A 144,179-nucleotide genomic window follows, 5' to 3' on the forward strand; every position below is an offset into this window, starting at 1 on the left:
CTGCTCCCCACATCCCTACCTACAAAATTTCATGGGCAAGTAGAGAATTCCAAAATATGGCAACACAATGCAATACTTTCCTAGGGCTTTCATCAAGTAACATAGAGTAGCTTACTTAAACCAGACAGACTTATTTCCTGACAGTTCTGGAAGCTGGGAGTCCAAGAACAAGGTGTTGATATGTCTGGTTTCTTCTGAGGCCTCTTACTTTGGCTTGCAAATGGCCACCTTCTATGTCTGCACATCTTCTGTGTGTGTGTGTGTGTGTGTCCTACTCACATCTTCTTTTAAGACCAGTCCTATTTGATCAGGGCCCACCCTAATGACCTCATTTAACCTTAATCTTTAAAGACCTGATCTCCAAATATGGTCACGTTCTGAGGTACTGGGAGTTAGGATTTCAACACATTAATTATAGAAGAATGCAATTGACCCCATAACACATACCAAGGGTTTTTTTGGTTACTACAGCATCCCGAGGCTCTGTGACCTCTTACTTGGTGACCAACAGGATACAGAAAAAATGACTCATTAGAAGCAAAAGTACAACCACATGATGCCATGATGATTCCCCAAACCCCTCCAATGAAGGGAATTGTTAGGTCCGCATTTGGAGAGTCACTAGTCTACCATTATATGTGCAAAGACTTTGCAACTAATTTAGGAAACAAAATTTCTAAAGGTTCATGATGAAAAAAAATCACTAGGAAAAGATAAGAATTCTAAAGGAAGTTAATTGCTGACCTGGCCGGGTGGCTCAGTTGGTTGGAGCATTGTCTGGTACACCAAAAGGCTGCAGGTTCGATCCCTAGTCACGGCACATACCTTGGTTGCGGGTTCAGTTCCCAATCAGGTTATACATGGGAAGCAACCAATTGATGTTTCTCTCTCTCTCTCCCTTCCTCTCCCTTCCTCTCTCTTTAAAATCAGTAAAGATATCCTCAGGTAAGGATGAATAAAATAATAATAATAAAATAAATAAAAGGAAGTTAGTTGATGAAAAATACTGACAAGCTATAGGACAAATTATTTTTATCACTAATTATTTTGTCAGCCATATACTGATAAAATTTAACTCTCCTTTATCATTTTTGTAAAACACCAAGCTTTACAACATCAGGGTTCCAAACCTGCTCTTCATACCCAAAAATGTCACCAATGATGGCACAAGCTTTGGGCTTTTCTTCTTCTGGAAGACTTTCTTTGGACAAAAGATGACATTAGAAATTAGCTGGGAAAACCTAAATCCATCAAAAAAAACAAAATAAATAGGAGACACTGTGAAATGGTGAACATCTTGATTTTGAACTGTTTTAAGTTTCAAAACAGAAAGGGAGAAATGAGCTTATTCCCCTGGGGAAGGGAGAAATAGCAGAAACTACTTCTGTGTTTATATTGAAACAGGTCCACTGAGCATCCTCTGCAAACATTAAATAATGATCACATAGTATCAAAAATGAAAACCCTTATTATTTTTTGAACTGGACCCCAAGCTCACAAGAAGCCTCTTCAATGAGATTCTCAAAGGAATTTATAAATGCTCTCTTATTATTGTTCACCTTTGTTTGAAAAGGTAAGTATCTCATCTCCATTTCAGAGTTAGGGGGTTAAAAGAAAGATTAAGTGAAGTATATAATGTTATACCAACATTTGCCAATGGTAGAGATGACATTTGTTATCCCTTGAGAACTAATAATCTCTCTTTGAAAATAAGGCAACTTAACTAATTATTTTTAGGAGGAAATTTCACAAAAATATATTTTAGCTGTATATCATGTTCTAAAAAGGAAAGTCAAAATTAATAAGTGTACTAAGTAAAAAAATCAGTGTGGTTTTCAGAACCCTTTCTATACTGTGTACTCACCCATGTGGCTGGAGATTTGAAATGCTATTTAAGTCTCGTTTTCCTTCAAAGCTAACCTCTATGGAATAAAATGCTGTTAAGGAAAAAAATCTTTTCTGTCATTTGACTTTAACTTATGATAAATTAGCTTCAACTAGTTTCTTAGAAAATTGCCCAAGACATGACTACAGAAAATTAAATATGAAGGCTTCAAAGAGGCAAACACACAGCCTTCACATTCCGACCTCAGAGAGTAATCCTTCCTTTCTCATGCTTTGGAGAGATGTGAGTAAAGAAATCGTATGAGAGCATGGCAATTAACCATCCTTCAAATGACTTTTCTATCAATCTTCTTTTCAAAGGGTAATAAAATGATGATTATTCCTAGGCAGTTCCTGGGAAGTTATCATCTCATTTCAATAGTTACCAGTAAGAAGGACTGTACTATGGTATTATCACCATGATAAGGGCAAGAACTGGTTGAGAATTCAATAGACAAGGTGTAGGTTTTTAAAAGCTATTTCCTGGAAAATTAAAACAGAGAGAGATCAAAAGAACTGTGTTGGCAGGGGGGAAATTGGGACAACTGAAATAGAACAACAATAAAAAAAAATTGTGTTGGTCTTAAGGAATTGGTAATCATTCCCTTCTAGATTAAAAATACAAATCTGATTTATTACCTAGTGAATGAAATTTATTATCATTTGAAGATTTTATTATTTCAACAAATAATGTTGAAAGCTTATTCTGTGCCATGCTTTGTGCTGGACGCTCGTGACTGATGGAGAAAGACAACAAGCCATGACGGGCACAGCTGTGCTGTGACTTGAAGAACCTGAGTGATCCATCTCATCCAAAGCAACATCAACAAAAAAAGAAAAAAAAAAAAAATTTAAACATTGAATAAATGGTTTGGGGGCAAGTGTTAGTCATCAAGTACTTTTTTTTTTTGCAAAGCCACAGAAAATAACAGGGTAAGAAACACCCAAAACCATATGGGATCTCATTCCCTAGAGCTGTCAGAGCTTTAAGACGTCATGGGGCAGAAGCCACTTCAGGAATGTACAGCCTGCACACAGGATGCTTTCAGAAAACATGCTGAGACCCTGCCTACTTCTCTGGCCCCCAGATTTAGATCCCATCTGAGAAATGGGCTTTGTGCTCATACAGGGAGTATGCAGTCCATTTTCTTCAGTGGTCCCTAAAAGCACTTCTTTTATCTTCTTATTTGCCCTAATTCTCTTCTCCCAGTCTGAAATTATAGCCCACTGGCAGACAGGCTATGGGACACACCTTCATATCCAACACTTGCCCAGAAGTCAAAATTCTTAGCACTAACCAGAAATCCAAACCTGGAAAAGATAAAAGAAGGTGGAAGTGGAAGAGGAAGAGAAAGGGAAGAGGAAGAGGAAGGAGAATAAGAAAAGGAAGGAAGGAAGGAAGGAAGGAAGGAAGGAAGGAAGGAAGGAAGACATAAACCTTTTGGGGGCAAAGAAATGCTGTTAACTGCATCCTCATTACTCATGTGATACAGATAAGGCAATACTATCTGTTGAATAAAACTGACCAAAGGGATGAATGAATATTCCATCCTTTTGTGGTCATGGATCACTTCAAGATTATAACATCAGTATTTGCATGCAAGCAATGGTGATTTTTCTTTAAAAAGGAAAGAAAGGGAAAAGCACAACACAGAAATCTGAAATCAAAATGTATTTGTTTTCAAGTTCCATTCCAGGTAACAAATAGTTGACCACTGAATTCATACGTTTACTTTGACCCTTGGACAGGCAAGCTGCCTCTTTCCATAGTTGAACACAGCACTGAACTGAGTACCAATATATCCCTATTGATTTGCAGAATAGAATAAAGCAGTCAAGCCCTGAAAAGAGCATTAACATTTTATCCTCATTGCCAATCAAGAAATCACCCAATTTCCTGCCTTCCGCCATCCCCAAGACCAAAATAAAAGGGGTGTAAATTAGCCCTTGTGCAAATCACACAAGAATCAGACGCAATCCTTGGCTTTGCATCCCCTGTGCCTGGGCAACGTTTCCCGTGAAGTACAACCTAAGAATGCAGGAGTGTTGATTTAAAAAGCAAACCAGCTCGTGTAAGGGCTAAAGATAAAGGTGAATTTTTTCAAACCAAGGATGTTTGTTGTTGGTAGATTGAACGCTCTATAAAAAGGAAAAGGAGATGGTCCTGCTTGTGTGAAAAGCTCATGCTTGTTCTGAGGTCGGGCAACCCCGACAGTGCGAAAAAGGAATGACTGATCCCCAAAATGTGCTGTAAGGTGAGGCTTCCAGGGACCCTTCCATCAGGCTTCCAAAATGATTATGCGTTCTCAGGTCATACTTAAAATATACACAGCACTAGAATGAAGCAAACACCTTCAAAGCATGTTTGCAATCAGAATCCATCTTTCCCCAATGATCTGACAGAGAGTAAGTTAACCTGTAATATTATATACACAGCTTTAGAAAAGAGAGTGCTCCTGAGCTTAAGGGAAGGGAAAACATTTCTAAATAATTTCTAGTTTTGCATATTCTTGTTTCCCTTTTTTTAAAAAAGAGGCAAAGGCATTTGTTTTAGCTTTCCCTTTTCCTTTCTTTCGGAGAACTCTGAAATGCCCAGGTATCAGATAATTCACTGACGATACCTCTAATGCGTCCAGATTTCCCCAGAATACTAACTTTTTACTGGTTAGTTTGTGTAGGAGTGTGCTTCAATCGGTACAAATACAACTTTATTGTTGCTATCAAAGCCCCATGCCACTGGAAAGGAGACAGGTGGATGTCAAGTAACTTGTTTATGGACAGCATGCAGGTGAGGCGGTGAGCGGCAGTGAGGGTTAGTGTGTGCACACATAGTGAGAACATAAATACATTCCTCTCCCTGATTCCCCAGTGCCAGCATTGAGGTTTGAAAGAGCAGTATTCCCAGCTGACTCCCCAAGTGTCTTCCTGTGCAACTTAAAGATGACAACACATGCAAAGCACCCGGCACACGGGCCAACATCTAGGGGGACCCATTCTTCATCTACAAATGAGGTCTTCAGGCAAAGGCAGACAGGAGGCTCAGGAGGCATGTCCCAAGGAGGCTCGCAGAGGAAAACCGGCCTGACCGAGCTCTGATGCAGTCCATGCTATCATAGAGTTAGTTCATGGAAGGAAGGGCAGGCGCTGTCATCTTCTTACTTCTCCCCGTTTTATAATCGAGTAAGGTCTTCAGGAGGACTTCCCCTGCTTCCCCTCGCTGGAGGTCCATCACCTGGTTCTACTGTGATGTCAAGTCCAGAGGTGGAATTTACCCTTCCAGGGGAATAGTCATTTCTTTTTAAATCTGCAAGGAAGACACTTAAGACGGTTATATGGATCCTCGAAAAACATAGTGCTCACACAGATAAACTGAAATTTAAGTCCTTCCAAGTACTCAGAGAAGATCCTACATCCTCAGGCCACCCCTATATGAAACTCAAACCCTCGCCCATGTCCAAACCACCTGGCCCCTGCCCATGCGGGACTCTTAACACCCCAAGGCCATTTTAGGCTTGTGCTCACTGGGGCCAGAGAGGGCAGGTCTGGCTGCTTGATTCAATGCGCAATGCCCTATAAGGCACAATCTGGCCAGAGTTAAGTGAGGCCAACCTGAAAATGATGGGCAGGGACAAGGAGTTCAGCCCAAATGATGACCTCAAGATTTCAGTAGCCAGCTTTCTGCAGCAAAGCTGTGTGCAGGTTTGGCACTGCCTATGAAAATTTCACCCAGTTATTGGATCCTACGCTTCCTAAAGCCTTCTTCTTCCATTTGAAAAGGAAATTATCCAAAGGAAAGACAAATGGGGTAACCTTCGGAGAGAAATGTATGGAGAAAAATGGGCTTTGAATGTCTGCGTACCACTTTGTGCTATATTAATTAAATGTGTTAACCTTAAACGTATATTCTATGAAGTTTTAATGTTAAAATTATCTGGACATAAAAATAATACAAATTATAGTTTAATAATAATGGAAAATTACTGAACATATCCACATTATTACTTCAATCCTCACACCAACTTTGAGATCAGTGCTATTATCCCAGTGTACGGATGAGGAAACCAAGGCCCATGTCACGTCTAATAAGCAGCAGAATTGGGATATGAGCTTAAGCTGTCTGGCTCTGGATCCCATATTCTTATACACTACCCTAAACTGTCTCTAAAAGTAGATAGAGAGATGATAGATAGATAGAATGAATGGATAAAACATTATCAAGCAAAAAAGAAAAGAAAAGAAAAACCACCCTATTCCTATTTTCTAGACTAAACTTTTTTTTTTTTTAATTCAGATAACCAATGACTAAGTAACTGAGGATGTTTTTTACTTTCACTTAAATGTGCTAAGGTTTTGAAAGGAACCACAGATTAGGTCTAGAGATGGAGGAATTCTTGAATTACTCACTCAAAACTCAACAACATAGGTTTAAAAATATATATCTCCACCTTAAACATACAGAACAGCTAACTGGGCTCAAGGATGAAGGCAGTGAGTTGTGCCTCAAGTCTTCCTTTCTCCTGGCTGATCAGATGCAGTCTCTGCATCTCCAGGAATGAGAGGCTGCCCTGTCCAGGGTATAGTGAATCAGACCTGGGAAGAGGACAGTGCCTGAGGACACTGAGTTAATGGATTGGAGTCCATCATGGGATGACTCAGATCTAACATCACCTGCCTCCAATATGGCCCTTTCCTGGAGGTCCTGAAGCCCCAGTCCAGCCCCAGATCCTTCCTGGGTTCCTTCTGACCAGAGAAGATGTCATTGGGCATCTGGACTGATCTCTTTGCCCAGGTCTGCTATGCAATTTATAGGAGCAAGTCCTGGGCAGTCAGAAGAAAAGTGCGATGATCCTCCCCCCTTTGCTGCCCCCACTTGATCTCCCCACTCCGTGGACATACCCTGACCACCACTTCTGTCTGACAGGCTGTTATTCCTCACTGGAACCAGGAGCCTGATCCAAATCCCAGTCCTTTGCTCTGTCTTGCCCACAAATGGTTTTCTACCTTCTACTTATAATGCTACCAAGATTAGAAATTGCTCTCTCTTTTTTTTTGTAAATTTACACCCATTCCATCCCAAGTTACAAGGGGTGATGACGATGATCTTTTACTGATTTCCAGTTCAGGGTAGGACCACTTACTAGAAGGCAGGATGGGACAGTCTGCTGAAAACGTGTGATATTCCATTCTAAGGAGGAGTTTAGAATGATCTAAGAAAAACAGGGAGCAAGCTGAGACAGACATAAAGTGTCCCTTCTGAGATAAAGGAAAGAATGAGACAGAGCTGAGACTGCCAAGATGGGGGGCATAGACCTCCAGCTGCTTGCTTTTATGTCAGGAATATTTTCTGCGGTAACTATATTGGTTTCAGAAAGAGTGTGTTATATTATTAAATCAGATTTAAAATATATACACGTGAAGTGACAGGCTTTTGTAGTAAAAAGCACTCCTTTAACTGACAGCCATACCCCATACCCCACCCTTCCAAGTGTCCAATGAGTAAATCACAATAGAATAGAAATACCGTGGGCACCTAAGGGTGGGAGTGGCACAGGGACCTGCCTCAGTCCAATTTTACCCCAATTAAGTCTGTAGAACTTTCCCCTTGGACAGACTGGGACAAGTACTGGGCCCAATGTTGTTTTATCACATTTTGGCAGGACCTGAAGTAAATCCCTATCCTTTTAATCCCTTTAGAGACTTAAAAAATTTGCAGTCAGAAAGTCAGGCCTCAACTGTGACTGAGATAAAAATGTGATTGAGATTTTCTACTCTATCCCAGGTTACAATGGATGTTGTTCTATGAGAGATTGACTTAGAAAAATAAAATAAAATTGTTTGGGGCATACCCGGGAGTCTGAGCTTCCGGCAGCAGGCGTTGCAGTGATGTTTTGCAATGAAGTTTCTAATTGCATCTTCCCCTAAATTGGCTGGTCCAAACACCATTCCTCTTGATCTAGAGGAAATATCAGAATATCAATTAGATCACAGCTAAGAAAAGGGAGCTCTACTAGGATTCTCTGAGATACCGAACAGTATCCCATAGTAACCCAGCGAACTTGAAGTAGCCAACAAAGAACAGAGAGCACTTGGTTGGGGGAAGCAACAATGTTAGGTTTGCAAATTTAAAATTCAAATGCACTTCAATCTTTGTACCCAACTCCAAGACCTACTGGGAAACTCATTTCAGCGCTAATCTGATAGAAGAGTGAATTTTCTATGTACCATGCTAAACTGAAATACACTGAGACCCTTTTTAATGCCTATGGGCTGAGAGAGGGGACACTCATTTTCGAATGTTCTACTAGAATACTAGAAAGAGAAGGTATAAAGTAAAATAAATTTGCTATTGAAACACACCTTCTAAAAGGGCTCATATACATTGTTTCAAACCCAAATACCTGTCTAAATACAACCATGTTCTGGACGACAAATGCCAGATAAAACCTTGCAGGAGTACTTATGGCTCTGTCGGTGTCTGCTTTATACCCAGCACACCACTATTCGGGTCTCTTTGTGAAAAAAACAAGATTGCTATGATTCTGTGGAAGTAAGCTACATATGCTAAATGGAGGTGACAAAATCACAGCAGATTTAGTACATATATGGCACATTTTGAACACTGTATAATTATAATAGATCCTCAGCAGATTCTAGGATCAACGTTCATCCATTATCAGATCACGCTCAACCATTATTCTTCAGGCTGACGCTCGGCACACCACGGAACCAGCATACCAGAAACACTTCCAAAGATATTTTATGAAAGCTAATATTTTATTTTAATGACATGCAGAGTGGAAAAAGCTCATTTTAAAATCTGAACTCAATTACCGCTCTTAAATACCACATCTCAAGAAAAAAATAAAAGCAAACTATCACAAAAGGAAACAATAAACTTTGCTTCTAAGGAATGTGGTTTTTCAAAAGGGACGTGGTGTAAAAATGCACTCTTTTCCATCCAAGTATTGAAACATTTATCTCAATTTCCACTTCCTTTCGGCAGAATAACAGTAGCTGCTCTGAAGATGTGCCAAGCTCCGAATGAGGGCTGATGTCAGTTTGATCTCAGATTGCCTTTTGCTCTGAGGCAAGTAGGTGGAGGAAATCTCTTGGGAAGACAAAGTGAACAGACACCCAGGATTAATTTTCCTGGTCACTCAATCGCCCTTACACAGTACAGCTCTGGTGGCATTCACCCGGCTGTATAAGCTGCCTCTTGTTAATTATTCTTCTCTTTCTGGTAAAAAAAAAAAAAAAAAAAAAAAAAAAAAAAAAAAAAAGAAGAAGAAGAAGAAGAAGAAGAGGAAAAGAAAAAGTAGAATCACTCGATATTTAGTACCAGAACTCTATGGTGCCAATAAAGTGAAAAATGATGGTGTTTTTTCAGTCATTAAAATGGAGAGTTCTTTCACCGTCTCTCCAGCAGGACCCTGCTAGAATATTTCACTCTCGTGCATTCCATACCTGCTACTTCTTTCCTCCCAGTAAAACGTGAAACCCCAACTTAGAGATATAGTGCTGATACTCAGATAAAAACTATGAGCTAAATCATTTCCCTCTATGAGCTTTGTGAAAGTTAATACAAAAGAATCAAAATTACTAGAAAGTGTATCTATGAGGGGCAGGGGCAGGGAAGGAGGGTTGTAGGGACATTTATTCCCTACAGCGTGGTTACAGCCTTGCAATCTCAGTTAATGAAGTTTTTAAAATAAATAAACAGATATATCCATGAGACAACAGTTGGGAATTGACCGTGGGAGTGCAGGATGGGATGGGTGGAGGAGGGCAAAGAGAAAAAAAATCAGGACAACTATAATAGAATAACAATTAAAAAATGATTTAATATAAATAAAATCAAGTCACATAAATAAGTAGATAAATCAATATGCCCTGGCAGGTGGCTCAGTTGGTTGGAGTGTCCTCCCATGCACACAAAGGATTGTGGGTTCTGCCCGGGCTGGTGTGGCTCAGTGGATTGAGCACCAGTCTGCAAACCAAAGGGTTGCCAGTTCAATTCCCAGTCGTACATGCCTGGGTTGCGGGCCAGGTCCCCCGTTGAGGGCGCGAGAGGCAACCACACACTGATGTTTCTCTCCCTCTCTTTCTCCTTCCCTTCCCATCTCTCTAAAAATAAATAAAATCTTTAAAAAAAAAAAAAAGGGGTTGTGGGTTCCATCCTCAGTTAGGGGGCATACAGGGGGCAACTAATTGATGTTTCTCCCTTTCTCTCTCCCTCCCTCCCTCTCTTTTGCTCTCCCCCTTCCTCCCTCCGTCTCTCTCTTTCCTCTCTTTCTGGGATCAATGAACATGTCCTTGGGTGAGAATTGAAACAAATAAATACTTTTTTCCATATTTTTCACAGCCCAGGAAAAACAGGTGGCAGCTTGGTTCCACATGTAAGGCAACACTAATTAGTCCCATGTATACACAGACTTACTAAAGAATATCTTATCATTATCGTCATTTCAGACTTGTCAATTGCCCCAGACCATCAGAGCAGTAAGTGAAAAGATGAGATCCAAAACTACCAATAACTGAGGTAGCCTCCACAGAGGCTCCTGATCTGAGGAGCTGAGTCAAGTGGCCAGAGAGCATTTGGTGGGGGGAAAGTCTGAAGACCTTGTCTTCATGTGCAAAAGGTTGGGGACAGTTAAAAAACAACAGGCATCAGAGACAATGTCAGAATTCGTGCCACAAAAACATCTCTTTTGGTAGAGGACCATTCCCTTTCATGGACCCCTCCTCCTGGTGGGCAATTTACCAGCTTCAGTTTTCTCATTTGTGGACTGGGATTGAAGATTCTTACCTCCAAAGCTGTTGTTAAGGGTAAGATAAACATGTAAAAGCACTGCTTAAGCCAGTGCTTCTCACACACTAATTTACAGCAAATCAGCTTAGGATCTTGTGAAAATTCAGATTCAGATTCAGAAGCTATAGGGAGGGCCCTGACATTCCGCATTTCTCACAATTTCCCAGATGATGCTGATGTTATTATTGCTCCATGGCCCACTTTGTGCAGCAAAGGTTTATTAACACACAGGAGGCATCCGAAATGTGAGCCTCGTCAAACTAATTCAACATAATCTGCCACCGTTGCAAGAAAACTGTACTTCTAGTTCTCTTCACCATGAAGACCAATTGCACCCAAAAGTAGGTGACCCCACCAAGCGGCACATGCTACAGTGATGTCATCCTATCAGTTTCCAGAGTTTCTAGCCTCAAGTCATAAAAAATAAAGTCTGCAATAAGACAGAGGTTCCCAGCCCTGGGTGTCGATTAGAATCACATGAGCAACTTTACGTATTTATTTTTATTGTATTTTTTTCTGTTTCCCTTTATCCCCTTTCTACCTCCCCCAACACCCGCAATCACCACACTGTTGTCCATGTCCATGAGTCCTTCTTCCTTTCTGACATGAGCAATTTTTTAAAATACAGACATCAGGGCCCTAGCCTCAGAGATTCTGATTTGATGTCAATGCTGAGCAGCTTTTTCTTTTAAATTTTCCTAGGTGACCTTAATAGAAATTGAGACTCACTGGCCTATAGAATGCAATTAAATACTCAACTGTCAACTGGGACAATATAATCTTAGATTCTAAAAGATGGATATATTCAGGTCATATTAAATAATAGATGCAAAGGTCAAAATGTAATAAATGATAGAGCATACATAAACTTGTTTCATTACATATGCAAATTTTTTTCACTGCAAAATTATACAGAAAGTACTTATAGTACCAGCTTCCTACTACAAACTCTTGGGCACACAGGGCTACTGAAGAAATAATATTCTTAGCTAAAAACTTTTAGCTCTGCTAAAGGGAAAAATAACAAAGCCTTTATCTGTACCCTAACAGTTATAACATGAACTGCATGGTCAAATATCATAGGAATGGGATGCAGAGGAGCAGTATGGTTGCCCTTCCTCTTCTCCAGCTCTCACCTAGTACACAGAAACAGCTAGTACTTGCAGATGGGCCTCTTTGCAAAGAAGCCTGTAGAAGAGGCCATATTTAGATTAGATCATTCCATAAAGGAACAGAGCATTAAAGCAGTAAATAGTTACAGTATGAGTCCTGTGGGAGGGGAAGTAAAATTTTCAGATTTTATTATATAAGGATTTCCCACTTATATAATTTTATGAATATATTTTGCAACCCAGGGTCAAGTATAGACACTTAGGACAACTAAGAAATAAAAATGTTGTATGCTAGCAGTTCTCAAGTGTGGTCTCCAGGTCAGCGGCAGCATCAGAATCTTTTGGGAATTTGTTAGAGTTTTTGGCCCCGCCCCAAACCCACTGAATCAGAAAATGGGACAGAAAGGCCAGAGGCAGCAATCTGTCTTCTAACAAGCTCTCCTGGTGATGATGAAAGTTCATGTTTGAGAACCACTGCCGCCTGCCATACTGATCAATCCTTAATCAACACCATCACTTCCTTCTTCCTACTCTGCCTTCAACAGAAGAATACAGCCTCAGGTCCCCTACTGCCAAGGCTTCTCAAAAGTCTGTTTATGGGATAAAATGCCATGGGAATTCAAAGGACAGGCAGATAATGCATCCCACCATATGATTTCAACTTCAGTCTTTAATTAACAGGCCATCTGATGCTCCAGGTTGAAACCCCGTTGTTTCGCCCTCTTGTGGATTTGCTGTTACTGAGGAACGCACATTCTGCCTTCAGCTTTCATTTTATAGGCGTGTGATGGAAGATGTGGGCCATGATAAGATGCAATGACTCCTTTGTGTGGACAAGAAACTGTGCTTCTCTTACGACATTAACTGTTTGCATGTCAAGCCTATAGAGGCTGCCCAATAAGCTATATTTTTCTTTAGTCTGGGCTACTAGAAAACTCAGCATCAAACTTACAACAAAGTTCTGGCTACTGCACTGGTCTTTATAATTTCCATTCATGTGCACTAACTTAACTCCAGATCAAATCTTATGTTATTTCCATATTTTGTTTTTGCCCTCATTTCCTAATGAACGCTCTCTTTAAAGTCTTACTGTATTCTAAATCTTATTTTATTGTATTGTATTATAGTTGGATATATACAATAAAGAATAAAGATAAAAATGTAGATATAGATATATAGACAAAAGCTGCCTCAAACCTTTCTAGGATCTAAGCAAGAAATACAGATATTTAAAAATTATTTTTAAGAAACCACATACAATGTGTTAAATGCAATTTTCTAAAAGATAACACCATAAATTAACTTACTGTTTGTCTTCAGGTTTTATAACAGATGGATCTGTCAAATTTTCTCCAACACCTCCAAAGAAGAAAGAAAATTCACTTAGCAAATGAGAATTTTATTTTCTCAGATTTCAAGAAAATAATAATCAAATTTTAATTTTTCTTTCAACCTATTACTGTCCTGCAATAAATTAAACATGTGAATTAACTGTACTATAAAAGTTATCTAGGCATGTTCAAAAATTTTACTTAACACAGTCTCTCACAACCTCCTCTTATGCTATAATAAACTTCCAAGCCACAAGTGAAGGTTTTAGTTGTGTCCTCAGTTACTGATAGGGACATCCATCATTCATTTACTACTCATGTGCACTAGACATTCTAATTTTATTTTTGCCAGTTCTTAGCAGTCATAAAAAAAGTTTTAGCATTCTCATATCTGCATTTTCCCAGTGAGTATATTGATGTTCAGAGAGATTAAGCAATTTGTCAGAGGCTACACAGTCCAGAGTGGTGATAACAGGACTCAGGCTGAGCCAGAGCTTGTGTCCCTCCCACCAGTGCATGGTCTCCCTAGATGGAGTCCGTTGGTGTTCAGCAAGGTGCAAGGTGCTGTGCACTTCTGCAGGTACTACCTCTGTTGCATCAAAGACATACATCAATTACTAGATAGACAGATAGTTAGATAGGTAGGTAGATAGATAGATAGATAGATAGATAGATAGATAGATAGATAGGTAGATAGATAGATAGATAGACAGATAGATAATAGCATTTAAAAACAGTGGGACACAAATGCCCCCTAATTATTGATTTGGGTCCTGGTTACACATGTGTTCAGTTGCTAAAATCCTTTGGGATGTATGCACAATGCTATGTACCCATTCCTGAATACAATGTTATCCTTCAATAAAATTTACATTTTAAAAAATGACACCAGCCCTGGCTGGTGTGGCTCAGTGGACTGAGTGCCAACTTGCAAACAAAGGGGTCACCAGTTCGATCCCCAGTCAGGGCACATGCCTAGGTCACAAGCCAGGACCCCAGTTGGGGGCATTCAAGAAGCAACCACACAGTGATGTTTCTCTCCCTCTCTTTCTCCCTCCCTACCCCTCTCCCTAAAAATAAATAAAGTAAAATCTTTTAAAGAAAAAAAGGAATAAAAAAAAACATGACACCAGTGCACAAAAGAAAAATCTAAAGCCAACATCTATCAAAACAAGAATCAATACCCCAAGTGAATCTCTGTTATAAAATGCAAGTGGTGAGGAAACCGATTTCCAACATGGTAATGTTTCACAGGCAAGCTGATCGTACAGGTGAATGCACATTTAGCACAACCCAATGATTTCTGAAATCTTTCTCTAATCAGCACTGGCTCTTTTTGCTTGGAAGAGACCAACTTTGTGGAAAAATTATTTGAAAATAATATAAAATAATATATATTATGTATTTCTCTTTGGGAAAAAAAAAAAAAAAAAAAAAAAAAAACTTCTTTTCTAACCACTATTCTTTTTTAAAAAAAAATTTTGCTATGTTCTGTATATTTCACTATCTGCTAATCTTTTAACAGGAAAATATAATTCTTATAGTTTATAAACCTTTCCCCTAAAAAACTGACTTTCTTAGGAAGATCACCTGCTTAAGCAGAGGTTTTCAACCTTTTTTTGTGTCGTGACGCTCTTTGTTAGTCTGATGAAGCTAAGGAACCTCCTTCTCAGAATAATGTTTTAAAATGCATAATTTAAATACACAGGATTACAAAGGAAACTACTGACACAGTTGCCAAGATATTTTTTAATTGTTGTATTGCAATGCATGTGCTTCTTTAATATGTTAAGCAACAGAATCTAGCACAAGTCTAACAACTGTCACGCCATCCAAAAATAAATATGAACAGTGTTTTGAGATACCTGCCAACACATGTTCCATGTTGATATCTCTAATTGCAAATAGTTAGGAGTACTGCTGATACCACTGTGGTTTGTGGTCTCCATTACAATTGAAGGAAATGATGAATTTCAGCTATAGGTTAGTGGAACATGAAGGTGCAATTTGTTTTTCATCAGAGTCCACAGACCCTCTGAATTCTACACAGGGACACTTTAGAACCCCTGGCATAGAGTCTCTTTGTACACTGATTCTGATTAGGGAAAAGAGAAAGTAAGGCTGAAACACAGGCTTAAATGTAAATGGACAGGAACCAAGAAGGGTGGAGGATTGCCGGAGAAAAGGGGGGTACTTGGCAAACGGGGGCAAAGGGGAAAAAATTGGGACTAGTGTAACAGCATAATCAATAAAATATACTTTTTAAAAAAGAAAAAGTCATAGGAAGAGGCTGGGCTCTTTATACTTTTCTTATTACAGATATAAGGAGGAACAGCCTAAGAGACCCTGTTTTTTGAACTATGTAGTAGATAAACAGAAAGGCAAACAGACTGATATCCCAAGTACCATCAGTAGAGAGAATTAAAGGCTACAAATCCTTTACATGTTAAAGCTCAGATCTCAGTTTAAGCCTGAAAATTTCATTGCTGATGAAAGCTTTAGGCTGCTATCTGAGCAAACTATAAATTTAACCTGGGAATACTCACAAGGCCTAAAGAGGACATATTGATTGAGAGAAAGGAAGCTTTATAAGGAAAAGACAGTCTATCAAAAATGCATCAGCTCCTGTTTAACTTTAAATCTTGTTGCTTGTTACATAGGCAGAAAGGCAAAGGACCTGGGTTCCACTCACAGCCACATCACTTTCCAGTTGCATGACCTGGCCACCGCTGTTAGTCTCTCTGAGTCTCAGTTCTGTCGTCAGAAGGTGAGAATAATAACGAGCCTTATTTTATAGGGTCACTGAGAAGATTAAATGAACTATTGTATACAAACTGCTTAGCAAAGTGTCTGACCCAGAAGGTGCTAAAAAAATGTCAACTGCTATTTTTACTATCTTTATTCTATAAAGACCTCTTGTAAAGTAAAATTCTATTTTTTTTTACCACTGTCATGTTCGATTACCTCATTTCCCTAAAGCATTGTGCTTTTAATAAATAAATTCCCCTATAAGGATGAGGGCTTGATATCCACATAATTATATTCCTAAAGCAAATCTGACAGCTCAAAGCTTAACTATTAAATGTATTTTGCAGGGTCCTCAATGGACAGAAAGGGCATTGCAACATGTGATAAACAAAGCGCAGCCAGAGCATCGATCATTCTACACCACCTGGAGCACCACCTGCCCTGCCCCTCTTGAAACTACACAGGAACTGCCCAGAAGGCAGATTTTTAACATTGGTGCTCATCCTACCCACACAGTCTCCTAGATATTTGAAAACATGAGAGAAAATAAGATATTTTCACATTTAAAAATCACAATATCTCTTTACCAGTTTTAATATAGTCAATGCCCGTGTATTAGGTAATATGCAGCAGCCCTTAGGAGAAACCCAGAAATTACACTCTGATTCCAACCACCTTGAAATACATCAGTGAATCTCTACATCAGTGGAAAGAAGTTACCTTCTTTATAGCAGCAGAATTTCATGCTGGTGTTGATGCTAATGTTGACTTATTCTGGAAACTGCTTTGTTGAATTAAAAAAAAATCTAGTATCTCCAAAAGTTCTTTGAAAAATATAATGAGCTTTAAAAAAACTGCTCTGAACCACTGTAATTTGAAATGCAATTGTTTTTAACTCCCATTGCAGGGAATTAAAAGTTGGATTTCAAAGGTAATAATGATGATTCAGGCCCTCACATATAGTTTAAATGGGAAGAGAATAGAAAACTACAGTATAATTACAGGACTGGAAAAAGATCAAGCCTTTCCTTAGAATGCAGCTTCCTGGCCTGGTGCGGCAGTTCCTGGGTTAATAACTGGCAATCCCTTGGAAGGAAGTAGAGAGAAGAAAAGCTGAACTGCCAGGGTGTTCCTCATTCCTTCTTTCCCTCAAAACAATGGGAAGCCACAGGGAGCTGATCAGGGCTTCACTCCCAGAGACTGAAACGAGGTCTTTGCAGCACCGCCTCAGGGACCACACAGCTAAAAACAGGCTACTCACAACTGAAGATCAACTTCCATTTTAAAGCGCCACACAGACATTAATGCTAACAACAACAATGACATTTACTGGGGGCTTATTATGTGTCAGAAACTCGACTCATTTCAACCTCTTAACAATCCTGGGAATTAAGTGCATATTATTCTCCTCATTTACAAATGAAGGAAAGGGGACCCAAAGCAGTCACCCTCTGGTCACACAGCTAATTTGTGGGAAAGCCAGGAGTCAGGATCCAGGGCTCCTCCTCCAAATTGCTGCTACCAGCCTCTCGGTCTCCATTCCCTGCCACCCAGATGTTACACATCATCTCCCCAAAGGTTGACCATACAATCAACAAAACTGAACCCAAAGTCATTAAAATATTTTAAGAAAACATTATATTCTTCCCATTTTTCCTTTCCAACCTGGTTTGGATTCAATATTACCATATGTAAGCCTTTAACCCAGTATCTAGAACAAAATAAATGTTAACTAGTAGTACTAGTAATATAAGTGCTTATAATTACTGTTATAGGATTTTTGCTCTTCCATAAATTCAGGCCTAACCAATTGGCCAAAACTCTCCGATAGTATCTCCATTTCTTCACACTCGATCTATGAGGTCCACTCTTCCCTTCTTTGAAGGTCAGAGTTTTGACATAGTTTATTTGGAGTGGCTTATTTCTGCAATTCACATAATTGCTCAGTAAAAGAATAAAGTTAATTCCCTTTTGCCCCTCAGACAACCAATGCAGCATGTGTTCTGTTTAAAGTCATTTTGGATTACTAAGAGACATAAAAATCCCCAAACATAAACATCATTAAACAAAAACCTATTCAAGTGGAATACAAAACACACTGAAGAGTCATCATTAATTCCTTAAAGCTTTTCTTTGGTTATTTTCTTGATTCTGCTCTTTGCTTTTTAAACAACCCCACCCAAAACTCAAAGCACAGACACTCAAGTACAGATGAAATAAATCAACTTCTCCCCACCATGAGCTACAAAAGCAGATGCCTTGGGCATCAGCATGCTGGGTTTACATGGATCACGTACTTGCTGGTTTAAAACATGAATCATCTTGACTGTTTTAACTTTGTTTATATTGCTTCCCACCATATTGTGTTTCAGGGTTAGACATATGACCTCTGAACAGCACAGATCTAAAGAACGGAAGGACTTATGTATAGTTTAAAAACTATATACACATCCTTGAGCACATGGTACAAATTTTAATCAAAATGGCTTTGCAGTCATACTAGACACTGCTCACAATGCCCCAGGATTGCCTATCTCAGCTGTCCCTGGTCCCCAAGCCTGGCTTTCAGCACATAATCCCAGGACTGGACAGGTGGGATAGTCAGAGAAAGCAAGAAAAAGGCTCAATATGTTTAAATGAACCATAGCATGGTTGTGTCCTACAGGAAAGAAACTCATGAAGCAATCAAAAACAGTACAGTGAAAAGGAAAGAATAGATCGCCAAACCAGCTTAAGTCTGCATCGTGGCAACCCCTTTAAGTAGCTGGGCAACCTTGGGCAAGTTATTTAAACTTTCTGGGTCTAAATTCCCCATAATACCTACCTCGAGGTGCTGTTTCTGGGATTAAATGAGATAACTTCTATGAAGTTTCCTGGGCTAAATCCCTTATTTAAAACCAAAGCCCCAGTCAGTGAGCCCAGGGACTAAACTTTGACCTTAATACATTTCTCATTCAGTCCCTGCAAGGAAAGCCTTCTAGAGATACTCTGTTTCATGCTGCAGGATTATAAGTCACGTGTGAGGTGTTGATAGAGGGGAGATGCACTGATCAAAGGCTTCCATTAAATAAGAGTGCACCGCGTCTTCTCAGACTGAGCTTGTACTTTCATGAGCTGTCATATAAAGGCACACAGCAAAGGAACAAGCTAAATTATAAACTGCTAGAGCAATGAGCTCAAAATCATGACAAATGCTGAGAAACTAAGCTTTCTCGTGTGTATAAATGCATGCCTAAGTGTTATTGTGGACCTAAGTCCAAGGTGAAGCCATAAAACTGGGAAATTTGGTGCCAAAGTCAATCTCCATTAAGATCAAAGTTTTAGATGCCTTTAAATTTTAGGCAACTAATCATCTGCCTATATTTTTCCCTTGATCTCACTGGGAAACAACATAGTAGGTGCTCATGATCATCACCGTACAATGTCTGAAATAAATGGCCCCACCTCTTTCCAGAACTACATGGAACAACTCCATCCATTACCCATCCTGGTTTTTGCAAGATCTCCTGGGATACCTGTCTGGTTATTCCCACTTAGAACAGTTCCACAAATAATAAATAAATTCAGAAAATGGATACCATTTTTTAGTTTTCAATTTAAACAACAACAAAAAAGAATGCCATTAATATCTCCAAGTGAAAGACCTTAATTAACCGTGGCTTTGAGTAAAGAAAGCGCTGAGGTCAGATGTTGGTGACCATGACATGGAGAAAGCAGTCCCTCGTCAGTGTTTTCCTGAACTTTGCCTCCTGTCTTTTGTATCAAGTCCTAGGCTAGCAATCACCTTGCAAATCTAAAACCAGCAGCTCTCCCCGAGTATACTCATAGGTCCAATGAGAGAAAGCCAACATCAGCTCCTCCAAGGTGTTGCTGGGGGCAATTTCATCCCCATTGTTATTGTTGTATTTCCGGAACTCCCCCGTCATATACTTCTCAATGGTGAACCATTGGTTAGCGGAATGGCAGTAGATTAAGAAAACTTCCAGGAACCTATGAGGAGGAAAAGAGAGGCCGTAATTCCTCACAAGGCAGCAAAGGTGGGACTTATTTTACCGAACTGTCAGTAGCAGGAGAGATTACCTAACGCTGATCTGATACAGCCTCAACGCACATGCCCCTGCCTTTCTATGGAATGCAAAGATTGGGGGTTTTCCCATGCTTACCCACCTCCCTTCTATTTGAGTAAACTTTCCAACTCCTTTATGAGTACCAAACTCAACTTTTCTTGCCATGCACTATAACATTCCTTATAAATGAAACAATAAAACTTTAGCATAAGTCCTCAGCATGCAATTGTGATCTGTCTTGCTAAATGAATGCAAGTGTATGCAGACACTCAAGTGAACATTGTAAGAGTTCATTCTTGCCCTGGCCAGGTGGCTCTGTTAATTGGCACATTGTCGCATACACCAGAAAGCTGTGGATTCAATTCCCGGTTGGGGCACATACCTAGGTTAGTTGTGGGTTTGATCCCCAGTCAGGGGACATATGGGAGGCAACTGATCAATGTTTCTCTCTCACATCAATTTCTCTCTCTCTCTCTCCCTTTCTCTCTCTCTAAAATCAAAAAACATATCCTCAAGTGAGGATTTAAAAAAAGAGTTCATTCTTTCAAAGTTCCTAATTTATGTAAGATATTACGGAAGAAACTATGCTTAAAATAGAAACTTTCTTCAGCCATAATGTTCCTGGATACTAGTAACTATGCCCCAGATCTGCCTTTTTTTTGCAAAGAGAGGTCAGTCATGGCCCCCTAGAACTTCTCTTTTCTACTCATATTAGTTCAGTGATATTATATCCCTGGATATCTAATTCTCTTTTTACCAGTCTCCAGAACTATGGAAAGAAGAACCCAAAAATAAAGCTTTGGGGAACTACCCCATGGGTCTCATATTTCTCATGACCTAAGAGGGCTGAGAACAACTGATAGAAATTTCTACTTAAAATGAAGGGCCAGTGTGCCAATATTTCCTCACCTTGGTGCGTAGGGAATGGTTTGTGGTTTCACTTGGTTGAAGGTATAAATTAGTTTTTGAGCAGCTCTTTGTTGTTGAATTTCCTATAAAATAAGAAACATTGATAAAAATATTGATTTATTATCACATGCCTATCAATTAATGATCACAGAATTACTAGAGGCCTCCCAAGTGTAGCCTTATTTAACTCCCACCACTCCCCACTCCAAGAGCAAAAGCTCTACAAAATGAAAATAACAAAATACCACCACCTCCAAAAAAAAAAAAAGAATAGGCTATCCTTTGAGCTGAAGATAATAGCCTTCGATCAAGGTGTAGCCAGATCTCCTTTCTTTGACAAGTCCATCTGGACTCTGGGTCTCTGACTTACCCTGAGGCAAAGATGAAGCACAGTACTCTCCTCGAAGATTTTGTGCCATGTCTGAACAACCTCGGGGAGAAAGGACTTCACAATGAAAACCTGCCCTGGCTTGAGAACGTCATCCTCAGACCAGGTACTGATGACTCTCATGGCTTTGCGGAGGCCGCCGTCCATCTCTTCTCGGGACAACACCTGGATTATTGCAGCTTTCCCACGCTGAGACCAAGAAGACATGCTTTTACCAAGATTCAAAGGGGAGCTCTCCTCCAGCCTGTAGACAGCTACTTCTTCTCCTGCTGCAAAGAGAAGCCTGGGTGAGAAGTTCAGTGAGATCTCATGTCTGTGACAGGAAGGACATCCTAAATATCAAATCAAAATCAGTTCAATTTCCCAAGTGATCAGAGGAAGATTAGAATTTCACCTACACAGGAAATAGTAAAAAATAAAGACATGGATTTGGCCATGTTTTATATTATTTATTGTCTAGTAAAGAGGGAGAAGGGGAGAAGGGACAAAGCATGAAGAATTAAGTTGTTCTTATTGTAGACTACAGCTGGACAAAAACAAAATCAAAGTAGTAAGGATATGCAAACAAAATGAAAGAAGTTAAAGACAAACACTTCTAAAGAGATAGTTTAGCCCCATGTTCTTCATTATCATCCTTCTTGTGAGCATTATTAGACATTTTTTCTAATTGCCCCTACCATGACATTTTTATACCAAAGAAGTACAGTATATCTGTTTATATATATACTTTATGCATAAAGAGAAAAGGCTGTTTTTGCTCCCTTGGAGGTGATATCTCCCCATTGAGAATGTATGGTTTAATCCAGTTGCGTTAGGCAGAATCAAGGTCATACCCCCACAGACTCTCTCACCTTCCTTTGTGCTTTAGAACAAGTTATTTAAAGCCTTACTTTCTTCATCAGTAAAATGGGAGTGAAAGTAACACCTCTTCGGGTTGTAAAGATTAACTATGTTAACCTATCTAATGTGAACTAAAACCTCAGATACAATTCAATTCCACTTAAAAAAATTTAGACACAAAATGCTAAGCGATTCGTTTGCAGTCTAGATCCCATCTAATTACAGCGTTTAGTGTTTCATAACAGAAGTAACATATTCTATACACATCTTCTGCCCAGACTATGTTTCATTTTCTCCTTTCACCTCTGCTTCAGATGGTTGTACTAGTTTACCAAGAAAGGAATCTATTTGCTCACTCTTTCACTGAACTGCTTACTAAAAAACATGTCTAGTAAATGCTTAGTAACATATTTTCAAGTATTTATTCTCAGTGTCAAGATAAATGGCACTGAATTATCTCTCTGGAGTTCTAAATACCTACATGACTTAAAACAGTTACTGAGTTGCAAAATCAGTCACGGAGCCAAGTGGAAGGAGGAGGCATCTGCATCAACAATCAGAAGCCCCCTGATCTGCCCCATGTGAAGAGTGTGAGAAGAATCAAGATCTAGGACAGTGTGGGGGACCCTTGTGCTGCCAATTGGCCCGACAGAGAAACTCTGGTCGCCTTGGCTAACACAAGCTTGTTTTTCTTCACTACTCCAGCCTTTAAAAATGACATTTGCTCTCTGAGCTAAGAGCAATTAGTCTACACAAAATAAAACAAATAAAAAAACAATATACAAAGCATTTCTCTTCAGATGCCTGTTAGTTTTTTGCTGTATTGACATTTACCGCTTCCTTCTGTGCTTACATGTGGTTGGTTGGTTCTTTTTTTTCCTACTTACTATCAGCCTTAAATCAGTGAATGCCAGGTGTAACATCATTGCTTTTTTCCCCAGCTGCTGCCCATTATTGGTCCCATCCCCACAGTATTAGATTTTGATCCTAGAAGCCAGCTGGGCAGCTAACAAGAGTTTCTGTTTTAGGAAATTAATCTCACTAAGCTGCTACCATCGGTGAAACAAAATTTTCAACTGAAGCAATGCAAAGTGGTTTCCCCTTTGATTTATTGACACATTATGCCTCCGCCCTTGGCACAGCCTCAAGAAGGTAGAAATGGCACTCACCAAACAGCTGGATTGGTGTGAATGGTATGGTCTGAGAAAGCCTCATTAAATTGTTCCTTTCAATGGCTGCAAACAAAAACAGATTTTCTGTTTCAAGGATGCATCAATTGGTTTGGATCCACAGCAAACCTCCCACACCAATATATATATATATATATATATATGTGTGTGTGTGTGTGTGTGTGTGTGTGTGTGTGTGTGTATGTGTATATGTGTGTGTGTGTGTGTATATATAACACAAAAATACTTAATTTCAAAGACCCCAAATTTTTAGCTTTATCAAAAATATTATCTATAATGCAGTACTTAAACTATGCCTTAAACAGGTTAGCCCCATTTTAGGAACAGATTATATGAGATTACATAACATTGTCTGAGGTAGGGTTATCACTTCCACCCTTCTGAATACAAAATCACATACTAGTTCATCTATATATGGAACTTTCTTTCGAAGGGCATTTTAATCTGTGGTTTTCATTCCCCAGTTTTTCTTTTCCAGAGGAAATCTAATGCACAGTGGACTGTGGGGACATCTACTGTTGACTTTGCACAGTTCACTTTCTTTTCCCAGAGAGAGCTGAAGAGCAATTTTAGTTAGAAGAAAGTGATCTGCGTTTTTCCTGTTAAAAGCCGTATCCTAACAGATTAGAATCAATATGAGTTACCATATTCCTCACCAGAGACTTTCTTAAGTTGACACCTGGAATCAAAATAATGAATTACAGCTGAGTTTTAAGATCCAGTTATAAAAGCCTGGAATGTGGAGTCTGAAATCCACTAAAGCACTATTTACTGCAGAGGACAATTCAGGATAAGGCAGTCGATTACTGGCCCCCAAATATAAATTCTTGATATAATAATAATGGTAATTATCCAACCATTAAACTCTTATTCATATACTGAGCTTTATATTGTGTAAAAAGCTTGCCCGAGCACGATCTCATCCAATGCTTCAAGCAACGATGCCTAAAAGACCACTCAGTGGCATGAGTCCCATTGGTTGTTAACACTGCTTTGCATTTCAGTGTTTCCCTCTTAATTCTCATCTAGCCCCCTGGCAGACTGTTCCTCAGGAAGGGCAAGTATGATTCCCACTTTGAAAGACAACTGAAGCACTGTGAACTATGTTGCTTACGAGAGTCAAGGCCCTTGACACCTTGTTTAATAATACCCTTGAAAGGTGTCTTTGTTGAACTTAGTCTGCAGGGTGGGCAGTCATTCAGTGGTTACATTCACTGAGGGTCCCGGTGAGGGTGCAAAGCCCTCCTTTAAAGAACTGGTCTCAGGCCTGTCTCCTCCCTAATCCAAAATTCAGAGAGCTCCTAAGGGATTTATCAAACTCAAGGTTATCTTTGCCCTTCACAATATGAGCTTACCGATACATTTTTTTAAATCTAAATTATCTTAAATCTTGTTTTCCCAAGGCAATGGCAAGGTTAGAAATCTAAATGTTCTTCTCATCAGAGCTAACAACAACTTTTCAAGTTGGAAGCCATATCAATACTATAAATTCATCAATGTTTCTGCTTACAAATGCAGAATCACAGCTCAGCTGACATGTCCATGCGTACATGCATCCTACCTGAATAATGATGGTGAGGCTCTTGAGGGCTTTTTAAGGATGCTGAGATTTCTGAAATTATAGAGAAGATTGGCATTTTAATTACTTGGCTGTAGATAAATACATGCTTCTGAATATATTGCCTTCAAAGTTATTATTGAACAGGTTAATCAGAATGGCTTCTCAGTATTTGAAAAAGATTGCCTAATATTCTTTAATCACATTATTGTGCATGGTATCCTGACAGCTTCCAATCATCAATGCAATATATCCAAACATATTTATATAGGGAATTGAAGAAAGACAGGTAATATTAGCCTCAAAGATCTATTTCCTCTGAACCAATTATACCTTTGGGTTGCAGAAGGCACTCAGCTGCCCATCACACTTCATGACATCCCAGAAGCACAATTCTCTGAGCTCCCTACCAAGATGCAGTACCCATACAAAGGCATTATTAATATCAAGTTATTAGCAGACTACTTCACTGACCTAAAATGACAACAAAATAATGAAAACACATTAAGAGGTATATACCAGAAACAAAGGAGTGTGTGGAGAATGTGTCACCAAGGGATTTGTTTGGTTACAGGACAACTGTATGCTGGGATCAGCTCCTGCAAGTTTAACTGTTTCTCCGTTATGTGCTCAAGTCCTAAATTACAAGGCTCCATAGCAATCCTTTCCAACCATTTTGCCATTTCATAAAATCAAAATTAAAGTGGAGAACTTCAGTCTCGTGGTGATAACTGCTTTATGCCTAGTAGAGTAAGCAGTATAATGAGCCCAGTTTTATAGATCTCTCTGGCTTCTTGTTGCTGGATAAGAAAAGGAGCAAAAAACCCTTCCTTTGGGGTGCTGGGTAAAAAGTAGGATCAGCAGAAAAGACTCTTCCCTTCAGAGTTCATTTAATAATAATAATATTAAAAGTATTCAATTCCCATGCCAGGTAATGCTTGGTAGGACAGATGTGAATAAGATGTGTCTCCCACACGAGAGGAAGTAAATACAAAATAGTAGGAGAGAAAGACATGTAAACTATAGCCACAATACAGTTTGCTAAGTTATATAATAGAGGTGTGTACAGAAGCATATGCAACCTGCATAGACAAGTGACTTGAAATACTTTAAAAGAGTATGGGCGTGGTAGTTTGATAGAGCTGAGTCTCAATCCTGGCTTTACCACTTAAGGAGCTAGGAGATCTTGTTTGCATTGACTCAATACATATTTATTGAATACGTACTATGTACCAGACACTGGTCTAAGCTCAAAAGAAATAATAGTAATGAACACAGATAAAGTATCTGGCTACATTCTAGTAAAGAGAAATAGAAAATAAACAAAAAGTAAACATATAATGTATATGGTGTATTACATGTATATCAAGTTAAAAGGGTTAAGAAGTATAGGGGTTTGGAGGTTGCTGTTTCATATAGGGCAGTTAGGCAAGGCTTCTTTGAGAAGGTGAAATTTGAGCATAAACCTAAAGGGAGAGAGGGGGAGACTCATATGGATAAGGGAAGAGCATTCAGGCAGAGGAAAGAGCAAGTGCAAATGCCCTGAGGCAGGACCTTATCGCTGTGTTAAGGAGGAGAGTGTGGCCAGGGTGAACTCTGCTGAGAGGAAATGAGATTGGAGAGCTGGAGAAGGGGCAGCAGATCAATAGGCCCTTGTATACTCTTTGGACTTTGCTTTTACAGAGTGAGGTGAAACACCGTTTGAACAAAAGAGTGACTTGATTTGAATTGCAGCTTAGAAGCGCTCTTCTGGATGTCTCTGGAAAGAGAGAGAGAGCAATAGTTTGGAGTCCATTCTGTAACCCAGGCAAGAGATGAAGAGTGATATGTGGAGGTAGCAAAGTGATCAGATTCTTCATATATGGGGAAGGACCTACGGATGGGTTAGATTTGAACATGTGAGAAAATGAGAGATAAGTATGATTACAAGACTTTGGCCTCAGCAACTGGATGGATGGAGTTGCCAGTTCCTCAGACAGAGAAGAATGGTGGAGCATTTTGTCTGAGGTGCCTTCTAGACACAAAGTGGAAGTGTTAATAGGTGGGTGGTCATACTCTGCATGGCAGAAGCATCGAATGAAAGGGCTCATGAATAGGAGCCTGGAAATGTGAACTGGGGCAGGTTTTCAGGATTGTTGAGAAAGACTAAGCAATTTGCAGCCTATCCTGTAGGGTAAGGGAAGCCATTGAAGATTCCCATACAAATGATGATATATTGTTCAGAAAGATAATTCAGGAATGTGAGAAATTTTAAAGGGAGAGTGAACAACTGCAATGCCAACGCAATATCAAGGGCAAAAGAAAGTATGCACTTTTTATTTAGGACGCTTTAAGGCAGGAGCAGTGGGGTACAGCAGAACAGACAGCTTCCAAAGTCAAGGTGGAGGTAACAGAGCTGGAAGGCAAAGTGGACAGCCAGAGTGTGGGTGTGGGAAGGGCACTGAAAATGACCAAGATTTCCAGCTTGGGTGAAGGAAGAGGAAGCTATCAGAGAGTCCAAGAGTCAGTCAACAAAGAATGAGAACAGCAGCCAGGGAAGAATAGTCTCACAGATACTTACAAAATGGATAAAATGTTCAACATCAAAAGGCACCAGTTTCAAGAGGACTAAAAAGAGATCATGTGACCTAGCAGTCAGAGTTGGAGTTTCAGTAGAATGGTGGACAGACACCTTGGGCTGATGAGCAAATGTTAATACTGTTTCAGTTAATTTGGAGGTGAGGTACAAGAGTGGCAGTTTAAAAGCTAGGTAAAGTGAGAAGAAAGATTATTTTCCTTTGTACTGAAAATGTCTTAACTTTATTTGTAACTAGGGGAGAAATTATTGACTGCAAAAGGGGTACTGAAAACCCAATAAATACAGTGAAACAAGACCACAGTAAAGAGAGGTACCCAATCTGCATCAAAGGGTTAAGAATATGGAAAAGAATTCAGTGTGGTGAAGTTTAAGATTCACCACTGAGTGTGGCTTTACCAGGGAACTGTCTCACATGACTGAGCCCTACTTAGCATTTGGGTCAGAGTCCTACTGAAAATATATAGGAAAAGGTATCCACATATAATCTTATGAATGGCTCTTAATGAGCAATATGTAAAAAAGTTGCAGTAAGATTGGTCAAATGGCCTAAATAAGCTCAGTGGTTATACTCTTACTGACAAAGAAAACTGGAAAATCAGTCAAAAACACGTATAATTCAAGACTTTAAGTCAGACATCAGTCCTGATGTATCTGGAGAAAGACATTCAACTTTCTACTTTTCTACTGAACTTCCTACTTTGCATAATAGGTAAAAGTCATAGAGAATTTCAAGAACTACAAAAATCTCAACAGAAGAGTAAATCTTATTAATAAAACAAAAAATAAAATGTATAAATATAAAAACTTACTCCTGACTCCACTTGAACTGCTCAACCTGTTGAAAAATTAAAGTTGTTTAGATAATGTTTTACATTTTTCAATGACCAAAGAAAGGAAAAGTATGTGAAACAGTGACAATTAGAGAGTCTATACATAGATGTATGTATGTGTATATATATTTCATTGAAAGAAAAGTGTCAGTTACCTTTGACCCCTATCTTTATCAATAAAGAAATAGTTTATAATTATTTTCATAGAAAAATGAGTAGCAGATATACATGTAATTCACTTATTAGGCATGCCCTAAGCTAACTGAAAAGCAGTTGTTAGATTTTGGTTTTAATTAGCTATGTGATCACACTGCATATATAAGATTTAACTGTGCTTGTATTGTTCTGGATCAATTGAACTAAAGGGTTCCTGAACTATGCAGAGCAGATGCCTACAAATGAGTCTATGAATGTCTCCAGACAAGCCTACAAATCAGTTTCATTAGCCCACGTGGCCCCTAAATGTTCACAGGCTGAAATGAGCTCTCGTTAAATTGTTACTTGCCCTGCTCAAGTGCACAAGTGGCCACTGGCAAGTCTGAGTAAATGCACTTAAAGAATATCTCCAGTATTTAAGGTCCATGAGGAAGAAAGTACAATTACAATTATTGTTTAATTTCATGCTGCAATAACCCACTGCTCTGCAGGAGCACAAACTGCTAAAACTTGGGGAGAAAAAAGTCGTGTGTGCTTTTAAGTCTAGAGGCAGGCTTGCACAGAGAGACCTTAAGGGGAGCTGCAGAAGAAAAGGTCATCCCTAATGGAGGTGACTGCAAACTGAAGTCACATTCCACCTGCCTGGTATCACTGGCGCTTTGTAGAATAGATGGTTTTGAATTCTCTCCTATGGATAGTTAATTTGATGATATAACTAGAAAAGTCCAGAAAACACTACAAACAAAATAAAATAACCTTTGCCTTGTTTTGTTTTAAAATGCTATTTCTCTAAGTAAATAAAATTGCAGGCCACTCAAGCCTACAACCATGTGAGTTCTGTATCTCCTCTCTCTCTCCCTCTCTTCTGTTCTTTCTTTCTCTCTGTTTCCAGACTTCTCAAAGAGTTACTGCCTTGACAAACACTTAGGATATTAATGAGAAACCAAAAATAAAAAAATATCAACCTTATAAACAAAAAGAAAAAATTAAACAATAATTATTTTTAAAAGTAAAGAAAGAAAAGAATCAGGTCTTTAGTCTCAGTCTTTTTCTTTAAGCAAGACAGCTTCATTTCTACTCTTTAATATAAATTTCACAATCTTATCAAAAAAGATGATATTCATTATTCCATGTAGTACTCACTTCACTATATTCTTAAAAGGCACTGAGATGAGATGTTGTTGCCAGTAATAGGAAAACTTGGAGAATAAATAATTTTTATTTTTTGCTAACAAAAAAAATTATGATTGGACAAACACTTTTCTCCTTTTCTGATCATATGAAGCCTGTGTTCTCAGTCAGGTTCAACAAACAAACAGAAGCCAAATGTACTGAAGAAAGACATTCAGAAATACTCACGGGGAGTGTCTAGTAAGGTTGGTGCTCCAGGAATTCCACAAAGAGTTTCTACTCAGATCCTGAACAGAAGGGAAAAGTCATTATATGTTCACCCAATATTCTCCCACCCCAAGTCCCAGTAACATGTTTGCAAAGCACAATCCTTGGAAAGTAGAGTCCTTGTGTTCCCCTTCCTGCCGCTCACTATTTCTCTTTTACTAACCATACTAAACCTAGGCCAGAAAGATGCATAATGTTAGCACGAAATCTGGGTAACTCAATCTGTTGATGGACTTTAACAGAATAAAATTACTTTTATGGTGACAGCAAAGAGAAAATGTAACAGATAAAGGTTTTTACAGAAATGAGAGGGAGAGGGGGTGGGTTGGGTGGGGGAGAGAAATTAGGGGAAAGGGGGACAACTGTAATTGAAAAACCAAAATAAAAAAAAAAAAAGAAATGAGAGGGAACATATAAAATCAGTTCATGACATGAAAGAAGAAATGAAGGTCAACGTTGACAAGAAACATCAATCATTACATCATTATGTCCTATGATCAGTAGATTACTGTTTCAGTTGATTATTTACACCCTTACCCTGAAATTATCTCAGAATATTTCCTATTTAGATTTAACTATTATTTCTTGAAACTTAGTACACTTCATACATTACTCTAGGCATTTTCATTGGTGTGATTTTTGTTATCCACTATCAATAATCTCATAAGAATGTATTAGCCCCATTTTAGAGATACGGGTACTGAAGTTCACAGGTTAATTGATGTTTATAGCTTTGCAACCTATGAAGTGGCAGAGCCAGGATCTGACAAGGCAGACAGGTCCTTACCTACAATTACTTTCAAGCAACCTTACATTTTACTATCAAAACCTTTCACAGTTACATTCCTACAAGAACATCAGAGGTCATTAGGATATATTCATTCAGGTAATGTGTATGTAGCTCCCATGTATGGAGATAATGTTCAAGCAAAACCAAAATTAGATTTCCTGGGTTAGTCTAACTAGATCACACTTCAATATGGAAAGTAGAGTTGGCACATTTTTGTAGATGGAAAGAAAAAGAGACTGTAAAATAGGAGAGCCTCAGTTTTGGAGAAACACTGAGGGTCTTTTACCCCACAATGCTCAAATCCCCTTCAACACTTCTGCAAAGAGGTTTGCTCGGCCTGTGTGACTAACCACACTAAGAGAGGAACTTAGCACTTCCAGAAATAAACCATTCCAGCCCTGGAAAGCTCCACTTGCTAAAAATTCCTCCTCAAATTGCGCTGAAATCTGTCTCTCAGTAACATCTATATGTTGATTCTAGCTGTACCACTTAAAAGCTTATTGAAAATACCTTATTTTACTTCCAAGTGGCAGCTTTCATATATTTGAAAACAGTTTCAAAAATTCCTGAGTTCTTTCTCTGTCGTGCTAAAAAATGTGCAGGATAAATTATTGGGTAACTAGACAAACTGCATAAAGAAGAACAAGGAAAGCATGAAATGCGGGGATGGGTGGAAAAAATGAGCAAATATTCAAAGCAAAGATTTAAATGTAATATGTAGAAGCCAATTAAGAGAAAGAGCTAAAAGAGTCAAGGAGTTATGCTGTGTGCATGAGTGTTTATTTTACAAAGTATCAAATAAAAGGTTCTTACCTCGTGAGACTGCTTTAGATAATCACTGACTTGTACAGCATGCCGTTCGATTTCTTCAGTTTTCATTTTCTGATATATATTAGGTTCTAGACCTTAAGAAGAAAAAAATTAGAGAACATGCAAAATTGTGTTGCACTCAAATCCAGTTCCCAAGTAGAAAGATCTTACACAGTATAGTCATCTCAATTTGAAAATTTTTTCCCTTTTGAACAAATTATACCAGGATTCCTTTTTCCTTATTTTTCTCTAGTTGAAAGCTATATATCCTATTTCTATTCTCCAATAGCTTCACTTGACATTTATGACATTTGTACATCTCTATTAAGGTCAAGAATTAAATTATCCAGACCTGTCCTCCAATAAACAACATCTTCTGTATATATTTTACACTCACTTTCCCCTGCACCCTGTCCATGCTTTATTCAAAATACATGAAATGTTAGCTCCAAATTGTTGGGAATCCTTCCTTAACAATTCTATTAAGCATCATAGTGAGCTACATAAAAAAATTCAATTAATTTAATTAATTTTGTCTTTTAAAAAAGACAAAAAAATAAATAAATAAATAACAGAAACGAAAGATAGAAAGACATGCCAACAAATGAATTTAATTTTTAGACTTTTCTTTAAAAGGACGATGAGAATCATTATTGTTTTTTTGTTTGTTTATTTTTTGTTTTTTTTATATACCTGGTACCTACAGGGTCACTGTCATATAGTGGTTGGATTAATTAATTCTGAGGATAATACTTATTAAGAGTCCCTGAGTAAACATGGAAGATAACAGTTATATTTTTTTTCCCTAATGATTTCATCCTGGGGGGAAAAAAGCATACAAGAAGTATGAAAAACCTATTAGAAAATCACAAAATGGCATATATGGTATTTGTTGTAATATTATAAAATTATTATGATATGGTTGCAAAAATAGCAGAATACTATAACTAAAATAAAATACCTACAGAAAAAGCTAAAAATATACTTTTCCTCTTCATTGTTAATTTCCTTAGAACTTTTATTTAAAGAGAGCTACCTGACAGGGCATCAATCCACTCTCAAATTTTTATTTATTTTTACATTATTTTTAAATTAACTCAACTTAGGTTTCAAAAAACATAGGATTCTCAACTCACAATATGTTTCAAGGTAGATATTAGTCCTCCTTGCCTCCTCAGATTAGTCAGGCACCTGGCCAGTTTCCCTAGGTCTTCTCTCTCCTCTGATAACTGGGTTTAATGAGATTCTTTCCCAGACCCCTCCTACCACCCCTATCTTTCTCTGTTCACAATTCATTAGAAAGAACTTAAATAATTTGAGGGGGTGGAGAGTGGGTTAAATGGGGTGAAGATAGTCAAGCAATACAAACTTCCAGTTATAAGATAAATAAGTCCTGGAGACAGCATCCGCATCAGCATCACCCAGGACTGTGGCGACTATAGTTAACAATACTGTATTATATATTGGAAAGTTCCTAAGAGAGTAAATCTTAAAAAGTTCTCACCACAAGAAAAAAAAAATTGTAACTCTGTGGGGTGATGAATGTTAACTAAACTTGTTGTGGTAATTATTTTACAATAATCAAATCATTATGTTGTACACCTAAAATGAATATAATGTAATATGTCAACTATATCTCAATTTAAAAAGAACTGAAGAATGATATATAATAACCTAAATAGCAGATAATTTATTAAAATATATAATATAAACATAATATAAATATACATTAATAAAATGAAAACATTTATAATCAGTCTTAGAATCATACCTGTAGGCATAGGACTTGATTTATTCAAAATTATAGGCTCTAGTAAACTCTGTGATTTAAGGACAACAATTAAGCTCTCAAGCTGTATATGTAAATTGAGATTGTTCTAAATAATTTAATTTTGAATGTCTCTTTCCATTTAGAGTCCACTTGATACTCGGTGGTTTAACAGAAAATTAAGTATTTTTTTTTAAATATAAATCAGGGTTTCTCAAGCGTGACATTGGCATTTTTGGCCAGATGATTCCTTGTTGGAGGTGGGGCTGCCCAAGAATTGCAGGATGTTTAGCAGAATCCCTGGCTACAGACCCTTCGTTGAAAACCACACCCATGAGAGCAATGTTAAAGAAGCTTTGAAGAAGCGTAACAACATAGTTTTCAATACACTATTTGTACCTTAAGTTTGATGTTTCAAATAATTTTAAATCTTCATGAGTCCTTAATCAATCCCTTCTGTTTAAAAATTAGTAAATTATCTTATCAATGCAAGAAGTTCAAAGTTGTGATTATTGCTCTCAATTCTGTTCATGGTCTGTCCTCATTTTATCAATCCAGGCTTATTTCAAATTCTATGCCTAGATCATAGTCTTCGTTCCTAGCTAGCTGGTGCATCTTGTATACTCTACATACACCAATATTATTAAGCTTAAGGGATACTTGCCCACAGAATAAACAGTATTGGTGAGCAGCAATAAATAACCAGCTACAACTCAATCCACTGAGCTCTTTGTAAGTGTCCAAATTAATATCACATGAACCTTAAGACTATAAAATTATATACCCCCCCCCATAAATCAAACTAAATGAACACTGAGCCAGGTTCAACAGCTCTGAATAAAAAAGACTATCTAAATCTTAATTATTCTTTTTTAGAGTCTGACAACTATTTCATTAAACTTTAAAAAAGAAAAAAGCTATTTTCCTAAAAGGGCATTTCCACCTCTCATTCCCTCATCTCCACGTGAAACAACTTCAGGGCCCACCCACGGCCAAAGACCAGAACTCGAGGAGACTCCACTAGAGGTTTGGGGATCCAAGAGTACACACTGTTACATACCTAACTGACTAAATCTGGACACTGTCAGCCAGTTCTTGCTGTACTTCTCTTCTTTGGGGATGCTATTTTCTCCTGGTTCTGAATTTGATTGGTCACTTTGAAAGCAGGCATTGATGGTTATGACCTGGAGAGAAAGATACTCATTGGAAAACAGTGACATTAATCTCAAAACACTGTCACATTAATTAGAGGGACCGTGGTGAAGAGCACTGGTTGTGAACATTGGTTGCATATTAGAATAATAAGGAAGCTCTGAGCTCCCATCACTCATACTGCAGTTCACAAGCATCTGTGTGACTTTGCTAATTGTGGTCCTAAGAACCAGTGTGGCAAGCAGGGCTCCTCACATGTAGGTGTGCGTCAGCATCACCCGGTACTGTTCTACACCAAATCACTGGGTTCCACCCCCCAGGGTCTGTGATGCAATAGTCTGGGGGGAGTGAAAATGTGAATCTTTGGTTAGTTTCCATGCTGATAAGAGACCACAACCTGAGAACCACTGATACAGTAAACAACAATAAAAAAAAAAAAAAAAGAATGCAAGGCTTCGATACAAAAGAAATTGTGTTGAAATTCTGGTTGTGTCACTTAGAAGCTACATGAACTTAGGAAAATTACTTAACATCTATGAGCCCCATTTCCTTTATCATTAAAATAATAGATAGCCAATAATAATGATGCCCTATGTACTTCTCAGGGGCAGAGAAGAAATTGGGTAAATTGATAAACTACAAAGCAATGAGTAAATGCAAGTTATTAGGACTTGAACTCCATTGTATTTCCTAGTTGAAATATGGGCATTTTTTGACTATTTCAAAAACATAAATCTACTTAAATTTATATTTTGTGGGATTCCAACAACTGGTGGCATTTTCCCTTGAAGAACCTTCTTTATGAAGCTAAATCTCTTCCCCAAAGAGTATTTCACATCATTTTCTCATCTTTATCTCTTTGCTTCTGCTACTCATTCTAAAAAGAGCTGAAGTGCTTTTTAAAAATGCACCTGCTCTGACTGGTGTGGCTCAGCTGGTTTGGCATCATCCCACAAAGTACAAAGTCGGCAGTTCAACTCCTGGTCAGGGCACATGCCTACGTTGGGGGTTTGGTCCTGGTTGGGATGCATATGAGAGGCAACCAATTAATTGATGCTTCTCTCTCATATCAATGTTTTTCTCCCTCTCTTTCTCCCTCCCTTCCTCTCTAACTAAATCAATAAATATGCATCAAGATCATAGGATTGGAAAATACAGCATAAGGAGTTGTAATAAATATGAATGGTGCCAAGTGGGCACTGGAAATATTAGGAGGAACACTGTAAAGTATGTGATTGTATAACCAACATGCTACACCTGAAACTAATAAAAATAATATTGAATGTAAACTTCAATTGAAAAAAATTAAAAAGTAAAAGTAATACTAAAAATTCATCAATATTATTATATGAAAAAAATATATGTAGAATAGAAAAGTGAATCAGGGCATTAAGATCATGAAAGGTAAAGTTCTATAGAATAGCTAACTCAGTTCTAAAGCTTCCTAACAATAAATAAAAAGATTCACTAAATAAAAATAAAAATAAAAATGTCAGAATTTATAGGATATAGCTAAAACAATGATTACAGGGAATTTTATAGCACTAAATAGGCACTAGAAAAGTATTAGAAATAGTAACAGAAAAGTATTCTAAATAGTATCAGAAAAGAAGGAAGTCTCAAATCAATAACCAAACTTCTACTGAACTACAAAAGAGAGAGAGAGAGAGAAAATTAAACCCAAAGTAAACAGAACAGAAGAAATAATAAAGATAAGAGCAGAAATCAATGACATAGAATCCAGAGAAAAATCAATAAAACTAAGAGCTGATTCTTTGAAAAGATCAATAAAACAGATAAACTGTAGCCAAACTGATAATGAAACAAACAAACAAAAAAAACTACAAACTTAAAAATATTAGGAATGAGAGCAGTAATGTCACTACAGATCCCACAGACAGTAAAAAGATAATGCTGTAAACACTTTATGCCAATAAATTCAACAACTTAGAGGAAGTGGGCAGATTCCTTGAAAGATACAAACAAAGCTCACTCAAGAAAAATCAGATAACCTGAATAGCCCTATATCAATACAGAAATTAAATTTGTAGTATAAAACTTTCCCACAAAGATGGTTTCATTGATTAATTCTACTAAATAATTAAGATTGAAATCATATCAATTCTATACAAATTCACCCAGAAAACTGAAGAAAGGGGAACACTTCCCAACTCAGTCAATAAACCCAGAATCACCCTGACATCAAAACCAGACAGACACATTACAAGAGATCTAAACACAACTATTCCTCCAGAATACAAATGCAAAAAATCTTACCAAGATTTTAGCAAAATGACTAAGTATGTAAAAAAGATAATACATCATAACCAAATGGGGTTTATACCAGAAAGATTGATTTAATATTCTAAATATTAATTCTAACATTATAAAATTAATGAGGGATTCTCTGCTCCTCCAGTTCAACGAACTGCTGCGTTTTCCTGTGCAGTGCCAGGTAAAAACCTCAACCCTGAGACACGATGGTGAAGGTTAAAGTGAACGATTTGGCCGTATTGGGCGCCTGGTCACCAGGGCTGCTCTTTACTCTGGCAAAGTGGATATTGTCGCCATCAATGACCCCTTCATTGACCTCAATTACATGGTCTACATGTTCCAGTATGATTCTACTCATGGCAAGTTCAAAGGCACAGTCAAGGCTGAGAACGGGAAGCTTGTTGTCAATGGAAAGTCCATCACCATCTTCCAGGAGTGGGATCCCACCAACATCAAATGGGGTGATGCTGGTGCTGAATATGTTGTGGAGTCCACTGGGGTCTTCACTACCATGGAGAAGGCTGGGGCTCACTTGAAGGGTGGAGCCAAGAGGGTCATCATCTCTGCCCCTTCTGCCGATGCCCCCATGTTTGTGATGGGTGTGAACAAAGACAAGTATGACAACTCCGTGAAGATTGTCAGCAATGCCTCCTGCACCACCAACTGCTTGGCCCCCCTGGCCAAGGTCATCCATGACAACTCTGGTATCGTGGAGGGGTTCATGACCACAGTCCATGCCATCACTGCCATCCAGAAGACCATGGATGACACCTCTGGGAAGCTGTGGTGTGATGGCCAAGGGGCTACCCAGAACATCATCCCTGTTTCTACTGGCGCTGCCAAGGCTGTAGGCAAGGTCATCCCTGAGCTGAATGGGAAGCTCACTGGTATGGCTTTCCGTGTCCCCACCCCCAATGTGTTGGTTGTGGATCTGACCCGTCGCCTGGAGAAAGCTGCCAAATATGATGACATCAAGAAGGTACTGAAGCAGGCATCAGAGGGCCCCCTCAAGAGTATCCTGGGCTATACTGAGGACCAGGTTGTCTCCTGTGACTTTAACAGTGACACCCACTCCTCCACCTTTGATGCTGGGGCTGGCATTGCCGTCAATGACCACTTTGTCAAGCTCATTTCCTGGTATGACAATGAATTTGGCTACAGCAACAGGGTGGTAGACCTTATGGTCCACATGGCCACCAAGGAGTAAGAGCTCCCTGGACCACCAGCCCCAGCGACAGGAAGAGAGGCCCTCAGCTGCTGGGGAATCCTTGCCCCAAACTGACCCCCCAACATACTGAGAATCTCCTGACCTCTAGTTGCCATCCTAGACCCCCTAAAGAGGGGAGGAGCTTAGGGAGCCCTACCTTGTCATGCACCATCAATAAAGCTCACTGTATCCAAATAAATTAATTAATTAAATTAAATTAATTAATATAATTCATTATATTAACCTAATATAAGGGAAAATCATCTGCTCATATAAGTAGGTGCAGAAAAAGCATTTGACAGATGCCAACATCCACTAATGATAAAAATTCTTAGAAATCTAGAAATAGAAGGGAAGGAAGTTCTTCAACTTGATGAAGGGAATCTACACTAAAACCCATAGCTAACATCACATTGACTGGTAAAAGACTAAATGCTTCTCTCCTAAGAGCAGAAACAAGGAAAGAACATCTGCTTTCACCACTCCTACTCAGCATTGTATTAGAGGTGCTGGTCAGTATAATCAGGCAAGAATAAGTAAATATTTAAAACACATCCACATTTGAAAGGGAAAAGTTAAACTATCTTCATTCATAGAAAACATAATATTTTATACAGAAAATTCTAAATAAGCAACAAAAAAATATTCAAAATAAATAAGTTTATATCTCTATAACATTAACAAATAATCAGAAATTAAAATTTTTAATAATTGCATTTATAATAAAATAAAAAATATTAAATACCTCGAGACACGTTTTAAAAATCATGTATAAGACCTGTATACTGAAAACTAGAAAACACTACTAAGAAAAATTACAGATCTAAATATACAGAGAGATATGTCATGCTCATGGATCAGAAAACTCATTGTTAAGATGCCAATTCTCTCCAAATTGATTCACAGCAATTCCACTCACTCCAGCAGACTTCTCTATAAAAATTGACAAGCTGATTCTAAATTTAAGAGACAGTATAAAGAAACAAAGCAGCTAAAACAACTCTGAAAAAGAAGAAAAAATTTGGCAGACCTACAATACATGATTTTAACACTTATTATAAAACAATGTTATGATGTTTGAGATAGTGTGGCACTGGCACAAAGATAGACAAAAATAAGTAGAATAGAACAGAACCCAGAAACAGATTCACATATACGATGGGTCTATACAGTCAACTAATCTTTGGTCAATTAACTTGCAAAAATGTGAGATAATTTCCTATTATAACTATGACTCTGAGAAAGAAGATACCTACTATAAATCATTTCTGGTGGCTCACTGGGCTCCACCATTTCTATACAGGCGCCTCTCACATAAACCACACTTCAGGGAGAAGCCTGCATTAAGGAACCTGCCTCCTGCACTGAACTACCTTACTGCACTGCGTTCCTACCATCTGAGCCAGCCTTCATAAAAGAGTTCTTGGAATTGTATTTCAACCAATAGGACTGAAGCTTTCCCCATCCAATTGGATCTGCACAGCTATAGCCCCCATCAGCATCTTCACCAACCAATCAGAGCGGCCCTATTCTGACAAGTTGAAGTAGTGTCTTTTGGACCAATCAGACTGTAAGAATTTAGAGTCCATATTTGCATGAGGATGGACCTATCAGGGATGGGTTGGGGAGAACTGCTCTCTAAATAAGTCCACTCCCCTCTGGCTCGGAGAACACACTTTCCCATTTCACCAAAAACTGAAGACTGCACTTCCCCTGCTGAAGCTGACATACCCAAGATATTTCACCACAGCAGAGCAGACTGGACCAGAACAGGTGGAGCAGCACAGAGCTGTCCAGCCAGAAGGGGGCCTCACCCCAGGGCCTTCTCACAGTCATACTATTTCATAGCATGCTGCTTCATAATTGAACTGTTTGCACTGAATAATGTTTTCTTCTTCATCACACCCTAAAGGGGAATTCCTGTTGGCATCAAATTGATGCTAACAACTATAGATGGACATAACTCATAGGAAAAAGACTATATTTTTACAAAAAAAAAGAAAAAAAATTGTTATCTGTATTTAAGGACAGAAGGAATCTCAAATGTTACCTATCACCACATACAAAAATAATTCAAAATGGGTGCTAGATCTAAATCTAAGAGCAAAGACTATAAAACTCCTAGAAGAAAATAAAAGAGAAGCATAGTGATCTTGAGTGTGGAAAAATTTCTTAAATATGACATAAAAAGCATAAACTATAAAAGAAAAATCAAACATTGGACTTCCTCAAACTAAAAATGTATATGCTTCAAATGACATTTACAAAAGTAAAAGGCAAGCCACCAACTGAGAGAAAATATTTTCAAAACATATATCTGACAATAGGCTTATGTCTAAAATATAGTAAAAAAAAAATCTTTCAAGTTAATAACTACCCAATTTTTTAAATGGACAAAAGATTTGAACAGACATGTCACCAAAAAAATAGGAGGGTGAATAAGCACATGAAAAGATACCTAGCAGCACTAGGTATCTTTTGCAAATCAAACCACTATTAGATACTGCTACACACCCACTGTTATAGCTAAAATTGAAAGGACTGAGCACACTAAGGATTGGCAAGGATGTGAATGGCTGGACTGCTCATACACTATTAGTCAAACTGGTGAGAATGTGAAATGATACAACCACTTCAGAAAGCAGTTTGGAAGTTTCTTCTAAAATTAAACAACTGCTTTCCATATGACTCTGACATTCCACTCCTAAATATTTACCAGAGGGAAGCTGAAACAGATATCCCCACAACGATTTGCACACAAACATTTACAACAGCTTTGCTTAGAATAACCCAAAACTGAAAATAAGACAAATGTCCTTCAACACGTGAGCTGATAAATGAATTGTGGCCTATCCAGTCTAGTGACTCTTAAATTTATATCTCCACAATGCGATTGCGTGCATCTTGACACTTCAGAATAAAGAGAAAACAAGCTAAGATCGGCTACTACCACAGCTGCCAAAAAATATAAAAGATACCTACTGGAACCTGCAGTCCTGGCATCTTCTTCTTTTTCTTTGACGATTTTCTGTCCTTGGTTAGCAGTTTTGCTTTGGCCCATGCTGGCTGCCCTATCTCTGAAGATCTGGAAAGATCTAGAAGGGGAATAGGTTACATGAGAAAGTTGAAGATGGCATGGGAACCTATTTTATTTTACTGAAAGGATGAGAGAATGGGGAGAATGAGAATACAGGCAAAAGTCATACTTTTTAAAAATAGTAGCAATGCAAAGAATTTAATACTGCTTTTTTAAAGTGTTTACGTCTTACTTTTAATCTTAGAGATCTTCAGTTTCTCCTCCTTGTGGAATCTCAAACTATGACTCCTAATGAGGGGCCTGTCTCTGTGGAGAGGATTGATCCAAAAGGATGTGCTTGGCTGGAGCCCTGGTCCCCCCTCTGAGCAATCACTACTCAGGGCCAAGGCTGTTGAGTTATCAGAGAAGGATCTGCCCCAGATCTGCCTCTGGCAGTGTCCACTCTCATTGGAGTTACTGTTGCATGTGGAGGCCAAGCAGGTTTGCCACTTTTTCTTGATGCTAAACAGACCAGTTTCATCACCTTCTGAAAATGCCCAGTTCACATATCCACCTCCAGTTTGCATGCTCTCAGCTTGGGTAGGTAGGGAGGACACTTTTATGGGTACAGGTGTGCAAATCAAAGTGTTTAGAACTTGCTCTCCCCTGTCTTGTCTGGCTGATATTTGAAAAATCGGCTCCTGCTGCTCCTTGTGTCCAGCCACTGAGCCCTGGGCTGAGATAGCTGGGGTCTGCCAAGTCAGATGAGCAGGATCTTCATTCTGGGTGACTGGTTCAGTTGCCCGCACACCTGTACCTGCTTCCACAGATGGTCTGGACAGAGGCAAGTCAGTTTCTGCAGAAAAAGGAACTTGCTTTAGATAAGAAGGGACCAGGAGAAATTGGCCATACTTTGGCTGTGCTTGCCTGTCAAGGCAAGAAGCAACTATACTATTTTCTGTTTCTTGCTCTTCCTGGTCATTTCTTACATTTAAAGTCTCTCTCTGACTGTCTGTAATCTCAGCAAGGGGCCCCCTCTGCACTCTTGGGGGATGCTGGCCTCTGGCCAGACTCCGTAGCAAAGAAGGAGGCATGCTATAATACTGGAATTTCTTCTTCATGCTGCCTAGAACCTCTGCACAGATGACATTGCTCCAGCTGTGGGGAAGTTTTCTGCAGGTAGAAAGCTTTCTGTTGGCCCGGAGAGCCTCATCCTCTTGTAAGGTGTCAACAGCAGAAAGGACATTTAGGGCATCCACTGTCAGGGCAGAGAGGTCTTGCAGGTGTCCCACCTGACTGTCCAAAGACAGTAGGGAGTCCTTTATAAAAGACACCTTTTCATTCATTTCTTTCATTTGGAAGTACATCTCCGTAACCCTAATAGTGAAGGGAGGGAGAAAACCAATAAACACGTTAAGCCAATGGGAATTTGCCTTATTCTCTTCCTGTCCTTCCTCCATCCTTAGGTGGCTCCTCAGCCTAAATTGCTTCCCAAAGTGAGGTATGTATTCTGCCATCTTCTGTCTCCAATGTATGTTTTTAGTCCAGGTGATCTCACCCACTATGATTCCCACTATCGCCCCAATGCAGAAAAACTACAAATCTACACTAGCCATTATTTCTAATATTTCAGAACCATATTTCCAGCTTCCTGCTAGCTACCCCTCTAATCATCTCATCAATCAGCCCATTTGTATTAACTTATACACTCATTAATTTATATAACAAACACTTGGATATCTCCTAATGGCAAGCATTATGTTACTTTGGTAAAGAAAGGAGACCCTGAGGAAAAAATCAGAATGATAAGAACAGCATCAATAATCAAATATGCAGTTAGAAAAAAAGGCTTTACCAATCTTTAAAAAAAATTCCAAGCCTACAGTTCAAATAGGCTTCCCAAAATTCAAACAAACCCTACTTTAAGAGATCTACATTCAGAGAAAACTCAAGGCAATTTCTTAAAAATTACTTTGACTAATTTAATCAACATTATGATGTCCAGGCACTGATACATGTCAATAAATAAATAAATAACACATCTTTGCTATACGAATATAGAAGTAAATTGCAAGAAGAGTCAAATTAAATGTAATAGTTGATTTCATTTAGAGAGAGAGAGAAAGAGAATATTGGTTAATATTTATCTGTATATATCTCTGTAAATATCTCTGTATGGGGATGGGTTTTGTTTTCTGTCTGCCAAAAGAGATATGCTGAAGTCCTACCCCCACAGTGCTCCCAGAATGTGACCTTATTTGGAAAAATGGGGTCTTTACAGAGGTAATCAAGTTTAAATGAGGTCATTAGGGTGGACCCTAAGTCAATATGACTGGTGTCCTTAAACAAAGGGGAACTTTGGATACAGAGGGAAAATGATCTAACACTAACAGCTAGAAGCAGTAAGGAAGAATTCTCCCCTGAAGCCATCAGAAAAAGCACAGCCCTGCCAACATCTTGATTCTGGACTTCTAACTTTCAGAACTGAGAGACAATAAACTTCTCTTCTTATCAGACTCCCCAGTTGTTTGGTACTTAGCAACCTCAGGAAACTAATACAATAAATTACAAAATAGATCACATTTGGTTACATAAAAACAAATTCATACACATAAAAATATAATACAACATTTTAGAACATAAAAATTAGTTGGAAATTATTCTAACAAATATGATGAGGTACTCATATCCCTTAATAAATCAGAAACTTTTACAAATTGTTATGAAAAAAAATTACAAAGACTCCAAAGGACATGAACAGACAATTCACAAAAGATAAGATACAAAGGATAAGAAAACATGGTAAAATACTCAACTTAATTGGGCAAGCAGATAAGGATGCAACATTGGAGCATTCAATTAGGCAAAACATAAAGAAGTTCACTATGCTAAAGTACACATATATTCTTTACATTATGAGATAAAATATTGTGAAGCCATTAAAATTCGCACTTATATTGTTGATAATTTCCTTTGGCTACTCCTTATGGTAGGGGCGGGGATGTAGATATCTGTTATGTTCTGAATTATATACTTTCAAATGTGGTATAAAAAAACTAGAGAAATAATAAAAGTTAAAATTATGTTTACAAATAATGTTTAATTATTTGAAGGAGTGTTTTGATATATAAGGTGGAAAGGGGGACAATATACAAACCTGTATTTTTTAACTAAGAATATATAGAAGACTAAATGGAAAAAAGACCAAATTTTCACAGTGGACTCTGGCTTATTACATTGTTCTTCCCTTCTTCCCTTGTTTTATTCTTTTATTTGGAGGAGGGACTACACTTCCCAACTTCTCAATTATAAAAATCCTTGAGAAATAGAAATAAAGTAAAAACCAGCAAGAGAGGGAATCTAACCAACAGTTTCATGGCTGATATGACCACATGCAGAAATTATCATAAAAATGATGCTCGGTCTTATTCGGAAACTGGGAGAAGCAGTGATTACACCAGGAAGAGCTATAGCAAGCACTTCCCAAAAGAGTGTTACACACCCCCTCTCTTAAGAGCCCCCCAAATCACATGGTGGAGACACCTTCCATATCTTCTTTCTGAGAGCACTTCACATAAGAATTAAATAATAAAGAGGGTGGTATTTTCCATTTTTATTATAGTCTTTGTGGGTAGAGCCATCCCTTTCTTGTGTCTGCTATAGAATTCAACTTCTATAACTCAATAGAGGCTCAATAAATGCTTCCTGACCTTCTGGACCCTGAAAAACTAGAATTAGCAAGGCTGATGCGGGAAAGAGCACAAAATATATGTATATTCCCTTCCAAATACGCTTAATTAGAGCCTCTCTATCCAGTGCACTGTTTCATCTAATTCAAAAACAGTATGGTCTGAACAGCAGTAATGGAGACTCATTAAGTTCCATTAGCAGCAGTCACATAGAATGGACACAAGAGAAACCAGCGACTATTCACAGCAACAGGTAACATGCTACAATAGAGACCCGTTAGACAAATAACCTGGTCACCCTCAAATTGGGTCCTCTTGCTCTTACAGGCACTTATTTTCTAAAGCATTATGACCTATGAAACATATTTTAATTATATTCCTCAACTACGAACCTCATTAATCCATCCTTTCAGTGATTCCGACACGTAAAACACGTTCTTATCATTTTAGTTTCTGCTGCGCAAGGTTTGAGGGTAGAGGGAAGACCAGGATAGTTACTGTTTTATTGTGGACCTTTGGACAAGATATTTTAAAATGAGATTATAACAAGTATAATTATAATCATCGTGACAATTGTAATGGTCACTGAGTGGTCACTATGTGCCAGGCATTTTAGAAAGGCTCTACATTATAATTTTATTTAACCTTCATGCCAACCCTAGAAGGTAAGCATTACCGTTATCCCTTTCATGAAAAGAGGAGAGGTCACATGGCTGGTCACAGGGTAGGTGACAGACGGAGGCTCAGACCCAGGCCATCCAAGTTCATATTCAATGGCTTTAACCACTGTACTTCATCACCTCTCAGCAACTCATCTGGGATCTGGGCAAAGTTCTTTCAGGGGGTCCTAAAAGTCCCATGAAGTGCTAAATAAATCACACCAACATTTCCCATGCAGGGAGGCATTTGGTCACGAATGTTCCTCAATAAGATTTCACAGCCAAACAATGACAGGTACTGCTCAAACTGTCACTCTCTACTGAGTCACAACGCACCTTATGTTAATGTGCTTGAACTTTCTAAAAAAAAATGTACCGTTTCCCAAATACAATGTAGCCAAACATGCTTAATATGGAGAAATACCTAATAAACATCTTACGCCATAGAACAGGGAGCGAAATGCTGACTTACACTACTAGGTCAAGGAGAAGAGTAGCCAGTACTCCAAAATAGATAAAGTAAGATATAAAACAGCCTTACTATGTTCACCTTTTCCACTTTCACAACACACTTAATTCTATAATGATACAGGCAAACATGCAAATATCCTCCTAATCTCCTTTCCCTCCCTCTTCAAATGAATATCCAGTTACCTAAGAAAAATATTCTTCCCTCTCTCCCACACCTCATTTGTGAGCTCCCAGAAATGACCTCAACAAAAATAATTATGTAAAAATAGGGCTGGTAAAATAGCTCTATCAAGAGGGAACATTGATTGATTATGCTTTGAAGTTAAATTAGAGAGTCATAGTTCAATTTTAGAGCCTTTGAAAGCATTTAGAATACTTTTTAGAAGCTACTTATCCATCTACCTTCTAATCCTTCTCCATTCAATCTCAAGAAAAAAAATTCAAGAGAAATATAATAGTATTTGATGATCAATAGTGTTAGGTTGTTTATTATTATTATGATTACTATTATTAATTTATTGATTTCTTGTTAACAAATGTCTTGTTCTCAAGTTTTCACTCCGTAATTCACTTGACTCATAATACTACCTTCTTCTAGTTTTCTTTATACTCCTCTGATCAATTAAGTTTATTCTTCTCCATGAGTTCCTCTCAGGGTTTGTTGGCACCTCTGAGGGTTAGTCTATCAGCCCAATGAGTCTCCTTACTCAGCTTGCTTTCTGAGCATAATCACTTTCTCTGTCATATTTTCATTTCCTTACAATAAGTAGATTTCTTACAATAAGTCATCACTCCCAAATCTCCTTGTCCAGTTCATACTTGGTCCTAGTGCTTCAGAGTCATACATCAAAAGACTTCCAGACACCTCTGCTGACATGTGCCACAGGAATCTCACGCTCCACAAGTCTAAGTCTTGTTGCTTCCTGCCCATACCCACACCTTGTGTACATTCTTTATATTGGTGGCGCCATCTTTCACCAAATCACCCCGGCCACAGACCTGAGAGTCATCTTGGACTCCAACCTCTCCCTCAGGTCCACATCCAACCCCTGACTCACCTCATGAATTGTCCTTTCTAAATAGGTCTTGATTCATCCCTTCCCCTATGGTCTGAATGCCTGATTGTGTCTCCCCAGATTTCGTATGTTGAAATCCTCACCTCAAAGATGATGGCTTTAGGAGATAGGGCCTTTGGGGTGATTAGGTCATAAGGGTGGAACACTCATGAATGGGATTACTGCTCTTACAAAAGAGGTGCACAGAGATCCCCTTCCACTGTGTGAGGACACCGGGAGAAGTCTGCAATCCAGCAGAGGGCCCTACCCAAGCAAGCTGGCCCCTGGTCTCAGGCCTCCAGCCTCCAGAACTGTGAATAACAATTTTCTGCTGCTTAGAAGCCACGCACTCTGTGGTATTTCCCTACAGCCACTCAAAAGGACTGGAATACCCTCTTTTCCATCCCAACACCACTAATTCAGCTAGACCTTGGGACTCATGCATCTGCGGCATCAGTAGCTTGTGTGGTCTCCCTAGTTCCTATTCTGAACCCTCAAAGCCACCCTGTAACTGAAGGAAATCTGCCTAGAAGGTAAATCTGTACATATCACTGACCACCTAAAATCCTTCCTTAGTTTATAGTGTAAAGTAAGGGGCTCTCCATGACCTTGTCCATAATCTTAGGAAGCAGGGATTATCTTGATCCCATCCTACCTATTATATTTATTCCCCTTTGCTTACGGTTTGAGAGGGAATTTGTATTTTTTTAAATTATACTCAAAATTTGGGGTGCCTATTTTAACATACTAATAGATTATTCCCACTGGGTCCTTATTATCTATCTACCCCAACTCTGCCACATAGCTCATCTGTGTCCTCTCGTGTAATCCTCACAAGTTCAAGAGGTAGGTCTATTTTCACATCTGTCTCACAGACAAGAAAACAAAGGCCCAGAGTGAATTTGCCCAAGTACATGCAGCTAGTTAAATGGCAGAAGCCGGACTTCGACCCAGCTCTGTAAACCCCTATCTGGGCATGTTTCACACAAAACTGACAACCAACGTGGCCCACAGAGCCATTGCTGCAAAGGAGGCAGAATGTGTGGAGGACGGAGATGGAAAGGGAAGCTCACAGAGCTCTGGCCTAAAGAGAATTTTGTGGGTTGACATCTTATTTGATAGTCAATTTTTTCTCAATATTAAATTTTGACCTGAAATTCAATCAGCTACCTAGACACGTATTTACATAGATATGGTATCAATAGAAAAATCCAGAAATGTAACATGGCCATAGTGAACCTTTTAGAAAGTTCTAAATGTGATTTAGTTTTAAATAAGCCATATGTAAGGATTCACAACCCAACTAGTTGGACACCAGAGAAATACATATGTAATTGATTATCACACATTTTATAGTCAGAAGGAATACATTTCACTTCTGTCGATTTGCTTCCAGTTACAAGAGAAGTTCTGTGTTTTAAAATAAAATGCGCATGAGCGCATGCCGTCCTCTGTATTTTAACACAATGCCTTGTGCCCGTCATCAGTAGTACGTCCGCAATAGCTCTGATCCTATTACAGCTGCTGAACATGCTCACTTTCTCCAACACATCTTCTTCTCGAAACCCTGAACGGCCTCCCGCACTGGCTCCCGAAGTCACACATGCCCACAGGCGCTCTCAGCGGATGCCTCTGCCGTGAGACCCCGCTGCATCGCCTAGTGCACTGGCTACAGCCCCTGCTGGCCACCTGCCCCCACGAGCGCCCTTCTGAGGACCTCACTTTACCAATTGCCTCCTCCCTGCTCCTGCTCCTGCAGCTTTTCCCTTGCCGGTGGGTCATTTCCAAGACGATCCACATGTCTGCTGTTATCGCCACATGAAACTAAACAAAACAGAAAAATCTTACCATGTCCCATATCCCTCGCTTCCCTTTCACAAAAGCTGACTGCCCTCACTGTCTCCACTTCTCTTCACCCTTCACCCATTTCAGTCATCAACTCCACTGCACAACTAATGCTGGTCAGGCGTCCTGAGACCTTCGTAACTCCCGCTGTAGCCAGCACGGTACACTGGACTTCCTCCGGGCCGGCCTGCCTGCCGCTCCCCGACACCACTGCTGCCCAGGCGCCTGCATCTGCGGCTCCTCCCGCCGGGTGCGCCGGACCACCTGGTATCCCTGCCTGGCCCACCTCCTTGGGTCTCTCGCCTTCACGCACCTTGGAGCGACCTGTCTGCACCAGGCTACCCAAAACTGTCCCTTCGAACCCCCAGTTCTGGCAGACCCCACCCCACCGTCATTTTCCATTCCTTTTTTACTACTTTTTCTTCGTCGCTCTTTTACTGCCAGACAATAACATATTTCTTTTATGGGATTCCTTTTTGATTTTTCTCCACCAACCCCATCACTCCTCCACATGTACATACTAGACTGTAAGTCCTGTGAAGGCAGGGACTTTTGTCTCTTAGTCCCCGTTTACCTCCAGTAACTAGAAGACCACTGGGAACATAATAGATGTTCAATAAACATGCATGAGTACATAAATATTACATGCTACTGAAGAACATTTTAGAGAACCCAAATCTCTGGGTTTTGAAAGAAGATCTTTGTACTTTTAGACATTCTAGTAGGTTCAGGTTTGGGTAGTGATTCGGGGTGGGAAATATGTACATCTTTTACCTTTCTGATGTCACTCGGATTCGTTCCTCACAACTACAATTCAGACCTTCCATCTTCTCATGAAAGTATTTTTCTACACACTGTTCTTCAAAATAGTGAAGCTTTTTCAGATCCTCTTTACTCAGGTAGAGTTCTGTGGAAATAAGTATATTACATAAAAAGAATCATGTTTCACTTTTAATAGGAAACTGATACAGTGTAGGAGTGGCTTTTCTTCCATTTATGTTGAAATGTGATGAATTGTGGCTTTTTGATAAAACTTTGCTGCTTTGTCAGACTGTAGTCCGTGGAGAAGCAGTATTTAGAAACAACTGGAAACATCATTCTGGGTCTTTCCTGTTTGTTCTATTAACAGGCATGGGAATTTGAAGATGATTCATGTGGATAAAATGACTCACATGGAAAAGACACTTCCTCTTCAATATTTTAGGTTACAATGTTTTTACACATCAACCAAAAGTTCACTATACAGTTGACCCTTGAATAACATGGGGGTTAAAGAAGCCACTTCTTGCTCAGTTGAAAATCTCTGTATAACTTTTGATTCCCCAAAACTAACTGACTGTTTCTTCCCTACTGTTTTATCAATCAAAATGACAATATACTATAGGTTGAAATCAAGACTAGAAGTTAAAGTCTTTTGAAGCTAATCTGGTAAGTGTAAGAAAGTTTTACCTTGTTACACTGAGTTTGGATACAATACATTCTATTGAAACAAAGATGCGCTATTACTAGTCAATTGCCGTTTGAGGCTATCCACCTTCTCTGACAAAACTATAATTAAACTCATTAAAAGACACATCCTTTGGTGATGCAGTTCTACATCAAACTTCAGCAGTCATTCTGTCTATTAACTTGCCTCTCACTCTGACCTAACCAGAAAATACATCTTTTGAGGAAGTTTCCAATATTTGGAAAATATGAAAATGGTGTTACAAATAGGATAAAAAAGAGAAAAGACAATGGAAGTTCTCTCCCTTCAATAATTTCACTTAAAGTATGGGGGAAAGAGCCACTAGAGTTCTCTATAATGTATTAAAAATGAAAATGGTTCATTATTTTCCCATAAAATAAGAGACAAAAATATTAATTTTAAATTGAAAAAACATGACTAAAAGAAAACAATATTCAAGTGTGTACTGTTTTCAAATTCTTCCAAATGCCAACAAAAATCCAGTACCTCCCCAACTCTAAATATCTGTTTGCATTAAAGAATCTCCTATGAACAACAGATTTTACAGTTGTCATGATTTGAACCTCCTGTGATTCCTGAGAGCAACCCACAGAGCAATCCCATTGACAGGTGCCACTTAAAGCATGTGGCGCATTCTTGGGACTGTCCGCCAGGTGGCACTGCTGCCCCATATGGAAACATCTTGATCCTCGTTACAGAGGGGTGAAAGCAATCTCAAAAAATTCAAGAATTTTCCAGAGCTTGGAGTGAACCAAAAATTTACCAGAATCATCCTAAAAGTCCAGACCCAGGGGAGCCAGGAAACATTCTTTGGTATGGTGCTAGGAAGTCTGGCCAAATCCTAGTTAGTTCTAGGCTCTCTCAGGTGGTTCAAAATCTATTAGGTTCAATGATTCTGCAGCCATTGACTGGATGGAGCTCCAGTAAAAGCCTAAGAATTACACTATAATTATAAGCCTTTACATTAACTTCACTTGTGCTTTGGCTCCCCTGTAAAGACTGGGTCTCTTGCGAGGGAAGATATAAAAAAGAAATCTCCAAAGTCACTCAATAGGAAAAAAAATACTTCACACAACTGACTACCAGGAACAAAACCATCTCACCCTGTCAACCTTGCAGTAGCCCCGTGCCCCTAAGGTTCACTGAAATGTATAAATACGCCACACCCCATATCTGAAACTCCTGGAACCAGATGTGTTGTAGACTTTAAACTTTTTTCTAGTTTTAGAAAAGTAAAAGAGTACATATACCAGAAATGAAGAAAACCCATAGCTGGTTTGGGGGCAGTCCCTGTAATCAAACACATGACTATTTTTGCAGCAAAACTGAATATTCACACTACATGGGATAAAGGAATAAGTGGTTCACATTCATCTCATAAGTCACTACTACCCAAATGAGTCCTCCCACAGTTTACGAAGAAAAAGAATACTTTCTATTTTCAGAGGTACTTTGGACTTAGAATTTGGGAAAAAGGATTGTGGATTTATGCCATTTATTTCCTCTGTGTCTAGAAATTATCTAGGAATGGGCCTGGTATCAATTGTGGGATTGCTTGAGAGGAACCACAGAAGGCCTGAGAAATTGCAACAGGGAAAGTTCTCTTATGGCAATTAGTATGACTCATATCATGCAGTCCAGACATGGCTAAGCAAAATAAACGAGGAAAATCTCAAAATATGTAGACTTAAGCTTTGCAGATAGGGGTTGGGGGGAGGGAGAGAGAACCCACTCCTCTGCATCCTGAGCTTAACTTCTTGAAGGCGTGAAACATCCATTCAGAATCACCTCCATGCTCCATAGATTAGAGAAAAAGAGAACCATGACTGGTTAATAAGCTAAGCAAAAGGTCTTGCTTATCTCTTTTCCTCAGAGCATGAATTTCCAAGTCAGCAGAGAAAAACACAGGTATTCCAGGAGGCATAAAGCCTTTACACATTGAGACAGAGATTCTGTTCTTCCCTATTCCTTTCTTTTGAAGTATCGATTAATTTTGGCAAAAGGCACTATGACCTCACATTGATAATGTATTAATATTTACTTAGACCCAGCTCCTCTGCTGATACTCCCAAAGCCTTCCATCCTGTGCCCTGAATTTAACTGACAATGCTCTGGTGTGTCTTCACCTTGGAGCTCCATTCTTTACTCTCTTCCTCCTGTCCCATCAATAAAAACTTACTTAATCCAACATCACCCTCTTCTTGGTCACTTGGAGCTTGATGATGGCAGAGACGGCGAAAGAAGAGCCCAGCGTGGCTCAGCAGGATGAACGGTGGAGGCAGCCATGGCTTCTCATGGTAGGTCATGATGTAGCGGTAGCGATTGTATTTCCACAGTTTATTTGAAATGGATTTCATATCTACATAAACGTTACTGTAATGTGTAGTAAGAGCAGGACAGTGTTTTAATATGGAATCCTGAAATATAAGTTTTTTTTAATTTTCTAAATTTTATGATTGATTCACCTGACATTATCAGTAGTTAGCCAATAAAAATTATATCCACTGCATTTCTAATTATTTTACCACCAAACAAAATACATTAATCACCTTCTACAATAAGATGTCAGTCAGAATAATAAACAAAAGGTAGAAATTACAAACAAAGAGAAGAAACTGCTAACATTTTAAATGCAATAAACAGAAATTGCCCATTGGAACTTAACACTATTCTTGGTTTACCATCTCTTCTCACATAAACTCTCTTCAGTCCATAACTCATCATCCACGGTAAATTGCTTTAATGTTCCTCTATATCATCAACTTTATGAAAAGATTCTCCTAATGTCAAATATTAGAACTGCTAGAATAACCCTAGTTAAAACGCCCAAGCAAAACAATATTAATGAAGAAGAAGAAAGAGGGAAAAGGAATCAATTCATCCTAAAATAAATTAGTAAGTACAGCTTCCATTTAGAAGCTACGTACACTATTTAGATGAACTTTACAATAAAAGTAAATACTTATGGAGAGCCACCTTGAATTTTCCCTTTAATTAAATCAATTATAATATGCAGTTATTGCAATAAATATACTGATAGCACAAAACTTTTGATGGACGTTGTGGCGGGTGGTACAGTTATTCATTTATTCTAACAACATAATATCCTTAACTACTTAGCTTTAAGTCTATAGCATGGTGAGGCTGTGGCACACCAGAATGTTCATCTTAACATTACATTTAGGCTCATATAAAAGTGAGTCTCTTCAGAGAAAGATGGCAGAGGAGTACTTGAGTAGGGCAGCCAAATTTATCAAATAAAAATACAGGCCACTCTAAACTGGAATGATAATAAAGAAAAGGAACCAGGATTATCCTGGGAAAAGCCAGTTTAGGACAGAGGAGGGGGCACATTTCGCTAGGTCCATAAAGTAGATGAAGGAAATAGATGACTAGTTTTTAACAGTGGTTCTCAACATGTCATCACGGAACCAGAAGCAGCAGCATCACCTAAACACGTGTCAGAAATGCACATCCCCAGGCCCTATCCCAGAACTCTGTAACTAGAAACTCGAGAGGTGGACATTAGAGCAGTTTGTATCTCAGCAAGTCCTCCAGCTGATTCCCTGCAAGTCTGAGAACCACCACATCACATGCTACTGCCGTTCCAAGGGTGTCTACAGTCTGTCCACCAGCAGGTGAAGACATTCAGAGTGAATTTCAGGTTCCTGGTAATTATAAGTATAAAGAATCTGGAAAGGACCCCTGGACAGGTAGAGAAAGCTTGGCTTTCTCAGCTTGTCTGTTCCTTAATGTGTTCATCTCTAAAGCAAGAAAATTGGTCTATGATTTCTCAACCTCTCTTGACACCTGATGTTTTTTGAGAAACAAAAATCTCATGCCTTTCTCTTACTATTACTTGATATATCAAAAATTAACTATAATAACTAAACACCAATAAATGTAAAGTTCATAAAGTATGGCAACTAAAAGTGGTAATAGCTATCATATAATCTTGTAAAAAGCAGGAAGGTAGGTCCTCCCCATTACATGCAAGTCACTTTTTAGGTGTCCTGATTTACTTTTCTTCCCTCCAGCCTTTCTCTTCTCTCCTTTCTTTACTTGGATTCCATGCATTGATTTCCCTTTTCTTATATTTTCAGTGCTTGGGATAAATTCATAAGCATAACAAATATAAAAACAAAAAATTTGTCCTTGAGAAGCTTATATTCCAGTAGAGAAGCCAGATTAACAGAAAAACACAATATATGTTATAAAATATATTTGTGTATACAAGTGGGTATAAAGAAAGAAGAGTAGGGGGACTAGGCATGCCAAGGAGATAACTGAAGGAGAAAGAACTTCACTTGTAAATATCACCCTCAGGTTAGGCCTAATTAAAAGGGGGCATTTGAGCAAAGACATGAAGGGGGTGAGAGAAGGAACCACACTGATATCTGCGAAGAGCATTCCAAACAGAGAGAACAGCAAATGCAGACACACCTGTGTCACCTGAAAAATTGCAAGGGGCCAGTTTGCTTGGAAAGAAACTAATTAGGGGAAGTTGTGTAACATGTGATTTGAGAGGTAGGAGGGAAGCCAAATCCCATGCAGCCCCTAGGTCATGGTAGGAACTTTGACCTTTAACAGGAGGGAAATGGGGAACCATTGAAGAATTTAGAGCAGAGAAGTAACATCATCTGACATATGTTCGTAAAGGGTCATTGTGTTGATAACAGAATATAGAGCCAAAGACAGAAGCAGAGAGATAAAGCAGGAGGCTCTGTGGGAGCAGGGAGGTGGTGAGAGGTGGCTGAATTGGTGATCCATTTGAAGGCAGAGTCAAGAGGCATTCCCAACAGTGTGAGTTAGAAGTATGAGAGGCATTAAGAATGAATCCAAGGTGTTTGGTCTGAACAAATAGAAAGATGAAACTCTGACAGAAACCTGTGGTCTGTGTCACAGATTTGGGAAAGATGACAAGTAAAATAAATTCATGTTGGGAAGGAGGGGAGATCAAGAATTTGAACATTTAAAATTTTAGAAATCCATCCCATATCTGACTGGCGATGGAAAGAGGCAGTCGGACTATAGAACTAAAGTTCAAGAGAGAAAAAAAATGGGGCTAGAGACATACATTAGGGCTTGTCAGCATACAAAGGAAACTGACCAAGATCACCAAACAAAGCATAAACAAAAGAGAAGCAAGGTCTGGGCCCAGGGACATTACAATGTTAATGGTTAAGAAGATGACCCAGAAAAGGAGACTGGGAATAATGAAAACTGATATAGAAAAGAAGAAAAAGGAAATGAGCTACGCTGGGAGCCAGGTAAAGAAAGGGCACCTAGTACTCCTTAGCCAACTTTCAACCTCATCAACTGTTGTTTTGCTATGATTCCAATTACTACTTAATTACAATGCATGATATCCTTTCACTCTGCTTTTATTATACTTTCTATTTATTGTTTTTCTTTTCTCATGCTAACAGTAGCTTCATGCCCCTATTTTAAACTGTAGTAACCAAATACGGAACACACAAAAACCAAAGGTCACATGCTCAAAATAATGTGAATTTACTCAAAATATCTGCCCCCATTTTGATTGCAACAAAATAAGCATATTTAATTAAAATAACCTACTTGAAGAAAGCAATTAACAGGTTCACCATGATGATGTATTGCACGAAGAGGTAGACAGCTTGGAGAAATGGAGTAAGAAAAGAGCCAGGAGGGCAGGAGGGCTGGCTTGAACAAACTACAAAAAAAAAAAAAAAAGAAAATTAAAAGAATGAGATAAGATGAATCACAATCCCATGATTCTAAGCAAATATTTAGCACATCCACTCAGCAGAATACCATAAACTTTTGATATTTTTAAGATACAGGTCATTATTTTCCAGATTTACATTTCACTCAGAGTATCTACAAAAGTTCAGTTTCTGCTGCTATGAACCATCTAACGCACCATCTATTTCCGATGCGTAGACCTCCCCGTACATCATCCAGTACGGCTCAAACACAATATCTCGAGCGAGACTCCAAGACGGGGGCTCATTTGGCGAAAGGATGGCCTTGCGTGCCACCCCAAAGCTCAGCAGGACTACAGCCATTATGATCACAATGTAGAACATGTTTGCCGTCTGCAAAATAGTACAGTAGAACAAGAATTTTACCACAGCTTTGTAATTTAAGACAAATAAAACACTAGCCACCGACATAATCATACCTGCCAATGATAAGACTGTCTAGTCATTGACCCAAATGCCATGGGCCACACATAGCTGCATTTCCTCTGACTAAACCATTTTGTTTTCCTTGCACAGTATGTATTGCATGTCAATGTGTCTATGGAATGGTGTAAATATGCTAACAATAGAGAATCTGTGCTTCTTTTTTTTTTTTTTTTTTTTAAGTAATGAAATGTGAACAGCTTGTGATTAGCTAATATCCATCTTTTCATCAACTGGACCAGAGGTTAGGAAAAGAAAAAAAGGCAGATACTCGAATCAATAAAATGGTTCTTTATTACCACAATTATCTTCAAGAACTGATTGGAGTCTGGGAAATGGATCAGGCAAAGAATCTGCTGAAGAACTCCAAGCTACTGAGCACTTTGACAAAGTAGAGATCCTCGAACAAACCAAAAAAAATTCAAATAGCAGCTATGAAATGATATGTTAAATCCAGTGGTTCCTAACTGCCAAACACTTAGTTTGTATTCAGAGTAAGCCTTGTTTTTATAATGCACCATAGAGGACAGCTTACAGAACACAGACCTTTGTGTTATAATTTTAAAGACCCCTTTACATACTTCGTTTCACTTACTAAATGTGCATCAACTCAACCCATGTGTTCCCTGTGGCAAAGGCAGTTATTCCAAAGTATTCTGAGCTTCTTGACATTTCTCATTTCTTAGCCCTCCTTCCACGGGTCTTGGGGCCATGTAGCCTATTCTGGCCAATGGGCTATGGAGCGGCAGTGACTTGAGTCACTTTCTGTGCAAAGCAGTTAAAAGCCTTCCCACTCATTCCCTGTCACAGAAGACCTTAGAAGCCACGAGCTGGCATCGCTATGTCACAAGATAAAAGGATTCTGGATCAGTGAGTCACTTGGTAGAGGACAGTCCCCGTGAACATTCATCAACGTTTGCATTAGGGAAAAATAAATGTAAACTACTGAATGTGAACCGTATAAGTAGGCAGAAGTGTTAAAAAGAAGAGCAGAATACACAAGCAGACTGTGCTCACCATTTTTGCGATCATGGTCACATATGGACCTGCGTGTTGATTCACAGCAAGGAAGTCCAGGAGTCGTGAGAACCAGAATATAATGTCAATGCAGTATATAAGTCTTCCCACTGTGTGCAAAGGAGCATCACCCCACCGAAGGCTGAAACCAACCAAAAACAGGGCAGTAGCCACCATTTCCATGAGGTTCCAGTACTCACTAATCCACACCTTTACCTTTTGAGTAAACTTTTCAGGTTCTGAACTACAGACCTAAAAAAAAAAGGAAGGAGGAAACTTAAAGAATGAGTAATAATATTAGAGTCTCATCAATATCATCTTCTTTAATGTATTAGCTGCTGATTTTGAAGATTAATTTGAATCCTGCCAAATAATATGGGATTTTGGAGACCTAAGTTATCCTGGGGTAATTATTTAAACAATTCTAAAAATACATTTTAATGTCACTATAATTGTTAGCTGATAATTTGAAACCCCAAACATAAAATTTTTTTAAGTAGATGTTCTAGCTTTCATTAATCCTAAACTAACACCAGGAAACACCAAGACATTTTAAAACTTAATATTGCAATGGATCTACGAAGTCTGTCCGGAAGGTATCCAGCCATGTAATATGAAAAATAGAGATATTTATTGAAAATGACACAAGGTACAAAAAACATTGTACACAGGACAATGATGCCTCAGTCCCCTTCAAAGTAGGCACCTTGGGACCTCACACAGTTCTCCTAATCACCATCAGCTGCTCCGTCGTATTTTCCTGCATCTCATTGACTGTCTGAAATCTCTTCCCTTTCAAAGGTGATTCTAGTTTTGGGAAAAGCCAGAAGTCTCAGGGAACCAAATCTGGGCTGTAACGGGTCTGAGTCACCCAGATGATTTGATGATTCACCAAAAACTGCAGGAGACATGATGCAGTTGTCATGTGTTGTCGTGATGAAGCTGCCAATCACCAGTTGCCCATAGCTGCAGTCTTCTGAATCATCCGAAGAGTTTCCATGGAAGAATGTTCAAGTTTAATGCAAAATTTGATACAGATTCGCTGCTCTACTCACTCAGTTATTTTGAATGCGACAGCAACACAGTACACATGCTCACTCAATGGCATCTACAGTCTCTACTGACTAGTACAGTGAGGTTGTCGTTGTTCACGCATGTGCATTCCAATCTGCTCGCCTTGGCTGCCAGGTTACATCCATGTCGTGCAAACTGTTCTCTTTATATTAATAACGGCTGGACTTTTTCCAAACAGACCTCATATATAGCTACAATTTCATTTCATAAGGTAGAGCCAAGCGCAAAAAAAAAGACTGGTTTGAAGCCAAAGAATTCTGTAATCTGGTCCTACTACTGCGCTTTAGTAAGTTGTTCACAAATTACTCAGAATGTGATTAGAACTCACTATTATAAGCAATTACACTGCAGCAGAGTATCAGACAAACTGCAATGTAAAATAGTAAACTTCTTTTTCTCCTGAATTGTCTTCAGAATCTATAAACTCGAAAGTAACTAGCAGACAATATAACTATTGTACTAAGAATCCATTTTCTTACTATGGAACATCAGTCACATTAGCTCTAGGAGAAAATGAATGTGTGCAAATGCATAGGCAAGAGATACAACACATTGGAATCTAAAACAGTGTAAGTCACAATTATATGTGACTACAGTTATAACTACATGGGAATATTTTTTTGTGAGTCATTGCAAAGTTGAAACAAAAATTTTGTCTTGTTTTGTTTCTTGAACTACTTGCCCCAGAGGGATTTTCAGCTTCAATTTTCTAAGGTATTTAGCAGAATCTTTCAAAAGCTATAAGTGAACTCTTTAACTATTGTACAACTTTGAACACTTCTGTGCCATTCTGAGATGAACTGATAGCATGCAAGTAATGCTAGGCTATAAAAAAAAAATCAGTCTTATTAAAGAAAATCTCATTTATGGGAAATCAGAAAGTTGGAGGATCTAATAAAAATTAGCATCACTGCAGGACTCATAAACACACTAAGATGTCCTTGAAAACAACCACCTTCAAAGAACAGCAACCAAAAGAAAATATTTGGCAAAGATAAGGGATGGCAATCTGAGATTTTCCCCTTAATACCCTTCCTCCAGCACACAAATCCAGATCAGCATTGTCTGTTTCACCCTCACCCTGGACCTGTCCATTTTCATCACCAGAGCCCAGTGTACAGAAGACAAAGAGAGAAGGGGTAGCTCACCTCCCGGACTTTCTCTATGGCATTGGTAAAGATGTAAATGATAACGAGCCACTCTTGCACGCTGGGCTGAGGCTGCATCTCCACCAACACAGTGTAAGTGAACAGCATGAGGAATGCCAAATACACCATCTGTGAGGGGCACACACATTCCCTGGATGTGAGTGATGGTCATAATGGAGGAGGCCAAGCAGACAAGGACCACACTGAGCAGAAACACACATGGGAACTTCAACAAGATAACACAAAATACCACAGGGACCACCCTCTGATGATTGATGACCTAATATCAAGGAAAACACAAGAATCCAGCTTTCTATTCTAGGATTAAGTGGCAGGAGGGAAAATCACTGTTTTCAAATGCATGGGAAGGGATCACTATCTTGTCCCAACCAGAATTTCCAGAATACTACACATTCCAGAATGGGCATTTTCAGGCTAACAGCAAGCCAAGAGAGAATCACACACCTTCCCCTCCATTTAAACATAAAAAAACATGTACGTGTCAAGCAGGCCATGAGGAGCATCAGAGAATGCCTATATTCAAATATAATAAACCATGGCATTTACTACTGCTGGGAGTTTTGTTTTATGCTGATTAAAACATTCTGGTTTATGGAAAAGTATTGTCCAGCTTCAATTACATTAAAGACTGTTGATGTTCTTATCTCGGCACTTGGCCTGACACACAGTAAACATTCAAGAATCTGTTTAATTACTTCCTCAGTGGATTGAGCACCGGCCTGTGAACTAAAGGGTCGCTGGTTTGATTCCTGGTCAGGGTGCATGCCTGGGTTGCGGGCCAGGTTCCCTGTTGGGGGCTTGTGAGAGGCAATCAACCAACCTCAGTGTTTCTCTCCTTCTCTTTCTCCCTCCTTTTCCCTCTCTCTACAAAATAAAATCTTTAGCCCTGGCTGGTGTGGCTCAGTGGATTGAGTGCCGGCCTGTGAACTGAAGGGTCCCTGGTTCAATTCCTGATCAGGGCACATGCCTGGGTTGCAGGCCAGGTCTCCGTTGGAGGCATGCGAAAGGCAACCAATCAATGTATGTCTTTCACATTGATGTTTCTTTCCCTCCCTTCCCCACTCTCTAAAAAGTAAATAAATAAATATTTTTAAAAGAAAGAATATGTTTAATTACTAACTGGGTATATTAAACATAAATTTCCAAACTCTTCAAAGAATTAAAACACAGTGAACACAAACATATGTATGTACATAGTGATAATAGCCCTGTAATCTCTTCTGTTTTCCCTTCTGAAGGTATATTCCCAGAAGTAAAATAACTGAGCACACACATTTATACGGTGACACATATTACTCAACTGCCCGCCAGAAAGGCTTTACCAATTTCCACAATCACCAACAATGCATGACTTAGTGCAGCCCTTTAAAGAGGTTCACAGACAATACACAACGCTAGCTGATCAACTCTTATATTAAAAATCCCAGACTGGTAGAGAGAAAAATGGGTGTTAGTGTGAAGATGTTTGTTCATCTCACTGGAATCATATTGTTTTTAACTTGGATTCATATTTCTCACATTTTTCTTTAGCTCTAAGTTTTATCAGTCTTCTAAGTTTAGTTCTACACAGAGAATGGCTGAAACCACTTCTGATTATACTGCCTATGAGTGAAAGAGTCATACAAGAAAAGCATACAAGAAAGTTAAGGTTAAGTCAATTAATTCTATATTTCCCTAGGTCCATGTCTCGATGTCTGAGTACATTTGATGAGCCCTTGGGGACATAAGCTAATAAATTTGTTCTATCAAGCAGTCATTTTTTACATTTTTGTCATTGTTTCACACTGGTCAGACACTAGAGCACTGTTGAGACTGGTGGTATTGCTTCTCTTTTTATTTTTTCCAATCCTTAAAAAAATATTTGAAAATATTTACATTTTTGCTTTCTCATCACAACATTTATAATAAAACACTGTTTCCATAAAGCACACACACTATAACCTAGCAATGTGACAGCTAAGACTAAAATGCCTATGCTCACCATCTGCTATGGTGGACAGATCTGGCTGGCTCATTGGTTCTGTTTGTTAGCAATAGTTGTCGCTGTTCTATTTGCTTAGCTTTGCTCCTGTCTCTAAGAGTTCATAAGTTGTAAATTTCTAATACTCTTTTCCCAATGTTGTGATTATGGTTAAAATTCCCCCAGGGCTACTATCAGACTTTCTGGGATATTTTATTACATATTCATAAAATAATAAAATATCACTTGAAAGGAGATTTGACTTTTAAAAACAGATGAAAGTAATTTAGAGCTCTGTACTTATTCAATAAGTATATAAAATTAGTTTGTAGTTAAGCAAGTAAGTATTTTGAAATAGAACACATTCAGATAAATATCCTTTTATAGTCACAACTCAAATGTTTTTAAAAACACAAAATCTTGCCCTGGCCAGGTGGCTTAGTTGGTGTGTCATCCCACACACCAGAAGGTTGTGGGTTCCATCCTGGGTCAGGGCACAAACATAGGTTACAGGTTTGATCAGGGACCAACCTATCAAGGCTTCTCTCTCCCATCAATGTCTTCCTCCCTTCCTTCCTCTCTCTAAAATCAATAAACATATCCATGAATGAGGATCATGAGAAATAATAATACAATTAAATTACTAAGTACAAAATTAAAATAAAAAATACAAAATCTTAGCCATGAGCAATTTAAGTATAAATGAGCATTAGAAAAATAATGCTGTTAAATAAAAGTGAGAAGCACTCAATACATTTAAAGTACAGTTCATTTTTTTTCTGTATCTCTACTACCCATAACAGATTTAGTATTTGTTCATATAATTAAACTTCTATAATTTTCATTTTGCACTATATATTTATAAACATATGCCTTGGAGACAAAAATAACACTTGCATTTTGTCTGTATTACACATTATTTCTACAAAGAAAAAACTTGATTAAACTGCTAGCATTTTTGCCCAAGATGAAAAAAGAATCCACCCCATCACTCAATTCTACAACCACTGTTGTTAATTTTATTGTGTCACAAAGCTTCTGGATGCTCAGTCCCAGCTTGTCGATAAAAAAAGCACTCAGGAAAGAAGGTGCTTGTTCTTTCACTCCCAAAGCTGGAGAGGTCTGTTCTAACTTTACTCACCTCCCTCCAGTCTTCTTTCTGACCTCCTTGGTCATCCCCTTCATTTTTTTTTAACTGTAATTCTACATTTTATCAGAAGTTGGAAAATCAGGCATATCATTATCAATGTTATCATTAGTTATTTACCATCATAAGTTGTTAAAATGAAACCAACCGTATAAAACCAAAACTTGACAATTGGAGCGCTGTAGAACTCATAGACTTTCCTAGTCAAGGGAAGGATTTGAGGACCGCTCTTTAAAACAAAGTGCTGATTTTCATCTAGTTTCTCATCAGGCCCCCTTTCCATATCACAGACTTTCTGTAAAATAAACAAATAATTTATTGTCAGGGGCTTAACTAAAATATTGACATATGCAAATACCCCCAAAATATCATGAACATATATAATAAATATGTTAGAAATTAATAGAGCACCAACCTGCCAAATTATAATCTTATTTTTAAAGGAAAAAAACTACATGCATTGACAAAGTAAGGAGTACAGGGTATTCCTGAAATGCAAGCTGACTCTCTAATAATTAAACCAAAGGTTATACCAAAGGTTTTTAAATGGTCCCTGTTCCTGTTCTATTTAATCTCTTTTATCAGTATTTGCAACCTAAGGATTTCATAAAATCCCCATGAAATCAATAACCAAGAATATAATTATTTCCATAATATAGGAGGACAAAGAGGACACATTGATAATGCATCACTTCAAATTTGTAGGAAACTTGGGCACAGCGTTAGTTTTAGGATTCTAACTTTGAGAGCTTCTTCACTCATTTACACCAGAGGTTGTTCACCTGAAGTTCAGGGACTCTGGGTTTCTGGAGTTCCTTAAACATCTTGCAGCTATACGTAAGTATTTGTGTTGTACATGCAGTTTTCTAGAGGAAGCATCAAATCTTTCATCAGTTTCTCAAAAGCTATGTGTCAACCCAAAGGGATTAACCCTTGTATTGATAAGTAGTGAGCATCTGTGTGCCAGAGGAATGCTTGCGTTAATGTGACTACACAGGTGCCCACACAGAAGACACTTTAGAAATGGGGGAAAGAAATGAAAACAGCATGGTGGTTACCAGAGGGCCGGGGCTGGGGGACTAGCAAAGGGTAAAAGAGGCCAATTATATGGCAGTGGAAGGTTATCTGACGTTGGGTGGTGGGCACACAATGCAACATGCAGATCATGGATCATAGAAATGCACACCTGAAACCTATATGATCTTATTAACCAATGTCCCCCCAATAAATTTAATTCTATAAAAAGACAGACAAACAAAACAGGTCATATTCTTTAACAATACAGAATCAGGTTTATCTGGGTAATAAGTTTATTATCAAATCTCTACCAACACTTAACAGCATGTGTACAAAATCATTCAAAGTACAATATAGAACAAATATCTGCTAAGAAGAAAAGAAAAAAGCACCTGTAGGCTGGGTGCTTTTGAGAAGAGGAAACTTAGAAACGGTGAAAAAGAAGGCAATGAGATTTCACCCTACTTTACAGAGTTTTGTGTGGTTTTAATTTTTAAGCAGGAAATGCATTGCTTTTGTTATTTTTTTTAAATTAAATAAAAAGAAAGAAATATTCTCAGACTACCACATTTCTTCAACCCATTCACAAAAGTTCTCTGTGTAGTGTCAGACCCACAAGATTTTTTCAAGCTGAGGAATAAATCAAGTTTTGCTTCTTGTCCATATAATTGTAGGAAAATGCAATAGATGAGGCCTCAAGCATCTCGATGGGTTACGTTAATGTCTGGTGTTAATGGCATTCACATCAGCTTGGGAAGCAGAAGTGGGGTTGTGACTTAGAAGTGTAGGAATGGACCTGGTTCCTGAAAGGTTTGAACCAGCCCACAGTTAAAATGGCTTAGAATGCATTACAAAGCCATCCTTTACTATGATATTAATGACATCAGTACCACTGTAGAAAGACCCCAGAAAGCAATTTAAGTAATGACCTTGTTATTAAATTATTTCCCTTACAATTTTTTTAAAGGTTTGTTTTATTCTCATTTAAGAGAGAGGAGAAGGAAGAGAGAGGGAGAAACAGCAATAGGACAGAGAAACACTGACCAGCTGCCTCCTGCAGGCTCCCCAGCTGGGGACGGAGTTGGCAACACAGGCATGTGCCCTGATTGGGGATCAAACCAGTGTCCTTTGGGTTACAGGGTAGCCCTCCAACCAATTGAGCCACGCTGGCCAGGGCTCCCTTACTATTTTTTCTAGGAGTGTTTCATTAGGTCGTTGTTCTTGGCATTTTGGTATGGATTATAAAGTACTAATTGATCCTACATCTAAGTTGAATTTAAAGACATCAGCTGCCATGATGAAGAAAACATGGGAATGTAAATTTAATTTGGGGCTTTTTATTCCTCTTAGAATAAGGTAAACACAAAAATATTTTTCTTAGCTTTTATTCTATTCAAATCTCTCTCTCTCTCTCTCTCTCTCTCTCTCTCTCTCTCTCTCTCCCTCTCTCTCTCACTCTCTCTGTCTGTCTGTCTGTCTCTCTCTACCTCTGCTCCTTTCCTCCCTCCTCCTCTTTTTCTCTCTCAAACAGGAATCTGATACCAGCAGGCACACAAAATAAAATTATAACTACAACAATCAGCTCTAATACAACCCATGCCTATTTTCCTGCAGTCACCATTCCCACTTAATGATGTTCTGATAAATATATATTATACAACTTTTAAAAATATTTTATTGTGATTTAGCAATATGTCTAATACTAAGCTTATCTCTCCCCTTTGAAACCTGCTCTTTTTTCAGTCATCCCTAACTCCCTTTAAAGACGGTCTTGTTTTAACCATCAACGTCTCAATCACATTTGCTATCTCCCTCTTGCCCATGTCCCACATTCAAGCCCTATTTGACTCTTCACATAAAATCTGTCTTTTCTTCTCCATGCCCATTGGATAAAACCTCTATTACTTCTCACTGGGATGGTTACACTAGCCTATTCTCTCCCTACTTCCAGCGGTCTTCTTGCTGGAGGCAGAATAATTTTCCTAATGGTCAAATCACCTTGCTACTCTGGTCATATATGTTCACTGGCTCACCATTACCTACAGAATAAAAATCATATTCCTTTACAGGATATTCAAGAGTCTCCATGATCTAGCCTCACTCTATTTTCCCAGCCATACCTGCAAATATTCCCTCCTTGTTCCATGTCCACCATAACCTGGTTCTTGCCAGGCCACACAACTTAGGATGCTTTATATATGCCTTGCATTTCCTGCCTCTGCACCCCTACTCACAGTCTTCCTTTCCACTGAAATGCTATTTTCCTCTCCACATCCTCAGGTTCACATGCCTCCTCAATCATGAAGCAGCCTCCAATCCTTAACCCTCACCTACTGACCCCCAGTGAGAAGGCTCCTCTTCTTCACCTAGTCAGTTAATCCATTCTGCCATCCTATTATATTTTTTTCCGAAGAAAGCTCACACCATCAAGTCATGCTTTCAAGGGTTTAGGACCTAGAAAAATTTCATATTCTCATGGCAAAGGTATTTTGCCTGTGGAACTACCAAGGCTTAGGTGAGGAAGAAAGAGAGGGAGAGAGGGAGAGAGGGAGAGAGGGAGGGACGGAGGAAAAGGAGAGAAACATGTAGATACCCAAACAGGCATGACAGGCAAAATATTTAACTGATCTGGCCAAGGCATTAACCCATAACAACAGGTGCCAGCCATAAAAACAAATTTATAATTAACTGTTTTCCATTTAATATTTATCTAATATTTAAAATGTTATAACAAATACCTCATAAATAAAAAAGCATGTCAGACCAAGATGCTAGCTAAAGGTGCCTCATTAAAGTATTATGTACCAGAGGAGATGTTTACAACACCTCACAGTAAGTGATAATTTTATAAAGGAATGATACAAGTTGAGATATAAAAATAAAAGATATTATCCACAAACGGTATATGGAGACTCTCCAGTGAACTGGGTTGAAAGAGAAGTAGCTGAAGTTACCCATGAAAGAGTATACACCTGGGAACCCAAGTAAAGCTATTCGTTTGCAGAGTATTTAAAAAATGGGAAAAAAAAAATTGGAGTAGAACAGTAAAGATCAATGCAAATTCTAAACCTGCATCTTTATAATTAAAGATTTTTAAGCATTCCCCATTGTAGTTTCAGAGAAATACTTATCCTACTAGTCACAAAGCAATACAAAAAGTTGAGCAGCTGTCAAGATATAATTAAGTCTGTGATTTGTGCTTTGAGGCAGAAAAGAGGTACTTTGCTTAATCATAAATGAGGGTTAATTAGATTTGTCATATATGCTCTACTTGACCATTCTATCACGCAATTCAGATTGTTAAATAAGAAAACTTCATGCGTATGTGCATTTGGGTCACAGTCAATACTGTTCACAACACTATTGCACTAACCGTACAAGTGTTTTCTTTGGCACTGCTGGAGTTTGGGTCTTCATTATACCGCGTGAACTGGAAGTCCTGAGATTGCGGCACATGTGACATCTCCGCTTTGCTTTTAAATTCCAGTGTCAAAATGGTGGGAGGTAAAAGAATACTTATGATGATCTTTAAAAGGAAACAAAGCAAAATATGTAGTAGGGGTCAAACACAGTACAGTATTATTCAAATAACAAAAGCAAAGTTTCAGTGCATACAAAATATCAGATCCATCACCAATTTGATTCATACCCTGATTCTGTATATAATTTTTAATTCAATGATTCCTGTTCTAGAAACATCTCCCTCAAAAGTACCCATGAACACAAGCATATGTGGATAGGGATATTCGTTGCAGGGTTATTTGTAATAGGGAGAAAAAAGGTGTAAACATAAATGTACACATATAGAGGAGTAACTGATATGGGATAACCTAACAGTGAAATATCATACAACCATTGAAAAAACAAAAGCATCCTGACCACATAGCTCAGTTGGTTAGATGGTTAGGGCATTGTCCTTATACACCAAGGTTGTGGGTTCAATCCCTAGTCAGGGTGTATAAGAAGCAACCAATGAATGCATAAGTGAGTAGAACAACAAATTAATGTCTCTCTCTTTCTCTCTCTCTCTCTCTCTCTCTCTCGCGCGCGCGCGCTTAAATCAATAAATAAAAATTTTTAAAAAGACAAAAGCCATTTTGAGTATGGTGAAAAGGTATCCAAGTTATATTAAGTGGGGGGGGAGCAAGTTATAGGAAAATATAGCATAACCACATTTTTGTTAAAAAATATATATATGCATATACATATATACATTTTAAGGTTTTAAAACACATAAATAATAGTTGTCCCCTATCCATGATTTATTTTCCATGGTTTCAGTTGCCCACAGTCAACCATGGTCAGAATATTTGATATGGAAAATTCCAAAAATAAACAATTTGTAAGTTTTAAATTGCACACCATTTCAAGTAGCGGGATGAAATCTCACAATATCCCTCTCTGTCCTGTCAGGGACATGAATCATCCCTTTGTCCACATAGAGGAACTATGTGGAATAATTTATGATTGACTTTTCATTTATTTCTGAAATCTCATTAGTGGAATTAAAATGTGCAAGCTCTTTTACATATTTTATATATTTTATTTCTTGGTATCCACCAAAAATAACAGTCATTTCATTTGGGACACATTTTTTAAAACTCTAAAAACAATAAAATTAAAATATGAAACAGGTTTATGGAGTTCTTAAAGACCATGCTTTATCATCTTTTTTCCAGTTTCATAAACACATGCACTTCTTACGCTTAACCATAATCTAAAGTTGTAGGTTTAGATTTAATGTCATAAGTTTAATGCCATTAGTAGTTAACTAAATTACTCTTGATAATTCAAGATGAGAAATGAGGCTAAACTTTAATGGAATAGAACAATTTGGAGATAGCGGTGTAAACAATTGTATTTGAGGGCAACTTTATAAAACAGCAATTTATTCCCTGAAACATGACATTGGATGAACAGAATAATAGAAATGGCTAATTTTATATAGTTGGTTATCAGTATTCTTAAAATGAGCAAAATTTCACTTTAAAAATCTTGTTGACTTCTGTTATAATTACAGGAGACATGAAAGTTTACTACTAACAACATTTTGTATATGTTTTTAAAGTCTCCTAGCAACCTTATGAGTGTGCCTTTGTGATGGACAGAGCGAGTACAATTACCCTACTTTTCAAAGGAAGCTATGGCAATAGGAGATAAAGTCATTGTCAGGTCCCACTGGAAAGCTCCCAGCTCATCTATGAGAACCAAAGATATTAATTGCTTTTCGGAAGGTACTCTCTGGAACAAGGAAAAAATGAACTCAAGAGGACAGACCTTCTGGCTAAACTAACAGTAAGTTCTATAAAGCAAGTAAAGTACCTTTAACCAAGAGTTTTTCCTCATTTTCAGGCGCCCCATCCACATGTCCGTCAGCAGCATTTGGGTACAAGTATGCGAAACAAAGGGCCGTAACCCTCCAGACACGGCCAGTTTCAAACAGGTGGAATTGCTCCAGTTATTGAGTTCGTAGGTCAGCAGCTTCATGGCCATTCTCTCATTCTGCTTGAATGCCTTCTCCAGCACATCCAGGGCAAGCTGGCCAAACTGTCTGTAATGACCCAGTGGTGAGCAGCGAAAACAAACACAGGTGAGAGCCCCAGAAATGTTCACAAAGATTACATATGAGACTCAGAAAAAGGCTGGCACAAAACAACAAACAGCAACTTAATAATCTCAGTTTGCAGAAGCTATTTTAGAGGGATTGCTGCTCAGGAAATGAATTGTTGTCCTTTTCCAGAAGGAGCAGGACATGAGGGCTCACTTACACTGTGGCATGTAGAATTTGTAGACACCAGGAGCACCTGAGCTATGCGGGGGGGGGGGGGGGGGGGGGGCACTTCACACCACAAAACAGGCTCTGTGTAGCTTGGTTTGGGGCTCCCTGATAAGACCTCCTAGAGAATTTTTTTACAGAAAATACTGTTCAAACTGACTAGCAATTAAGAAAAATTGTGCCTGGCTGCTGTGGCTCAGTGGATTGAGCATTGGCCTGTGAGCAAAATGTCGCTGGTTTGATTCCCAGTCAGGGCACATGACTAGGTTGCACATCAGGTCCCCAGAGGCAACCACACAGTGATGTTTCTCTCCCTCTCTTTCTCCTTCCCCCTCTCTCTAAAAATAAACTAAAACTAAACAAACAAATAAATAAATTATTTTTTTAAAAAAAGAAAGAAAAATTGTGTAACTACTTAAAAAAAAAAGATTTCACGAAATGCATAGATGACTTAAGGAAGAAGCCAGACCTGCAGACATTTTCTGGGAGGTTGTTTTCTCTAAAAAATAGATGCTGTCATTCTCTGGAATTTTTAAAATCAAAATTATAAATGTGTTTCTCTTAACCCCAGCTTCCCTTTTTTCCTCACTATTTAATGCTTTCATGATCAAAAAACAATCTAAAACATTTCCAACTTTCCTATGTTCCACCATCTGGCTCTGGTTCTTTAATACCTAATAGACTTATTTGTTTTTCTACTTGAAAGATACATAAAGTAAAGCACAAGTTTTAATTTAACTTAGTATCAAAGAGTTTGAGAGGTGAGAGGGACTTCCAAATCATTAACTAAACACTTGGCAGTAAGGAAACTAAAGTCCCAAAATCTAGTCAACTGACTTGCCCAATTAGTAAACGGCTGGCCTAGAGCCTGAACCCAAGTCTCCTGACTTGCAGGCCATCTCTCTTTCCTTTCTTCCCAAAGATCCTTAAAATATCTAAAGAACTTTATGTATAAGAGAGTGCATGAAACACATGGCAACAGGTCCACTCATCTCACAAGTTCTAAGGGGAGGGAGATAAAAGTTTCTAACCATTCTAAGAACTGTCGATGTTTAGCATGTAGTGAAGAGAGAACTCCTACTTTGAGTAATTTTTCATCTCTTCTGAGGCATCGTCCACCATGCTGCTCTCCTTAGCTTCACGGGCCATGGCTCGGTAGAGTATAGAAGCAATCACCGCCTTAACTGTGGCCTCCTCTCCGTGCTGCCAAAAGAACATGGCCATCTTCTGCCTTTTCATTAGCACAGCCCAAACCAGCAGGTCATTGTAAGGGTAAATAAAGCCAGAATCGTTGGATATATTTTGGTCTTTTGACTTCTTCCTTGATTTATGAAGAACTGTAGACTTTTCCTGTTGGAAAATAAAACAGAAGTGGTTTCCAAATACTCAAATACATGATGTTCTAGTGAATGAAACACATCGGGTATCCTAGGTATCCTAGGGATGGAAATAATAATACAACTTTATATTCCACATATAAATTAAATCATATGGTAATCTGAAGAACAATACAAACAAACAAAACAGAAACAGACTCAGAGATACAGAGAACAGACTGGTGGTTGCCAGAGGGGAGTGGGCATTGGGAACTGGGTGAAAAAGGTGAAGGGATTAAGAAGTACAAATTGGTAGTTACAGAACAGTCACAGAGATGTCAAGTAAAGCACAGGGGAATACAGTCAATAATATCGTGATAACTATGTATGATGCCAGGTAGATACTGGAAAAATCAGGGAAACAGTTTGTGAAATGGTTGTCTAACCACTATGCTGGACACTTGAAACTAATACCAATTGATATTGAATGTAAACTGTAGTTTAAATAAATAAATAAATATCAAGATCAGTTAAAAATAGTAATAGAACTTTATAAACCAGAAACCAAAACTTTGGCCTTTTAAGGTTATCTATTTCTTGTTGTATCTAACAGTTCCAGACTCCCTAACCTGAGACATATTAAGTTCATTTAGTTCACCTTAAAACACTACACCTTTGAAACAGAGTCACTAACTATATGACAACTTTTAATTTCCCAAGGAAATGGGTTGAAATACCATACTGGATAAATGACAACTATAAAATATTTTTAAATAAAAATAAAAATAAATTTTTTAAAAAAACCCTCTAACCTCACCTTACAAATAGATTCCTTATCTGCTTATAAAAATGTCACCAGTGTTGCCAACAAGCATCCAAATAGAATAGGTTGGTTTTAAGTTTCCTTTCTTTATTCTGATTATATTCCTCTAGTGATGGTAATGGGTAATGATGAAATACTATTCTCCACCTGGTAAACCCACCCTTTACTACTCATGTCAAATGCAACTCCCTCACTCCCATGTTCTTCTATAACACTGTATATGAGTCTCAACTTCAATACCCATCATACTGCACTATGGTTATTACTCTGGGCAGGATGGGATCATTTCTCAGTCATCATTATATTTTCCCCAACCCACCTGCACCCCAAATTCAACCAAGCACCTAACATAATGCCTGGAAAATAATAAGATTCAGTAATTATTTTTTTTAATTAAAGGGGGACTCATAGCAAAAATTGTAATAAGTTTCCTCTATTTCCATAAATAAATGAAATTTGTATTCATTGATGATGATTGAGGGTAATTTTATAAAATATCTTTTCATTCTAGAAGCTATGGGAAGCAAACCTCTTTCGGGCAACATAGGAACCAGTTATACCAAAACTCTTGAACAACTCATTCAGACCCAGAGGCAAGTGGGACTGAGGTCGCCTGGGGAGAGGGGGAATAACAACGTTATGCACATGTATGCATGCACATTATCATTGTCATACTCTAACATTGAGCTAAAGTTAATTTCAAGAAATCCTCAAAGGGAAAAATAAGATGCAAAAGGACAATCTGAGAGAGAAGTAAAGGAGGATAAGAAAGTAGTCATATCCAATTAGCCTCAGGGAGAGCAGAGGAAGTTTTGGTGTTCGGTTAATGATTACATTTGTCATACTGTCCCATAAACTGACTTCCTGAGTCACCAAGTGGACCAGGTGGCAGTAGGAACAAGGAAGACAAGCTGAAGTGTCAACCCAGGTGTCATTCAGTTCCCAGTGCTCTGTCCTGGCCCTGTGCTCATTGTTACAGGACAGCTGTGTTATGCTTTTGATTTGCACCATCTGTTTATGGTACTTGTAAGTGGTCCCTCTATTTGTACCTCCCTTTCTCCAACTTTAAATGAAGATGTGGTCTCACTATGCAAAAACAATTGTTTTTTCAAATCTAAAAATAAGTAACAGTACCTTGAGTTTGTAAGGCTGGGCAGTTCTGATGAACTGGGAATGCTGCGTGCTTTCTGCAGATCCTTTTCTGTTTCCTGAGCCACATCTCTGGGGAAGAGGGGCCTAGGAAAGGGTTTGAGCAAAGCTGGTCACTCCATGGCATATACTGAATATTATTTTACTTTTAAAATAAAACAAAAAGGGAAAAGGAATACTATACTGGCAATGATTAACATTTTATTTCTAGAGAGTAATGAAAACCAAATATAATATTGTGTCCTACCAAATAACCAATGACTGTCTCTCATCCATAGTCATTAATCATTAATCAAATTAATTACTCACTGACCCAGAAAGAGCCCCTCATAATATCCTTCTTATTAACAGCACTGTTATTTCCTAACATCTTAGGAAACGTGCTCTTTTGTTCCCTATTACATTCCTTCTCCATGGAAATTCCATTAGAAATCAATGGATGTTCTATACCTGGAACAAGCTCAGAATAGGCAGTAAAGATACCTAGTTCTGATAAGAAAATGTTCCCATTCATAAACAGCTCCAAGGGTAAGGTTAGGTTAGAAAGTTATGGAATTTCTCCATGTGTTATATAATATCGCCACTAGAGTGCCAATGGCTAGGCACAACAACATAATTCGTTACTTATCATCATGACGCTTTCGTCAATGAGAATGAAAAACCAAAGCATTTGAAAGGGACTAGAATAAAAATGTATGATGCAAACCAAAGGCTTTGAATTAATTTACTTAATTTTAGTTTATGTTTTATGGATATAAACTAGACATAAAAGTTATGTGGTCAAGACTTTTTAAAGATAGTACTTAAATTATTATGGTGATAGAGAATTAATAGTATCATTAGTAATACTCATAATGACTACTATTATTAACAGTTACTCAATATCCTCTGTAGGGGAGAACAGAAATATGGGCTTTTCAGATATTATTTTATTTAGTCTTTTTGATAAATTTTTTAAAGGAGTATTATTATTCCCATTATACAGATGAGGAAACTGACACACAGAGAGGTTAAGTTTCCTGCTCAAGATTACACAGCTATTAATGAGGAAACCAGAGGTTCTGTTCTAGATCGCTCTGACTCCAAACCATGTATTTGCAACTCTGTGATATAATTTACTAGAAAACACAATAAACTCTGTACTTCTTCACTAGCATATAATCAGAAATGGGTAATTTCCTACTCATTTTTAGAAAAGGCACTATGGCACATGCCCAGCCTGCTCTCCACTGGACTGCACCAAGACCAAGTCAGTCCTTGTACCTGCCCCTTGTGACCACACAGCAAGGTGTCTTCTGTTTAAATGAAGAAGCTGACACCTCAAGTGTTCCCTATACCTTTGAAATTTCAATAAAGAACATCTTCTCTGTGAGATTTGGGCTTCTTTTTGTTTTGTTATTATATTTCCTAAGGCCAAGTTGGACTTTCACTTCACCTAATTCTTTATAAATAAACATCAAAAGTAGCTTGATATTCGGGACTCTTCACGTGATATTACCCCCACACAACCTTTCCAGTCTCATCCCTCACAACCTCGTGTCACTTCTTTAATGATAAAGGTCTCCTTGATTTGTCCTATAAAAACATACCCTGATGTCCACAGTATTGTGCCTCTCATTGCTTCTGTTCTTCTCACAACCGAAAATGCCCCAAACTACCTTTCTAACACTTCCATTATCCTCTAATAACAATTAATCTCTTCAATTTACTGATCTATAAAGGCACTTTTAAGAAACAAGCAGCTCTGACTGGTATGGGTCAGTGGATTGAGTGCTAACCTGTGAACCTAAGAGTCACCAGTTCAATTCCCAATCAGGGCATATGCCTGAGTGGCAGGTTAGGTCCCCAGTTGGGCGCATGTGAGAGGCAACCACACATTGATGTTTACCTCTTTCTCCCTCCCTTCCCCTCTCTCTAAAAATATAAATAAATAAATAAATTTATTTATTTATTTATTTAAATTTATTTAAATTTTATAAATTTAAAAACCAATGTTTTTTCTGCTGACCAACTAACTAGTCAGATTTTACATTCCTAGACTTTTAAAACAATGATGAAAAATAAATTAGGTAAAGCATATATTTTTAAGTACATTCTGCATGCTTCTTTCAATATGATCCCACACTCGTGCCAAATTTGTCATCTCCAGACTATGGATTACTATGAGTTATAGATCTAATCCTATTAAGCCTTCAACTCCTATATTTTCAAAAGAGAAAGAAAGGAAGGAAAGAACTGGTCATATCTCCCCCTAACCTTTCTCATCACATTACTTCTGTGTCAACACAACACGTTATATTCTGTTTTGTATTATGGCTACTTATTCATAAATGTTTCTCCTATGAGTTTCAAAACTCTTAATCTTTATGTCCATCCCAGACCAGAATGCCAGCACAGTATCTTACATTTAGCAAATACTCAAAAAATGTCGATAAATAGAATGTCCATTTTAGAAGCCATTCCCATGTGAACTTCCCAAGCCACTTTTTAAAAAGTATTATCATTAGTTATCCTTAATTTTACTAGGATACTTTTTCAATTGTGCTACCTTATGCTTTCTGTAGAGATTGTAGAGGGCTCTGAAATTTTTTCTAGTGTAGCTGCTGCGATACGCTCCACCAATGAGGTACTCTATTATCAGCCCAATGTCAATTAGTGTTATTCTGTAGCCTGAAAGAAGGGTATGCTGAAACAAAAACATGTAATCAATTATAACTTCCAGTTCCTTTTCTACCTCTTTTCCCATACCATTAGAACATAACCAAATCAACTGCAAAAAGGCAGACTCATACTTTTCAATCATCTTTACAAACCAATCAACTAATATGGCCAGCTATTGATTCAAACTGCCCATTCAGATGGGAAAGGATACTTAGCTTTAATATGGTTTTAGTTTTATAGACATGGAATGCCTGATGTCTGCTTATATCTCTCATTCGCTCTCCTTTCTCTCTCTCATGCATACTCATACTATAGAATAAAATACATTTAAATATAGTATAAAAATTGTCTTTAACTGGAAATAACTACAACAGAAGTGATATTACTAAAAGACATACTGAATGCATGTGATCAAAAATTAACATGGGGTTAAATAATCTGCCTCTCTATGAAAATGGCTATAACACTTTGCATTTTATTGACAACATCATACATAAAACAAGAATATGGAAAGAAGCAAAACAAATAGAAATAAAGTACACAGCATGGCAGAACCAAATGAGATATCAAAATATGAGGTTGTGTCAAAACTAATTGTTATGGTTGGTAGGAGAGCTGAGCAGTAGATTTCCAAGTACATGGATCTTCGTCTAAATGAAAATTATTTCAACTCCTAGACATTTTTAGTCACACAGACTGCTGAACAAGATCTCTGTGAATAACATTCATGAAACTTTGAACAAGAAATAAGGTGATATATATGTATATATGTAAATGTGTAAATGATTTAATGTCTCCTTTTTAGTCATAATTTACATTTTTCAAGAAAAAATAAAAATTATGCTCTTAGTTGCTGCTAGTTAAGAGCCTATTTAACTTCTTACATTCTTTTTTCTTCAGTTTTCTGTGATAGAATCAGAGTTCAAGGAAATAATATAAGAAAAATTATTTTGATCTTTCATAAATGAATGCAAATTAAATTTACATCAGCACAGACACTTTCGCTTATGACTAATTTGCCAACTAAATGTCTTCTTCCTCAGTCCCTTCACTCTGGCTGTGCCGCCATGTCAGCATAACCAGAAAGCCTATGCTCTCCCCATCAAGATAGCAGATAAGATAAATGAGGAAAGAACTTTTCAAATGTGCCATGGATGATATCAATTATGGTAACAAACAAAAGGCACTCCCGGTTTTCTACACAGGTGGATAAAAATTCTTGGTAATGAAAAGAGAAGAAATTAAGGCATAAAAATCTGTTAAGGTTGAGAGGTTTCGGTAAGTAATAGGACAGATTAAATCTGTCTTAACTCAAAGTTCAATGAAAACATAAGGAGCGAAATGTGAGGAAGGATATAGAGCAGTGTGATTCATCCTAGTTCCCTAGAACAATGCTTAGCCTCAGAAAAGAAGTGAGAGCCCCCAAGCTACCACTAAGAGTAAAAACAATCATAACAAAAACAATGGAAATCACATATTAGTCCTTCTATAAAGATAACAGCACCAGGGAGTGCCTTTATTTTCAACACGCATTATTATCTTCAGTGATAATACTGCTATAGCACATTGAGCTAAAGTTCTGATTAGAAATTTTACATGTCTAGTTAATGACACTTGGTGGATCTAATCTTTAAAAACAGAGTAAATTACAGGAAAAATGTAAGAGTGTGGTTTGGTGATGAAATTGTTCATTCACTGGTAAAGAGGGGAGGCAATTCACTAGAAGATCCAAAGCTAGTCGTGGCTGGTGTGGCCCAGTGGATTGAGTGCCAGCCTGCAAACCAAAGGGTTGCAGGTTCAATTCCAGGTCAGGGCAGATGCCTGAGTTGCAGGCCAGATTACTGTTTGAGGGCCCACAAGAAGCAACTACACATTAATGTTTCTCTCCCTCTCTTTCTCCCTCCCTTCCCCTCTCTCTAAAGATAAATAAGTAAGATCTTTTTTTAAAAAATCCATTATCTACATTATACAGAGAAAAATCTAGTGAAACGTCCATCACAAAGTTAAGGCAATGCACAAAGAAATTTGCACACCTTCATAATTAGGTTACCTGTTTTACATCTCGGACAAGATGATGCAAGAGCATATTAGTAGGTCCTTGTTTCTGTAATAAAGAACAAAAGGAAGAATTTTAATTACCTTTTTATTAACACGTGCTGGGAGTGGGGGGGGGTTTATTTCAGAATGTATAAATAATCCAGAATACCAGAGATGTTTTTTGACATCTTTAGTAATGAAGCTTAAGCCACATTAATTCTAAGGAAAGTGTTTCCCAAAAGAAAATATAATTAGACTGAAGCACTTTTCAAAGCAAGATGTATACAGATAGGTAGTAAGGACTTAACTTTCTGTGACAGGAGACAGACATAAAATTTAACTAATTTATAACTACCCTTTAACATACATAAGCCACACAATTACAAATTCCATGAACAAATATTTATTGAACACTTACTGTGTTCAATCAAGTTTCTAAGGAATTCAATGAAGAATGTAAGTACTTTCTTTGCAGAGTTTTTACAGTTTAATAGAAAAGAATGAGTGCTTACACGCAAAAAAAAATGACCAACAATATGGAGATGTGTATGCTCAAGTGGAAAATAATTTATACTATAGAGACAGGTCAAAAAGACAAGATTTGAATAGGGCTTTGAAGAAAGTCTAAGATTCAAAGGACGAGGAAGAATACTTCAGGAAGGGTGCATGACTTGAGCCGTTGGAGTTTTTACAATGAGTAAGCTGGTCAGTCTCGTTTCAATAAGTGTTTGCATAGGAAAGTTGCAGGAACAGAACTTTAACAGCAGCCTTAGGTTGAGATGCTTTCAATAACTCAATAAAACTTTTGCTCTTATTCACATCTGTGGCATTAATTACAGTTAAGTAAGTTGTTAAGTTAGTTTATGCCTCTATTCTGTGTAGTTAATAATGGGAAATACAGAAATGACCCAAGAAACAAATGGAACTGGGAAAGATATTTCTCCTTTGGTTGAAAAGTCTGTCTCTCTATAATCCATTGATCTTTGTACATGAACAGTCCAGAAGACTTGAACATCAAGCTAAATTGTAAGGTAAACTTTAAAGGGGGTGACTGATGAAATGCTCCAGTACTCACTGTATTATAGAGCTCTTCCAGTCGAGGAATGGTGAGAAAGCGATGGAGGTTCACTCCATATTCTATTAAGAGCTTCACGAAGTCCACCCGATCCATCACTAAAGCATCTAACATTGCTTGTTCCAGTGAGCCAGGCTTCAGAGGGTAGAAATTTTTTAAAAAGATATAAAGACAATTAAGAAAGTAGAAATAACTAAATGACTATGCACATTTGAACTCAAGACTATACAGACATAGTAAATATAAAATACAACCTTACTTCAGCACCTGAGTGAAGAAACAACAAAAAGTGAACTTGGAGGTATAAAGCACATCTTGACTAAATTTACTCTTGGGTGGGGAGATTGGCTATTGTAAAGATCTCAATGCTTTCCAAGTAAATGTACAGGTTTAATGCAATTCTAATAAAAATCCGTTTGAGGGTTGTTTTTTTTTCTTTTTTCATAGCTTGGCATGTTTCTATTTAAACTACACCTGGCTTTTGGGTATAAATGGCAAATTAAACACATTCATCTACTTTTACTCCTACCTAAAACCCCATTAAAATTATAGTAAAGACATGAAAGAAAGAAAGAAAGAAAGAAAGAAAGAAAGAAAGAAAGAAAGAAAGAAAGAAAGAAAGAAAGAAAGGAAGGAAGGAAGAAAAAAAGAAATGAATCCACAAGAACAAGGTCAAGAGAGCAACATTTTAAAAGATGGCCAAGTGGTAATTGACTTAGCAGTCTCCAGAAAGCCAGAAAGTGAAAGTCCCCAGAAATTGAAACTGGAAAAAGTTAACCAGACAAATCTATGCCACAGAATTCTAGCTGCTCCAGAATGTAATAAATGAACATTTGCTGAATTCCTAATGTTGAGACCTTCCCAGTCATCCTTCCCATCTGACTTCCATAATACTAGCAACAAGGCTTTTATCTTTGAGGCAGGAGATTGAAGAATTCTTTTCTGGTATTGTGACTGATACAAGAGAAAAGACATGAATATGCTGATTCTGAGGTTCACCAACAAATGGCAGCCAGATCACCCCACTTCGAAGCTCAAACCTACAGGCTCAGAATTTCTAATGAGTTTTCTAGCCTACATCCTCAAAAAGTCCAGGGCAAACAGACCACAAAACATCACCTAAGAAGCATCAGGCAATGCAGAAAAAAGAAAACTTCAAAAGAAACATCATTAATATCCTCAGAAATAAAATAAGATATTTATATTCAGGGTTGTTTTTTTTTTAAACAAAGAACAAATTTGCTCTTAGAAATTAATAGTTTGCTACCAGAAACAAAAAGAAAATTCATATTAGGTAAGAGAAATAAGATTAGAGAAGCAATCTGCGGTTCAATATTTATTTAATAGGAATCCCTTGAAAAGAACAGAGGAAACAGGGAAGGAAATTCCCCAGAATAGAAATACATGATTGCCAAATTGAAAGCATGTGTTCAGCATAATGGATATAAAGACTCAAAACAATACATATATGTATTTGTGAAATCTCATAACACTGAAAAAAAGAAATATATTTTAAACTTCCAGAGGAGGGAGAAATGGTCACAAACGATCAGAAAACAGAAAAATTTTTATTTCTCAACAGCAACACTGGGTATTAGAAGCTAAGCATTCAAAATTCTCTAGAACAATTATTTCCAATCTTGAATTAAAATATATTCAAGCACGTCAGTCCTCAAAATCTTCTAAACTCCCCTTCTCAGGAAGTTATTGAAGGATGCACACCACCAAAATAAAAAATTAAATCCAGAAAGAGGAGGACAGGAAATACAGAAAACAGGAAAAACAACACAAGAGGGGATGCCCAAGACAATGAAGGAGACAATCCTGCACAAGGAACAGCAGGGACCCTGTCCAGACCTCAGCAGTGAGGACCACAGACAGGTGTATTGAGAGGTCTCTAAAACTGATGCATCAGAAGACAGCAATATGACTTATACTATCTGCTATAGTAGGCAGTTAGACAGGCATGAGCAGAGCAAGGACGGTGGGTGGCTGGGTACAGAAGGTCACCAAGATGAAAAGTCAAAGGTGCTTAGGAACCAGAAAAACTGAGGCGGAAGGGGATCGGGGGGACCCTCATCCCCCGGCTAACCTTTCCTCCCCTAGCACACAGCTAGTCACATGGCAGAACCCTTAGAGGAAGAACAAGGCTGTACAACCCATTGCATAACCACTCCCTTAAGCATTCAGCCTTCAGGACAGAGGTTCTGAACTGCTTTAAATAATCTTAGGAACAAAGTTTTGGTCAAACAAGGGATAACCTCTAGGCCAGAAAAACAGCAAGGCCAGGTGGGAGGGGTGGGGGAAGCCATTGCTAACATCAGGACCAGCTGCAATAACTAATGACTCCCTGCCCTATGGCTGACCAATCAGTGGAGACTTTGACTCTGAAAGGACACACCTGGAAAACTGATAAATAGTCTATTGAGATCCTCCTCTGGGACCTCCCCTAAAATTCCAGTCCTTAAAAGCCCTTAGGACACAGGTCCCAGCACCCCTGAGCCTTTCCCTATCCTCTTCTCCAAGGGCCCTTCTTTTGACTGTGTAATTTGTTTTCTGAGCCCATTTCTTTTATGGTTCATTTCCTCTACCTCTGTAACTTTCTAAATGAACTTTCTCTTACAGTTTGACTCATCTCTAAATTCTTTATTAGTGGGAACTCAAGTACTGAGGTTGTTGAACCAAGGTCTGGTCTGACTCCACTGGTCTAGCATGTGGTGCCATTTTGCCACCAACATTATTATTTAGAAATATGAAGGATTATAAATATCAGAACAGTCAAAATGTCTAAAGTACTTGGCTCTTGGGATTAACAGGGCAAAGAACTACTATTTTTTTTTTTTTGTTTTTTAAGGCAGACTTTTAGTACCATTTGATGTTTAAGCAATGTGTATGTATTAGTTTTTATTGTGAGCATTTCTCACAATAACAATATGAAAATCTGCCCATATAAAAAATTAAAAAATTCTCAAAATCAATATGCAGAAATTAGTTGTATTTTTATATACTAATAATAATCTAACAGAAAGGGAAATCAATAAAACAATCCTACTCACAATTGCTTCAAAAAGAATAAAATACCTAGGAATAAACCTAACCAAGAATGTAAAACACCTATACTCGGAATATTATAAGGCACTAAAGTAAGAAATTGAAGAAGATACAAATAAGTGGAAACACATACCGTGCTCAAGGATAGGAAGAATTAACAGCATTACATGTCCATAAAAACCAAGGCATCTATAGATTCAATGCAAATTCTATTAAGATTCCAAAGTTGTATTTCACAGAACTAGAACAAATATTTCAAAAATTTATATGGACCTACAAAAGGCCTTCCATAGTAACAGCAATCCTGAGAAAAAAGAACAAGGTTGGAGGAATCATGCTACCTAATACAAAACTATGCTATAAAGCCATAGTAATCAAAACAGTATGGTCCTGGCATAAAAATGCATACATGGATTAATGGAAGAGAATAGAGAGCCCACAAATAAATCTACACCTTTATAGTCAATTGATATTCAACAGAGGAAGCAAGCACATACAATGGGCTAAAGAGAGTTTATTCAATAAATGGTGTTGGAAAAATTGGTCAGATACATGCAGAAAAATTAAACTAGAGCCCCTTCTTACACCACACACAAAATAAATTCAAAATGGATCAAAGACTTCAATGTTAGACCTGAAACCATAGAAATCCTAGAAGAAAACATAGGCAACAAAATTTCAGACATGCCTCATTGCTATATTTTATCAGATATACCTCCCCAGCAAGGGAAACAAAAGAAAAAAAATAAACAAATGGGACTACATCAAACTAAAAAATTTTTGAACATTAAAGGCAATCATCAACAAAACAAAAAGAAAACCCACAGAATGGGAGAACATATTTGCTGATATATTTGATAAGGGGTTAATATCCAAAATTTACAAAGTATTTAGAAAACTCAACACCAAAAAAAAACAAACAACCCAATTTAAAAATGAGCAAAGGACCTGAATAGACACTTCTCCAAAGAGGACATATAGATGTCTAAGAGACATATGAAAAGATGTTCAACATCACTAATCACCAGAGAAACGCAAATTTAAACCACAATGAGATGTCATCTCACATCTGTCAGAATGGCTATCATCAATAAGTCAACAAACAACAAGTGCTGGCGAGGATGTGGAGAAAGGGAAACCCTTCTGCACTTGATGGGAATGCAGACTGGTGCAGCCACTGTGACAAGCGGTATGGAGATACCTCAAAAAATTAAAAATGGATCTGCCTTTTGTCCCAGCAACCCCACTTCTGGGAATTTATCCAAAGGAACCCAAAACACTAATCTGAAAGAACATAAGTACCCCTATGTTCATTGCAGCATTATTCACAATTGCCAAGATATGGAAGCAGCCCAAGTGTCCACCAGTAGATGAGTGGATAAAACAACTATGGCACATTTACACAATGGAATACCACTCAGCCATGAAAAAGAAGAAAATTTTACCTTTTGGAACAGTGTGGATGGACCTGGAGAGCATTATGTTAAGTGAAATGAGCCAGTCAGAGAAAGACAACTACCATATGATTTCACTCATATGTGGAATCTAATGAACAAACTGAACTTACAAGGAAAATGGGGACAGACTCATAGATGGAGAGCAGGATGACAGCTAGTGTGGGAATTTAGGAGGAAAAGGGACTGAGCAAAAAAGAAAAAGAGCTCATGGACGTGGATAATAGTGTGGTGATCACTGGGGGTGAGGGTTATAAGGGGACTAAAAGGTAATGTAAAAGAAAAATACAATAAAGATTAAATTTTTAAAAAATTCTACTTTGTCTTTCCCCCAACTTCCTTTATCAGCTTTGATTAAGCTGCAGAGCCAGAGGGGGGAGAAATGTTTTCAAGGAGGCAACATAGATGAGAGAATTGTTTTTGTGATCTCTGGGCACTTAGCTACAGAGACACTACCCCCATAGCCCTCTCAAACCAATTAATCTCTCCTCTGGTTTCCTCTTTTGCCCATCCCTAACAAATCAACACAAAATACTGTTTTCCATTTTTATTCTACCTTCCAATGCTGTCCATGTATTAGGATATGTTTCTTGGCAATGTCTGTCCTGTCCCAGGCCATTGCCAGGTTTAATTGCTCAGATGCTGATAAACTTGTACCTAAAGTAAAAGAAAGGAAAAATCATATATTTTATTTAAAATGTCATTATATGAAGCACAAAGTAGCACCAAACGTGAAAACAGGAGGCGAGGAACAGTTGTAACCCTGTTCAGACACTCACCTTTTAGTAGAGCTGTTAGGATTGCTAAATCAAGGTCTTGCAACTCCTCAGAATCAGCCTCAAATATCATAATCTATTAAGAGTTGAAAAACAGAAAGACATACACTTCAGAACTAGCAAAGAAATGCTTCCAAGAGTACCCACAGAATTCCTTCTTGAGCTAATGAATTAAAGAAAACAATCTTCATTAATGTCAAAAATTACCCAGAGTTTAAAAAAATTTTTCTTTTACTTACAGAAGAGAAAACAATTTTTACATAGGGTCCTGGAGAACTGTGGGCATGCAGGGGAAAAAATACCTAAAAAAACCCATCTATCCTAGAGGAAACATACATAAAAGGATATTACTACATTAATTTACTGTGCACATGCTGTAAGAAAAGTCATTTCAGTTCCTCATGTAAAGGAAATCCCTCCTCATTTTAAAGGAATGCCATATGAGCTCCTTCTGTTCACTTAGCCTTAGAAACTCAGACTTCTGCTTTTCAATGAGAAATGAATCCTCAAGGATTTCTCGTAAAATAAGTGAGGCGATTACAATGCAGCCAATGAGCAAGTACAATGGACAGCACAAACTGTCATCACAATGCAAAGTGTCCTATGCATCCCAGCATGCAACTGATTTTTTAAGACAAATAAAAATGTTATTTTTAATTATAAAAGATCTCCCTATGTTAATGAATGTGTCTCAGTCTTTCCAAATGAAAATATATTTTATAAAGTAGAGGGAATGTTAAACAAACAAACAAACAAAAAAAGCCTGGATTGGCAAGTTCTAGCCTGAGCGCCAGCCTTGGGTAAATATCCTATGACCACTGAATCTGAGGTTCTTCACCCACATAAAAGGAACCCTAATTTCTAAGGTTCCATAAAGCCAGAAAAACTATCCTTCTACAATTCACAACCTGGTTCCCTCCACCTAAGAGCCCCTCTATGTGCATGAGTAAATCAACCCACATTTGTACAGGAGCTGGGAACCTAATTCCTGTAATGTACAAACCCTTAGTTGCCTTCTCTAGTTCCCTCTTGATATTACTGATTGTTGTGGGAAATATAAAATGTAGTAGACCACGTATAAGATTTCAACTCTAAACTCAAGTTTCAGTCCTACTATTAAATAACTTCATGACTCTGCGTAAATCACTTAATTTCTCCAGGCTTCAGTTCCGTCATCTCTGAAACTGGAATAAAGAATCACTGCCATCCTGAACTCATTCGTGGGGCTATTTTGGGTGAAAAATATATCTGAAAGCACACTGCTAATTATAGACACGGTTGTTATTTTTGTTGTTATTAGGTCAACTAATACTCCAGGGTTTTTTCACATATGTTTAGCTACACTTTGTCTGGCCTGAAATGGGTCAATTGGTTTTTTGAGGCAAGGTGCTTAAAGATTACCAAAATCTTGTATAATCTGGCCCAGCCTTCAAATGCTGGAAAGACCACCATAAATCATAACATAGTTATATGTTTACTGTAATTGTCAGCTCCATATCATCCAAGTCATTGATAAAAATTTTCATCAAACTACCCTAAAACACTAACATCTTCTCCTGAATCTACAATATGTGCAGAGCCCAAAGCATGTAGATCTATTCTCTGTCCCATTTCCCATTACCAATGCTTCCTTCATGATCTCCTGCAGGATTTACTCAGGATGGCATGAGGCTGTCATTTAACCCAGGGGTCTCCAACCCCTAGCTGCAGACCGGTACTGGTCCATAACCTATTAGGAACCACTCCATTACTGCCTGAGCTCTGCCTCCTGTCCCACCCCCACCCACATCCTCATTTGTGGTAAAATTGTCTTCCAGGAAACCAGTCCCTGGTGCCCCAGAGGCTGGTAATTTTCACTAATTTTAATCATTTTTATGTACTATTGCTCTGCTATCTCAGTGTTTTTTTCCCAGGTACAGTCAAGTATTTAAAACTGATTGGGGGTGGGGGTGGGGGTGCTTAGAAGCTAAGTTACTCACTAAGAGTCAAGTTCTGTAATGTTATACATGAAGTTAAAAATGAAAAATTCCATATTTTAAAAAATTGTGAAAATAAAGTCTAACTGTTAAAAATTAGCATTTCGAGTCAGTTGAGTCATCACCTCATCATACTCACAGAATCCCTGTGCACCATGCACTCCATCAGGATTTGAAAAAGGTGTTTGGACTGTTTAAGACTGAAGTTGAAAGTGTTCTGAATCATGCAGATGATCTCCTCCTTCACCTGAGGACGAAGGGTCCTGGAGAGAGATAAGTGGACAGAACTTAACACACGCAGAGAAGGACACAAGTCAGCAACGATCAGTACCAGAAAAACGGCTACCCTATCTGACTGAAAAGGTTTCTATGGACAGTTCCGCCAAGGAAGGAAATGAGCAGGAAGCAAAGAGAAGCAGCATCACCAGAAGTTTGAATTTGAAACTGAGAATAGACTGATCTGCCATGACCCTGGAAAGAATACACTCTGGGAGCAAGGTTCACGAGCTGATAGATTTCTAGGGGGCTGTAACCTCCAGAAATTAGGGACATCATATTCTAAAAAGGATCTGAAATTCCAAAAGGGTCAAGGGCCACTCATCGAGGGTGACTTTAGGAAAGGGAAAGGTATGAAAGGACAACAAAAGGGGTAGAGGGTAGAATCAGAGACCTAAGGGCTGAAAGGGAGAGGAACTGTAAGGAAAGAATCTTCAAAAAGCAGTTATAACGTAAGCATGAATGTTTATGAGGTAATTTCGTGGGGGTCAATATTTCAGTTCATTAGCACTTCATTTACTTAGTAGAAATATCATGCTTTTGATATTGGAAGACTCACACAGGACATAGGGATGGCTAGAGAAGTTTCTTTATTTTAAAAGGGGAAAAAGAATTAAAACCTCAGATAAGCACAAAATATGCTATGTAAATGCCAGGATGTCATTTTCCCCAATTCCTGTTGTTTTTACTAATGGCAAATGAACTTGAAGGTGATCTGGGCCAACACTGGTTTCCTCATTCATTGTAGAATTTGTTCAGCCTCAATAGCTATTTGCAGGAGCATGTCCTCCCTCACAATCCCTGAAAATGCTTTTTCTGGAAGCTCAGACAAGGCTCAAGTGTCCCTTAGAGACAGGTCATTCTTCAGCTAAGGAAACAGCAGTTGGCATCACTGGAGGGCATTTTGATTAATAAATACAAAAATTCCTGAAAAATGAATTCCAATCTCTACTTCTGTCCTCCAAGGGTATCCGGCCCACATAAAAGCAGAGCCTAAAGAACTAAAATGAAGAAACAGTCGCCATAGTTTCAAAAGTGAGAGTCAGCCACTTACCCTTCATCTGCTAAGTGTTTGTGGGTGAAGGCCAGAAGGTCGGCAGCCCTGCCAGTGCCCTCACACACCACCACTGGATGCTTTTCTTTCACGGTCTCCCACACCCAGAGGATGACATTGGGACCTCCTTCCACCACCAGCCCCACCATGGGCACACCTTGTCTTGAACCTATTTCAGATGATAAAAAATACCACGCTGTTAGAAAGCAACCCTGTCCCAGCCAATCAGCCATTTTGATTTCCAGGCACATATGTTTCGATCACCACATACATTCCTTACTTGCTCTAGTCCAGTGGTTCTCAACATTCCTAATGCCGCGACCCTTTAATACAGATCCTCATGTTGTGGTGACCCCCAACCATAACTAAAGCATAGTGATTAATCACAAAAATAATATGTAATTATATACGTGTTTTCCGATGGTCTTAGGCGGCACCTGTGAAAGAGTCATTCGACCCATAGGTTGAGAACCACTGCTCTAGTCCCTCTCCCTTTGGACTCAGGCTTGCATAGTTCAAGACAAGCCAGAAGCTTAGATTTTTTTAAAAAGTAGCATCTATATGGTCACAGCATCTTTATTCTTTCTCTGGCTTAAAAATCAACATAATATTTAAGTATTTTCATTCTATCCACGTAAGTCCCTTTTAAATCACATGAATGACAAATACAAATACAGTATTCCCTCACTTATCACGGGTATTGCATTCTAGACTACCCCCCCCACCCCCGCGATAGGTGAAAATCGGCGAAGTAGGAACCTTACATTTATTTTAGTATTTATATATATTTTAAGGCTTTATAAACCCTTCCCACACACTTATAAACCATTCCCAGCCCCTTATTAACCTTTCCCACTCCCTTATTAACCTTTTCCACACTTTTATAAACACTGCTTATATTCTTAAACATATTCTACACCCTTAAACCTATGTAACTTTAACAATATACGTATACCACAAAATCCCGCAATATAGTGAAAAATCCACGATAATAATTAAATATAATATTTTTTAAAATCCCACGATACAGTGAGGCCATAATAAGTGGACTGTGATATAGAGGGGGACTACTGTACAGTAGGGACTACTGTATTGTAATGAGCACGGAAGGAGTAAAGATCAGCTTTGGTATATAAGAATTTGGGGTTTCTTAAAGGCTCTTTCCTTCCTTCCTTTCTTCCCTCTTTTATTTCATGTGTATGTGGTATGTGCAGGTGACTTAACTGTTTCTGCTGTTTTCATATCAGTTCCCCATAGAATTTATAAATGTCACCAGTCCACTGAAAATTGGCTTCACATTCTTCTCCACAAACAGTGAAACCCTCCCAATAAATCCTAAGTTTCAAGATCTTTGAAAGCAGGAATGTCACTTGACAGTATTTGTAAACTGGGGTTGTTTTCATTCATCCTTCAATGGGAAATCAGTAGGAACTAAGAAAGACAGAGACTTGGCTCTCCTGGGACACACATTACAGTGCTGTACAGAACCCCTGAGCAATTTCTGTGGTGAGCGCAGGTCAACAGAGGCAACAGGACATTCCAGGTAAGTGATATTCAGACCCCTTCAGGGTAATCCCTGACCTGCCCTCCTCCTCTGGGGCTCTCCCTTCCCCTACCCACCCCCACCCCACAGAGGACCACACATCTGATCCTCTCTCCCTTTTCCTGACCTACAGGAAAAGGAGCCCCCAACTTTCATTCACACTAAGCTCTAAGTGGCAACAATTCCCAGACCTTCCCATGCACCCTGCCCCCAGCAAGGAGATGACCCCTTTACCAAAGAAAGATAAGAGGAAAAAAGAAACAGACATTTGTTGAAGGACATACTATGTACCCAGCACAATTCCAGGTACATCAAACATACTTTATCTAAATACTCACAACAAAAGGTAGAAGTAGACAGTTCCTTGCATTTTATATTAAGAAAACAAATTGACAGATGATAACTCCATTGTCTAAGGTCACAGGGAGTAAATGACAGAGCTTCAATCTGTCTGACTTCACCACACTCTGCTACCTCAGGGGATCAAGTCCCAGAACTCAAAAAACACATTCAGCCTTTCCCAGTCAAAAGTCAAAGGCTGAAGAGGACTTGTGCCTCCCAAGGGCCTTCCTGCTCCCTGCCCCTCTGCCCTGAAGGGTGGAGTATTTTGTGGAAGCCTTAACTTATGGGAAGAGGCAGCAGCCCACCTCTGCTTCCTTGGACAAAAAGACTCCATTTCTCCAGGCAGCAACCAGCCCTCCTCCTCCCTGCAAGGAGTCCCCCCCTCTCCACTCAAGGATGTTCACCAAACTTGGCCCTCTTCTCACCTCTCCCTCCTACAGACACTACCAAAATGGTCATCTCAAAGCACACTCTGAGCAGGACACACATGGATATCTTCAATGGTCCCTATTTCTAAAAGCTCTGATTTCAATCCCTTCCCCGTCTGGCGCCACTGCACCCACATATGAAATGTCGTCGTCTCCCCTGACTAAAAAGATCATAGCTCCAGTCTTCTCAGGCCAGTCTCCTTACTGCTCTTCAGCCACTCCCGTTCCCTCCTGTCCCCATCCATCCAACCCTAAAGATTCCTGGAGGCTCTGCTACAGTCTCCACTCTTCCACGAAGACTCCCATCTATACTATCCCCCATGTATTGTTTCCTCTCTCCCAACTGCCAACCACAGCTCTATACCACCTCACACCCTGTTTTTTTTTTGTTTTTTTTTTTTTTCTGGTTGTGGGTTCACACACATTAAGGCAGAGGCTGCCTTGGACCTCTCTACTCTGTATAGATGACATCAGAGCACCTAGCTCCACAGCAGGACCCCAGCCAGGACCTGTTGGTTGAACCCCGGTGGAACTCACGGCTGTGTATTTTCTGCAGAGAGAGGTACTTTTCCAGGTTCCTCCTGAGCGTCATCTCATTTCCATACTTGCCCACAGTCCCGTCATCAGACAGGATGAAGTGGGAGTGCATGCTGTTGAGTGCAGTGAGCTTGCTGAGCGGGTTTCCCAGAGTCTGGTACAGGCACACCACCTGCAAGGGAAAGAGAGGGTCAGAGCTCAAAATCCTTCCCTCAATTCAACTGCTCAAAGGCCTGTCTCTATGCACTAGAGTTCTTGTTGAGGTTAAAAAACATCACTTGCTACCAAGAGCAGTGCTTCTCAAGCTGTCTGTGGTGAAAGGTCAGTTTGGGTTTTTTTAATTTCCCATTTTTTATTGACCAATGTGCCCTACTATGCATGACCAGTATGCAGTACTGCTCATGAAACTCAACAACACAAGTTAAACGACACACGCTCACCCCATGCTCAGCAAGAAAAGCCCACTGATCATGCACTTGAATGTCACAGTACTGCCGCATTGCTAAAAATAGTTCCAGCCCTGTCTGGTGTGGCTCAGTGGATTGAATGCTGGTCTGTGAATCAAAGGGTTACTGGTTCAATCCCCAGTCAGGGCACATACCTGGGTTGCAAGCCAGGTCTCCGGTTGGGAGTTCAAGAGGCAACCACACATTGATGTTCCTCTCCCTCTTTTTCTCCCTCCCTTCCCCTCTCTCTAAAAATAAATAAATAAAATCTTTTTTTTAATGGTTCTAAACATTTATTTTCAATTTCAATACTTAACTTGCTTCAGAAGATTAGAAATCAGTTTAAGAATCAGCATCAATAAACAGACCACATGATAGTCCAGAAAATATGCCTTTGCAGATCTATTCCAGAATACTATTTTGACACTGATTTTTTTCTAGTATTCCAAATGAGATGAAGAATAACAGCCAACCAAATGGCAATTCATTCTACTGTATATACAACATCCATACCTTTATTAACATTAATTGACTCTTCCTTAAGCTGTTCTAATTCTTATTTGTTTTTTGAGATGAGACGACAGGATTTGGAGTCAGAGAGCCCAAGTTTAAGTCTAAGCTCTTCTGCTTACTAAATTTGGGAAATTCCTACCTCCTTTCTCAGACTGATTTTCTTCGTGTATAAATGAAAATAATAATAATTTCTACATCACAGGGTTGCTGTGAGGCTAAAGAAAATAATGAATATAAAAAGCACTATAAGCTTTACAGACATTATTCCTTTAAATTTACCTTATAATTCCTGAGGATGATGCTGAGGCCAGAAACCAAAGAGAAAGTGATTGGTAGATTTAATACATATTTTTTATTTATGGGATGATGATCATAAATAATATAAAATAAAAACTGGGGAACTGCAGCATAGATGACAAACTAAAATGTAAGTAGACTGAATTACAATATGAAAGGTCTTTTAAAATAGGATAACCATGCTTGAAAATGCACAAAAAACACATAAAACAATGTTGAACCTCACTAGTAATCAAAGATAAATAAATAAGGACAATTACGTATTATGCTATACCTATCAAGATGGCAAGTGTTTTTAAAGGGCAGAATATCCAGAGCTATCAATGGAACAGAAAAATGGACACCCTCATGCCCTATTGGAAGGAATGTAAATTGTTACTACCTTTCTGGAAGTCAATGAGTCTCATTTTTAAACGTAGAGACCCACTAGTCCATGCATTCTACTTTGAGAATTATTTTGAAGGAAATAAAGCCAACCAGCTTCAAAGATTTATGTAGCTTATTAAAACATTAATATCATTTTTGCAATAGTGAAGAACAAGAAATCACCTAAGTGAACAATAATAGAGGAATAGCTAAACAAATTATAGTACTTTAGTATAGTAGAATATCATAGAATATCATGAGGCATGAAAAGTCAAAATGCACTCCTAGTCCCAAAACTTGGTTTGTCAATACTGTTTCCCACTAAAAACAACCATCTATTTCTCTAGGAGCAAAAAATATATACAATGAGCCTGGAACATTTTTCATACTAAAATGCAAGGAAGTTATGAAAAATGACTATAATTATGTTAAAAAGACTCAGGAGACAACTCGAAAAGGCTCCAGTGGATAAAAGGAGACAATTTGAGCATGATTAATAATAATAACTAACAACATGGATTATGGAGAAGCTAAATGAGCTCAGCGGAAACTACAAAGAACTCCAGAAAAACTACAGTGAACTCCAGAAGAACTATAAGGAACTTACTGAGAATTATACCAGCATCAAAAAGGACATGGAAGCTATCAATAAGAGCCAGGAGGAAATGAAGAATACGATCTCTGAATTGAAGAACACAGTAGAAGGAATTAAAAGCAGGCTAGAGGAAGCAGAAGATCGGATCAGCGAGCTGGAGGACAACGTACACAAAAACTCCCAGACAATGCAACAAAATGAAAAAAGACTGAACAAGACTGAAGAGGTTCTAAGACAGCTGCAGGACAACATGAAACGTAACAATATCCGTATCATTGGAATTCCAGAAGGAGAAGAAGAAGAGCAAGGGATAGAAAACCTCTTTGAAAAACTAATGACAGAAAACTTCCCTCACATGAGGAGAGAAAGAGTCACGCAAATCCAGGAGGCACAGAGGGTCCCAATGAAGATGAGCCCCAACAGGCCCACCTCAAGACACATCATAATTAAAATGGCAACATCCAAAGACAAAGAGAGAATCCTAAAAGCAGCAAGAGGGAAACAACTAATAACATACAAGGGAGCTCCAATAAGGCTATCCTCAGATTTCTCAGCAGAAACACTACAAGCAAGAAGGGAATGGCAAAAAATATTCCAAGCAATGAAAAACAAAGGCCTACAACCAAGAATACTCTACCCAGCAAGGCTCTCATTCAAAATGGAAGGCGAAATAAGGAGTTTCTCAGACAAAGGAAGACTAAAAGAATACATCTCCACCAAACCAGCAATGCAAGAGATGCTAAAGGGTCTGCTCTAAAAAGATAAAGAAATAGAGAGAAACAGAGAAGAACACGAGTACAAAGGGGGAAAATGACAATGAATAAGTACTTATCAGTAATAACCTTAAACGTAAATGGATTAAACGCTCCAATTAAAAGACATAGGGTAGCTGAATGGATTAGAAAGAATGACCCACATATATGCTGTCTACAAGAGACCCACCTTAGAACAAAAGATCTACACAGACTGAAAGTAAAGGGATGGAAAAATGTATTCCAAGCAAATGGACATGAAAAAAAAGCCGGGGTAGCAATACTTATATCAGACAAAACAGATTTCACAGCAAAGTCCATAAAAAGAGACAAAGAAGGGCATTTCATAATACTTAAGGGAAAAATCCATCAAGAAGATATAACCCTTATAAATATATATGCACCCAACTTAGGAGCACCCAAATATGTAAGGAAACTTTTGAAAGACTCCAAGAAAGATATAGGCAGCAACACACTCATCGTAGGGGACTTTAACACCCCATTGTCAACAATGGACAGATCTTCAAAGCAAAGAAACACCAAAGATATTGAGGCACTGAACAACACTTTAGATCAAATGGACTTAGTCGATATATATAGAAGTTTACACCCCAAAGAAGCAAAATATACATATTTCTCAAGTGCACATGGAACATTTTCAAAGATAGACCACATGGTAGGACACAAAACAAGCCTCAATAAATTCAAGAAAATTGAAATTATATCAAGCATCTTCTCAGATCACAATGCCTTAAAATTGGAAATCAACCTCAAGGAAAAAACTCAAAAACATTCAAACTCATGGAGAATGAATAACATGCTATTAAATAATGAATGGGTTAACAATGACATCAAGGAAGAAATCAAAAAGTTCCTGGAAACCAATGATAATGAACACACAACAACCCAAAACCTATGGGATACAGCGAAAGCAGTCTTAAGAGGAAAGTTCATAGCAATACAAGCCTACCTAAAAAAACTAGAAGAATCTCTAATAAAAAATTTAACCCTACAGCTACAAGAACTAGAGGAAGAACAACAAGCAAAACCCAGATCAAGTAGAAGGAAGGAAATCATCAAGATCAGAGCAGAATTAAATGACATAGAGTCTAAAGTAACAATTCAAAAGATCAACAAGAGTAGGAGCTGGTTCTTTGAAAAGATAAACAAAATTGACAAGCCTTTAGCCAGGCTCATCAAGAAAAAAAGAGAGAGAACCCAAATAAATAAAATCAGAAATGAAAGAGGAGAAATCACAACTGATACCACAGAAATACAAAGAATTATAAGAAATTATTATGAACAACTGTATGGCAAGAAATTTGACAACCTAGAGGAAATGGACAGATTCCTGGAAAACTATAGTCTGCCCAAACTGAATCAAGAAGCAGCAGAAAGTCTGAATAGACCAATAACAGCTAGCGAAATTGAAGCAGTAATCAACAAACTCCCAGCACACAAAAGCCCAGGACCAGATGGCTTCACAAGTGAATTCTACAAAACATTTAGGAAAGAACTAACTCCTATCCTCCTCAGACTATTCCAAAAGATACAAGAAGAGGGAAGACTCCCAAACTCGTTCTATGAAGCCAGTATAACCCTAATTCCAAAACCAGGTCAAGACACAACAAAGAAAGAAAACTACAGACCAATATCGCTGATGAACATAGATGCTAAAATTCTCAACAAAATATTGGCAAACCGGATCCAGCAACACATTAGAAAGATCATACACCACGATCAAGTAGGATTCATCCCAGGGATGCAAGGATGGTTTAATATTCGCAAATCAATAAACGCGATACACCACATAAACAAAATGAAAGACAAAAACCACATGATCATATCAATAGATGCGGAAAAAGCATTTGATAAAGTACAACACCCATTTATGATAAAAACTCTCAGCAAAATGGGAATAGAGGGAGCATACCTCAACATAATAAAGGCCATATATGAGAAACCTGAAGCCAACATCATACTCAATGGGCAAAAACTGAGAGCATTCCCCCTGAAATCAGGAACAAGACAAGGATGTCCGCTCTCTCCACTCCTATTCAACATAGTCTTGGAAGTTCTAGCCACAGCAATCAGACAAGAAAGAGAAATAAAAGGCATCCAAATTGGAAAAGAGGAAGTAAAACTGTCATTATTTGCAGATGACATGATAGTGTACATAGAAAATCCTTTAGACTCCACAAAAAAACTACTCAATCTAATAAGTGAATTCGGCAAAATAGCAGGATACAAAGTCAATATTAAGAAATCGAAGGCATTTTTATACACCAACAATAAAAACTCAGAGATAGAAACTGAAAGAAAAATCCCATTTACCATAGCAACAAGAAAAATAAAATACCTAGGAATAAACTTAACCAAAGAGGTAAAAGACCTGTACACAGAAAACTACATAACACTGAAGAAAGAAATTAAAGAAGATACAAATAAATGGAAGCGTATACCATGCTCATGGATGGGAAGAATCAACATCATTAAAATGTCCATACTACCCAAAGCAATTTATAGATTCAATGCAATCCCTATTAAAATACCAGCAACATATCTCACAGACCTAGAACAAATACTTCAAAAATTTATATGGAACCAAAAAAGAGCCCGAATAGCCACAACAATTTTGAGGCAGAACACAGTAGGAGGAATCACAATACCCGATATCAAACTATACTACAAGGCCACGGTAATCAAAACAGTCTGGTACTGGCATAAAAACAGACATATAGATCAATGGAACAGAATAGAGAGCCCAGAAATAAGCCCAGGTTCATATGGTCAACTAATATTTGACAAAGGGGGAAAGAACATCAAATGGAATGAAAAGAGCCTCTTCAACAAATGATGTTGGGAGAACTGGACAGGGACATGCAAAAAAATGAAACTAGACCACCAGCTCACACCATACACCAGAATAAACTCAAAATGGATCAAAGACTTAAATGTAAGCCGTGATACCATAAAAGTCCTAGAGGAAAAAATAGGCAGGAAAATTTCAGATATCCCACGTAGCAACATTTTCACTGATATATCTCCTAAGGCAAGGGAAATAAAGGAAAGAATAAACAAATGGGACTACATCAAACTAAAAAGTTTCTGCTCAGCCAAAGAAAACATCAGCAAGATGCAAAGGAAACCAACCATATGGGAAAATATATTCGCCAATGACATCTCAGACAAGGGATTGATCTCCAAAATATATAAAGAACTCATACGACTCAACACCAAGAAGACAGACAACCCAATTAAAAAATGGGCAAAGGACCTGAACAAACACTTCTCCAAAGAAGACATACAGAGGGCCCATAGACATATGAAAGTATGCTCAACATCACTAGCCATCAGAGAGATGCAAATTAAAACCACAATGAGATACCACCTCACACCAGTCAAAATGGCAATCATCAACAAATCAACAAACAACTTGTGCTGGAGAGGATGCGGAGAAACGGGAACCCTGGTGCATTGCTGGTGGGAATGCAGATTGGTGCAGCCACTGTGGAAAACAGTTTGGAATTTCCTTAAAAAACTAAAAATGGAACTGCCTTTTGAACCAGCAATTCCATTGCTAGGATTATATCCAAAAAATCCCGAAACACCAATTCAAAAGAACCTATGCACTCCAATGTTCATAGCAGCACTATTTACAATAGCCAAGTGCTGGAAACAACCTAAGTGCCCATCTGTAGATGAGTGGATCAAAAAACTGTGGTACATTTACACAATGGAATTCTATGTAGCAGAAAGAAAGAAGGAACTTCTACCATTTGCAACAACATGGATGGAACTAGAGAAAATTATGCTTAGTGAAATAAGCCAGGCAACAAAAGAAAAATACCTTATGCTGTCACTTATTACAGGAAACTAATGAACAACACAAACAAATGAGCAAAATTGAACCAGAGGTATGTAAACAAGAAGTAGACTAACAGTAACAAGGGGGGCGGGGGGGAGGAAAAGAAAGGTGTAAGGGGATGGGTCAAGTTAAAAAATATATATATATATATGAATGACCCACAGACAGGTGCAACTGAGTGGGGACTAAATGTGGGGGAGGGGAGGGACAGGGTGCAGGGAAACAAGAGGGCTAAAAAAGTGAGACAACTGTAATGGAAAAACAAACCAAAATTTTTTAGTGGGGGAAAAAAGAAAATATGAAGAATGGAAATGCCAGTTCAGTGAATATTAGGACAAAGATTTTCCTTCACGTTGTATATTTTTCTCCCTATTTGATCCCTCCAGAGTTTGGCATTCTAAACAAGTAAATAATGACATAAGTTCCTTTGCATAGAACTAATAAGACCAGTTGTCAACAGAGGTTCGTTTTTTTTTTGTTTTTTTTTTTTTGACCAAGTCTTTGACTGGAATGTCAAGCCTAAAGGAAACATACTTGGGCTCAGATTGTTACCAGAAAGCCCTGAGGAACTGGGAATGACTTTCAAAGGTAATAAAAGCCCGTGAGATAAAAGGCCTGGTACCATGGTTGGTTGTGCGGTCCACAGCAATCTTTCCAGGGAAGGAACGAAGGTTGTTTTCCTGAAAGATGGCTAGAAGGGACCTTAAGGCACAAGGAAAGACCAGAAAGACTTGGAAAAAACAGGTGTGTACAGGCAAGGATGAATGCCAGATATGTGGCACAGCTTCTGTGCCCTGAAGAACAGACTGAAGGTCACCCCAAATATTCCTTGGGTAAGTTCCAGCAAAGCAGAACTAAAGATCATAAGTGATCATTTGCTGCTCTTGTTATGTTTATGCAAACGAACAGGATAAATTAAAAATGGACTTAATGTAGTCCCTTTAAAGACAAGGAGGGTAACCTTAGGGAGAAAAATTATTATTCAAGGAAAACCACAATGATCAGTAGTAGAGTATAAAACAGGGCAACTAACCGTCTTAAAAGTTTCTTCTCCAGATTTAGAGACTTGTTTGCGGGTTATGTTACATAAATTAACACGTGTTTTTTGTTTTCAAAGGATATAAGCCTATGATCGCATTACCTGAGTGATTATCTGTACGCATAAGCCTCATTTAATCCTCTCTGCAGCGCTGCCTCCTGAGACTCAACGGTTTGGCTGAACTAAATGGCTGGGTTGGGGAAGAATGGGGTGGTCTGTGGGCTTCACTTTAAAACGGGTTTCTCTTTTCTATCCTAATGGCTTGGACAGAAAAGGCCCAGAGGTCTGAGAGGGGGAAATACCTAAACTATTTACCTCAGCCCAAACTAAGTATAATGGGCAAAAGGGTTTTGGACAGGCGAGATGTGCCTAGCACACCTTCTTACAAAGAAACTTTTTTTTTTTCCCTAATATGGAACATTGAAAAATTAATCCCTGCCTTTTGTCATCTAGTAGTTATAGATTGAATGATGTCTTTTAACCCTTTTCGCCAAATCTGTTGCCCTCAGAACACAACAAGGACACCAGCCTGTTGAACCAAGCACGCCGTTGACCGGAGGCAGCCAACTGACCTGGAGTCTGCACGATCCTTCCCCATGTGGGAAGACCACCCTCCCCTCCACACCCCCACTCTTATTAGGGTTTTCTGGACCCAAGGGTAGGTAGGACGACGACCATGTCCAGCTTGAAGCAGCTAGAGGAGCTTGAGACCTTCGCCCATTGTCCTTTACAAGATTACAAAGGGTCCTAATATTTGAGAGGGGGGGGATAGTTAATTTTTATGAACCAGGGGTATGGACTTGGGGGGGATTGCTGGGGGAGGGGGGTGCTGGGGGGAGGGGAACAAGCGGGAGAAAATTGGAACTGTTGTAACAATATAATCAATAAAAAACATTAAAAAAAAATAAGAAAAAAAAAATAATAATAACTAACAAACTGAAACATACTAAATATGTTTGAATTCATTAATCAAAAAAGGAAATCTCATGGTTCACTTTGGAGGATGGTGGATAACCTATTCCTTGTTTTGTAAACTGGCAAATAGAGTTAAGCATTTATTCTACCCTCTTCTATACAACTGTACCACACAATGAATCAAGTGTCTGATGAGAGAATATTTTTCTCTGGAGAGTATTTAATCTAATAAATAAAGATATATAAATAAATAGCAGCATTTTGCAACCCTATTGAAATAATGAATGTAGGCAATGACGTCATAAAAAAGATAATCATATGTTACCAGGGAAGGATTTAACGCCTACTGTGGCTTAAAAGTTACACAACTAGAACCTGAATCTGCTCATAACTTTGGATCAAACTCTCAACTTACAGGAAAGACAGGACAAAGGGAAACAGACTAAACCCTATTACAAGAGGTTAAATCTGCAAAGTCCAAACTCTGGGAAACTCTTCAGGACAAATGACCCAGTTTCTTCAACAAGTAAATTGTCAAAAATGAAAAAAAACAAAAAAAGGATTTGAGGGGAAAATCTATAGATTAAAAGTGATGAAAAGTGACTCAAGTAAAAATAATAAGTGACTTAAGAGACATATCAACCCATCACAATGTAGGGAACACTTTGGATAATGAAATCAAACAACTAAAAAATTATGAGATAAGCAGAAACTTAAATACAGACTGGAATGTGATGATATTCAGGAATCGCTGTTAATTTTTTAGATATGATAATAGTAACATGGCTATATTTTTAATTGCCCACATATTTTAGAAATATCTATTAAAATATTTACCAATGAAATTATTTGAATTTACTTCAAAATAATTGAGGGAGATAGTGTGGAGACGAAACAAAATTGGCTATAAGTTCATAAGTTGAAACTGAGAGATGGAATATATAAGGTTCATTATTCTAACATATCTACTCTTCAATATGTTTAAATTTTTCAAAATGGAAGTTAAACCATAAGCATGTCTATTTTAATTGACATAGAAAAGTAACTATGTTAAATAGTTAAGAAACAGATTCACAGTAGTGGGTTTCTGTTTTTACTTATTTTACATACAAACTTTTTATACTATACATATGAACACATACATAGAAAAAATCTGGAATACATACCAAAATATTAACAGTAATTATCTTTCTTCTTCATACCTTTTGTAATATCTGAGATTTTTACAAAAAAGTAATTAGACAAATCTACTCCCTTTAAAAAAAACAAACAGATAGAATCAAAGAATCAATACACATGAATGAATGAAGCAGAGAATAGTATGAGATGAGGGAACAGAAGGGCCAGATCATGAATGCCCCTTATTTCGCTACATGCATGCCATTGCAAGAAGCTTGGCTTTACTCTGAGTGAGACAGGATCCACCTAAGTTTTTTCACAAAGGAGTAGCAGGACCCAGTTTATATTTTAGAAGAATCATTCTGGCTACTGTGTTTAGAACTGACTGCAGTAAGAGACAACAATGACAGGACAGAAGGTTCTTATAATCATCCAGGTGACAGAAGATGGTGGCCTAGATTTGCTCAGTAACAGTGGAGGTAATGAGAGGAGGTCAAATTCTAGATATATTTTTAAACTAAAGCTGAGATGATTTACTCATTGATTGGGTTTGAGGCATGAGACAGGGATCATTCCAGGATGAGCCTCAAGGTTTTTTTCCTTGAACAACTGCAAGGATGGGCTTGTCATTTTCTAATATAGGATAAGGGAGGCACTAGGAAGTCAGGAGTTGGTTTTGGATATATTACATTCCAGATGTCTATTAGATTTCCAGATATAGTGCTAAGTTGGCAATCGGATACATGTTCATTTCTTTTTGTTGTGAAAGGATTGTTTACTTACATCTTTTCCAATAAGATCTCTCTGGTTCTCAATGACACCCCAAGGAGGGATTCCAACTGTCCAGATTTTCCTCAAGCACTGGGAGAAATGAGCTTTCAGGGCATCCCCAACATGTCTGGACACTCCTATGAACAATCAGTTTAGAAGTGAAGGTTTACTCACAAATCATGCAAAACACGGTGACTCCCAGAAAAAGACAAATAGATAAGTACATGCAAAAGGCTATTGTTAGGAAAAGTAGTTGACACAGTGGATGATGCTCTAACCAACTGAGCTACCCAGCCAGGGCCCGCCCCTATTTTTTACTGGAAATTAAATAAGTACTATATAATGCACTAAGAACTCCACCACCTTCACTTTCTACCAAGAATGTGAAACAATACTTATCTCAATAAAATATACACAAGAAACAACCAGGTTACACATTAATGACAAGCTAAGTCCCTTGGTTTTATTTTGCTTTTTTTCCCCAATCATTTGCTTTATTCATTCCATTCAGTCAGAAAAATAATTTGTTAAATCAGCATGTATTGCTCAGTGCCTAGCAGATGTGCAGGCCCTGGCCTCTCACTCACAACCAGGAGAAGGAGCATTATAATACACAGACTCATCCTAACCTATAAGGAAAAGCATAAAATGCTATAAGTGCTACAGGCAGTAAATGCAAGAGAAATTAAGAGACAAAAGTGAGTTGAGATTTAGAGAATGCTTCATGAGTGTGTTGACATCTAGTGAAGACTTCAAGGATGGGCTGAATTTAATAGGAGACACTTCCTACGGCCAATCAAAATCAAAAATCAAGAGAGATAAATAAAAGAAAGATGAAAAACCACACTGTGATATTGTGATTTATAAAAAGAAATTTATATTTGGTTTTCATCCTATTCCTGACATAGCTCCTTAATAAGCCCTTCCAATTTCCTCAGTGATGAGACTAACAAAGGTACATTAATGAGGTGACTTTTGGACTCCACCAAAGGATGGGCTGGTTGCCAGGGGAACCAACCAACTCATTAGAGGGGTGGAACTTTCAGCTCCAGGGATGGGAGATGGCTGGAGATTAAGTTCAATCAACAATGGCCAATGATTTGATCACGAGTGCCTCTGTGGCGAAGCCTCCGTAAAAACCAAACCGACAGGGTTTAGAGAGCTTCCACGTGAGTGACTGTGCAGAGAGGAGGGGAAAGTATGGCAGCTCTGCGCCCCTGCCCCCACACCCTGCCGTGTGCGACTTCTCTACCTGGCTCTTCAGAGTTCTATCGTTTTTTATAATAAACTGGTAATCGAGTGAGTAAACTGGTTTCCTAAGTCCTGAGAGCCACTGTAGCAAATTAATCAAACCAAAGGAGAGTGTCATGGGAATTTCTTCATTTATACCCCCTTGGTCAGAATCACAGGTAACAACCTGGATTTAGGATTGGCATCTGAAGTGAGGACAGTCTTGTGCTGAGCCCTTAACCCAAGGAATCTGAAGTTCTTTCCAGATAGGGTGTCAGAATTGAGTTGACTTACAGGACACCCAGCCGCTATCAAAAAATGTGCTGAGAAAGAACCCACACATCAGAATTGGTGTCAGAAACAGAACAGATGATTGGTAACAGAGTACGGTTTGTAACATTACTAGTTCTCAACACTGCCTGCACATTAGACGTACTTATGAAGCTACACCCTGAAAAACTTCAGGTAATCTTGGGTAAAATCTGTGCATCTGTATTTTTTCAAGCCCCCAAGTAAGTCTCTAATATGCAGACAGTCCATAAATACTGATGCAAAGGAGTAGGGTTAGAGGTTCAGAGCCTACTATAAAATATTCTTGAATGTCAGATTTCAAGGAGTATGAAAGAGTCATGACAGAGACAGTGAGTGAAATGACAATTATGTAGTTAATTATCTCTACATGCCCAATATATACTCAATGCAATTGCTGCATGCCTCACTGATTTCCAATGCTTGGGAACTTGGCCATGGTGAGTTTAGGTCATGTCCATGCCCACACACTACACACTTGCATGGGTTCTATGTCCTTTTTAACCTCACCATAGCCTGATGCTCATGAAAGACTTCTTATTTTTATCCAAAACATTTACTCAAATTTATACAAGAATAGCATATTTTAACAATGGCAAAAAACACATTCCAGGAAAGGTCTATGGTTCTTCTGGGTTTCTTTGCCAGTCAGTATGTTTTTTGTCTTTCTCCCCCACACCACCACGTCTCCTGGGAGCACTGCGGAGTGGAGAGGAGCTGCCAAACTGCTTGATTCAGTTACACAAAGGGAATTTTTTTTTTAAGTGTGTAACAATGGAGTGTGCTTTACCAGTATTAATGCCTTCAGTTATTATCCATGCTCCAGTTGTCTCTGCAGCTTTGACCAAACCCTGGCTGAAGATCTCTTTAAGTTTGGAGGGCATCTTGAAGTTCTGGATGCCCCCATGGACAGATATCACCAGCTTTGGCAATTCCATCTTCCACTCTTTCAGCATCAAATGTAACAGATGATCCAACTTCGTATCATAAGAAGTTCTAATGTACTGGAAGATAAGCATATACACATACATAAAATGGTGAAAAACAAGTACCAAGTAATAATAAACATGCAGAAAGAAATTCAAATAGCCACAACTTGAAAGGCAGACTCTGCCATCTGTTCAAAAGTTCATCTTTATGTAATGAAAGTATTTACTTTGAAAGGATCCCACATCCCAGTAGGAAGGCTTCCTCTGGTTTTCAAGGTTGGCCCACCAGAAGGTCTCAGGTGAGGCAGAAATACTTCAAAGTGGCAAAAATTACTACTCCAGTAAACCCATTTAAAGAAGGGACTAGTCAAAGAACATGTGTGAATGACTCATGGACATGGACGACAGAGAGGGAATTAACCGTGGGCAAGAGGAGTGGGCTGGGTAGAGGGGGTAAAAGGAAAAAAAATTGGGACAACTGTAGTAGAATAAATAGAAAAAATAAAATAAAATACATATTCCCCTTTGACAACCAAAAAAAAAAAAAACAGTTCTTAAAAGCAAGTGAATGGGTTTTTCATAAATGTTACGGCTTTTAGTTTTCTTGACCATTTTAGATACTTGCATAATTTAAATTAAGATTCAGCAGTAAATACATTTACTTTCTTAAAAATTTTACATTCTAATAATTCCCTTTATATATAATTATCCCTCTGAAAATGTTCTTTTCCAAAATAAATACTTCTCACAAAAGTGTCATATCCTTGATCAGCCAATGTAACTGAAAGATGATAAAAATGCAAAGCAGCAAGTAGCTGCAGAATCATTTTGCATTTTGCCTAAGGTTATGGTATATGACTGACTTTCTTTTTCCAGCAGAGGTAGCCACAACAGACCATTAAAATCATATTGGAATGAGTGTGCCTTCTGCAAGTGTAAACCAAACAACAGCAAGAATAAGTCAGACTTACAGGATGAAATGAGGGCAACAAGAAACCATGAATTATAAAATTATACCCAAAATAACCAGAGGTAAATATACAAATAGGAATTATCACACAATCCTCCAGAATATGACAGCACTTTAAAACAATTTTCCATTTATCTTTGAAATTCTTAAAACATCACAGAATGTGAATCATAGAAAGAACCTAAGTATAACTAGGTGCAATTCACAAGTGAGGAGACCGAGCTGCCCTGGCTTTATTACATGTTCAAATAGTTGGAAAAGAAACAAGTTGACCTTTGTGAAATGGCTTGTGTTTCTCCAAATAATGAATAAGGGCAGAGAGGGCAGCTCTGGTTCTGTTCATCTTCTCTCTACCCCTACCTTCTCCCAGGCGCCCCTCTCTTTCAACTATAAATCCTAGAAGAGATTTCTCCTTGAGAGTCCTGGATCAACAACCTTGATTAACTAAAATATCAACACTAGCATCTTTCTCCCAAGGCCAACCAAAGAATGTGCTAAAGGTTAATGACTCCTTCCCCTCCTCCTCCTTTATAACTAACTCCCTCCCTCAGGTTAGGCAGACTGGGACTGGCAAAGATTCACCTCAAACCCTTTGTGGAATGTGGTGGTAAGAAAAACAACCGGGGAGGGGAATGCAGTGGAGGGAGATGAAAAACAGCTCTCACAAGCTTTCCTGATGCTCATGGTTAACCTGAGCAACTCTGGGCTTAAATATAAAGGACAGACACTTCCCTCCAGGAGATCAAAAAAACTCATTCACCATAGGCTGTAACAGGAACCAGATGCTAAGCTGTGGGGGACAGACAGACATGGGGAGATGTGGGAAGCAGACAGATTTGGTTTAAGAGACTCTGACCGCTGTGCGGAGCCACCCCCCAGCTGGGCCCTTAGCCAGCAGGTTGTCTCCCAGGCCTGCTCTGAATCTCACCCTCTGGAGAATTTTAAAGATAGAATAGAAATCAAAAGTGGCTTTTAAGGAAAAGGGAACCTGCTCTGTTTTTCTCTGTAAAGCCTCAAATCCTTGTCAGTAAAATGTGAAGATTAAGTAAGAGGAAGTGCTTTTGACCTTGTGTAAAATACCTGGATGTTTCAACCCTGTATTGATCTGCACTTCCCTTTCACTCCCTACCATTTGGGGAAGTGCTGCATATTTTCCTTAATTACTTCTGCATGTGGAAAGTGGATAAAAACCCTGGCTAATAAAGAAACGGGGGTGATTTTCCACTAGAGAAAATCCCCTCCCTCCCTTCCTTCTTCAGATGGAGAGTGTCTGAGTAGTTTCTTCATCCACTCCGAGGGACCCAGAGTCTCTCTCACTAAGTGTAAAATGTATTCGTGATCAGGAGGTCTAACCATATTTTCAGATTTCCTAAATGTACTGTATTCACACTCCTCTTGCCTAGAATGGTCTCACTCAACAGCCTCACCAGGCACGAAACATCTCACTCATCTTTCTGATCTCAGCTTAGCTGTCCCTGATTTCAGATGGCTCTCTTGACAGTCACACAGAGCTCCAGAAAAGCAGGAGTTAACTCTTTATTCTCTCAAAAAACCCCATATTCCCATTTCAGAGCATCCCCACCCTCCGTGGTAACTGTATATTAATTTTGTGTTTCCTTTACTAGACTGTAACAGTAGGGGTTCAGAATGAGCCACCCCAAGATGTGCCTCAGTGGTATTCAGATTCGTCGTCGGCAGCCGTCCGTCTCGAGAGACGATGGTGTAGCTTCTTAAGAGTCTATCTGCACCGCCGAGAATGGCTGTGCAGTCCGACTCGGGAGTGACACGGTATCTTTCTTCTCCCGTGTTGAATCGACATCTTGCGATGACGCTGGAGTGTCCTCTCCAGCGAAGCTGAAGCTACAGAGCCTGGGCAGGGTGATATGGAGGGTCTGCTGTTGCCCATGCAGCAGACCCCCCCTCTCTTCGCAGCTGAAGGGTCCAAGGGAAAGACGGAGTCAATACAGCTTGGCTTCAGGTGCGCCGCAGGAGTTGCCGGTGTTGACTACAGCGTCAAACCGCCTTAGGGACTCCGGCTCCGGATTTTCTGTCGGGGTTTACTCCCTTAGCCTTTCCCCTGAAGAGATATGCCGCAAGGCAGCGGAGGTTTTTTGGAGTCAGAGTTTTCCTTCTCTGATGTGCCCTGATTACTTTGAGCTTAAGGCAATTTCAGCTTCTGGCTCAAGAGAAACTTCAGCCCCTCCATTTAACTACTATCTGTAGGGCAAGGCAGACTTTTATTTACTAAACGTCTATTCTTATCACTCTGCAAGGACCCTTTGAAGCCCCCAAGGTGCATTATGTCACCCCTAGTTCAGGATGTCTTATATACCTCAATCCCCCTTTCTATCTCTGAGCCTCTCCTAAATAGAGGTTTCCAACTCTCTCGTGTACACTGGGTTCCCATACATATGTACGTTTGTATGTATTAAATTTGGTTATTTCCTCATGCTAATCTGTCTCATATTTATTTGATTATTAGACCAGCCAGAAGAACCTTGAAGGTAGAGGGAAGTTGGTTCCTTCCCCACAAAACCATCATTAGTACCTGGAACATATGCTCTTTGGGGCATAGCAAATTATGAGTACCCAATAAATATTTGTTGAATAGATTTAAAAATGAGTAAATGAAGGTGATTGTGAATAAATATAAGAAGAAAAAGAAGACTAAAACTTAAGGGAAAAATTACATACAGTGTGATTACGTATGTACTAAGAATCAGCTTCCAAAAGGATTGGACAGGAGTGTGAAGACAGTTTTCCTGCCAACTAAAGAAAACATCAACGCACAAAGTTAAGTGCAAGAGGATTAATAATTGAAAATGTGAGCTACTGTAGAACTATATTATGCAACTTTATTATGATTGCACTATTATGAACTGTTGTTTCAAATCTATCCAACTGATGGTCACACTCCAGAATACAGCTGATTCTGAGCTTTCCTGAGCTGGTCTCCCCCCTGTATTTTCCCCTGGAAAAGCTGCCTCCAATAGAGCAGCACAGGGTTAACAAGATCAAGAGAAAACACCTGGGAGATAGCTGACTTGTAACATCATGCAAATCACATGCAAAATTACCATATTAGGGAGAGGAGGAAAATTGGCCTGGAGAGCCCAGTACTGTAAATCAGGGGGTGCAGAGAGAAATGCCCCCATTGTCTCCCTGAAAAGAGGCTCTCACGAGGACAAAGCAGGCATGAATAGCCACAAATTAGTAGTAATTGCTGCGAAAGCCTGCTGTCTGGTAGTAACTTTCTGCATTCCACAAAAGCAGCCCTTTAGCAACTGTCTCAAGAGCAATGAGTCATTATCTTCCACAGAGGGCATAAGCTTGCTGAAAGAGTTCAATCAAATAAAGAGCTGGCCCACCTGGGAAAGGAAGCATGCCCCTGAGACATTAAGGAAAGAGAAAGGTCAGGTCGTTTTCGTTAAAAGGTTAATAACATGGATATTTTTTTTAAGATTTTATTTATTTTCAGAGAAAGGGAAGGAAGGGAGAAAGAGAGAGAGAGAAGCATCTATGTGACAGAAACACGTGCCCCAGCTGGGGACCTGACCCACAACCCAGGCATGTACCCTGACTGGGAATCAAACTGGGAACTTTCACTTTACAGGATGACACTGAACCAGCTGAACCACGCTGGTCAGGGCGAATTTGCAATAAAACCTGGTTATCAGGTTATCTTCACTTGATGAGTAGGAGGTACAATTTGGAGGTTATATCCACTGTTAAAAACCAGCAATATAATGTGGGTTAACAAACCTTGGCATGGTGAATGTGCTCTCCATCTTGGAAATTAATAGTGCCAAAGGCATCTGTAGGGCTTCTCGTCGTGTGCTTTTCAACAGACCATTGTTCATTTTCATCATCACTGGCAGCTGAGACGGTCCGAGAATAATCTATCCCATGATGGTCACCAATCAGTCGCCCACAGTAACACCTTAGATTTGGGATTTAAAAAAATGATTTCAAAATACAAAACACACAATTTCAGTTCACTACATACTTATATTTGCTTTAAATTTTAACAAAGTTTTAGCCTGGCTCATGTGGCTCACTGGATTGAGCACCAGCCTGTGGACCAAAAGGTGCCGGTTCAATTCCCAGTCAGGGCACATGCCTGGGTTGCTGGGCCAGGTCCCCAGTTGGGGGCATGAGAAAGGCAACCAATCACTGTTTCACTCCCTCTCCTTCTCCCCTCCTTTCCACTCTCTCTAAAAATAAATAAATATTTAATTTAAAAAAATACATTTTAACAAAATTTTAAATAATTACTGAAAAGAAAATTTTTTTAGGAAAAGGTAAACAAGGTTAGCCAAATGGAAACTCTTCCCCCAGTGCTATGGACTGAATTGGTCCCCCAAAATTTATATGTTGAAGCCCTGACTAATCCCCAATGTGACTATATGTTTGGAGACAGGCCTTATAAAGCAGTCCTATAAATAGGTCATAAGAATGAGGCCCTAACCTTATAGGACTGGGACTTTACAAGAAGAGAAAGAGACACCAGAACTCTCTATCAGCAAATGTACAATGGAAAGTCCATGTGAGGACATAGCAAGAAGGTGACTATTTACACAGCAGGAAGAGAGGTCTCAACAGAAGCCAACCTTGATAGCACCTTGATCTTGGACATCTAGCCTCCAGAACTGTGAGAAAATAAATGTCTCTTGTTTAAGTGACTCAGTGTGTGGTGTTCTGCTAAGGCAGCCTGAGTGGACCAGTACACCCAGCAGCCCTATCCCTCCTGTCATATCTGCAGATGGTGCCTTCCTTTCCCCAGGATTTGCTACATTTGGGATTCTGATTTTTTTTTTTTTTTTTTTTTTTTTTTTGGTAACCAAAGTAAATTTAACATTGGTTCAATCCATAATGTGAACTTCAGAATATGATCACAATTAAGAAAATTTCATTTTATCCTCCTTACAAATGAGAGGTAAAACCAGTTACAAGCACATAATTTAAAATGCAAATTCACTGTTAGAATTTGTACTGCCCATAATCTTGTGTGATATTGTGACTTTTAATAAATATATATCTCCCTTTTTGGCACAGAGTTCCTAAAACCCTTGGAATTTCCTAAGAGATAAGAGTGACAAAGGTGCTGGAAGGTGACTTAATCGCCAATGGCCAATGACTCAATCAATTGTGCCCATGTAGTGAAGCCTCCACTAAAAAACCAAAAGGAGAGCTGCAGGTTGGTGACCACATCAGGTGCTGAGAGAGCGATGCACTGGGAGAGGACATGGAAGCTCTGTGCCCCTTCCCACATACCTTGCCCTATGCATCTCTTCCATCTGGCTATTCACCTGTATGTATTTTTTACAATAAACTTGTAAACTTAAGTAAATGTTTCTCTGAGTTACATGACCTGCTCTAGCAAATTAGCTCAACTGTGGAAGGGGTCGTGGGAACCTCCAATCTCTAGCCCAACGAACGGACAGAGGCAATGACAATTTAGACTTCCAACTGGCATCTCAAGTAGAGTGTAAGGACCAGTCGCGAGCTCTTAACCTGTGGGATCTAACACTATCTCCAGAATTGTGTTAATTACGTGGTGGTGTAAGGAAAAAGAACACATCAGAATCAGTGTCAGACTTTGGAGTCCGGTATACTACATATGCCACTTACAAATCATAGATCAAATACAGTGTTGTATGTATTCATATAAATTATCCAAATAAAATGCAAGATAATAAAATGAAAATTTAATGCTTTACAAGTATTTCAGTGGTAGAAGCTCTTGTCAAAGGCCTTTAGCCATTTACATGCTTAGGTAAGTCAAGTAATCTATTACACTCAAATAATCAATCTATCCTTCAAAAATGTCTGTTTCTTTTTAAAAACTTCCCTTGAAAAAAATAATAAAATGCACCAATAAAGCTCTTTCATTGAGTTCATTCGAGATGTGAAAAAACTATTCCAATGAATTTGAAACAGAATGCCTAAAAGTTAAAAGAAATTTTATTTATGTCTCACCTGATTAAATTCTGGCAGACCTGGCATCCTGCAGTACATCTAAATTAAAGAAATAAGACCTGTTAGTTTCCTGGCATATCTGAAAACATATTTAACACTTTTAGAGTAAATAATCTATTACCTTCCATGGTCTAGAAATCAGGGTTTGATGGGTCCTTATTCATCATTCTCCAAATACTCCTATGTCATTTACCAAATATAATTACACTGCAGAAACTATGATCTAATTAAGAGAACACTACAGTTGGAACTAGCCCTGGCTGGTTTGGCTCAGTGGATTGAGCGTCGGCCTGCGAGCTAAGTGTCGCTGGTTCGATCTTCCAGTCAGGGCACATCAGAGAAGGAAAACTCTGACTCCAAAAAACCTCCGCTGCCTTGCGGCATACCTCTTCAGGGGAAAGGCTAAGGGAGTAAACCCCGACAGAAAATCCGGAGCCGGAGTCCCTAAGGCGGTTTGACGTTGTAGTCAACACCGGCAACTCCTGCGGCGCACCTGAAGCCAAGCTGTATTGACTCCGTCTTTCCCTTGGACCCTTCAGCTGCGAAGAGAGGGGGGGTCTGCTGCATGGGCAACAGCAGACCCTCCATATCACCCTGCCCAGGCTCTGTAGCTTCAGCTTCACTGGAGAGGACACTCCAGCGTCATCGCAAGATGTCGATTCAACACGGGAGGAGACAGATACCGTGTCACTCCCGAGTCGGACTGCACAGCCATTCTCGGCGGTGCAGATAGACTCTTAAGAAGCTACACCATCGTCTCTCGAGACGGACGGCTGCCGATACGATACGATACAGTTGGAACTTAAATACCTGGATTTAAATCTCAGTAAGGATTCTTCTAAGCCCCAGTTTTCACATCTGAAAATATCTGCCCTAAAAGGTTATTAAAAGGATTATCTGAGATAATATATGAAAAGTGCCTTACAGTCCTGGTACACGGAAGTACGTATAATAATGGTAGCTATTATTATTGTTATTGTTGTTGTTGTTGTTATACTATGAAGCTAACACAGAGTTCTTGAGAATCAAATCTGAAAATACACATATACAAACACCTTTAAAACCATAAAACACACCCTGGCTGGTGTGGCTCAGTGGATTGAGCACTAGCCTGAAAACCAAAGGGTCACTGGTTCAATTCTCAGTCAGAGCGCATGCCTGGGTTGCAGGCCAGGTCTCCAGTTGGGGGTGGAGAGGCAAATACACATTGATGTTTCTCTCCCTCTCTTTCTCCATCCCTTCTCCTCTCTCTAAAACTAAATAAATAAAATATTTTTAAAAGAACACTATCAAATTAAGGGACAGTTGGTGTTATCTTTAATCTTTCCTTTTTGATTCAAAAGAACCTTCTGGATTTGGAGGTTAGCATCCTGATCATCAGTGATTACTGTATATTTTAGGTGTGAGTAGGTTTTAATTGGAAGAGAACTCTAGTTAAAATAATGGAAGAAAAGGCAGTGTTCACAGAATTGGAGTCACTCTAAATTATTCAGAAATGAATATTCAGGCATCTCACTTCTTCCCATCTCAGCCTTTTGGGAATGCCTTTTTCTCAGAAGCTTTCTAACTATAAAGCTGCAATGGGGGTAATTGCAACTCACCCCACCTTTCTTTTGACATTGCTTCTGTAAGTGCAGACTCTGACTAATATATGTAGTTTGTAGATGAACAGCTTGCTTATATAAGAACTCTAGAAACTAACATCAAAAGATACAGACTCCAACCTTCAGGCATCCCAGCTCCGGGAAATTTGCTGACCTTCAACTATAGATCCAGGATGATGGGAAGCTGGGATGATGTGTAGCCAGGATGACTAAACCAGGATGATGCACACTGGACCATCACTTCCCTTATAGGAATGGACAGTGTTCGTCTGCACATAGAGGACTTTGTAACCCCTTTTCTTTATCTCTTTGTTCTGTTCCCCTCTCCCTCCTTATCAAAATCTCTGCCTCCATTGAGACATGGAAATGGGCTTTGAGGTGTGAGTCCTCCATCTTCCCAGGAGATGGGCTTTTTGACATGAGTCCCCCACCTTCCAGATGGCTGGCATCTGAATAAACCACTTTCCTTTACATCAGCACCTGCCTCTCGAGTATTGGCTTTCATAGTGACAGGCAGCGGACCTGCCTTCAGTTACAGCTTCATTTCAACAAGTTCCAATGAGAAGAAAAAAGTCATTGTAGTCAAGTTTATCAGATTTGCTTCTTATTAGGAACTACAAAAAAAAAAAAAAATCAATAAAAGATAAACCTTTATCTAAATGTAAAATAGTGAACTACCACCCTTTTCCTGTGTACCATAAGGAAGAAAACCACATAAAAGCTAGCATATTGAGAATCTAACTGGGCTCTAAGAAAAAGGTTGGCATAAGAGGAATAGCCATAATCATCCATTAACTTTTTTACAACCACAAAAGTAAGACACTGTTTTTTCCTCATAAAATGTCTTATATCTTGGATCATTCATAGAATTATGATCATTGATATTCTTCTTGAGTCTATGGGCAATGACCATAGCGTTCAAGCTGTTGGTGAAGGTGATTTTCCATTTATGCAGCAGTAGGAGCTGCCTGAGCTCAGTCTGCCTTCAATTGCAGTCACCATCACATCTTTATAAGATGTCATAAAGATTTAATAAGCCATATGAGAATTTCTAATCACAGGGCTTACAAACTACAGGTAATTCAATGAGGGGGGGGGGAACTAGTAAATATGTAACAAAAGCAACACTACCTTAGTCACCCCCAAAGAACTAGAATTTCACCAACCCCACCATTCTACCTTTCATAAGCATTCATAGCAGTGACTGCTGGACTTCAAATGAACATAAGGCCAAATGCTCAAAGGAATCTAAAAATAGAATGGTCCCCTAATTAAAATACAGTTGACCCTTGAACAACATGGGTTTAAAGTGTGCAGGTCCACTTACACAGAGATTTTTTTCAATTAATATATAGTCAACCCTCCATATCCCCAGTTTCACATCCACAGACTCAACACTATTTTTGATCAAAGGTTGGGAACCTGTGAAGGAGGAGGGTCAACTACATGCATTGTACTTTGTCATTTTATACAAGAAGCTTGAGCATCCACGGATTTTGGTATCAAAGGGGTTCTGTAACCAACCTCCCTTGGACAGTGAGGGCAGTTAAGTTTTAAGAGAGTCAAAAGTAATACACAAATTTCTACGGTGCAGGCAGGCAGTGCAAATAACCCCACATTCAAGGATCAACTGTACCGCTCTTCTATTTTCCTTTCAATTTCTCTTTCCCAAGAGCAATGCCACTCAATCTTATTTCATGGACCCAATCACACTGGGGATTTTTCACAAGCCATCCTGTCCCTATCTTTCACTAACTGCTGTTTTGAATTTTGTTCTACAAGTAGATCTTCCAAAGGGTTGTCAAGAACTCAAAATAGTCAGACTCAAATGATTTTATTCTGCTGCCCATTTTCTGCTCAGGCAAAAAGGCTAAGGAAGGAAAATGGAAGTGAAACTAACCGTTTGAATAACCTGAGCACAGTGTCCTGAAATATCCCAGATACTATTTTCCAAAGACACTTTAGTTGACAGTAAGGAGCATTTGCAACAATTTGAATATTGAATATTTAGAAGTTGTAAATTTTTTATCCAAACCCAGGGGAACATATATATATATATAGCACTAGAGATTTCCTAACACCTATCCTCCCACTAAGAAAAACAGGAACATCAAAATAAAAGAGAAAAATCTACCATAATATTAACAGTGGCTCCATCAGGGTGATGTCATTATGATGAACTTGGTTTTCTTTATATTCCATTAAGTCATAAACATGTTTATCAGGAGCCTACTATCTGGCAGGTGTTGTCATAAGCCCTGGGCTTGGAGGGGAGTAGAAAATTGACAAGTTCCCCATTCTTACCAGAAAATCTGAAGGATTTCTACAGTAATCATGTACTATTTTAATGAAGACACACAAATATCAATTAAAAACAAATACTAAGCCCTGGCTGGTGTGGCTCAGTGGATTGAGTGCCAGCCTGCGAACCAAAAGGTCACCAGTTTGATTCCCAGTCAAGACACATGCCTGGGTTGCAGACCAGGTCCCCCATTAGGGGTGCGTGAGAGGCAGCCACACACTGATGTTTCTCTCCTTCTCCTTCTACTTCTCCCTCCCTTCCACTCTTTCTAAAAATAAATATATAAAATATTTAAAAAGAAAACAAATATTAAGTTTATAGATATTATCAATTCCTTTAAACAAGTCATATCTCTAAGTTTCCACAAACAGTCATAATGTTGCTTTAAAAAGAAAAATGGAATTCAAAATTGTACCTGTGAGGGTCTTTAGAGCTGGGTATGACTTTGTTACATTCTCTCTTGTTGAACACACCTTCAATCCAGGATTTCTGGGACTAAATAGAAAGTGTTGTTACTTTATATTCTAATTAAGTGAAAAAGCAGTGTAACCACAATAGGTGAGATATATTTAAATAGCGTGGTCACTAATTAAAGCAGCAAGACCAACCCCAAACAGGCTACGCATTTACTGACTTCTATTACAGACAACATAGACACAAATAAGGCAAAATGTGAACACAAAAATATTTAAAAAGTAAACTGGTCCATAAACTCATCTTAAGTGAAAGATCCCTAAATGCATAAAACCCTAGCAATGAAGTAAAGATATAATTGATATGTTCCCTTAATTATGCTATAAATTATTTTTAAATCTTACACCATAATTCTATAGAGGGAATATCAAGCTCTTAAACATCAAAATTGTCACTCATAAAGTCCCACTTTGGATAAGATTTCATAGGAAGCTGGAAAGAGTATCAGAGGAGAAACAGAACTTCAGTAAGATTCTGTAAAAAAATTCCAATCTAGCCCTGGCTGGTGTGACTCAGTTGGTTGGAACATTGTCCTGTAAACAGTAAGGTTATGGGTTTGATTCCCAGTCAGGACACATACCCATATTGCCGGTGTGATTCCCCAGTGGGGGTGCCTGCAAGAAGGCAAGAAATCAATGTTTTTCTTTCATCTCTCTCTCTCTCTCTCTCTCAATCTCTCTAAAAGCAATGAAAACATGTCCTCAAGTGAGGTAAATAAATAAAATAAATAAATAAATAAATTCTAATCTAAAATGGAACCAGAGAATACAAATGGAGAATGCACCCTAAGAAACAGAATTTAAGAACTGAGAGACTGATTTCCTGACTAGTGAACATCTGCCAAGAATAATTTCCCATCCTTAAGCCAAGGAACTTAGTGCTTGGACTCTGGTTGGACTTCCCCCACTTTGCACACCCTGCCCCAAATCCTCAGTGGACTCTGTAGCTTGCGATGGCATACATATCCAGAATTGCAATTTCTCTGCTATTTCCAAACAATCTCAATTTCTGGTCATTTGAGCTTGCCTTTATTTAGGTTGATAAATCAACACACAGTCTGTAAGCATGGCTTACCATTGGCTGTGTTGCTTCATATTGCACAGCCTATAACTGTCCCTAAATCCAAGTGGGACATTAGTACTCATTCATCTCATCCATTCTACAAAAGTCACATCATAGCCCCACTCTTCCATAAGCTGTATTATAAGTCTCGAAACAGAAAACACTGGATCCTCAACAGAACCCAACCAACTGATGAGCTTGACCTCCTAATATGAAATGTTTTAGCTCTATATGGCATAAAAACATGTAAGTGTGGATATAACTTTATGCAGTCAATAAAAATAACATCCAAACCTGTAGAAAAATTTTATAAGAGTATATTTGAGCCTTTGCCGGGTAGCTCAGTTGGCAGAACATCATCCCGATACTCCAAGGTTGCAGGTTCTATCTCCAGTCAGGGTACATACAAGAAGCAACCAATGAATGCATAAATAAGAACAACAAATCGATGTCTCCCTCTCTCTCTTTCAAAATCAATTTTTTTAAAGATAAACTCTTTTTTTTTTTAAGTGTATTTGAGCCAAACTAACAATTGCCAAGAAGCAAGATCTCAAAAGCTCCCAAGAGTGAGAGTTTTGCGGTTTCCTTTACAGATTGGTAATTAAGGAAAGAAATAGGATGACAACTTGAAGGTGGAAGAAAGCAAAGAAAGGACTGGATTATAGGATTTATATGCTTTCTTGAGGGGCCTGGGTGGCGGGGGAAGGAATACTCTGACAGTCAAAGATATTTTAATCTAGATGCACAAGAAAAATGGACAGGGCTTGCTTAAGGTAAAGATAAAAAGTTATATGTCTGGGCTGTGACTACGCACCATGACCTGCGTAGTTAGGAATTTATGATCAGATCTCCCTGTGAAGTTTCTTTTGTCACCAGACTTGTCAGTTTTATTACAGAACCCCTTGTAGTTCACAGTACACGCACATGTATTAGAGCAGTGCTGAAAGGGCAGTGAACCAGAATCTACAAACCCTGTATTAGTGCGGTCCCCACCTCACTCTTATACCTGCTTTCATCCTATAATTGAAGCGAATGCACTGGGCCAGAAAACATGTTACAAATCCAGCTATGGAACCTCATAATCATACTGTCCACAGGTTCCCAGACAATTATGAAGGAGCTCAGGACATGCCACCCTAAAATATACTGCTTGGGTATATTGGTCATTCTTAGCTGTAGGTACTTGAAAAATAGCAAATGCAGAAGGGCTTTCTCTGAACTCCCCTTATCTGCCTAAAGACAGATCTTCCTGGAGGAACTCAGTGGTCATAGATTGACTCTTATCACAAGGGTGGACACTAGAAATCACAACCAGACAAACCTGGTCACAAGCTATCATATTTCCCATCTATTCTTCTAAGACCCCATTCACCTTTTTAAAAAATCATTTCTCTTTCTTAAATTGCCTTCATCCCCCACCCTCTTCCCCTTACCAAAATAGCGTATAAGTTCCCAAATCTCATGCTTTAGGGGGGAGTATTTTGTTTTCCTGTTATGTCCCTATGCACGTAATATTTAAAATTAATACATTTGTATATCTTTCCTCCTGTTAGTCCACCAGTTGTACCAGTTTCTTTCAAAGACCCAGCTACCAAACCTAGAAGTTTTTCCTCCCCTGTAATTACAAATGAGGTCATTTATGGAATCCTTTACATACTGCAATGTTACTCATTGGTATTGTTCAACATGCACCAAAACTAAACGTAACTGTTCACTACTGAATAGAACTATGTATTGTTAACCTAAAAATAAAAGGCCTTTCAAAGTAGTATTCCTGAACAGCTATTCTTACTGCTCTCAAAGAAATACTTGTTGCCTTCCATTTGGAAAGGCCTTTCATTTAATTAAGTTAACACATCTGGTGTTATGGATCTAAAGCAACCTCACTTTCATGGTCCAGCATTACCTGGAAGCAAGTATGGTACCTACAGAGCCACTTTGGGGCTCACTGCTTCTATGGACTGCTGTCTCCTTGACTGTAAAGCTCTCTTAGGTCCTACCTCTCTCTCCTTTTTGGTTGAGTTCAAACCCCTTTATCTCAAGGAAGGTTGTTTTGGGTTTGCTTCCCCCTCAAGAGGTCAATTGCCTCAGGTGCCAGCATGCAATGGGATTTCACATGAGCAATGGATGCTGCTTCTCATCGGTAAGTATTCACTTAATTGCACTCCTTTGTTTCCTTTTCTTGTCCCTGTCTGTTATGTTGTTTATCATCAGAGATTTCATAAAGAGAGGAGTCTATTCTTTAACTGATAAATGGAAGTTTCTAAACGTCAAAATTACTTCTAAATTAATCCAATTGTTACAGAGTAGGGGGTGTCCAAAAATTCCCAGAGCCTGTAGGTTGTGGGATGGGGAAAAGGGAACAGCTTTTAAGATGCCTTTGCATGACTATGGCTAGTAGCTAGTGTCTTGGTTATGCAAATGTCTTTGGCTCTTTCAAGGCCCCAAGAAGATGGGAGGGGTTTTGACCATGGAATGATGCAGAAAGAGCATACAGAGCCTGTGCAAGATTCTGTGAATGTTCAGAACTGGTAACCACACCCACTGCATCAGAGGACAGTCAGGGGTTTAAAATAGGCGGCAGACATTTTGGCTAGAAAAACTCCATGTCGCTTGGAAAAGAAAAGGAAGCTGGAAACTCCACGTCGTTCGGCATGAAGAGCTGGAGGGCACCACAACACAGGCAAAACCTCCCCAATCAGGATCGAATGATTGGGAGCTGCCAGTAAAACTGAACTGTGTCTGGGAAGTAGGAAGACTGTATCTCTGACTTTTCTAAAACTAGCCTAGTTTGGTAGTGTTACAGAACCCCTGGGCTGCTCCAATTGAAAACAAACCCACGGCCTCTTTAGTCAAGGGCCTGATTGCCCGCCGCCAAAATTATAACTCTCAATACCAGAGTTTAGTGAAAAGAAAAAGAATTGTTTATTTAACAGTTATATAGATTTAGTTATTTGCATATTTCTGTTAAGTCTTATGTTCTTTAAAACACCCATAAACACATATCCTTGCCTCCCCCTACCAAACCAGGCTAGTTTTAGAAAAGTTGGAGAAACCGTTTCCCTACTTTCCAAACACAGTTCAGCTTTACCAGTAGCTGCCAATCAGTCAATCCTGACTGGGGAGACCTCGTCTGTGTTATGGGGTCCACCAGCTTTTAATCCAGAAACTCGTGGATTCTCAGCCTCCTTGTAAACTGTATAGTTAGTCCTTTTGTATTCCACACAGTCAGCCTCAGCCTCAGTCAAATCCGCAGTCAGCCTCAGCCTTAGCAAATCCACACAGTCGGCCTGGCTAAAATATCTGCCACTTATTTTTAAATCCCTGACTACGCCCTCTGATTGCAGTGTGTGTGGTAACCAGTTCTGACCATTCACAGAACCTCACGCAGGATCTGTGTGCTTTCTCCATACCATCCCCTGGTCCAAGTCCCCTCCCATCTACCTGAGGCTTTGGATGCATTAAAGCCATTTTGCATAAAAAAGACACTAGCCACCAGCCTCAGGCATGTGGAAGCATTCTAAAAGCTGCTTCCTTTTCCCCATCCCCCAGCTGCAAACTCTGGGGGGTTTTGGAACACCCCTGTTTCTGTAACAGTAGGGGGAGGCAAAACTATGTGTCTGTGGGTATTTTAAAGAAAATAAGACTTAACGGCAGAAATCCACAAATAACCTAAATCTATATAACCATTAAATAAGCAATTCTTTTTCTTTTCACCAAACTCTGGTATTGAGTTATGCTTCTGGTGGCGGGCAATCATGCCCCTAATAACTGAACAACCCGTGGGTTCTGTTTCAATCGGGGCAGCCCATGGGTTCTGTTACACTATGAGAAATTGTGGCTTTCTGAGCAAGTACTCTAAAATTTCTTTTTCTGAGCAAGTTCTCTAAAACTTTCTTACTGTTTGTCCTGCCTGAAACCTGACAAGATATCTCAAAGAATTTAACTTTGTGTTCAAAAATTTAGCAAATTTAGAAGTCTAAAGGGATTTTTTTAAGTGTTCTTGTTACAGAAACAGGGGAGTCCAAAAATCCCCAGAGTTTGCTGCTGGGGGATGGGGAGAAGGAAGCAGCTTTTGGAATGCCTCCACATGCCTGAGGCTGGTGGCTAGTGTCTTTCTTATGCAAATGGCTTTAATGCATCCAAAGCCTCAGGCAGATGGGAGGAGTCTTGAACCAGGGGACAGTATGGAGAAAGCACACAGAGCCTACGTAAGGGTCTGTGAATGGTCAGAACTGTTTGCAACGCCCACTGCGTCAGATGACGCAGTCAGGGATATATAAGCAGCTGCAGACATTTTAGCGGAGTCTCTCAAGCTCTCGTTCGGGCTCTGGCTCTCACTGGCACTCTGGCTCTCGCTCTGGCGCTCTGACTCGGACTCTCTCTGGCTCTCGCTCGTGCTCTCACTCTGAGACACTCTCGCTCTCTGACTCGGGTTCTCACTCGCGCTCTGGCTCTGGCGCTCTGACTTTCTCTCACTCGCGCGCTCGCTCTCGCTCTCTCGCTCTCTCGTGTGCTCCCTCCACGTGGCTTGGTGAAGGGGCCTTCTCCATGTGGCTTGGAGAAGGGGTCTCCAGGCTGCTTTAAGAGGCTCTCGCCATGCAGTTTTGAGAAGGAGAGAAGATCCACGCGGTTTGCAGAAAGAAGGCAGTTTGCAAGGAGGCTGAGAATCCAGGTGGTTCTGCATTGAGAGCTGGAGGGCACCACAGCACAGAAAGGACCTCCCCAATCAGATTGAATGATTGGCAGCTGCTGGTAAAGCTGAACTGTGTTGGGAAAGTAGGGAAACGGTTTCTCTGACTTCCCTAAAACTAGCCTGGTTTGGAAGGGGGGGAGGCAAGGATATGTGTTTGTGGGTGTTTTAAAGAGCATAAGACTTAACAACGGAAATCTGCAAATAACTAAATCTATATAACTGTTAAATAAACAATTCGTTTTCTTTTCACCAAACTCTGGTATTGAGAGTTATAATTTTGGCGGCGGGCAATCGGGCCCCTAACTAAAGAGCCCGTGGGTTTGTTTTCAACTGGAGCAGCCCAGGGGTTCTGTAACATTCTCAGTAGCTTTAAAAGGCCTTTTATTTTTAGGTTAGCAGTATAATCAGGGTCCAGATTTTGTTAAGCAAAACAGGGAGAGGAAGGGACATAGATACTGATTGATCGGTGCCTGTGCCTTTTCAACACAAGGAAAACTTCTCAGAACAAGTCTACAGCCATCTTAAATCATTCTGCCCTCTTATCCCTTTTGTACAGTCAGCGACATTTTATGTATTAAAAGGCACTCACTGAATTGGTAAAACATTAGAAACATACGAACTTGAAAAACCCAGTCACAGAATTTAGAATAAACTAAACAAACTGAAAATCTATTTATTATTAAAAAAAAAAAATGACAGTCTTTTAGAACAGCAAACCCTGTCCTTTATTCACAAACATTAAAAATTTTTCATATTCATTCTCCAAAAATGCATTTAGTAGCTAATTTTTGCAGTTTTTGTTTTACAGTTGTTCCAGTTATTTCTCCCTTTCCCCTTCCCACCCAGCTCACCCCTATTCCATAGTCAATCCCCACCCCATTGTCCATGTCCATGGGCCCCTCATATGATGAATTCCTTCAACAAATATTTTAGGAATTCTAGAGCACATAAGACAAGCTCTGAAGAAATATAGAATAAAAAGGAGGAAGCAGATGATAAAATTGATATTATTAAACTTCATGTGTACCAGCAAACTATTAAAACAGCTCCAAAAAGGGTCCCTAATTTAGAGGCTGTGGGCAAAAAAAGGGTTCTAAGGGTTTACAAGGGACAGTCACATCCCAGGCATATAGCTTTTTAGTCAAAGGTTTATCTTTGTCTCAAGCAAGCCCTGTCCATTGTTCTTGTGCATCTAGGTTAACACACCTATGAAATGTCAGAGTGACCCTCTCTTTACAGACCCTCTAGAAAGAAGCAACCGCCCTCAAAAGAGCACATAATCTTGTTGGCTATCCTGTAATCCAATCCCACCTTGCTTGCTCCCGCCTTCAAGGCATCTTCCTTAGTTCCCGCCTGAATTCCAAATGCACAAAGCAAACTACAAAATTGTCATCCTTGGGAGCATTTGGATCTTGCTTTCTGGTAATTGTCATCAGTTTTGACTCAAATAAACTCATAAAATTTCTTTACAGATGTGGAGATTCTTATAGAGGCCAGATACACAAATTTAAAAAGCCAGGCTCAACCACTCCCTTCTTTTATAAAGCTCGATAGAGGACTCATTAAGATTATCCTGGCAAATTTCTTTATGCATGTTTGCTCATCTATTAAAAAAGGAGATAATAATAACAGCTAACTGGGCTGTTGAAAGGAATAGATAAGTTAAAGGCTTAGAATTCTCCCTGGGGCTGAGAGCTTTGGAGAGCAGGCGTTAAGGGGAATGATGGAGCAAAAAAGAAAAAGAACTTGTGGACACAGACAACAGTGTGGTGACTGCAGGAGGGAAGGGTGTGGATGGAGGTGGAAAGGGTATAAAGGGCATGAAAAAAAGGCAATAAAAAATAAACTTATAAAAAAATTCTCCCTGGGACTTATTAAAGTTTAATTAACAATGGAGTAAGGACTCTGCCTCTCAGGCAGACGGTGGAAAGCACCTACTCTGACCGTTCAGAAAAATACACCTGCTGTTAGTGGTCTCAGCACTTGGTGACTGAAGGGTTGAGACAAGGTCTGGTGTGAAACAGGGCGCCTCGCAGCAAACAGATGGTGGGGGCAAAGATAACCACAGAACAGCCAACCCCCAAAAGAAAAAAAGATGTTTAAAAACCCCTCTCCCCCATGCCCAGGGCTCTGTGTTTGCTGAGTGTTCAGAGACACCTTTTCTTCCCTGGCTGAATCAACCCCTGCTTGCACTCTACGAGACTTAGGAGTGTGTCCGTCTGTGGGGGAGGCGTTGCCTAACGGGTCATATCAAAGGTGAAATTAGCTTTTGGCTGGTGGCCTGGGAACTTAACTTCGATGTTTTGTTTTTTCCATAGAAAAACACTTCCTGACCTCCAGACTTTCCACCTAGGGCCTCTCATACTTCAAATGACTTTTGCGGGTCTGCTTTTCCCCACTGGACTCTTCAGCTTCTACAGGCCCAGTCATTTCTGTTGCCCCAGGGCCCAATTCAATGGTTCTTGAATGAGCAACAAAATGAACACACTTAAAATAGAACTCTAGGAACCCTTGTATATAATTTTCCCTCCAAGGGTATAAAGAGGAAACCTGTGTAATTAACTACGACTTGGAAACTTTCCTCCTATAACCCCCTTATTTTATCTCAATTGCCCAATCTATGTAGGACAAGTAGCCAGGGTGCTCTCTTCTACCACCTGGAGCAGCAGATTGTTGAGGTGGTGGTAGCTGACAGTGGAGATTATGCCATTTCTACAGCTACAGTGGCAGTCTCTATTGACTTGGCTTTTTTTTTTTTTTTTTTTTTTTAATATGGGAGGTTTTATTTTTCAATTATTGTGGTTATTTGGGGGAGGAAAAGACAGAGGACAAAGATGGGAAATAGTATTGGTCTCAGGCTCAGTGTTAATCACAATTTGCCTCACCCTAATACATAATCAAAATTTAAATCCAGCCCTGACCAGTGTGGCTCACTTGGCTAAGCATCATTCCACAAAGCAAAAGGTCACCAGTTCAATTCCCAGTTGGAACACATGCCTAGGTTCTGTGAGAAACACTCACAATAAAACACTGGAACAACACAGGACTTCAGCCGCAAAGCCAGGTGTTTGTTTATTCACGAGTCTGCAGAATCGGGCGCACAGCCAGCCAGGAGCATGCGCATGCAGAGTAGACAAAGTACTAAACTGGTTTTATACTAACTCTATACCAACTCGATTAGCTCCCTCTCCCTTCTCCTCCCCTGTTTCTCCATTACTAGTTAATCTGGATTCACAATCTAACACAATTAACTGCTTAACTAAGGATTTGATTAACTAAGGGTAATCTAGTTATAGGTCTATCTCCAATTTATTTGCAAAGTTATCTAGCTACATCTTCCCATTTCTCTGTGTTTGGTGATGACAATTTTCCTCCTTTTGATCCCAGAGATATGTGTGAGGAGCTGCAGAATGTCACTTCCTCACCCCTTTTCCATGATTCATCTGTTAATTATCTCCCACTGATTTGAGAGTCACTGGCTTCTTTATCCCTTACAGTGGCAAGCCCAGTCCCCAGTTGGGGTACACATGTGAGAGACAACCCATCAATGTTTCTCTCACACACCGCTGTTTCTCTCCCTCTTTCTCCCCCGCTTCCCCATCGCTAAAAATAAATAAAATCTTTTTTTTTTTTTTCCACATCCAACCCCAGGCCTGAGGCCAGAGTGGGAATGGCAAAGAAACGTCCAAAGACTAATCCTCCAGCAGTACTTATACAAGAACTATTCACTTCCCTCACTGGAAGTATTCCTCCACTGAAGTTTTTTAGGGTTTCCAGATAACTCTGAGGAAATTTTATTTATGTTCTCCCTGGTAAGGTTTATATATACAATGGAGACTACTTCTTTATTTTCTCAGTGAAGAACAACAGAAAGAAGACTGCAGCTGATGAGGGACTCAAATGCTGGAAAATTTTAGTTTCAGGTAACAGCTAATAAGCTTAGTAATCAATGTAAGTAAAAAGCTATTGTTTTAGGAACTGGAGTTATGACCCACCTTGACTCCATTCATTGATTCCAGGTAATTATAAGCAGTTCCACCTCTGTGCCTCAGGGGGACTGCAATCAATCAAGACGGTATCTGAGCCATTGTACCCCAGGGTGAGGTGACCACTGCCCAGGACACAAAGACCAACCCCAAGGACACAGGGACCACTGCCCAGGACACAGATGGAAGAATGCTGCAGCTTTTATCTGATTAAATTTTTCCCTAAATTCCAAACCCCTTACCTACACTTTTCTTCTCCTTATAAAAAGGGCCCATTTATACTGAAATGTAAAACAGTCTGTTAGGGTACAAACCCAATGTCTTCTCAGATCGCCAACCATCTGAATAAAGCGCCCATAAAGATCCAATCCCCGTCTCTGCTTATTGGGTCTGGAAGGTGACTGGCAGCACAGACACCGGCTTTTCCAGTTTCACAACAAGATTTTACTTCTTAAAATTTGGTGATGACAGAAGTCACAGATTTAACTTAGACAAATTCAAATTTTTTGCTAAAAGAATTAGGGGAAGAAAAAATTATAAGTTTGGGCAATTTCACTGCCATTCCATGTTCAGAAGTATATTACACTCAAGAACAGCAATTCTCTAACTTTTGGGGGTTAGGACCCCTTCATATTCATAAAAACTACTAAGGACTGTCAAAAATCTTTCATTTATATATCTACTGATATTTATATATTAGAAATTAAAACTGGGACTTTATTAAAAATATTGACTCATTAGTTTCCTTAACAATATGTTAACATAAAAATTACTTCTGTGAAAAAAAATTAAGATTTATGAGACTATCATTGTCATGTATTTTCATAAATCTCTTTAATGTCTGGCTTAAGATAACTGACTTAAGATTGAAAGCTTCTGCATTCTATCAGCAATAAGTCAGAGGTTCTCAATCGGTGTGCTACAAGAATTTTTAAAATATGCAGTACCTGACTATTTAGTCAGGGGTACTGACCTCTTTTTACCCTGGCTGGTTTGGCTCAGTGGATTGAGCGTTGGCCTGCGAGCTAAGTGTCGCTGGTTCGATCTTCCAGTCAGGGCACATCAGAGAAGGAAAACTCTGACTCCAAAAAACCTCTGCTGCCTTGCGGCATACCTCTTCAGGGGAAAAGCTAAGGGAGTAAACCCCGACAGAAAATCCGGAGCCGGAGTCCCTAAGGCGGTTTGACGTTGTAGTCAACACTGGCAACTCCTGCGGCGCACCTGAAGCCAAGCTGTATTGACTCCGTCTTTCCCTTGGATCCTTCAGCTGCGAAGAGAGGGGGGGTCTGCTGCATGGGCAACAGCAGACCCTCCATATCACCCTGCCCAGGCTCTGTAGCTTCAGCTTCACTGGAGAGGACACTCCAGCGTCATCGCAAGATGTCGATTCAACACGGGAGGAGACAGATACCGTGTCACTCCCGAGTCGGACTGCACAGCCATTCTCGGCGGTGCAGATAGACTCTTAAGAAGCTACACCATCGTCTCTCGAGACGGACGGCTGCCGACTGACCTCTTTCCTTAGATTGTGAAATACACATGATCTTAGCCAAAAGTCCAAGAAATGATTATTGTCAAATTTTAAAAAACAACAACAACCAACACAACAATAGCTGTCTGGTGTGAATGAATCAAAATTATACCTTCTTTTTTTTTTTTTTTTTGTCCGACTGGCAAAAAATATATTTTTGGTGTTCCTGGGGCCAGAATTTAAGCAATCAGTTTATGTGTGCCATGAGGTGAAGACGGCTGACAATCACTGCAGTAAGTGGCTTTGGTTGTAGTATAGTAAAAAGATCATCCTCATACAGATATGTAGTTGGAATTATGGACACGTCAAGTAACCCCAGGATAACTCTACTGTACACTCATGAAACAATGAGTGAAAAGGGCAAATAACGTCTTAGAACCATTATGAAAATAATTTTGGTTTTGAGGACACTCTGCAAAGGTCTCAAGGACACCTAGGAGCCCCTGGTCCACACATTGGGTATCACTGCCCACAGGTCAATGCATGAAGGCACAGGGTGAGTGAGAGGATCTACTATTCCCTGGCTGCCCTCAGGTCCTGCAGGCATGTCTTAGACTGAGCAACACATCTCAACGAGCACACTATAGTATTACAACATCCCCATTTAATCTGGTACTCACTACAGAAAGTTCCAACATAGAGAAAAAACAGAGATCAAATCCTCAGGTACTACTTTATGAGCCATGTAAGGGACTTTTAAAGGACCATTTTACTGTATTCCATGTTTAACTTCAAGCTGATCTTAGTGTCTATCACATTCTCCCTCCCACTGAATGTCACCAAAGGATGACAAGTGTGGGATCAAGCCTTCAGAACTCATAACCAGGATATGCTCTATCAGTTTATCCATTCTTCCTTTAAAATATTGATACCTCTAAGAATAGCTTCATTCATTCATTCACTTAAAAATACTTTGATTGGCATATCACATTATTCTAATAAAAACAAATAAAATTGTGTCCAAAATACCAACACCAAAGCATAAGAATCTATGTTTACTAAAAAAAAAAAAAAAAAAAAATGCTTTGTGCACTTGAACTAAAGTAATATTCAATAGCTATCAAATATGGCATAAGAAGAGGCTTGGTAAGCAAAATACCATATGATATCACCTAATACAGAAAACTAAAGAGCAACACAAACAAATGAACTAAATAGGCAAAGACTAGAATAGTAGTCAGTAGGGGGGGAGGGGGGATGGAGAGAAGGGGGATAAGTAAGGGAAGGGTCTAGTCAAGGAACGTGTATAAATGACTCATGGACATGGACAATGGGAAGGGATATGATTGTGGGAGAAGGAATGGGCTGGGAGGGGGGAGCAATGGGGGAAAAAATGGGACAACTGTAATTGAATAACCAAAAAATAAAATTTTAAAAAAAAAAAAAAAAAGAAGAAGAACAGGCTTGGTACTCTGTAAAAGGAGAAATCCCTTCTGTCTGCAGATATTTGGGAAGTCTGCATGAAGAATATGAAATTTAGGAAAGTCCTTGAAAGGTGACAAAGGATTTGAGAGGTGATGATGGAATGGTGGTTAGAAATGCAGATTTCAGACTGAACAAGAATTCAGAGAACACCCATGGTAAAGTCATGTAGTTACTGGGGAGCAGACACCAGGGAAGATAAAAGAGACAAGAATCTTGGGAAACATCTAAGCATAGAGTTAGGGAAGCCTAACCAAGAAAGACTTCAGGGAATAAGGAGCAGAGTTGCTAACTAATCAGGATGGTGACATGATACTTGAAGTCAAGAAGGGAGAAAGTTTCTCACTTTTTTATTAAAGTTTGCACCCTGGCTGGGTGGCTCAATTGGTTGGAAAATCGTCCCATACACCAAGAGGTTGTCGGTTCTATTCCAGGCCAGGGCACATACCTAGGTTTCAGGTTCCATCCCCACTTGGAGTGTATGCAGGAGGCAGCCAATCAATTTTTCTCACAACAATGTTTCTCTCTCTTTCCCCCTTATTCTCTCTCTAAAATCCTTGGGTGAGAAATTTTTTTTTAAGTTTGCATATTACAAAAGTAGAACATTACAAAGAAAAACTGAGATGTGTTTAACACTGGAAGGAAAACAAGGAGGACAGCAATTTTTGTCCATGATGAACAAACAGATGGAAAGAGATTCAGGAAGCAGACTGCAAACAAAAGAGGTGGCTAGTGTAAGATACCCTTAGGAGAAACAATATTAAAAAGAAGGGGCACGAATCAACAATATAAAGCAAAAGCCAACATCAATGTTGCCTTTTGTACATGTCCAAGGCTCTGCTAAATGCTTTATGCACTTGAGCTAAAGTAATATTCATAACTATATGACAGATACAATTATTATTACCTGTTTACACAGGAAGAGCAGGTTCCACCTAACACCAACACCAGAGGTCTTTTACACAATGTTTAATAGAAAGTTTATTTTATGTTGAAAAAGCCTGGACCTTGTTTGTAGATAAGAGAGGACTCAATAAAAAGATAGAGTGAAGATGCAAGAGGATGAAAATGACATTAGAGACTATGGGGGTAGGAGGCAGGGGGAGAAATAGTATGGACAGCTAAGGAGGAAGGCTCAGCCTCAAAGAAAATTCTTCCTCTTCTTATAGAGGCAAGAAGTGGATGACAAACTTTCCTTCTTGGTCATTTTGTCCAAGACCCTATTATCTACATTCTACCGAAAGTTATATCCCATCTAGCTCCAAAGGCTGCAAATCTCAGCATTCTTCTTTGCTCCTCGTACCCAGAGAAAGGCAGGAGATACACAGGTGAGGTCACAGTGTCCCTCTTTGTTATCAGCACCATATAGCACAACAGCGTAGTACAGTGTATGTTCTAATGATCACAAAAGCATAAGAGATGCTCTCTGAATAGAGGGTCTACCAAACTTATGACAGATGGAGAACACCAATAGTATCCCACCAGACACCCTATAGAGAAAACTGCCACACAGTATTCCAGGAATGACTTTTAGATGCCAACCTAAAAATGTGTGCCTCAGAATATCAGGGTCTGCAGACAACTACACTAAGCAAATAGGAATTTGGGGTAAAGGATAAAACTAAATGTAATTGGGAATCACTGGACAATTGGATGAGTCAGGGCAAGGTACAATGAAAAGAAAGGGAGGAGAGAGGAAAAGCAAGATAAATTTGCTTTCTTCTCTAACCTATTAAAAAAGAAAACCTCTAACAGAGAACTGGGGAAATCTTGTTCTCCCTGGGTGAATGACCCCAGGAGTCATTAGAATAATTTCCCACTATACATTTTCATGAACATTCCTTTAGCTCCACTTAGAAACAGAAACTCTACTTGCATTTTTAAAAATTAATTAATCATATCACATCAGGTAGGCCTTTTATAACTATGCACCTAACTGCCACAGACCAAAAAACAAACAAAACAGATTTGCTATGTTATAATTGCTCTGATGTTACATATGCTGCATTTAGTTCTTGTATCCAAAGACTTCACTCTTCCACTCATGGAACATGTAAGTCAGTGCCCCTCCCCAACCCCCACAACATTTTTATTGGTAATTTTTCAAATGGTTTAAAATCCACAAGATACAACAAATAATATACAGGGGAAAATTAAATCTCCCTCCCACTCTTCTACTCCAGCAATCCAGCTTCCTTCACCCAAAGGAACCTGTGTTACAGTTTGTTGGGTGTTCTTCCAAATATGGTTAGTTGCATAGAGGTATATTATACACACAGTTCTGCACCTTGTTTTTTCTTCACTTATTAATAACTTGGATTTTCTTAAATCTTTGTACAATAGAATTGCTTCATTCTTTTGGGGGCTGACAGTATTCTTTTGTGTGGAAGTCCCATAATTATCTTTTTATTGATTGATTTTTAGAGAGAGATAGAAATGGAGAGCGACAAAGAGAGAGACAGAGGGAGAGGCATCAGTTTGCTGCTCCATCCATTAATGTATTCATTAATTGAGTCTTGCATGTGCTCAAACCCACAACCTTGGTATATCAGGATGACATTCTAACCAAATGAACTATCCGGCCAGAGATGGAAGTCCCATAGTTTATTTAGCCAAAATACATACAGCACAGCTTTTAAGTGCATATATATCTGCAAAATAAAAACCTACAAGTGAAATTTCCAAGTTAATTCATATAATGCCACACTTCCCTCCATAGAGGTCATACAAATTTATAAGCAAAAGGTAAGAGTTACTAACAACTTTTATTTTATCTTATTTTATTTTTAAGATTTTATTTATTTTTAGAGAGAAGGGAAGGGAGGGAGAAAGAGAGGGAATGAAACATCTTTGTGTGAAAGAAACATCAATCAGTTGCCTCTTGCACACACCCAACCCAGGACCTGGCCTGCAACTCAGGAAGGTGCCCTGACCTGGAATCAAACCCATTATCTTTCAGTCTACAGAGTGACACCCAGCTCACTGAGCCACACCAGCCAGCTTGAGTAGCTAACAACTTTTAAACATTAGAGCATACACTGAATATAATGCATAATAATTGCCTTAAGGAACTACAGTATTTTTTATTAATACTCGACTTCCTTCCAAAAAGATTGAGGTGACCCAACTTCTTCTATTAAAAGATTTTATTTATTTATTTTGAGAGAAAGGAGAAGGGAAGGAGAAAGAGAGGGACAGAAGCATCAATGTGAGAAACATCAATTGGTTGCCTCTCGTACACACCCCAACTGGGACTGAATCAGGAACCCAGGCAAGTGTCCTGGCCAGAAATCAAACCAATGGCCATTCTGTTTGTGGGATGACACCCAACCAACTGAACCACACTAGTCAGGGCCTCTTCTATTTAAAAATATTTAAAAAGAAAAGAAAAATAATTTTTTTGCCTAAAGAATAACCATCACCTTAAGCATTTAAAATGGCTTTAATGTTCAGAAGTTAAAAAGTATTTACAGCAGAACTTTAAAACTACATATGTGAACACGAAGAGCAAAAAAAGACAACTGAAGGACTCCGGTCAAGATGGAGGCATAGGTAAACATGCCTCACCTCCTTACACAACTACAGTAAAAATTACAACTAGATTACAAAACAAATAGGAAAATTGAGTATATGGAAGTCCAACAATCAAGGATTAAAAGAAGCCACATTCGTCGAGATGGGTAGGAGGAGTGGAGATGTGGAGAGGCACAGAGATGCACAGAGATGCAAAACAGGCAGTCCCACATCCACGTGTGGCAGATAAAAATGGGGAGGGATACCTTGGGAGCGAGGGATCCCAGCCCCAGACCAGACCAGCCAGCCCAGGGTTCCAGCACCAATAGGATAAGTCCCCATATCTTCTAGCTGTAAAAACCAGTGGGGGTTGGGGCAGCAGAAGAAACTGCAGGATTCTCAGGAGACTCCTCTTAAAGGGCCTGCAATGGACTTAGGACTTATGCAGACTCACCCCTCTGGGATTCAGCACCAGGGCAACAGTGGCACAGGGGAGACATTGAAGTGACTGGAAACAGGGCAAGTGCTGGGAGACAGCTTCCTCCTGGGCAAAGCTCCAGAAGCCAGACAGCAGCATTACCCCCGCTGTGAGCCCTCCCACACAGCCACAGAGCAATGACATAGGTTGCCCTTCCCTGGTGATTACCTAAGGCTCTGCCCCATACAACTTACAGGTGCACTTTTATACAATAGGTCATGCTACTAAGACAGAGGCAAAGCAGCTCTAGCTAATATTACACAGAAACAAACACAGAGAGGCTGCCAAAATGAAAAGACAAAGAAATATGGCCCAAATGAAAGAACAGAACAAAACTTCAGAAAAACAACCAAATGAAATGGAGATAAGCTACCTATCAGATGCAGAGTTCAAAACCCTGGTTATCAGAATGCTCAAGGAACTCATTGGATACTTCAACAGCATAAAAAAGACCCAGGCAGAAATGAAGGTTACAGTAAGTGAAATAAAGAAAAATATACAGGGAACAAATGGTGGAGGGGATGAAAATGAGAATCAGATCAATGATTTGGAACATAAGAGAGAGAAAAAAATCATTCAATCAGTATAGAAAGAAGAAAAAGAAATTTAAAAAAAGGATAGGCTAAGAATACTCTGGGAAATCTTCAAAAGTACCCACATCTGAATCATAGCAGTGTCAGAGGAGAAGAGGAAGAGCAAGAAATCGAAAACTTATTTGAAAAAATAATGAAAGAAAGCTTCCTTAATGTAGCAAAAGAAATAAATATACAAGCCCAGGAAGCACAAAGAGTCCTAAACAAGATGAACCAAAAGAGGACCACACCAAAACACATCATAATTAAAATGCGAAAGGTTCAAGATAAAATCTTAAAAGCAACAAGAGAAAAGCAGAGAGTTACCCACAAAGGGGTGCCTATGAGACTATCAACTGATTTCTCAAAAGAAACTTTGCAGGCATGAAGGGACTGGCAAGAAGTATTCAAGGTGATGAAAAGCAAGGACCTACCAAGATTACTGTATCCAGCAAAGCTATCATTTAGAGCTGAAGGGCAGATAAAGTGCTTCCCAGACAAGGTAAAACTAAAGGAATTCATCATCACCAAGCCATTATTATATGAAATGATAAAGGAATTATATAAGAAGAAGATCAAAACTACAAACATTATAATGGCAATAAATGCACAACTATCAACAATTGAATCTAAAAAACAAACTAAGCAAACAAGCAGAACAGGAACAGAATCACGGATATAGAGATCGTTGGGAACAGGAAGGGGGAGGATGTACGAAAATGTGCAAGGATTAAGAAGTACACATTGGTAGTTACAAAATAGACAGGGGGATGTTAAGGACAGTATAGGAAATGGGGTAGCCAAAAAACATATATGCATGACCAGTGGATATGAATTAAGGGGGTGGGGATTACTGGAGGGAAGGGGGTTTCTGGGTGGAGGGGTTCAAAGAGGAAAAATTGAGAAAACTAATAGCATAATCAATAAAATATATCTTTTAAAAAATGAAATAAAATTTCCAGTAAAACCATGAATAAAAAGACAACTGAAGACCAGAAGATTTCAATGAAAAGTGTGCTGGTTTTATGATTATTTTCTACAAAAGTCACAAATTCTTTGAAGTCATAAGTTATAGTAGAGAAAACAGAAAAAGGAGTTAGAGGACAGGGGTTTGGGTTTCTGTTGCCCATTAGCTATGGACAGTCCTTTCATCTTTATGCAACTCAGCTGACTGGGTATATAAAACCTACCCTGTTTACCTCACCAGGCTTAAAAAGAAACAAAAAAGTGTATTACTTCAAATTAGACATGTAAATCTGTATTCTTCATATCCCCTACCTAAACTTATGCTCCCTCCTTTATTCCCTAAGGGTTCCTCCATATACCCGGGGGTCCAAGTAGAAACCAGAGCACCATTCTTTTTTTTCTTTTCTTTTTTTTTAATTTTTTTTTTAACAGAGTTACTTTTATTTTCTTCTATTTTTTCTAAATTTATTTTATTTATCTGTCTTTAGAGAGAGGGGAAAGGAGACAGAGAGGGAGAGAAACGTCATTGTGTGGTTGCTTCTCACTCACACCCCCAACTGGGGATCTGACGTGCAACCTACTCATGTGCCCTGACTGAGAATCGAACCAGTGACACTTGGTTCACAGGCCGATGCTCAATCCACTGAGCCACAGCAGCCAGGGCGCCAGAGCACCATTCTTAATTCCTCCATATCCTTACTTCCCATTCAATCAATCAAGACCTATTGATTCTAGCTCTTAAATAATTTTTGTATCTGCTGGCCTCTCTGCATCTGTATTGCCTGCCACTGCTCTAAAGTCACCATGAATTCTTGCCTAGACTGCCTTCCATGTGATCTTTCTGTCTCCAAATTTTTCTTCTTTGATCCAGTCTCTGAAATGAAGCTTATAATCTTCTTAAAGTGAAAAAGTAAACAAAACATTCTCACTTAAAACTTTATATTCAATGGCTCCCCCGCTGTCCTCAAGATAAAGTTCAGAAGTCCTTCACAAGATTTATCGCCTACCGCTCCACATTGGAAGTCTGCTTGCTGTTGTCTCATTCTCATTCTTTCTCTCTCCCTCTCTGTTTCTTCCCCCTCACCTCTTGCCCCTCCCTATCTCAATCTCTACATTCCAACATCAGAGGCGGATTAAGGTCGGTTGAGGCCCCTGGTGCAGAAGAAAATATTGAGCCCCTTAAAAAAAGACAGAGACAGGAAAAATAAAAATACTTGATTTTGTGGGGCCCTTCAGAAGTCGGGGCCCAGGGCACGTGCCCGGTGCATCCGCTGTTAAATCTGCCTCTGTCTAACATAGTGAAGAACATTAAATTCTCTGAATTCACCTCATGTTGTTACCTATTCACTTTTCTTTTCCTAAGATACTCTCTACTCCACTCTTTTCTACACCAATTTATATAATATGTCTTCTAGAAGCTTTTCTAGAAATTCTCTCTGGATCTCTGAATCAGGAGCTCTTTCTGTTTGCCTCTGAGCCTTCAGCACCAGCCCCGCACACTGTACTGCCATGACCTATTTATTTCTTTTTTTTCTTTTGGGTTTTTTTTTGTTTGGTTTTGTTTTTGTTATTTTAGTTTTTTATTTTGTTTATTTTTTGTCATGACAGGACACTCTAAGCCCCACAAGACAGGGAATTGCCTTGGTCATTGTAGTATCTACTACAATGAGTTCTGGGCACATATATGAGCCTTTCATCCGTTTGCTAGAATATATCCACAGAACAATGGGAGTATGTAGGAGAAAAAGAATATGTTTTCTGACCATATAAGGACATACAAGTCCTGTGACTCTATAGAGAGGACAAACTTTTCATTGTTCCCATAAGTATATCTGACCAAGGTTCACTTCTGAGGGTACCACACACTTGTTTCCACAGGATATAATTTTGGCAGATTCTTTTTCAAGAGATTTCTACCAGTTATCTATTAAGGATATTTCCTTCCCTAAATCTTATATATTAATGCAAGATTTTTATCTTCATCTTTAAGATTTTTTAACTTTAGTTTTTAAGTATCTATTGGAGATGTTTAACTTAATTCTCGGCAGCCGTCCGTCTCGAGAGATGATGGTGTAGCTTCTTAAGAGTCTATCTGCACCGCCGAGAATGGCTGTGCAGTCCGACTCGGGAGTGACACGGTATCTGTCTCCTCCCGTGTTGAATCAACATCTTGCAATGACGCTGGAGTGTCCTCTCCAGTGAAGCTGAAGCTACAGAGCCTGGGCAGGGTGATATGGAGGGTCTGCTGTTGCCCATGCAGCAGACCCCCCCTTCTCTTCGCAGCTGAAGGATCCAAGGGAAAGACGGAGTCAATACAGCTTGGCTTCAGGTGCGCCGCAGGAGTTGCCGGTGTTGACTACAACGTCAAACCGCCTTAGGGACTCCGGCTCCGGATTTTCTGTCGGGGTTTACTCCCTTAGCCTTTCCCCTGAAGAGGTATGCCGCAAGGCAGCGGAGGTTTTTTGGAGTCAGAGTTTTCCTTCTCTGATGTGCCCTGACTGGAAGATCGAACCAGCGACACTTAGCTCGCAGGCCGACGCTCAACCCACTGAGCCAAACCAGCCAGGGTTTAACTTAATTAAAATAATAGAAATCTAAGATTTTTGTCTTAATTTAAGATAAAAATTTAGGATAGGGCACAAATCAGTTTTTTGTTTTGTTTTGTTTTGTTTTGTTTTCAGAAAAATAAGTTCACATTCAGGATAACTAATTCCCCTAAAATACTAGAAGACAAAAAAAAAGATGTTTTAATAAAACAAGCATAATCTAGGAAGTTGAGAATAGAAGTCTGTCAGTGGGAGACCAAGAATCCTATGAGTAATAGAGGTTAGCAGATGCAAAATATCATTTGCTGGGATAAAATTTTCCAACTTCTCCTTCTGGCTGTTACACTTGATTTTCAAGTTCCAATGCTGTTGTTCACAGGATAACTACACTTTTAATGCAATTCAGGAAGGAAAAGGGAACATAGCTACCATACAACACCATTCTCTAAGTCCCTGAGAGCCAGGCTACAGAACAGCTTTCCATTTTCACTGGGTTTTGGTTATGAAGATGTTTCTTCTGTATTTAATTTCTGCTGCTATTCTAAGATGAGAATAAGTATATTCTATCCATAAGGAAGAAACCTTGAAATGACCCAAAGGACAATTATTAAAGAGGGCTTAAGCAAAATAAAAGCAGCTTTTCTTATTTAAGAATGTGTTACTCAAATGCTCACAACATTGAGTGATTGTATTATAAGGGGAAACAGTCTACCTTAGCCATCTCCAGCTGCAAACTGAAAAAGACCCTCTCCTACCAAACTGGAGTCAGGCTCTTTCTGACTTGAATCCTCTTACTGACTAGGCCTCAATTTTGGCCTCTGTCTTCGGCCCACCTGCTCCAGTTGTAATAAGCATCCTGTTGAGTCCATTTAGCAAAGATTCCCCACCCTTAGTATTTGACCACACTGGCCTGTCTTCAGCAAGAATCCCCCTAGCCTCAATGTTTCCTCTTAGTCATTTTCCATGCACTGACCCCACACTCCAATCCTATTCCTTGGCTATAAATCTCCGCTTGACCCTGCATTTGAGTTGAGCCCGATCTTTCTTCCCCCACTGCAGTAGTCCCTCATGAATAGTCTCCTCTGTCATATGCCAAGTGTCATGACAAATTTTTCTTGAACAAAACCCAGGCCATACACACACACACACAAAAAAAAAACACACAACACAATATACGCAAATCGTCTGTTGATCAGAGAACAAAACTGACAAAACATTGGAATCCCATTAAAGCTCAGAAACTTACTGGGGGCCTAGATCTTACAGAGTTTTCCATTCAGTTAACTTAAAAAACAAATTCTGACATCAAGAAGACCCCACAGCCCTGGCTGGGTGGCTCCATTGGTTTGAGCGTTGTACCATACAACAACAGGTTGTAGGTTGAATCCCCATTCAGGGCACATACCTAGGTTGTAGGTTTGATCCCTGGTTGGAGTGCATACAGGCAGCCAATCCATGTGTCTCCCTCACATCAATGGTTCTGTTTCTCTCTCTCTCTCTCTCTCTTCACCCCTCCCATTTCCTCTCTCTCTAAAACATCAATTAAAAAACTATTTAAGCCCTGGCTGATATGGCTCAGTGGATTGAGCAGCAGCCTGTGAACCAAAAGGTTGCTTGTTCAATTCCCAGTCAGGGCACATGCCTGGCTTATGGACCAGGTCCCTTCCCCAGTTGGCGGGCGTGAAAGAGGCAACCAGTGATGTTTCTCTTATACTTTGATGTTTCCCTCTCTTTCTCCCTCTCTTCCCTTCTCTCTGAAAATAAATAACAAAATATATTTTTTTAAAACTATTTAAAAAAGAAGACCCCATAGAGAAGGACCTCAAAGGGCTCCGTCAGGATAAGTGGCTCCTAGTCCTTCATCTATCCTCGTTGCTTATCACAACTAATAAGTGCTGAGCCCAAATACCAGCCAGCAAGATGCAATTTCTATCTGAAATGTCTCCACTGTAAAAACATCTTCTCAAGAATGTGGTTTCCCTCTAAGGGCTGTGTCTGTGAGGAATTCAGACACCAAGATGCCTTCTTAGTGCAGCAGGCAGGGCATCAGTCTCATAATGTGAAGATCCTGAGTTTGAGCCTTGGAGAATGCACATTTTTGGTCACAGCCCATCTGGATTAATGTCATGTAGGTCAAAAGTCCATGCACTATAAATCACAACACAAACAAAAACTGGCAAATGTTTACAAATAACCATTTCAAAATGAAAGGAAGAAAGGAAGGAAGGAAGGAAGGAAGGAGGGAAGGAAGGAAGGAAGGAAGGAAGGAAGGAAGGAAGGAAGGGAGGGAGGGAGGAAGGAAGGAAGGAAAGAAAGGAAAGAAAGAAAGAAAGAAAGAAAGAAAGAAAGAAAGAAAGAAAGAAAGAAAGAAAGAAAGAAAGAAAAGAAAAGAAAAGAAAAGAAAAGAAAAGAAAAGAAAAGAAAAGAAAAGAAAAGAAAAGACTCAAGAGTCCAGAACAGGAGTTTGAATAGCCTGTTTCTTTGTTCTAGAACAAAGTTCCAGTCTGTAAAGTCTTATGCCAAAAATCCTTGCTAATTCTAGAAAGAGTTGAAATTTTAATACTTTGGACCATTTTCTCTGTTTTAATTGAACAATATCTACTTGCTTGACCTTCTGGTCAGAGAGCAAAACTGCCTGCTTAGAAACATGAATGTCTCTAGTTCAGATAAGAACAAAGATTGGAATTTTGTTTTGTTTTCTAAACTACTTTAAAGCAGACACTAAGAGTGGTGAGAAAGGTTAGAGAGCATTAACTGATCTAGACCAAGGATCTGTAGAGTCTCCCACAGACTTAAATACTGCTGGGAGGAAAATTCTCTTTGCTAATATTGTGAGATTTAATTTAAAAAACATTATGGCCCTTTAAAAGATCAATGAAGGGTATCTGTTTTCTCCAGAAAAAAGAAAGATGTTTTCACATTCAGAGACGAAGATGTTCCACTATAAGATATTAAACTGGTTCATTCTGTAAGATAATAATAATAGCAGGTATCTTAGTCAGTTTGGGCTACTCTAACAGAATACCATAGATTGGGTGGTTTATACAAAAAAAAAAAAAAAAACACAGTTCTGGAGACTGGAAATCCAAAAACAGAGACCTGCATGCTCAAGTTCTGGTAAGAGCCCTCTTTCTGGTTTACAATGGCCACCTTCTCCCTGTATCTTCACATGGCAGACAGACATCATCTCTCTTGTGTCTCTTCTTAAAAGGGCATTAATCCCATTCATGAGGGCTCCACCCTCAAGTAATTACCTGCCATAGGCTCCACCTCCAAATACCATTACATTGCAGATTGTGCTTCAACATAAGAAATTGGGACACACAAACATTCGGGCCACAGCAGCAGGGTAACAATTTATTCAGCACTTTCTATGCATCCACCTGCACAAGGCAAAGCACTTTGTTTATATTAACTCTGCCTATGTGGGAAGTGGGGGCAGTTATTATCTCCATTTTACTAATGAGGGCACTGAATCAGAGAGCATGAGTAATTTTCCCAAGAACATAATAGCTCATAAAAATGACACTAGGCTTCAAACAAGGGCAGTCTGATTCAAGTTCATGACCTTAATAACTTCATTTCACCATCACTTATTTGCAGAACTTGAACCTATACCAAACACTAAAGCTGTCTAGTGTTTTAGAGTTTATAAAAATCACTTTCCTGAGCATCTGATCCCCACACACACACACACAAATCCTGTGAGGTCCCTAGTAGATAGAAATAAGATCAAGTATATGAAATCCTCAGAAAAAAACCCACTATATACATGTCCTCTGTGGGTATCCTTAGACCCATAGAGAGATAGCAAGAGGGCCACATAAACCCATAAATATTGTATAAGGACTTTGGTGTGGATATGAATATGTGCATTTCTCAGGAGAAAATCTCAAGGGCTGGAACAAAAATCTTTGCTGCACAAAGGATCTGAATATACAGTTACACAAAGAAGATATACAAATGGCCAGTGAACACATGAAAGGCTCTCAACATCATTTGTCATTATAGAAATTCAATTCCCAACCACAGTGAGACACCTCTTCACAACACCACTAGGATGGCTATTATCAAAAAGTCAGACAATACAAAGTGTTGATGAAGATGGGCAGAAATTGGAACTCTCATAGACTATTGGTGCCGAGTGGTGCAGCAGATTTGAAAAACCATCTGGCGTATCCTCAAAAGGTTAAACACAGAATTACCACATCAAAGTAGGTGCAGTCTGCTTCTAGGTACCTACCCACGAGAAAGGAAACCAAATGTCCACACAAAACCTTGTACACCAACGTTCACAGCATCGTTATTCAGAATAACCGAAAAGCAGAAACAACCGAAATATCCATCAGCTGTTGAATGGACAGATGTGTTGTATTTATACGAGGGCTAGTATTTAGCAATACAAAGAAATAAAGTAGCCATACATGCTACAACATAGAAGAATCTTGAAAACATTATGTTAAGTAAAAGAAGCTAATCACAATGAAATACATATTGTAAGTCCATTTATATAAAGTGCCCAGGATAGGCAAAATCTATAGAGGCAGAAAGTGGATCAGTGCCTGCCTAGGGCTGGTGGGATAGAGAAATTGGGGCAGACAGCTAAGGGGTATGGGGTTTCTTTTGGGGATGATGAGTATGTTCTAAAATTGACTGTGGTAATGAATGTACAACTCTGTGAATAAACTAAAAGCCACTAAAATGTACCATCAAATGAGTGAATTATATGATACATGAATTATATCTCGATAAACCTCAATAAAAATTTAAAAAAGGGAACTGGCCCAGGCAGAAATAAAAAAAGAGGAAAACCAACCCATAGTGGAAAACAAACTATACAAATATTTCTGTCCACAGGCAGAGAGCAGGCCACAACTATGTTTTGTTTCACTCATAAAATACATTTAAAATCCTCTGAAGCAACTAGTAAAATGTAAACACCAGGAGGTTTCACATTCAGGAAAGAAATACGTCTGCATTTTCTTTAACAAGGAAAGAAAAAAAAGCAATATGACAATCCTAGGCTTGTATTCGAACTTGGGACAGTCTCCCGGGGCCAGGTGCACAGCCGTTTACTGACACAGCTTGCACTAACCAGTTCACCTGTGTCCCCACCAGGCAGCATCTCCACTCCCGTCTGAGTTTTTCAGCCCCTGAGCTATTGCTGTCATCAGACTTTCAAAGGCATCTCTGACTCAACAGTCCACAGCTCTCAGAAAGAAGTGGTGGGTAAATGGTGGCCATTTGCTTTAGAGTTAAGGAAACAGAAGTAACTTACTTGAGGCCAGACGGGCATGTAGTCAGCAGTGAAACTACCTTTTCTGACTTTTGGTTTTTTCATTACTCTTTCATCTCCCTGATAGCATTTCTAGAGAGTGTATCATTACTATACTCTGCTGCTTTTTCAGTTGCAATCAAGGGAAATACGTGAGAAAGTTAAGAGCATGCTGGGCTTTCCAAAATGGCATGTGATTTTCACACTCTATGATCTTCTAAGCACAGAGTTTTGCCTAAACCTAAGTTCCCTTGATTTGTGTAAGCAACTTGAGTGGGGCCTCCTGCCTCATACCGAAACACACCTCAATGCTCACAGGGCCGGGAGAAAAATCCCAAGAGTATGTTTTCTCCAAGGTCACCCAGCAGACCTACTACAAAAGCACAAGTTTCTGACAGGCACAGATGTTCTCTCCCCTGGGACAGGTGGTTTGCTTACATCAAAAATGACCTTTTATAAGTTCCAGGCCCTGGCCAAGTAGCTCAATTGCTTAGAGAATGGTCCCAATACACCAAGGTTGCAGGTTCAATCCCCAGTCAGGACATATACAGAAATTAATCAATGAATGCATAAATAAGTAGAACAACAAATCTCTCTCTCTCTCTCTCTCTCTCTCTCTCTCTCTCTCTCTCTCTCTCTCTCTCTCCCCTACGCCCCTCTCTCCCTCCCTCTCTCCACCCTTCCTCTTCCTCTAAAAATTAATTAATAAAAAAATTTTTTTAAAGAAAAAGCCCAAAGTCCACAATCAGTAAAGTGAGAAGAGAATTTTGGTTGCCCACAATCATTCACCCCAATGTGATTTGAGTCTGCCTGAAAGAAAACTTGGTATAATAGCCACACATAGTTTAGGAAGAGGTGGAAGAAAAAAGACATTCAAATTCACCAGGCTTATTTTTCCAGTCAAAACAGCCAGCACAGTCACAATTCTGAATATTTGACCCTTATCTGTCCCTGGACCATTTCAACATCCACAGCCAGCACGTAGAGCAAATGCCAGCAAAAAAAAAAAAATGCAGAAGACCCGGGGCCTGGGAAAGCACCTGTCCCTGCTACTGAGTAAACATCTTCATCTCTAAGCAAAATGGACAGGGATGCTCTTGAAGAGACCCTGAGAAAGAATGCAAACTCTGAGGCAAACACAATGACCACTTCTCAGTGCTTCCAAGTGCATGTCACTCCAAAATAGTCATTCCAAAATAGTCTCAGACTTTATTTGTAAATAACTGAGGAAATTCTTCCCTAGAGATAGAGAAATACCAACACTCACAAAGAGAAAGGGGAAACAGTATTGCACTGCCCACAATGAGGGGACCCACTAAATGTTCTGGTGCCAACACCCTCAGAAGAAAGTTTCCAGGGCAGCTCACTGCTATCCCACCACACAACCCAAAAAAGTCATGGATTCCAGGCAAAGGCTGAACCCAGCTGAAAGCAGTACATTCAATCAGTATATTCGGAATACAGGACAAATCACATTATGCATTATGTGTGAAAATATTTTTTTCCTTAATTGTGGTAAAATACATATAATGCAGAATTCACCATCTTAACCATTTTTAAGGGTACAGTTTAGTGTTGTTAAATAAATATAAATGTGTTTTGTCATCCTACAAAATTGAAATGTTATGCCCATTAAACAAGTCCTCATTTCTCTCTCCAACCAGCCTCTGGCAACCTCTATTCTATTCCTTTTTTCTATGAAGTTGACTACTTTAGATACATCCTATAAGTGGAATAATACAGTATCTTTTTGTGATAGGCTATTTCACTTAGCATAATGTCCTCTTCCGGTTCATCTATGTTTTGGCATGTGTCAGAACTTCCTTACTTTTTAAGGCTGAATAATGTTCCACTGTATGCATATATACAAGTTTTATATACATATATACCACATTTTGTTTTTCCATTCAGGAAATCAATTTCTATACCTGGTGGCTATAATTCTATTGCCCTAGTAGCACACAATTTATATAGCTCAGTTGGCAATGGTCATGATTTCTTACCAAGAGAGAGACATGGAGAGAAGCAGAAACTTGATTTTATGTCTGTACTCTGTAAGAGGAAAAATAAGCTAACTAAAGCTGCAGCTGAGCTCAGTTGCATCACTGAGAAACATCTCACCACTCCTCTCCACCTCAAAAATAGAAGTTTAGTTCACTGTATATCCATAGGCTCTGGAACAGGATCTAGCACATAGCTGACACTCAGTAAATATGTGTTGGCTGAATGAATCTAGAAGAATGATTGGTCATGAAGAGAAAAACACAATGGTAGCAAGAAAATGCTATATGCATGATTTTCATTGATCCAGTTCATCTGAACATATCATTCAAGAAAGCATCAATATATATTGACACGGAAAGATACCCAGGAGCTATTTTTAAAGGAATCACACTGTATATCAACATATACAGTGTCATTTCCTTTATGTAAAAACAAATGCACAAATCAAACAACAAATACATATGTATGTATAATATACCTAAATAATATGCATCTAATCCAATAGCTTGATTACCTCTGCATTGGAGTTGGGGGAGGATAAGGGGTAGAAAGAAAACTTTCTGTTTGAATAACAGAGAAGCAAAGGGAATCCCCAACATAATGGTGAAGAGAGCCCAATATAACAGCTGTGCATCAAACATCAAGAACAATGAGTGAAGATGGCCAAAGCAGGTCAGAAAGCTGTATTCAAGATAAAATTGAAGACTTCCAGTCAAGATGGAGGCCTAGACAGACACGCTGTGTCTCCCTCCACAACTAGGAAGGCATACAACTACCTCAAAACTAGAGACAACCAGAAGTTCCAAAAAATTGAGCTGCATGGAAGTCCAACAAAGATATAAAGAAGAAATACTCATCCAGACAGGTAGGAGGGGTGGAGTCAGGGTGGAAAGGACACAGTGTGGTGGCGGCAGCAGTGGAGGCAGTGACAGGCTGGAGGAAAGTGCAGTCACACGTTTTAAAAAGTAGGAAGGAACACCTGGGGAGTGCTCCCAGCACCAGACTGCACTGCATAGCTCTAGGTTCCAGCACTGGGAGAAATAAAGCCTCATTGCTTCTGACTGTGCAAACCAGTGGAGGTTGGGCCAGAGGAACTGCTGATCTCTCAGCACAGTCCGCTTGTTTGAAGGGTCCCCAGGGTCCTAGAACATCCACAGACCTACCCACTCTGGGAACAATAGCCAGGGCAACAGCTAGAGGGGTGCCAGTCCCATATGGAAGTGGGAGAAGTGCCTGGAAAGGGGGCGAGTGATGAGCAAGTGACATTGTTCCCTCTCAGACCCCTCCCCCACATACAGCACCACAACGTCATGAAACAGGTCACCCTGTACTGACAAATACCTAAGGCCCTGCCCCTTACAACATAACAGGTATGACAGCTCTACCTAAGACACAGAAAAAAAAAAAAACAGAGGTGCCTGTTAAGATGAAGAGACAGAGATGTATGGCCTAAAAGAGGGAACAAATCAAGGTTCCAGTGGGAGAACTAAGTGACAAGGAGATAGCTGTCTTAACAGATGAGGAGATAGCCAACCTAACAGATGTAAAGTTCAAAACGCTGGTGATAAAGGTGCTCACAGGCTTGACAGATATGCTTAAGTATGGCAAACACATGAAGGAAGAAGTAAAGGCTATGCTAAGTGAAACAAAGGAAAATGCACACAAAACCAATAGTGAAGGGACAGAAACCGGGGTTCAGATCAATGGCTTGGAACATAAGGAAGAAAAAAAGTCAACCAGTACAGAATAAGGAAACAAGAATTGAAAAAAATGAGGAGAGGCTTAAGAACCTCTAGGACAACTTTAAACGTGCCAACATC

The 144,179-nt window shown here is 39.0% G+C and overlaps 1 protein-coding gene and 1 pseudogene across 1 annotated transcript; one reads left to right on the forward strand and one right to left on the reverse strand.

The window, feature by feature from the left end:
* Positions 1-4,955: 4,955 nt before the first annotated feature.
* Positions 4,956-117,263, reverse strand: TRPM6 (transient receptor potential cation channel subfamily M member 6). The gene is made up of 39 exons (XM_090275225.1): positions 117,258-117,263; positions 114,250-114,329; positions 109,929-109,967; positions 107,712-107,889; positions 102,841-103,054; positions 100,524-100,648; positions 89,831-90,002; positions 86,981-87,149; positions 85,790-85,913; positions 83,678-83,750; positions 83,455-83,555; positions 78,394-78,528; positions 77,332-77,385; positions 75,169-75,306; positions 72,606-72,707; positions 70,414-70,682; positions 68,879-69,107; positions 66,930-67,082; positions 62,688-62,834; positions 59,412-59,540; positions 57,190-57,441; positions 55,908-56,082; positions 55,583-55,697; positions 52,182-52,375; positions 49,309-49,441; positions 41,069-42,192; positions 40,782-40,894; positions 34,227-34,350; positions 31,402-31,493; positions 29,760-29,818; positions 28,224-28,249; positions 24,840-24,890; positions 23,258-23,323; positions 21,231-21,517; positions 20,861-20,943; positions 19,669-19,874; positions 13,113-13,164; positions 7,731-7,837; positions 4,956-5,188 (listed from the first exon to the last, which is right to left on the reverse strand). The coding sequence occupies exons 1-39, from the start codon at positions 117,261-117,263 to the stop codon at positions 5,055-5,057; spliced, it is 6,030 nt and encodes a 2,009-aa protein (XP_090131351.1). The 3' UTR covers positions 4,956-5,054.
* On the forward strand, positions 36,849-37,814 carry LOC150013173 (glyceraldehyde-3-phosphate dehydrogenase pseudogene; annotated as a pseudogene).
* Positions 117,264-144,179: the final 26,916 nt, after the last annotated feature.

Source organism: Furipterus horrens, unplaced genomic scaffold, assembly GCF_987537825.1.
Source record: "Furipterus horrens unplaced genomic scaffold, mFurHor1.1.pri manual_scaffold_4, whole genome shotgun sequence".
Lineage (NCBI taxonomy): Eukaryota > Metazoa > Chordata > Mammalia > Chiroptera > Furipteridae > Furipterus > Furipterus horrens.

Coding starts and splice junctions, on each gene's coding strand:
- TRPM6 (XM_090275225.1), bottom strand. Junction 52,376..55,582: donor CTGTTAATTGCTTTCTTCAA/GTAGGTTATTTT, acceptor TACACATTACAG/TAACGTTTATGTAGATATGA. Junction 20,944..21,230: donor TGCTTCATCTTTGCCTCAGG/GTAAGTCAGAGA, acceptor CTTATTTTATAG/GAAATTCAACAACAAAGAGC.